General features: G+C 38.8%; 5 protein-coding genes across 9 annotated transcripts; 3 read left to right on the plus strand and 2 right to left on the minus strand.

Annotated features, from left to right (window-relative positions):
• Window positions 1-24845: 24845 nt before the first annotated feature.
• aplnra (apelin receptor a) lies at window positions 24846-27423 on the plus strand. Its single transcript, XM_079826836.1, has one exon. The coding sequence runs from the start codon at window positions 24998-25000 to the stop codon at window positions 26078-26080; it is 1083 nt and encodes a 360-aa protein (XP_079682962.1). The 5' UTR covers window positions 24846-24997; the 3' UTR covers window positions 26081-27423.
• Window positions 27424-50734: 23311 nt separating this feature from the next.
• orai1a (ORAI calcium release-activated calcium modulator 1a) lies at window positions 50735-66474 on the minus strand. The gene is made up of 2 exons (XM_079827487.1): window positions 66342-66474; window positions 50735-55075 (listed from the first exon to the last, which is right to left on the minus strand). The coding sequence occupies exons 1-2, from the start codon at window positions 66453-66455 to the stop codon at window positions 54527-54529; spliced, it is 663 nt and encodes a 220-aa protein (XP_079683613.1). The 5' UTR covers window positions 66456-66474; the 3' UTR covers window positions 50735-54526.
• A 78-nt stretch (window positions 66475-66552) lies between these two features.
• Window positions 66553-90520, plus strand: kdm2ba (lysine (K)-specific demethylase 2Ba). Of its 4 annotated transcripts, none has more exons than XM_079827485.1 (11): window positions 66553-66689; window positions 67905-67953; window positions 80295-80561; window positions 81808-81951; window positions 82226-82312; window positions 82718-83035; window positions 83123-84129; window positions 85379-85542; window positions 85628-85789; window positions 86184-86402; window positions 89098-90520. In XM_079827485.1, the coding sequence occupies exons 2-11, from the start codon at window positions 67945-67947 to the stop codon at window positions 89286-89288; spliced, it is 2568 nt and encodes an 855-aa protein (XP_079683611.1). In that variant the 5' UTR covers window positions 66553-66689; window positions 67905-67944; the 3' UTR covers window positions 89289-90520. The 4 variants fall into 4 exon arrangements, with proteins under 4 accessions (XP_079683611.1, XP_079683612.1, XP_079683610.1 ...); XM_079827486.1 differs by having other exon boundaries at window positions 82727-83035; XM_079827484.1 differs by lacking the exons at window positions 66553-66689; window positions 67905-67953 and adding an exon at window positions 72092-72573 and having other exon boundaries at window positions 82727-83035.
• A 1754-nt stretch (window positions 90521-92274) lies between these two features.
• rnf34a (ring finger protein 34a) lies at window positions 92275-106408 on the minus strand. Of its 2 annotated transcripts, XM_079827080.1 has the most exons (9): window positions 106281-106397; window positions 102585-102800; window positions 100939-101126; window positions 100630-100831; window positions 100090-100152; window positions 96698-96899; window positions 96522-96551; window positions 96316-96357; window positions 92281-93836 (listed from the first exon to the last, which is right to left on the minus strand). In XM_079827080.1, exons 1-9 carry the CDS (start codon window positions 106284-106286, stop codon window positions 93652-93654), a joined length of 1134 nt encoding a protein of 377 aa, XP_079683206.1. In that variant the 5' UTR covers window positions 106287-106397; the 3' UTR covers window positions 92281-93651. The 2 variants fall into 2 exon arrangements, with proteins under 2 accessions (XP_079683207.1, XP_079683206.1); XM_079827081.1 differs by lacking the exon at window positions 96316-96357 and having other exon boundaries at window positions 92275-93836; window positions 106281-106408.
• A 1267-nt stretch (window positions 106409-107675) lies between these two features.
• Window positions 107676-121576, plus strand: anapc5 (anaphase promoting complex subunit 5). The gene is made up of 17 exons (XM_079827120.1): window positions 107676-108213; window positions 108343-108422; window positions 108518-108621; window positions 111438-111660; window positions 112495-112555; window positions 112643-112744; window positions 112826-113016; window positions 113140-113221; window positions 115966-116058; window positions 116228-116409; window positions 116612-116747; window positions 116875-116949; window positions 117037-117158; window positions 117238-117345; window positions 120687-120834; window positions 121026-121188; window positions 121276-121576. The coding sequence occupies exons 1-17, from the start codon at window positions 108013-108015 to the stop codon at window positions 121485-121487; spliced, it is 2283 nt and encodes a 760-aa protein (XP_079683246.1). The 5' UTR covers window positions 107676-108012; the 3' UTR covers window positions 121488-121576.
• Window positions 121577-139014: the final 17438 nt, after the last annotated feature.

Here is a 139014-nt window from a genome sequence, read left to right on the forward strand (position 1 = left end):
ATATATTGGGTTATGATTTGCCATTATGACATGTTGGACTGTGATTCTCAATTTAATCAGCCAGCATAATTTTATTTACGCTATCTAGACACATTTTAACATGTAAACCAACCCCATTCCATCCCTAAACCTAGCCATTTATCACAGATATAACAGGCATGATACGACTGCATGCACAATTTATTCAAAAAGTACATATATTCCGAGGCCAAGCGATTGATTTGTGTGAAGGAAATCCCCAAAAGCGATCAGCGTCTCCATCCGCAGAAGATCATGAACACATTCGATTTCAAATATTGCCGCCCATTACGTCAGTTTGGCTCTCATATGTCTCGTGACCAATTGCGTCATTACGTCAGCTTTGATTGTAAAATGTTATTGCTCTCGTGTGTCTTGTGACCGATCGTGTCATGCTAAAGAGTTGTGTGTGTTATTTGAATGAGATATGAATGAGTGCGTTCACAGAGCATCATCATCTCAACGATTAAAACATGAAGATCAACTCTGTTCTTTACATAAAGACATTGTGTGACTTCAGAACACTTGGAATGCTACATGAGTTAATACTTTTACACTGTTTTTGCAATAAATAGATGTGACTGTACTTGTATTTGCCTGTTATGTGTTTTATATTGTTTAGGAGTGGGTAGGTTTAGGGTAGGAGTTGGGTTAGCTGCTCCAAAATATAAAAGTAACCTTAAAATATGAATATAATATGAATAATATCATGTCTGCTTTTACAAATGCAAAGAATAACATGCGTCTTGATCTGACGCATTGGGTAAACAACTGAAATGAATGGAGCACCCAGCGCGTCGATATAGTGACGCCTAGGGGTGACTTTAGCGTCTTCGTTGTTCACTTGACCATGCTTCGGATTTTGACGCCTTGGGAGTGAGAATGGGTTGATATAAGACATATTGTGACATAAAAGTACCAACAGTAAGAAACAAAGTTGCAATTGTGAGAAATAAAGTTGTATTTGTAAGATATAAAGTCACAATGCACATTCTAATTAATTCCATTTATATATTTGACTTTCTTTTCAGGCCCTGTATGTGCGTTTCTCCGTTTTTCACATTCCCTTGCTTGGTATGATAATACCTTTTAGCCTTTAATGACATGTGTGTCTGCTATAATCTATAAATAAAGAAAGTAATAATAGAATCAGCTGTTGACAAGGAAATGTTGAAGAACTCTATCATCCCTTGTGAAAAGAAGTGTGCTTAATTGTATTGAATGTACATCACATCTTGAAAGTAGCCTAATTAAAAAAAAACTTAAGACAACTTAAAGGATTCATTCAACAAAAATGAAAATTATGTCATTACTCACCCTCGTGTCGTTCTAAACCCATAAGACTTCCATTCATCTTTGAAACACAAATGAAGATATTTGAGAGACTTCTGTTCCTCGTGTCAACACAACACTCATGCGTTGTGGTGGTCTTGTGAAATGGAGATTATTTTTTTGTTAATAAAGATGTAAAGTATGCTTTCTTTCTGCAAACAAAGCACGTGTCGCTTCATAAAATTGAAGTTAAATCACTTGGGTCGCAAGGTTTACTTTTATGATGTCTTTACTACCTTTCTAGGGCTTGAAAGTGGTAGTTGAGTAGACAGATCTCAGATTTCATTAAAAAGATCTTCATTTGTGTTCCAAAGAGGAATGAAAGTCTTATGGGTTTGGAACGACATGAGGGTGAGGAATTAATGACAGAATTTTCAGTTTTGGGTGCAACTAACAATTCAAGTGTACTTAAATAGAGTGCACTTTCATGACTATAATATATTTTCATTTAAATGTAAGTAACATGACAAGTGTCCAAAAACATTACATTAAGTTTCCCCTTAAGTATATTCTTTTAAAATATATTATTTCCGTATATAAAGTACTTGTTGTAAAAGTTTAGGCCTACTTTTTCCCAAGGAGTGTTAGGGTCTTAAACTGCTAAAAGGGAAAGAAGGAGAGAAGATGAGGAACAGAAAGAAAAAGAGGCCTTGCAATTTGCTGAGAAGGAAAATAGCAGAGTGGAAGGAAAGTGATTTGTGTCAGTTCTTGATTGGTTCTGGCTGCAGTGCTTGATTAAAGGACTAGCATGAAGATAAGGAAGTTTAGAGTGAACATACACAAGCACATGAGCGCATGAACACATAAACACAGCTACTGGATGTCAATGACTGCATGGTCTTACAAATTGTTTGTTGTGTTTTACTGACTGCCCACTGAGCAGTAAGAACTCCAGAACACACACACACGTGCAAAGAGACATTGTGCCGCCAATAATTCACATGCTCGCATGCGCCTGTTAACAATAAAAGCAGAAGCCATTGTACTCGACAACAGGATGGTGATTATGCCTCTCACAGGAGCAAAACAGACGGCCAGCTACAGCCAACAGGAATTTGTTAAGTGCTCATTTATCATAGGACAGACAAAACATAAATGAGATTGTATTCTCATAAAGCTCTGGGATTAAATAAAAAAAATTGTAAACTTGCTTAAAGGGATCCCAAGTGAAAAATAAATATGAAATACATTTATTTTACACTAAGATTTATACTAAATATAAATACCCTGCAATTGTAATTTTGGTATACTAAATTAGAAAAACTATTTTAGTACTTAATGCACTTTAGTTATCCATAAATTGTGCTGAGGTCCAACAAAAGATATATTGAAGTACACTATATTGCCAAAAGTATTGGGACACCCCTCCAAATCATTGAATTTAGGTGTTCCGATCACTTTCATGGCCACAGGTGTATAAAATCAAGCACTAGGCATGCAGACTGCTTCTACAAACATTTGTGAATGAATGGGTCGCTCTGGAGCTCAGTGAATTCAAGCATGGTACTGTGATAGGTTGGCGTCTGTGCAATAAATCCATTCGTGAAATTTCCTCACTGCAAAATATTCCATGGTCAACTGTTAGTGGTATTATAACAAAGTGGAAGAAATTGGGAACAACAGCAACTCAGCCACGAAGTGGTAGGCCACGTAAAATCACAGAGTGGGGTCAGCGCATTGCGTTACATTGCGCATTACAGTGCGCAGAAGTACTTTCTGCAGAGTCAATAGCTACAGACCTACAAACGTTGTGTGGTTTCCATGGCCAAGAAGCTATATCCAAGCCTTACATCACCAAGTGCAATGCAAAGTGTCGGATGCAGTGGTGTAAAGCACGCCACCACTGGACTCTAGAGTAGTGGAAACGTGTTCTCTGCAGTGATGAATCACGCTTCTCTGTCTGGAAATCCGATGGACGAGTCTGGGTTTGGCGGTTGTCAGGAGAACTGCATTGTGCAAAGTGTAAAGTTGGTGGATGGGGGATTATGGTGTGGGGTTGTTTTTCAGGGGTTGGGCTTGACCCTTTAGTTCCAGTGAAAGAAACTCTTAATGCTTCAGCATACCAAGACATTTTGGACAATATCATGCTCCCAACATTGTGGGAACAGTTTGGGGATGGCCCCTTACTGTTCCAACATGACCGCGCCAGTGCACAAAGCAAGATCCATAAAGAAATGGATGAGCGAATTTGGTGTGGAGGAACTTGACTGGCCTGCAAAGAGTCCTGACCTCAACCCGATAGAACACCTTTGGGATGAATAAGAGCGGAGACTATGAGCCAGGCCTTCTAGTCCAACATCAGTGCCTGACCTCACAAATGCGCTTCAAGAAGAATGGTCCAAAATTCCAATAAACACACTCCTAAACCTTGTGGAAAGCCTTCCCAGAAGAGTTGAAGCTGTAATATCTGCAAAGGGTGGGCCAACTCCATATTAAACCCTATAGATTAAGAATGGGATGTCATCAAAGTTCATGTGCATGTAAAGGCAGGCGTCCCAAAACCTTTGGCAATACAGTGTATATTTGATTGTGCTAAAATGGAACGATTGCAAGTATACTTTAGGTACACTTAAAGATATCATATCATCATACAAGATATTACACAGATATCATCCCATCCTTACTAATAGTGATATTAAAACACATTTTAGGCTACAATGAATGTCAATGGGATCCAAAACAGTATTGAACCAAAAAGAAAGGACAAAAAAAACTGAGATAAAAATGAGGGTCATTAAATGATGAAAGAAAATACATTTTTGATTAAAATATCCCTTTAAATGAAACAAAGGGTAAATTTAAAAGGGGAATTTGTAGATTGCAGATAATATTACTGAAATAAAAGTCAACTTAAGTTTACTTAACTAGAGTATACTTTTATTACTGTTTTTAACACACAAGTACACTTTTAAAAAATACATTTTGTAATAATATCAAATTAAAAGTTTTTACTTAGTAATTTTAAAGGTTAATTTTTACTATAATAGTTCACAAATACAAAAACTGCACTTGCAGATAATATAATATAATATTACTGAAATAAAAGGCTCTTTCATGAGTTTGTTTTGAACACACTTAAATACACTTTTAAAAAGTGCCTTTTGTAATGCTGTCAAATTAAAGTTGGTAAAGTTGGCATGTTGGTGATTAAATGAGAGAACGTTCATTTTTGAGTAAAATATTTAAATTAATTTTCTGTAAAAGGGGTCATTTTAAAAAACTTTCCCAGGCTCACAAATACATTCACTTTCAAGTACACTTTCATGACTATGTTTCTTAACACACTTAAGTACACCTTTAAAAAGTGTACTGATTAAATCAAGTTAAAAGTTTTACATTAAAAAACTACTTTTTTTTAAATGAGGGTGATTCAATTATTATTATTATTATTATTAGCCTATTATTTTAGTAAACTATCCCTTTAAATGAAACAAAATCTAACTTAAAGGGTTAGTTCACCCAAAAATGAAAAAACCCTAAATAACGACTTACATAGTGATGGCGATTTCAAAACAAGTCATCATGAAGCTTCGAAGCGTTATAATTCAGCGAGCCGATTCATGATTCGGATCACGTGTCAAACCTCCAAACTGCTGAAATTTGGCGATTCAAACCGCTGATTCGACTCGCTGATTCATAACGCTTCGAAGCTTCATGATGCCTTGTTTTGAAATCGTCATCACTATGTAAGTCGTTATTTAGGGTTTTTTTGCGCACAAAAACTATTCTCGCCGATTCATAAAGTTATTTTAGAACCACTGTAGTGAGATGGACTTTGTAACGACGTCTTTAGTACCTTTTAAGGGTCTTGAGAGTGAACCGTGCCATTGTGCCAATGGATGCCTTTCAGAGCCATAAGATTTCAACTAAAATATCTTCATTTCTGTTCCGAAGATGAACGGAGGTCTTACGGGTGTCGAACGACATGAGGGTAAGTAATTAATGACAGAATTTTCATTTTTGGGTGAACTAACCCTTTAAAAGGTTCATTTGTACTTCTTTTTCCCCCATGCTCACATTTGCCAATGCCCACACTTTTTCAATTGTCATCTTTCCGAAAACCGGCTTGCTGATAATAAAAAAGTCCTAAAAAGTGCATGCTTTATTTTAAAAACAAAAAAAATTTAACAGTTACACTGTAAAAAAAAATCAGGTCTCCAATTGAAAATTTTCAAGTGACCGATCACATCTAAATTTTTTAGTTGGCCAAATTTTATTTCTGTGAATTAAATTGCATCAATTCACAGAAATTCAATTTGGCCAACTGAAAAATTTAGATGTGATCGGTCACTTGAACATTTTCAATTGGAGACCTGATTTTTTTTACAGTGTAGGATGATTAAATTATTTTTAAGTAAACTATCTCTTTAAATGAAACAAAGTTAAAAAGGCAACTTGTTAAAAAAAATTCCCAGGCTCACAAACACATTTGCTTATTCTTTCAACTGCCATCTTTCTGTCCATTCAGACCTGGTCATTTGGTCCATTTGGAGTGCAAGAGTTTGTCTGTCTTTAAAATTTAGTGCGGTTTACAGCTACAGTAAAATCTCTGGAATAGAAACACAGCTATCTGGTGAAACAGGGTATGCAATGTTTAAAATCCACCTGTCACTCAAACTGTGACACCTCTGCCTCTCAGCGGGACACCACTATGGGGGTCTGACAAAGCACATACACACTAGCACAGAATTAGTTTAAAGTGGCTGCTCAATAACAGCCAGCATTTGGCTCACTGTAAACCATATGGCAAAAGTGGTTTTGACAGAGTGTAAAAACAATCTTGGCCCATAACAGAAACAGCCCTTCAGGGGCTCATGAATAGCACACACATACATATTTAGAACATTTTCGGTGGGAACAGTCCAATGTTATGAAGCACCTCTCTCTTCAGGGAAAACTTGTCTGGCAAGTCAGAAAGTCTACAAGGGAATGTTCTTGTTTTTTGTTTGTGTAAGGGCAGTATTTATTCTCCAGCATTCTGATGAATGCATAAGCATATAACTCGCACCATTTTGAGGTGGTATTTGCACCTATTATGCTGAACTAATCTCTAAAGTTTCCTGACATTTTAGGATTCATCTCTCACTTGTACATATTTCATTGTCAGTGAGTCGAGAGAAACACATTTAGGAGGTTCTTCTTCATATTACAGTGCCTTTTACTATGTATTTGTGTTAAAATACAACTATTGATGATACTACTGATTTAGGGGGCCATTTACACAATGGTTTTCAACTAAAAACAGAAAACTTTTTAAGTGTTTTGGCCGTTCATTTACACGCATTTTGGGGGCCTGAAAAGGCAATCTTTTGAAAAAAGGCTTCAAAGTGCAAGTTTTTGAAAACGATACCGTTATCGTCTCTGTGTAAACTACAAAAACGTGAATTTGTGAAAACGGTGACGTCATGTGCATGTGTGTTACGTGTTCAGTCTGTAGGTGCGTAGTGTTTCTTTACTAATTGACATCAACTACTAGCCTGGCATGAATAATACACCGTTTTTTACTCGTTTCCGCGGCTCCTTGTGAACGGGGTTCATTTTGACAATGTCAAAGAAAAAGAAAAGTAGGAAAGCCGTTTCCATTTTTATTACATTGTTGTTGTGTAAACTGTAGCGTACCCTTAATTAACAAGATACTGTCACATTATTTGATAGATTTGTCTGTTTAGCGTGTAATTGAGTTTTTAAAAAATATTAGTTGTATTGATTGTTTTTGATCTGAATATTAGCCATCTTTTTGAACTGTTACATTATTTATTATATAGATTTTTTTTTTTTTTTTTTTTACAATACCAGACTTTTACTTTTGTATTATGTATTTTTCTGTAATTTTTTAGGCATTTTCTGAAAATGCAGATTTGTCTTTCTACTCAATGTTATATTCCGTCATCTTAAAAAAATGTTTATTCTTTATGAAATCATAGAAATGTATGTCTATATTATATTTAAACTTATTAGCCTTGTCAAGCTCAAAAAGTTCACCAGATTTTGGTTCTCCGATCACAAGTGGTCAGCTGAGAATCATTTTGTTGTTTCCACCTGTGACTTGTGTTAGAATTTCTCAGGACCATCCCCTCTTATTCTGTCAGCACTTTCACGGGAACGTCTAATGCTGCGACCAAATATACGGTTTACGAATGAACATAAATAGCATTTCCACTACAAATGCGATGGAGTCACATTCATTTTACTTGAAAACACTATCCGCAGGACTTAAATTTGGCACTGACTACTTGTGATTGGATCACCAAAATCTTGATCTTGCATATTGATCAAAATCTTGCCTCTTGATACCAAGTGGATGATCAATTTTTCATAGATGAAATATAGTTTACACAAAGCATATAAATAGTAAGTCATGTAAGAAAAATGGTTCTAAATAGTGCAAAATTGCGGTGTTATAGCACTTGGTGTTATAATATATCAGTACTTGATGTTATAAATATCCTTTTTAATAATAGTTATTTTCATTAATATTAGTATAGTAATATTATTAATCTTAGTATTATTAATATTAGTTTTAAACATAATTTATTAAAGGGATAGTAAGGTTGTACAAACCGGAAGGTTGGTGGTTCAATCCCCGGTTCCACCTGACCAAGTGTCGAGGTGTCCATGAGCAAGACACCTAACCCCAGCTGCTCCCGACGAGCTGGATGGCGCCTTGCATGGCTGACACCGCCGTCGGTGTGTGAATGAGTGTGTGAATGGGTGAATGTGAGGCAAAATGTAAAGCGCTTTGGTTGGCCATAGGTCTGTTAAAAGCGCTATATAAATGCAGTCCATTTACCATAGTTCACCCAAAAATAAAAATTAGCCCATAATTTACTCACCCTCAAGTCATCCTAGGTGCATATGACATTCTTCTTTCAGATGAATAAAATCTGAGTTACAAAAAGTATTTATATTATATTACAAAAGTCCAGGCTAATCCAAGCATTAGAATTGGATTTATAGTTGCTCTGTTTTTGAAGTCCATAAAAAGTGCACCTGCCCACTAAATAACGTGCTCCACACGGCTCTGGGGTTTTAATAAAGGCCTTCTGAAGCGAATCGACGCGTTTTTGTAAGAAAAATATCCATATTTAAAACTTTATAAAGTAAACTTTCAACCGACCGCCTTCCCTGTTCAATTTATGGAAAAAGTGTTGAAAGTTCCCCTGCCGATCGAAAGACTAACGCGACCAGGTCCGCTCGTCATGACGTCACGTACGCATCTTGAGTTTCACTTTCAACATTCAACACTTTTCCATGGAAGGCGGTCGGCTGAAAGTTTACTTGATAAAGTTTTAAATATGGATAATTTTCTTACACAAACGCGTCGATTAGCTTCAGAAGGCCTTTATTAACACCCCGGAGCCGCGTGGAGCACGTTATTTGACGGAGAGATGCACTTTTTATGGACTTCAAAAACAGAGCAACTATAAATCCAATTCTAATGCTTTGGATTAGCCTGGACTTTTGTAATATAACTCCGATTTTATTCGTCTGAAAGAAGAAAGTCATATACACCTAGGATGACTTGAGGGTGAGTAAATTATGGGCTAATTTTCATTTTTGGGTGAACTATCCCTTTAATATTTTATTTTTTATTTTTATCCCTCTATCTTCTTGGTATTTTAGCCTCTATTTGGGTATGTTGTGTCGGTTGCTTTACGTCCATCATTATGTGTGTATTTTGAGTGTGATGATGAGGTTGTGGGATGTGTCAGCATCTGAAATACACAATTGAGTTTTTTATGAAAAAAACAATTGTTTATAAAGGCCAAAATTAGCACACACAAAAAATGGAGTGAGCCCTTTACAATGCTAAAAGGAAAAAGGGAGATACATGCATGGGAGAGTGTTTTTTGTGTCTTTATGCATAAAGCAATTTAAAAAAATCGAACAATATGGATCATAAATTTAACATCTCTATTACGTGAACAAAGCAAGTCACACTTGCATATTCTGTTACACTTAAAAGAGAAAAAGACGCGATTGGTAGGAACCAGTTACAATTTGAAAGTTAAAATTTATAGACATTTACCTATAATATTTATAGACATTTACCAAAATCAAATTTATTAAATTTATTAAGAAGTCATTTATCTGTTGAGAGTTTGTTGACAGTCTTTACTGTACAGCTGAGCTCCAGAAAATCAGTAATGAGGTGGCTTTGACAGTTACAGATTTGAAAAACAAAAAGGCGGGACCCTAAACTCTAACACAAAGAACCATTTCAACATATAAAGGGTTGTTCAAGACATATGGTTCTAAATAGAACTGATACTATGTGTAAAGAACCATATTTAGTTTGGTATTTGCAATATAGTTAAGGTCATTGTTAGCCATTTTGGACCTTTTGACCTGCAGCGTTGAGCCCTCATACATACTGAATGTACTGGGTTTGACACAACCAAACATTTCGAGACAAAAATGTCATGGGTGATTTATTAGGCACACAAAATTATAAGCATATGACTTCCAAACTTACTGTGACAGGGTTGATGTAGGGCTACTGTAGAGCGTAGGTAACTTCTTTTTAGTTTAACAATAAATTATATAAATGAAATGATTAATGATACATAATTTTCTGAAGATTATGTAACCGTTTCCTGAGAATGACACATTTGTGATATAGTTTATGACACTGATCATTATAACCATTTTAACAAGCAATAACTAACTCAACATGATGATTAGTCTTTTGCTTTTGAAAACTGGTCTGAATTAGTTCTCTGTTTATTCTTGAACTGTGCTCTGTCTTCTTTTCACACAGTCTGTCTAGTGGGTAAAACTGGTGTGTGTGTGTGTGTGTGTGTGTCTTAGGTAAAGCTGTGGAGAAGCTTTTGTTTTCTGCAGGATTTGGCTCCAGATGTGTCCGAATTCCTCTCAGGCCCCCAGGAAAGAGGTAACCAGATAGGAGGTAAGCTTTATCCTCATGTTTTAAATGTGCATTGGTGTGAATGCACATTGTGTGTGTGTGTGTGTGTGTGTGTGTGTGTGTGTGTGTGTGTGTGTGTGTGTGTGTGTGTGTGTGTGTGTGTGTGTGTGTGTGTGTGTGTGTGTGTGTGTGTGTGTGTGTGTGTGTGTGTGTGTGTGTGTGTGTGTGTGTGTGTGTGTGTGTGTGTGTGTGTGTGTGTGTGTGTGTGTGTGTGATTGAGTATTTATGCGTTTCGTTCTTCTCTAATCCTGCTCATTATCCATTCCGGCCTCTCATCACCTTTATCTTCGGCCTCTGTTTTTCCTCCTCTCCTTGTTTTTCCTTCTCATGTTTTCCTGCCCGTTTCCTCCCTCTTTCCCTCCTTTCCACCATCACCACCTCTTCCTGATCCACAGCCCAAGGGCTCCGCATAAATGCTAGTTATACAAATAATGATTAAAGAAGGCACTTCCTGTTAATTCAGAGATGTATTGCGTAGCAACCTCCGAAGAGCAAAAACAGCAGCACCAGCTTGTCTTTTGGTTCTCAATCCTTTAACTCTCATGGCCTGTTTGGGGGTCTGAGAGACCCCAAGGCTATTTTAATGGAAATTGTACTCAATATAACTATCAGGTTAATACTTATGATATGACTTGTGAGAAATCAATATAAACAAATCATCCTATATTAAAAATGTTCTAAATTTCACATGAAAATTATAGTTAAGAGGGTTAAAGCTTCAGCTGGTTCTCTACATTAGACACATCATTCAAAACTAACAGTTCTTGTGTTTCATTTAGAAAACACTGCAATGTAAATGCCACAATCATCGATTACCTACACTCAACAAGCATGTGTGAAAACATAAATTGATCACTTAGAAATCAAAACTCAATGTTTTGAGAAACAAATACATTTTTGACCCTTGCATTTCTGTTTATTTTGTAAATATATCCCGAATATGCATAGCTACTATTCAAGTCACATTTATTTCTGTAACACTTTACACAATACAGATTGTTTCAAAGCGGTAACAAATTCAAATTCTCAAGCCAATAGTGTCATTATACAGATCAAGTCAGTTTAGTGTTGATTCAGTGCCTCTGGAGTGACGAATCACGCTTCTCTGTCTGGCAATCCTATGGACGAGTCTGGGTTTAGCGGTTGCCAGGAGAACGGTACTTGCCTTACTGCATTGTGCCAAGTGTAAAGTTTAGTGGCGGGGGATTATGGTGTGGGGTTGTTTTTCAGGGCTTGGGCTTGGCCCTTTAGTTCCAGGGAAATCAACTCTTAATGCTTCAGCATACCAAGACATTTTGGACAATTTCATGCTCCCAACTTTGAACTTTGGGGATGTCCCCTTCCTGTTCCAACATGACTGCGCACCAGTGCACAAGGCAAGGTCCATAAAGACATGGATGAGCGAGTTTGGTGTAGGGGGAACTTGACTGGCCTGCACAGAGTCCTGACCTCAACCCGATAGAACACCTTTGGGATGAATTAGAGCGAGACTGTGAGCCAGGCCTTCTCGTCCAACATCAATGCCTGATCTCACAAATGCGCTTCTAGAAGAATGGTTCAAATTCCCATAAACACACTCCTAAACCTTGTGGAAAGCCTTCCCAGAAGAGTTGAAGCTGTTATAGCTGCAAAGGGTGGGCCAACTCCATACTAAACAATATAGTGTGTGTGTGTGTGTGTGTGTGCGTGCGTGCGTGCGTGCGTGCGTGCGTGCGTGCGTGCGTGCGTGTGTGTTTTTGTGAAATATCAGGACACAAATGTGTATAATGACATGGGTATTACAAAAAGAGGGTGAAATATGAGGACGTTACCCATGTCCTCACTTTTCAAAATGCTTATAAATCATACAGAACAAGTTTTTTTTCACAGAAAGTAAACTGTGCAGTTTCCTGTGATGGGTAGGTTTAGGGGTAGGGGCAGTGTAGGGGGATAGAAAATACGCTTTGTACGGTATAAAAACCATTACGCCTATGGAATGTCCCCACATTTCACAGAAACCCTGTATGTGTGTGTGTGTGTGTGGGATACATGTGGGCGTTGGTGAATTTAACCTTGCAGTGCACATTTAAACATGAGCCAAAGACAACACTATGGTCTATTAAACCCTTAAAAGACCTATATTTGGGCCTATATTATCTGAATAACCTTCTGTAAAAAAACAACTGTTATTTATGTGGAAGCAGACTCAACACAAGCACACACACACACACAGCGTCTTCCATTATCCTGAGTCCAGAGCTCTTCCTGCTTTGCTTGCTGCTTTATCCATTCAGGGGACGAAGGGCAAGAGAGCAAGGCAGAGTCAGAGGTCACTAAGCCCTCATTGCAAGCAGGGAAACACCTTGCGAACCCTGTTTGTTCCTGATTCAGATTTTAAGAGAGTGAGGAAGAGAGCATCCATGTTTATGATGTAGAATGGTATATCGATTATTTGGTTAAAAATAACATAAGGCAGAAAGATATTCCCGGATGACAATTTTGTTGCTTTTTCATAACTCTTGCTAGTTATGCTCAATTTACTGTAAGTATATCAACGTTATTTAACATTTTTGCATACATTCTCTTCACCTAATTAATCTTGTGTATGTTGTGGGAAGAAAATTAACCATGTGTCAGAAATGAACCAAAATGCCACCAAAATTAATTTAAAAAAATGCTTGAGAGCGAGAACATGGAACACAAAAATGTAATTGATCATTTCAATGCAGAGACATTTTAGAATGATGCAGGCTGATTAAATCAGAAACATACTATGGTGCCAAACCAGGCAAAGCATTGGAAACAGACACTGTAAAAAAAATTCAGGTCTCCAATTTAACATTTTCTAGTGACCGATCACATCTAAATTTTTCAGTTGGACAAATTTCAGTGAATTAAATTGCATCAATTCACAGAAAATCAATTTGGCCAACTGAAAAATTTAGATGTGATCGGTCACTAGAAAATTTTCAATTGGAGACCTGAATTTTTTTTACAGTGTACACCGATCAGGCATAGCATTATGACCACCTTCCTAATATTGTGTTGGTCCCCCTTTTGCCAAAACAGCCCTGACCCGTCAAGGCATGCACTACACTAGAACCCTGAAGGTGTGCTGTGGTATCTGACACCAAAATGTTAGCAGCAGATCCTTTAAGTCCTGTAAGTTGCGAGGTGGGGCCTCCATGGATCAGACATGTTTGTTCAGCACATCGGTTTCCCAGCAGAACATAGCCCAAAGCATCACACTGCCTCCGCCGGCTTGCCTTCTTCCCATAGAGCATCCTGATGCCATGTGTTCCCCAGGTAAGCGACGCACCCACACCCGGCCATCCAAGTGATGTAAACGAAAACGTGATCCATCAAACGTGAGATCTAGGGCCCTATTTTAACGATCTGAAACGCAAGTGTCAAAGCGCGAAGCGCAAGTAACTTTGTGGGCGGGTCTCGGCGCTGTTGCTATTTTCCCGGCGGGATAAATGGCTCTTGCGCCCGGCGCAAATCTAAAATGGGTTGGTCTGAAGGAGCTTCATTATTCATAGGTGTGGTTTGGGCGTAACGTGAATAAACCAATCAGAGCGTCATCCAACATTCCCTTTAAAAGCAGGTGCGCAAGTTCCATTATGGATTGCTATTATTATGGCGTATTTACCAGGCGCACGCCAGGAGCGGTTCACAGCCGAGGAGACTGATGTGCTTGTAAGAGCAGTGAAAGACAGAGAAGTGAAGTTGTAATGTTGTACATTATGGTAAAGGTGATTTCACAGTCTTCTTTTTTTTTATGTCTTTCAGTTTTTTCAGTTTTTCAGTCGATTTTTTTTCCTGGTTCTTGACGGACAAACCAATTTGTCAGATGTCCTTATATACATATATGTCTTGCCACTATTGGGCAAACAGGTTTTATCCTTAATTATTACAATTAGCCTGAATCATTTGTAAGCTAGATTTATGCCTATTTTTTCACATCTTCGTGGCACACCACAATGATTTCCGTCATCTCATGTGTTAATATTTTTTTAGTGTAACAATTTATGATTTGCAAAAATAACTGTTGCATCTGTGTAGGTTACATGAGCAAAGTGTATGCGCGTTGTGCACGCTATACATTATGGTCAAGCATGCGCCATTAAAATAGCATAATGAACAACGCGCAACGCGCCACTGACTTTAGACTAGGTTTTTTCTGGTCAGTGGCGCAATTGTTTAATGGAACAGCAAAATAGCACCAGGGATTGTTTGCGCCGGAACACGCCTCCTTTTTTGCGCTGAACCGCCCAGGTAGCGCAAGTTCATTCACTAGTTTAGCGACGTGCTTCTGTGGAGGGAAAAGCGCGCTTTGCGCGGGTGCAAAATAGGAATGACACATGCGTCGGTGTACAAAGTCAATTGCGCTGGGTGCAAGATAGGGCCCCTAGTGTTTTAGTAGTGAACTCATTGTAATGTTCAAGAAAACAGTTTGAGATGATTTTTGACATGGTGTGTTGTCCTGCTGGAAGTAGCCATCAGAAGATGTGTACACTGTGGTCATAAAGGGATGGACATGGTCAGCAACAATACTCAGGTAGGCTGTGTATCAGGTAAGCGCAATTGGTACAAAGGTCCCAAAGTCTGCCAAGAAAATATCCCCCACACCATTACACCAGCCTAAACTGTTGACACAAGGCAGGACATGGATCCATGCTTTCATGTTGTTTACACCAAATTCTGACCGTACCATCTAAATTTCGCAGCAGGAATTAATTTTCTAATCTTCTATTGTCCAATTTTGGCGAGCCCATGCCAATTGTAGCCTCAGTTACTTGTTCTTAGCTGACAGGAGTGGCACCCGGTGTGTTCTTCTGCTACTGTAGCCCATCTGCTTCCAGGTTCGACATGTTGTGTGTTACAAATGGCCCTGGAAATCTGTTCAAGGGGGCAAAATCTCCCCCACAAATTTCGGGTTCACATTCAAATTTCCTAACCAATCAGCAAGATATGAGGCCTATTTACAATACAAAGCCGACTCACCTATGTTCCTCGACAGTTTTCTGCATCTCCTCACACTTGCCTGGTTACTATCCTAACCAGAGATACGGGGGGAGTACTCTGGGTTCGGGCCAAAATTCCAAAGTTTGGAGCCCTCCCCTCGGACAGCACGCCGAATACGATACGTTTAATTCTATTTGATCATTTGTAAGTGTGAACTCGTGAAAGTTCATTTTTGTCACTGGTTTGTATTTGAGTGTATTTGTAATGGTGTATGTGTGCTTTTCAGCCTCTCACGTGGAATGTTTTATGTATAATGGTGTGATTACTAGTAGTGCACCACCCTGCACTGTACTGTACAGTACAGTACCATACAGTACCAAACAGTAGAAACAGGAGTCAGCCATCATTGATCCCCTGATGCAATGGCTTCCTACATAACAATGGTCTTATCTGATCCAGTGTTCCACATTCACACAGGTGTGTCTGTACTATGTGCGGCCACTTAAGGTCAAGCCTGCCAGCTCTGTGTATGTGTGTGTGTGTGTGTGTGTGTGTGTGTGTGTGTGTGTGTGTGTGTGTGTGTGTGTGTGTGTGTGTGTGTGTGTGTGTGTGTGTGTGTGTGTGTGTGTGTGTGTGTGTGTGTGTGTGTGTGTGTGTGTGTGTGTGTGTGTGTGTGTGTGTGTTCATGCACCAGCATGTGTGTCCATTGAAGATAAACTATTTATGAGCCACCTAATTTATGGAGGATTCTCAGGAAATAGTGCCATTTGTGTCTTATGTTAGCCCCTGTTACCTACTGCTGATATATTTAGCAGGATGCTGAACTCAGTCACTTTATTTGAACTGTTTTTGGTGTGGTAATGAAAAATAAAAAGTGTTTTGTTTTTTAAGTGGAATATCAGTCAATATGCATGTCCCCATTTACCTGTCTCTATCAGTATTTCATTATGATTTACGCTTATATTGGCCTTGTCAAACTAGTTATTCAGGGGTTTTCTTAGTGCTGGGCAAATTATTAGTCGTGATTAATCACATCCAAAATAAAAGTTTGTGTTTACATAATATATGTGTGTGTACTGTGTATAATTATTATTATTATTATAAATACACAGTCCTTCATGTTTATATTTAAGAAATATCTGCATGTATATACTGTATATATATTTATATAGTTTACCTTATATATATAAATATAAATATTTTTCTTAAATATATACATGCATGTGTGTGCATTTATGTGTTTTATTATATATATATATATATATATATATATATATATATATATATATATATATATATATATATATATATATATATATATATATATATATATATATATATATATATATATATATATATATATATATATATATATATATATATATATATATATATATATATATATATATAATCATACACACTGTACACACACATATATTATGTAAACACAAACTTTTTATATTGGATGCGATTAATTGCGATTAATTGATTGCCTGGCTCTATTTTTTTTAGTTATTCGTTTTTATTTTATTTATTTTTTTACAGTAAATAAGCTCAAGATTTGACTGCAAATGGTGTAGTGCAATGGAATTAGCTAGTTAATGCTGACATTTTTTACTGACCCTCGACCCCATAACATTCAACACTGAAACATCTTGAATGTAGCAGTGTTGGTATAAAACATATCATGAAACTTTACTATCATACTATCACTTTATTTTACAGTATATGCACTTACATGTACTTACCTAAGAAAGTACTGGTAAGTATAAGATAAATACATGGGTTTAGGGGTAGGTTTGGGGTTAGTACCTGTTATTACCCAGTTATTGTAATTACTAATAAGTACATGCATACATACATAACCACAGTATGTACATGTGGGACAGGTCTGTAAAATAAAGTGCTACTGAAAAATGTCATGATTTCCTTTTTTCCAATAATGTTTAAATTATTTAAATGTACAATAGAACTGATTTACTGATTTGACATTGCAGTCTTCAATGCTGTAACCACATATTTAGGATTGGTATATTAGTTAAAGAATTGGCCATATTGATCATATTTGGCCATGAAAGGAATGGAAAGGAAGAAAAAAACCAGGAAATGTCAATGGCCAATGCTTCAGAACATGTGCCTTAACTCCAGTAAATGGCTTTGGGAACATTGCTTTTTCCATAGTTAGAACACTCTAGTTAAGTATAGAAACCTGTATTTTTTCTTGGTTATGCGAACATTAATGGAACATTCCATTTGATCATTTTGCAAACATTATGGGAAAGTTACTTTTGAATGTTCTCTGAAGTAGAAACATTTCCAATGCCCAACTAAAACATTGCATTAATGATGTATAAATATAATTTTTGGATAACATTTGAGAAAATTATTAAAGACTCTGAAAGAACATTCTATTAATGTTACTGGGAGAACATTTGTTCATAACCTTGCCAGATCATTAACCAATGTTCTGAGAACGTTCCCTGTTAGCTGGGCATATGGCATTTTCATTATAGCCTGTAGATTTAAGACCAAGAAACCACGAAAAAGAAACACCATTTTAAAACTCCCTTGGCTATGTCCAGGTGAGTATGTGTGTTATCAGACTCATCAGTGAGGGCAGTCTCGGGGTAAAGAGTCAAAGAGTCGGGCGGCTGCCCGCAGGCGCCATATTTCAAACATGCCTTAAGTAATGAGCTGGGCTGGACTGGCCCAGAGCTACAGAATGGCAACTCACTTAAGAGGAGGTGAAAAAACACATTCATTGACAGAACAACTTGTCGGTATCCTCCACTATGTGATTACTGAGTACACATGGGGGAGAGCGAGGGGGTGAGCAGACACATGTTTTCAGGGATTTCAAAGACTCACAGGACTCCACATCAAATCAGAAGAGAATGCTAACCTGCTAAGCTAAAAGGCAAACAAACCATCATGATTGCCTTTTAAATCTCAATGAATTAGCTCGCAGGCCTAAATCAACAGAAAGATGGTGATCTAAGTGTGTGTGTGTGTGTGTGTGTGTGTGTGTGTGTGTGTGTGTGTGTGTGTGTGTGTGTGTGTGTGTGTGTGTGTGTGTGTGTGTGTGTGTGTGTGTGTGTGTGTGTGTGTGTGTGTGTGTGTGTGTGTGTGTGTGTGTGTGTGTGTGTGTGTGTGTGTGTGTGTGTGTGTGTGTGTGTTCAAGAACAGAAGTGGGGTGTTAAGTGGCACATGGGTGTGATATCGTCTGAGGAGGTTTCTTGGTGTTTAGCATACCCATATGAACACTTGGGACGTTTCTTTTACAACTGAGAGATCCAAACAACCAATACACAACATACAAGGGAATATTCTCCACTTCAGTTTAAGCAGACAGCCTCTAGAAACTCACTATCCTTTTTCATTGTCTGAAGTGCCTCGTGGTGACACACAAAAGCACGGAAACACACACACCTTGTGTAATTTGTGGGGTTTGAAGTTCCACAAATCAATCTGTGAGATCAAATCTGACGTGTTAGGTGTCTGACAGCTGTATACTTCAAACAATCCCCAAATTACAGCTAACACCCCTCCTGTAGCTTCGCCTCTGCTGGCTTCAGCCATGCCAAACTGCTTGGTCTGCTGTGTGTGAATGTGAGTGTGTATGCATTCAGAAGTGTGTGTGTGTTAAATTGAAACATCGCAACTCATGAGACCACTCGAACCTGCTATTTAGCAGCGATGCAGTCAGCTGTACAAGGGCAAAAAACAACACAGCTGCTATGGGGTCTCTCACACACACACTCACTCACAGGCAAAGTTGTTATTTCTTGTGTGGTCTTACTCTTCACAGCTGATAGAAAAAAATTAAACTCATAAAAATGGTAACTATTACATTTACTTTAATTGCATAAATTGTCTAAAAGACATACCAACATTTCTTTGTGCTCTTAAATTGTATCACACCTGATATACTGTATGTTGATGATATGATGATTCTCTTAATGATGATGATAGTTATATTTGATACATTATAATAAACCTCAAACCCCCATTTCAAATAAATGCTGTGATTTCTATTCATCAATGAATAGATTGAATATATTAATAAATGTTTTTTTGAGCATCAAATCAGCATATTAGAATGATTTCTGAGGGATCATATAACAGTCTGGAGCAATGATGCTTTGACATCACAGGAACAAATTGCATTTTAAAATATGTTAAACAGGAAAGAATTCTGTTAACCATTTAATGCATGAATGTTTCGCCAATAATTATTACATATTTGGGTCTTTAGCGACCCAGATGGGTGCTAAGAAGAATACTAAGAAGAAGGTTGATGTCTAACTTTAAAAATGAATGAGGATGAGGGTAGTGAATGATGCCCCCGATCACTAAAGACCTCAGGTTAAATTGTAATAATGTTTCACAATTTTACTGTTTTTACTATATATTTAAAATCTATAAAATTCATATAGGCCAAGATCAAATAAATGCAACTTTTGTGAACATATGAGACCGAATTTTACCAACCCCAAACTTTTTAACAGTTGTGTATATACTATATATCCAGGGGTTTACATTTAGTGGATACAGACTTTTTGTTTTTAAATACCTCTAGTGTATGGCAGTTTGTATGCTCATATGCTTCACTTTTATATCAAACTCAACCTCTGAATTAACCTCTGACCTCTAACCCCCTCTAACCCCTCCTGTCCGTTTGGCTTTGCCATGAACGAGTACAGTATTATCAGTGTGATAAAATGTCCATGAGTAAATCACGCTCAAACAAAGCTTTCACTGAAAAAAATGTGATTTGTTACAACAAAGGGCTTTTTGGTGAAGATCTCAATTTCATCTGCCTAATCTGGCAATTAGAGGTGTGTGTTGAGTGTTTGAAAGTCGTCTGGCTAATCTGACCATCTGCTTCTTATCAGCGTTTCTTTTATTTTTAAAATGTGTGGATTTATTTATTTATCTAAAGGATCTATTTGAGCAGCAGGCAGCCACATCTCTCCACAGTCAATCAGATAGCAGCCTACCAACCTAGTGGTGTGTGTGTGTGTGTGTGTGTGTGTGTGTGTGTGTGTGTGTGTGTGTGTGTGTGTGTGTGTGTGTGTGTGTGTGTGTGTGTGTGTGTGTGTGTGTGTGTGTGTGTGTGTGTGTGTGTGTGTGTGTGTGTGTGTGTGTGTGTGTGTGTGTGTGTGTGTGTGTGTGTGTGTGCATGGGGACCATTCCTTTTCCCTCCCTGACTGTTGTTCAAATCAGCATTTTTGAGGGCATTTCTTCAATTTGTTAAATGTCTTCTAGTGACTTCAACCTCTAATGCGAATACTACTAGCGGTTTACAAGTGCAATATGTCTAAAGGTTGTGTGTGTGTGTGTGTGTGTGTGTGTGTGTGTGTGTGTGTGTGTGTGTGTGTGTGTGTGTGTGTGTGTGTGTGTGTGTGTGTGTGTGTGTGTGTGTGTGTGTGTGTGTGTGTGTGTGTGTGTGTGTGTGTGTGTGTGTGTGTGTGTGGGCATGTTTTTGTGAAATATCAGGACACAAATGTGTATAATGACATGGGTATGACATAGGTATTACAAAAAGAGGGTGAAATATGAGGACGTTCCCCATGTCCTCACTTTTCAAAATGCTTATAAATCATACAGAGCAAGTTTTTTTTCACAGAAAGTGAACTGCACAGTCTCCTGTGAGGGTTAGGTTTAGGGGCAGGGGCAGTGTAAGGGGATAGAAAATACGGTTTGTACAGTATAAAAACCATTATGCCTATGGAATGTCCCCACATTTCACAAAAACAAACATGAGTGTGTGTGTGTGTGTGTGTGTGTGTGTGTGTGTGTGTGTGTGTGTGTGTGTGTGTGTGTGTGTGTGTGTGTGTGTGTGTGTGTGTGTGTGTGTGTGTGTGTGTTTCTTTTTTCGTTCCCCATGAGGAAACAGCTTATAAATCATATAAAATGAAGCTTTTTGAAAATATAAAAATGCAGACATTTTTCTGTGATGAATAGGTTTAGGGATGTAGGGTTGGAGTTAGGGGATATCATAGTTTGTAGTTTTTACAAAAACTATTATGTCTATGGAAAGTCCCCATAAAACATGAAACATGTACGTGTGTGTGTCTGTACATGTTTTTCTATCCCGAAGGGGACAACCTGAATGCACACAGACTCATGGGAACTTGTGTCACCTTGGGGACCTAAATTAAAACAAGCTTATAAATCATACAGAATTACTTTTTTTTTAGTTTTTGAAAATGTAAAAATGCAGAAAATGTTGTGTGATGGTAGGTTTAGGGGTAGGGTTAGTGTAAGGGGATAAAATATACAGTTTGTACAGTATAAAAACCATTACATCTATAAAGAGTTGCCACAAAGATATTGAACCATGACATGGTTCTGTGATGTGTAGGTTTAGGGGTAAGGGCTGTCTATAGAAAATATCATTAACCTGATATAAAATCAATGGAAGTGTCCTCAGACTCCTCACTAATATAGTGAAACAAACGTGTGTGTTGTCTATATAGAAATCCACTAGAGGGTGCAGTCTCATCTGAGGGCCTGCCAGCTTGATTTAAGCAGGAAACTGTCTGTTGTTTTTGCCAGGCTGTCTGCTGTGGGTGTGTGGAGTGTTTTAGTTTCTCCCGATATGAAGCACTGAGGTCCAACAAAAACAACATGCAGAGGAAGGGGTGAGGGGCAGACTGGGGCAGGGCAAAGGATTATGGGGGCACAGGGAGCAACCCAGTCGCCTTTTCGCACAGCAGGAGCTCCTCACTAACTTTTAAAGTATACAGTAATTTATGGCTACAAGTAATATTTCAATAAATATGAAAGACAAGAGCAATAATGCCAAAATATACCATGACCTCACTTATTGCTTGTATTTAAAGTAATTTCAAAGTATAAGGCAATGAATGAATCATCTAACAGGTGTTTTGAGGCGTAAAGACCCATGAGGGATCTGATCTACTTATCTGATGATTTTCAGTATGCACTTTAAATAAATAAGTTTGCAAATGGGGGTTGCCATATTAGAAGCATTTGGGTTAAAATAACCATTTTTCTTAGTGTGAAGAACATTTTAATAAACTAAAGAAAACCGATTTTTGATGCAAATAAAGAGTAGCATTATTTACAATCTGTCAATCTGTTTGATATGCATCATGTTCATATTACCAAGACCACCTTGGTGAATATATCATTCAAAGTGAGTTCTGAATCTAAATCTTGAGATGTTTACAAACTGGATAAAAGATCATACCACAGATTCAGTGTGCTGAATGTTCTGATGCCAAAATCTGATGCCACAAGTGGACATGTGCAGACAGTATCCTCAGAATAAATGAAAAGAAAGAAATGGTTCAAATGCTTTGCCATAAGTGCCACTATTCACACATTTCATATCTAATCTGATGCATTTTAACAAATTTGCCAGAGATGCAGTACATGCCTCTGTTGTCTTTACATGAGTTCTCAGTGTTAGTCACACATTTACCTCACGTTGTCAGTGAAGTGTTATACTGTATAAGCTATAATTCACTTTATTCCTTTAAAAAAATTGTTACAATCCTGTAGCACTTGAGTAAGATACCGGCAGCTCATTAACTGATTGAGAAGATCTGCAGATGATCTCATCAGTGTTGTGGAGAGTGACACACTGATTGATGGATCACACACTGATCCTGCTAAATGTTATTGCACATTAATTTAAGGAGCATAGTGTGTGAAACAAGACTTGTGTAAATAGTGGTGCAGATATGAAGCAACCAATTTAACAGAGAGGTAGGCTATATGAAAACGTCTTTAAGGATAATCATCTGTAGGTGTAGCTAATCATCTCAGGTGTATTAGGAAAAATAAGTTAGGTGTAGCCTATAGTTTTCCTGTTAGTTTTGAATATGAATTGCTCTCTATTCAGCCTAAGCTATTTCGCTTTAACTGCCCTTTTTCAGGTGCTGCAAATTGGGTGTAACGCGTGAACAGCGCGTCCTTAAGAAACTCGTTAGCGTCAAATGCGTCGTTTCCTTTTGTTTTTGTTTATTTTGCGAGTTTGTGTCTGCTATTATCATGCAAATAATTGCAAGAAAGTGCGAATTAAATTCACACATATCCAAATTCTTTTGCTGACATGTAATCTAATCACTAAAGACACTCAGAGCGCTTATAATATAGCAAACAGTGTTTAAAAAAAAAAAAAAAGTATAATCGCATAAATTAATTGGATTTGAGCCCCGAAAGGAAGGTAAACGTTTTGTTTAAGAATACATGTCAGTATCAGAATTTCATCACGTAGATAATAATAAAATAAATAGTTCGTTATTTAGCCTATATGATGTAATAATTGATAAATGTAATAGGCTATTTAAAGGAATGTAGGCTATGTGTCTGTTGTTTTTCGTTTAAGGGTTTGAATAATGTCTGCAGGTAAATCTCTTCTTCCTAAGAGACTGCAGTGATGTGTTGTAGTGGAAGTAGAGTGTTTGAAGTGACTGCATGTCACCTGCATGTAATGTTTGAGTGAGAGGAAATCACAGAGCAATGCCTCTTTTACATTATCATTTGGTCCCAGGCGCTGGTTTCACTGGGAACCTGCCTGAAACCTGTTTAGGCTTGCCATGTTTAATTAGGCTAAGTTTAAGTTTTAGTGCCATACAGTCAGATCGATGGTGCAATCTGTAGGCAGTAATTCATTAAAAGTAGAATTAAACCGAGTAGGCTAATACAAATAATAAAGAAAAACAGACTAAAATGCAAATGCACATAGAATGCACATAGACAACTGCCAATATCGTTCAATTGGGCTATTTTTACACACAATTTATCTAAACGGAGAACGATCATGAGAATAATCATCTGTAGAACATTTCAGATGTAGAAATAAAAGGTGTGTAGCCTATAGTTTCCCTGTTAGTTTTGAATGTGGAATGCTATAAAATAGTCTTTTCTCAAAACATGCTGCTTTACTGTAGCAATCTTTTCATTATTATAGCATCATTGTTTCCATCCATTTAACTTGTCACAATTCTGTCACGCTCGATTAAATGAGTCTCCTCTCCCATTCTTAATAGTGATTAAATTCAAGTGTCGGAAAAAGTGTAGCCTAACGCATCGTTGCAAGTTTTACATAAAACTTCCAGGCAGGGAGCCATTTAACTAAAGCTCATAGTGGGTTGACGGAAAATTAGCCAAAAATAGCCTAAATGTAGGCTAATTCATTTAGCTATTATTTATTCGACCAGGATGTTTAAGTCTGCATGACATGAATGAACAAATGTGTGGAAAAGTTAACACCCATTGAAATTCTGCGATTGGGAAATAATAATAACTCTACACTGCTTCTAATTTATTATTTAAAAAGCGCGGTAAATGAGACGTGACGCAAACATATTTTTGTCAGACAATTTAAGCTGAATCCAACTTGAAAGACTAGCATGCCATTACTTTTTCATTAAGAAGAAAAACAAGAGTTAAGCTCACTTTGTTGACACACACTCGCTCCTGCCGACTGCGTGGCCCGGGGGGGTTGGTGTGCCGCGGTGGGTGGGTGGGAGTGTGTGTATGGGGGCTGAGGTTTAGTCGAGATAAGGGGTCCGATATATGGGTTCAGAGGGAGGGGTGAGAAGTCTGGAGTTTAAAAAGACAGGGCGCTTCTCTCCCTCACACAGACGCGCTTCAGCTTCCAGTGAGGGAAACTTACCACAGACTCTCGTTTCAGACAGAAGAATCCAAACATTCCCACTGAACTCTATCAAATTAAGACCAGACATTCGGATAAAACTGCAAAAAAAGGACTCAAAGCTAAAGCCCCCTTACCAAATGGAGCCAACGCCGGAATACACCGACACGTACGACTATTATGACTATAACGAGACTGGATGCGACTACTCGGAGTGGGAGCCGTCTTATTCCCTCATTCCCGTGCTGTATATGCTCATTTTTATCCTCGGTCTCTCCGGGAATGGCGTGGTTATCTTCACTGTCTGGCGCGCGAAATCCAAACGGCGCGCTGCAGACGTTTACATCGGCAACCTGGCGCTCGCGGACCTGACGTTCGTCATCACGTTGCCGCTGTGGGCTGTGTACACCGCGCTGGGTTACCACTGGCCGTTTGGCGTGGCTCTCTGCAAGATTAGCAGTTATGTAGTGCTTGTCAACATGTATGCAAGTGTCTTCTGCCTGACCTGCCTGAGTTTTGACCGCTACCTTGCCATCGTCCATTCTCTGTCCAGTGGCCGGCTCCGCTCCCGTGGCACCATGCTGGCGTCGCTGGGTGCCATCTGGTTCCTCTCATGCCTGCTGGCCGTGCCCACTCTCCTGTTCCGCACTACGGTGGACGACGCCGGGAGCAACCGCACCACTTGTGCCATGGACTTCAGCCTGGTTGCTCACAACCAGGATCATGAATTCCTTTGGATTGCGGGTCTGAGCCTTTCCTCCTCCGCTCTTGGATTTCTTCTGCCTTTCTTGGCCATGACCGTCTGCTACTGCTTCATCGGCTGCACGGTCACCCGCCATTTCAGCCACCTGCGCAAGGAAGACCAGAAGAAGCGGCGTCTCCTCAAGATCATCACCACCCTGGTGGTGGTCTTCGCATTCTGCTGGACGCCTTTCCATGTGCTGAAAAGCATGGATGCGCTCTCCTACCTGGACCTGGCGCCCACCTCATGCGGCTTCCTCCACTTCCTGCTCCTGGCTCATCCTTACGCCACATGCCTGGCATATGTCAACAGCTGCCTCAACCCGTTCCTCTATGCGTTCTTTGACCTGCGGTTCCGCTCGCAGTGCCTGTGCCTGCTGAACCTGAAGAAGGCCATGCATGGGCACATGAGCTCCATGTCCTCGACCCTCAGCGCCCAGACTCAAAAGTCAGAGGTGCAGTCGCTGGCCACCAAAGTGTGAGGGAATTCAGTGAGAAGAACAGAAAACATGAAGTTGAAGAGAAAACACTGGGTTGAAGGGGTTAAAAAAAAGTGGAGATCTACTGACGGCTGGTCCGTTCTGACTGGGGGTGAACTGATGGACTTGAGAACATATTGCTTTATGTTTGTAAATAACACTCATAGTTTGGTGTACTCTACTGTATTCATGGATGAATTTGCTGGAATGATGTGACTTGTGTGAATGCATGTGTGAATTCATATTCGCTGACACCTTTTAGTCGGCTTTGACTCTCAAAAACACAGAAATATCCAAGCCAACCGGAGGTCAGTTTGGTCGAAAACATTCAAACTGACCACAGCGATGCTGCACTGAGGATGAACTTGCTTGTGCTGTTATAAGAGTGTGTGATTGTGTTGAAGCCTGTATACACTGGTGTAGAGATGCAAATTGTACAGTATTTTCGTACTCTTTTCCTTTCTGCTAATTTGCAATGTTCAGAAATTGTTGTTCAGTATCTGTAGCACTTGTTAAGAGGAGATATAAAAATTATAATTTTCGTTAAACTTCCTGATGTGAATGTGTGTGTTTATTTGATGAGCGGATCAGTGTGTGTGAGTGTGTTTCAGTGCAAAGGTGATGCTGCTTGATTACACTCTAAAAAAAAAAAGGTTCTATTTGGCACCAAAAATAGTTCTTGGCTCGTAATCATAGGGGAACCTTTTTTAGTGCTATATAGCACCATTTTTGGTGCTTCAGTGGTTCTTCAGCGGTTCTTCAGTGGTTCTTCAGTGGTTCTTCAGAGGTTCTTCACCGGTTCTTTGACTAAGGTGCTATATAGCACCTCTGAAGAACCACTGAAGCACCAAAATTGGTGCTATATAGCACTAAAAAAGGTTCCCTTATGATTACGAGACTTTTTTTTTAGAGTGTAGATAGTGTAAAGCGCAGACAGAGAGTCAGGGTTTGGGTGGGGGGGTGTGGGGTAGACAGACAGATGGCTGGTGACAAATGTCTCTGGGAAAAAAGAAAGGCAAGTGGAGGAAGGGAACAAATTTGGGGGGGGGGTGTAAATTGATATATATTCATGAAATTATGTTATATTTTTGAAACTTCTGTAACTAACTACTGCATTAAATATGTTCATTGAATACAATACCGTCTTAGCGTCATTAAACATGATTTGGGTATGTATTGGTGTGCGCAATACAATTCGAAGGGAGTTCATATTGATAGTCCACCCATCCTTTTTCCAAACTGCTTGTCCTACACTTAATTGTATTTAGTGTGCACTTTTAGTGAACTTCAAATCTTAAAAGTATAAAAAAAAACCTGCACTTGTAGATAATATAATATTAATGAAATAAAAGGCCACTTAAGTGTACTTAAAGAGGATACATTTTTATGACTGTTTCATAACACACTTTGTAATAATGTCAAAATAAACGTTTTACTTTTATGCACATTTAAATCAGCGTTTTAATATTTTGTTGTGCTTTAAAGAAGTACACTTATTTTGATGCATTGACTAACAAACTAAAGCACACGTAAAGTATTTGACTATATTGTAACTGTAAATTTACATTTAAAGTTAATATATTTTAAATTGCAACATCATTACAAATGTGTAATTACAAATACATTTAAATACATAGCCCACAAGTTAAATGCTATTAAAGTATATTTTATTTTAGCATAAAAGCTTAAGGCTCATAAAAACTGTCAGTACATTTGGCAGTAAACTTGAACTGTATTTCAAAGACAATAGAAGTATGAAATTACATATAAACATGTACTTAATCTCTACTTACGTGTGTCAAAAAAGCACTCTTAAGGTCAACCAATTGCATTTAATATAAATTCAAAACATCTACAAAGATGCATACATGTCTTAAAGTTCCTGTGGAAACCAGGTTCTGTAGATAGACTGTAACTTTTATTTTGTCTGATGAACATAAAATATTGAAAAAAACCTCATCAAATATTAGAGAAACTGACATAATGGGTGGAGTGGTCCACCCATTAAAGACCAGTCTTACAGGCCTGGAACACACACACACACACACACACACACACACACACACACACACACACACACACACACACACACACACAAATAACATGTAGTCTAATGATGATGACTAATTAACAGTGACATTGTGAGGCCCCTAAGATTTCTAAAGAATGAAACAGGATGGATGCATATCTGTTTGAAGCTATAGCTATTATGGGGCAAGTGAAAAATATTTTTGAAAAGATGACCGTTAAAGAAGGGGGAAAGGGACGCTGCACATGACACACACACACACACACACATACAAGGACATTAACCAATAACAACAGAACCGACATGACCAATTGTATCTAGACACTTTCAGATAAAAGAGAGTGGAGAAACAAGTGAATGGACAGAGAAACAGAGAATAAAGACCTTGAGCACTCGCTGAAGTCCCTCGTAACACACAGAATTCCCCATGATAAATATCGGCAGATTGTTTTTGGCAGACTGTCTGTCTGGGAGAGAGATATGATGAGGTAATCTCATTAGCTGGATAAACCAGACCAATGATGTAATCTAAAAAAAAACATAACAAACCTTAAAAGCCCAAAGCATTTTTGTCCACAACACACTAAACGTTAACCAGCTATTTCACATTTCTTCTTTTTTGTGACAGTTTACTGTGATTGCAATAGCATAAAGTGAATGCATATTGGCTCACATGCATTTGCAATCGTTTGACAGATGCTTTACCAACAGTGATTTAGAAATGAGGGACATCGCAAACAGTTTATCATAAGAACAAACAATATTTGCAGCACACAATGCCATGTCTAGACTAGTGTTACACAAGCTTAAACAGATGTGAAATGCATAAAAAACTTGAGAAAAAGAGCATTAAGTGGTGTGATAAATTTATTGTAGGTAAACTTCTATGTGCATGTATATACACTCAAAAAAAAAGGTTCGAAATGGCACCAAAAATGGTTCTTCATCGTAATCATAGAGGAACCACTTTTGGTGCCATATAGCACCATATCTTAACATGTCGTCCCCTTGGAATTATAAGGTTCTATCTGACGTTTTTGTCAAAATTGAGTTATTCACATATTCTTATTCTGTGACAACTTATTTACATTATGTGATGTTTTTTTTTAAAGTTGTGTACATTTTGGGAATTTTTATTGAAAAACAAAAAGGTTCTATCTACAAAGTCGAACTCTGACTTGGCTCTATAAGGTTCTATCTGCGTGAGCCAATCAGCACTTCGAATGCACAGAAGAGGACCAATCAGGATCAACTTTATAGGTTGTGTCGCCGGCTTTTTCCTTGACAGGAAAGATCGCAGACACACAATATCTGTGAGGATTATGGCACACAATGCAAAGTTTTTAAGAAACCTCAAGATCGACAATTTTATTGACGATCTTGTCAAGGACAGCAGCCCGAATTCCAGGCATCACATATAGTCAGTGAATCATTTTTCAATGATTATTAAACTTTATGAATTAATTTGCTGAAGCATGTCTGTTTTCTTGCAGTTTTTAAAGTCTTAAAATGTCTTAATTTTTACAATATTAAGCCTTAAAGGTCAAATAGTAAAAATTTTAATTGATGGGGTCTTAATTACAACAATAAACGTTAGCATGTTATTTCAGCCATACTGATATCTAGAGAGAAAGACATTTTACCTGGCCCATTTTAGGTGGAATAAAATCCTGCTCAGATGTATTACAGTAGCTGCTTTCTGTCTAAACAAAAGAAAGATGAACAATTTCTGCAATAATGTGTTTAATTACCCACCAAATTGGTACCAAAAATTTACATCTGCACTGGACAAAATATTTAGACCTGCCTAGCTTAATTTGAAATGTCCTAAATACATGGAAGTGCTAAAAATATGAAATAAATGTCATAAGAAAGGATACAATTTTACATTCCAACACATGTTGAGACATTGTTACAACATTATTTTTTATATTTAATGTTCAAATAATGGTTTGGCAGATATAACCTTATAATTCTAAGCGAAAAGTGTTTTTTTAGAATTAGAAGGTTCTATCTGCATTTGACCCATTCCAAAAATCCCCATTTACAATTTTGAGAGGATTTTGATATTGTATATTTAGAATACATTTAGGGTCCCTGTTATTTTCATGTTTGAAAGAAACTTGTTCCCCATATACATTTTCCTATATGTAATGCAAAAACTTTGAAGCTCAATATCTCAAAACTGCTCAGAACGCAGATAGAACCTTATAATTCCAAGGGGACGATGTTCTGTATGTGGTAGCGGTGCTAAATAGCACCATAGTTAGCGGTGCTATATAGCACCTTAGTCAAAGAACCGGTGAAGAACCTCTGAAGAACCACTGAAGCACCAAAATTGGTGCTATAGAGCACATAAAAAGGTTCCCCTATGATTTCGAGCCAAGAACCATTTTTGGTGCCATATAGAACCTTTTTTTTTTTAGAGTATATATATATATATATATATATATATATATATATATATATATATATATATATATATATATATATATATATATATATATATATATATATATATATATATATATATATATATATATATATATATATATATATACACACAAAAAAACATTAGTTAAATTATTATGTTTGAGGTCCTCAGTTTCAATCAGATCTAATGGGAATCTCAAGTTTCAGGGCTTTTTTGCCAAACATAACAAACCTAGCTTTCAAAAAAACGTTTCAAATGAAAAGGAACATGCTTACTTCATCCTGCCAATCACAACACACTTTTCTTCACTCCTTCGACAAGTCTTCCGGCATCCCTTCAGCATCCCAGCTGCACCTGTATTTCAGTAATTAGGTCCAGGGGGGAAAGAATGCTTGTGCCCATCGATTAGAGACTGCAAGAAAAACAAAAAAAACATTGATAATAAAATAGGCTATATGAACATGTGGACCTGAGACAAATCTGATGAATCATGTCATCATGCTGGATGATTTCACTGAGACTGTGTGTTTGGTCAGATACGTAAAAATACAGAAATACAAACACACTCAAATAAATTCCGTGTGAAAACAGCAGCAGGTGCGGAGCTACAGTGTTGGAGTGTGTATTCTGGGCCGTTATAAACCATTAACCTTGTCACAGAGCTAGATTATGATATACTTGCATGTATGTGTCCCAGCTGCTATGCTTCATAATAAAGAGCAGAAGTGCATACCCTCTGTCATCGCTACTCAAACTCACTCACATCCCCCAGTCCTCGACAGGTGTGTTTCCTCACTGGATTATGCAGTCACTTGGGCATCCTGCGTCATGCCTTCAAACTTACACTGAACAACTGTCTAAATGCACCGCGATTGACAGCTCTCAGGAGGCTTGGGTGCACTTTATCTGACCGTATCCCTCATTCCTAACAGAATGATGTTCATTGGATGAAGTACTGTAATTCAAGGTCAATGTCTTTAGGTGTGTCATTATGTTTTATATTAAAATGCTTTCTCTGTTGCAACAAGTAATGAAAACTATGTTTTGCATAGAAAAAAACAACTTTTTATGACTTTATTTCTCATGACTTCATATTTCCCAATTGTGACTTTATACTTTGCAGTAAGACTTAAGGCTAGAATACATGTGATTTTGGCCGAGATTTTTGCTCTGGTTTACAGTCTGGAGGAGTCGACACTAGTTTCCAAAAGTCAAATCAAGTCTGCATATTTTGGTCAGTCAGAGTTCACAGCAAATTGTGTAGTGTATGATGTGCTCAAACTCTGATTATTTAATCTTCAGACTGTGATTCTATCTATCTATCTATCTATCTATCTATCTATCTATCTATCTATCTATCTATCTATCTATCTATCTATCTATCTATCTATCTATCTATCTATCTATCTATCTATCTATCTATCTATCTATCTATCTATCTAAGTCAAAGCACATCAAACATGATTTATAATATGAGCTGATTTTTGAACGTATTTTTTTTTCATTTGTCATGTGTAGTCTCTACCTCAGACCTCACGCCAACTGTTGACTGAATGTCTGATGCATTTGGCACACAAAATTGGAAACACTTAAGGAGTTTCTAAGTCATCATCTGATTGGTTGAATTCTATAGGATGTCAGAGGGATGTGTGTGTTGCGTTCTTTAACCATAAGCCTCGGAAAAAAGATGCAGTGACGCAAAACCCCCTCATGAAAGAAGAAAGCCGTAGTGTTTACCACTGACAACTCTAGGATTTTCAAAAGTATGTGAAGTAGCTATGTAAAATTCACTGCATAGACTCTTCAAAATACGTCCAAGAGTTTTACAGACCGGTCTGTTATTGTAGGGACATCAACGTTACATTTTCATGCCCCTAAACATGACGTGGAACAAAACAAACTGTGATTGGATGCTTTACATGTCAGACAGCCTCTGGGTGGTCTTTGGCCAATGAAAGGTGTGGAGTCCAGACCTCCTTCAGTCAGTCTGAAGGTCTTTCTACGCTGGACTATGTGTCTCCTAGCAAGGAAACTGATATTTCTGCATGAGTTTGGGGTGATTTCAAAGTCTGTCTCGCGTATACCATACCGTTACATGGTGACATGGTCAGCACTCTTTAGCCACTGCAATAGAGGGGTGCAGGGATGATGTCACAACCCAGAAGACTAATTCGCCCCTGGTTTCCTCTATTTCTTCGTATGGGGTTTTATAATGAGGTTTTTCAATTTAGTAAAATAAGAGTAAAATGTAAAATAAGGTCTGTGGTATACATAAGTTGACGATACTTGAACGTTTTGCTCTAAAACGCAAATTACACACACCCATATCGAAATTTTGAAGCTGTTTTTTTAGACATTTTGACAAACTTTTTGAGTGTGAGTGGAAACTAACCAAAATTTGATGTCAAACAAACCTGGGTCTGCACCAAAAGTTTTTCACAGTCAAAATATTTTATATTGCACAATTGTGACTAACTTTATTTCTCATATCATATTGTCACTTTATATGTTATGTGACTTTTTATCTCACACTATGACACTTATTTTTTCTCAAAATGCAACTTTAATTCTTATTTTAAACTAAATTATTTTTTTTAACTTATTTTAAACTAATCTCGGAATTAACTAGTCTCCTGAAGAGGTTTGCGCGATTGGATAGTCTCAAATGCGTTTCAGAGGGCATTTTTATCCACTATCTGATCAGAAAAATATGCAAAAAGTGTAAATAGGCCGTGGCGGAAACAGACTTCCAACCCTCTTGAAATATTAAGGGTCCCCAACTAAGCAAGCCAGAGGGCGACAGTGGAAAAGAACCTAAACTCCATCAGGTGACAGAATGGAGAAAAAAAGTTGGAGGGCCAGCTCAGTCGGGGGGCCAGTTCTCCTAGCCAACAAACGAAAATTCATTATGTCATTATGAAACCTAGAGGTATTTCGCATTTCGTGGAAGGAAAGTGTTATTGCATACAGAAAGGCCTTAAAAACATACTTGCATATATATATGTGTGTGTGTGTGTGGATGAATCTGCTGTGGTTGTTGCGCAATATGATATATTATTGCGCAATTATTACTTTTTATCTCACAATTGTGACTTTATTTCACATAACTTTTAAATTCTCATTAAACACTAATTTTCTCTGATTTTGCTGTTTTTATTGTCAGGCCTAATCCTGCTGTCAAACTGAGTTCTCTTTTAATCTTAAGGACAGGCAGACATCATCTGCTCTCATCACGCACCCGCACACATTCACATACAGAACGACAGACACAGTGAGTGTCAAGTCAATAGCGCAATGTGTCTAGCCTAGCTTGACAATGGAGCCTCTAATCTATCAAAACACAGAGGCCATCTTTGAGCAGAGGTTTGCTGAAAGACACACTCACACAGGAGAACATACTCATGAGCAAAAAACAATGACGAGAGAGTTGCGGGGTCTCCCGTTACTGTGATGGAGCGCAGAGCTCTCTGAGAATGTGTAACACATTAGCTCCTGGATTTGCCTTGCGTGTGAATGTTATGCAACTGTCCGTATGACAAATGAGAGTGATGTCTACACTGGGAATTCCTTCATTTTCTATCGTGGTTTCTCCCAGATAAATCAAATATGACATTTGGCATAAGATCAAGTGTCTAAACTAAGCCAGATGGGCCTTATTTCAGTCTTATTTGATATCACAGGTTCAACATTTGTGTACAGTCGAAAGAAATCATCCGTTTAGCCTCCCTGTTATGACGTTTTCTCATTTATGGGTAGAGTTGAACCTTCCTTCCATTTTGAAACCCACTTATCTGCTATTGGATTTGTTCCTTTAATCATAATCTCTATACCTTGAAACTCCTGAGAAACTTTTTTACCCACTCTTCTCTCATCTCCTCTCTTTCCCTCTCTGTTCAACCCTGTGGTTTGGGCTCTTTTGATGTTTAATGTGATTTTTCCTCCTCTGTTTAAGCTGTAATGAGCTCTGGGAGAAAAATAAAGTATTAGCCTAAGGACAAACACAATTTTACCACAGAGAGGTTATGTGTCCAGGATTAGTTGTTTTATAGCACCCATCTACAATGAAAGTCACTACCAATGAGTTTGGCTTTATATTTCATATCTAAGTCAAGATGAAAATTGTGAGTTATTGTGAATGATTCATTGAAGTACATTATTTTTATTAAAACAGGCTATTTTAAATAAGTTTGACGAGAGACCAGATAACAAAATCTGTGACAACAAAGTGATTCAACTCTGCATGTCTAGTCAGCCAGAGGGTTTTTGTATTGTTTGTGTTGTAGAAATAATCTACAAAAGCTTTGTGAAGATTTAAGGCTCAAATATGATAATTTTCCAGCTATTAAATGGTGTTTATGCCTAAGGGTACCTTTACACAACAACGATGTACTAAAAAAAGGAAACGTTTTTGGCGCCTTTGCATCTTTTCACATACAGGAGCAATGTTGTCAAAAAGATCACCGTTCACATGATCCATGAAAATGACTAAAAACACTGTATTCTGCTTCCAGGCCAGTAGTTGGCGATGTCTCTTTGTAAAGAAACACTACACTCTTATTGACCGAACATGTAAAACGCATGATGTCACAGTTTTCACAAATTCATATTTTTGTAGTTTACACAGATACACATGTTTTCAAAATTTTGCATTTTCAGGCACCCAAAATGCTGTTGTCGTGTAAATGAATGGCCAAAACGCGTAAATAGCTTTCCATTTTAAGCAGAAAATGGTGCCTTGTAAATGTCCTGGAAAATCTGATTCTCAGGAATCTACAGTATATGACTTGAGCAGTTGAAAAAAGTCTTGCGTGTGAGCTGTGTGACACGGGATGTTTATCAAACTTTTTTTAAACAGACGACATAAGAAGTCAACTCAGAAACACACACGCACTCTCTCTTTACACAGGTGTCTGTGATCTTTCATTCATGAATACATATTTGACTCCAGCTGCAGATGCTGTTTACTATCTAAGCTTGTAGGGCAAGTCTAAGGGGTCAAACCTGCTTTAGGACGTTTCTCTGGGTGAGACTGCTTTTCCTTTCTGCAAGATCGTATTTTGAGTGCCAACTGCAGCTATTTAGACAAATCTTGCAGATGAATAAATTGATGAGTGATATCCATATTAATGGAGGAGACGAGCAATACACACATCATCCTGTTACACAATGTCAAAACCAAAGTAAAAGCACGTTGTTGAATTTGTATATTCTTTACAACTCCCAGTGACCACACCCAGAGAGGACCAAACCTGTCCATGTGTGAATTCAGATCAGACAAAGACTGAAGTGGCCCCTCCATTCAAGTGCTGACAAAAGCCAACTAAACTTGTTTGCGCTGACTTTCATTCAAGTCCAGTGTAGTTTTCCAGGGTCTCGTTGTGTGTGCCTGTATGTTTGGCTAATAAAAGATAATATATAGCACAGCAAGCAGAACAATAGCAATATTGTACACCAAAATCACCATCCCTCATCCAGTTCCTTTTGTGTTGCACGGAGGCAAAAAAAAAAATCACATGGGTTTGGAGTGACATACATTGAGATTTTTGTAATATTGAAATATTGCTCCAAGCTGTATCGTTTTTATTGATTAATATTGTATGTGTATTTTTGTAGCTTAAGTTAATTTTCTTTCAATAAAAAGTGTATTTTTTCATTATTCAACAAAACATTGCAATATCCAAAAATAAGAATTTAAATTGCTGTTGATGTTTTTTCACGCCAGTTTCTATCATAAAGTTTTATTAAAGTTTTAAAACTAACTTTACAGCTAATATTGTTAGCTCCTTTATATTAAACTGCAGATGTATTTCATTTGTAAAAAGCATTTGCTATGAGCAATAACAATATTCTAAACCACAATCACCAATATTGAAATATTGCTCCAAGCAGTATAATTTTTTATTTATTCATATTTTTTCTCTTTTGTTGAACAAAATAATAGAACACTGTATAGGCTACAGTATGTGTGTGTGTGTGTGTGTGTGTGTGTGTGTGTGTGTGTGTGTGTGTGTGTGTGTGTGTGTGTGTGTGTGTGTGTGTGTGTGTGTGTGTGTGTGTGTGTGTGTGTGTGTGTGTGTGTGTGTGTGTGTGTGTGTGTGTGTGTGTGTGTGTGTGTGTGTGTGTGTGTGTGTGTGTGTGTGTGTGTGTGTGTGTGTGTGTGTGTGTGTGTGTGTGTGTGTGTACATAGGCCTATATACATATATAATACTTTTTTATTTTTTATTTTATTCACTGCTATTGTTGGCATCTTTATATTAAACTGCAATTGTATTTCTTCATTTGTTAAATGCATTTTTATGAACTGATGTATTTTTATTTAATTATTTAACATTATTTGTGACTCTAGACCACAAAACCAGTCATAAGTTTTATATATATATATATATATATATATATATATATATATATATATATATATATATATATATATATATATATATTTATACCTGAAAGCTGAATAAATAAGCTTTCCATTGATGTATAGTTTAATTGAAAATCTGGAATCTGAGGGTGCAGAAAAAGTCTAAATATTGAGAAAATCACCTTTAAAGTTGTCCAAATTAAGTCCTTAGCCATGCATATTACTACTAATAATAATTTTTTATATATATTTACAGTGACATTTACAAAATATCTTCATGGAACGTGATCTTTATTTAATATCCTTATGATTTTTGGCATAAAAGAAAAATCGATAATTTTGACCCATACAATGTATTGTTGGCTATTGAAACAATATGTGAATACGTGTCTCTGTGTGTGTGATAAGACCAGGAGGGGTGAATCTCTGACTGCCCTGAGAACAGGCAGGTCTTCCTCTCACTTTGTGCTTCTTAATGGATTAAACATGTTGTTTCCCCAGGATGCTACAGCTGGGTCAGGATTTCACCATTTGAGGTTAAAGTGCAAATGCACTTTAAAAAGTGCACTACTGCAGCACTTTCATAATTCCACGCACAATAAAAAATATGCACAAAGTACTAATAGTTGGACAATATTACAACATGAAACATTAAACACAAGGTGCATGAACCACAGTCTGTCTGTCTGTCTGTCTGTCTGTCTGTCTTTCACTCGAGGGAGATGTGGCTGCATCCGATGGTGATTTTGGCGGGAGGATGTCGTGTGTTTATATGAGTGTGTCTGTATGAGTGCCCAGCTGGACTGGCAGTGAGAGCAGAATCGTTTAGCTTTCTAACGGGCAGCCAAGGATGGACGGCCCGCACAATGCCATCCTCTCACGAGCACCTAAACGGCCTCTTTGTAGCTCCAGGAGGAAGGATGAGTCGTCGTTGCATCCAGATCCGGCCTTGCACACTCCAACACACACTCACTTACAGGTGTTCAAACAGACTAAATTTGTGCTGTTGCATTCCTCTTCTTTCCTAGTCTTCTTTTGCTCACTAACAAAACTGGGTCAACACCTTTAGTAAGCTCTCTTAAAATTAAAGGTGCCAAAAGGAGGTTTTCACACAGATGCTACTGAAGAACCATTTTGGGTTCCACAGAGAACCTTTCAACCCAATTTGAACTATTTTTTTTCTTAGTGTGCGAATATTTGAATCATCCGTAATAACTTATTTTGCACTATGAAGAACCTTTTGTGCAATGAAAGATTCCACTGATGTTAAAAGTTCTTCATGACCATCAATGCCAATAAAGAACCTTTATCTTTTAAGAGTGTAGAAAAATAGTAAGGGTATGGAGTGGTGGGGGGGTTGTATGTTATTGTAGGCCTATTGTAATTTCTCAGAAAGCTGTATTGATTATCTCATAACAAGAATAAATATTTTTCTTTTTCCGCATTTACTTTTAATTACATTAATTGTATATTGGAAAAAGACATTAGCCACCATTCACTTGTTTCAGTTCATTTGACCAAAATATCAAAACAAGTCCAATGCAGATGAAAAAGAAACAACTGAGGTAAAGATCCCAATATATCACACTAAACATAAAGAGTCATATTACTTTATTATGACCCAGATGTAGCAACTCATAATGGAATAACTGCACATAATGTAAAAACTACACATAATGTAATATTACAATATTATTGAAATAAAATGTTTATAATGTAATAATTATCTGAAAATGTAATAAAATCTTGAGCTTATAATGTAATACAATTTTTTACATTGTGATAAATGTATTACATCATAACTCACCAATATATTGTCATACTTGTCATAGCTTTTAAAACATAAAAAAATATTAGTATTCCCTTAAAGTATTTTTTAAAAAATGTAATCAGTCTTATACCTAAGAAATGCAACAGATTTAAATATTCATGCTATTGTTATTATTATTATTATTAACAAATAAAGAATTGGTATTCCTATACGTTTTAAAAATCAAAATCCAGTCTTAACCTGCCTAATCCATCAGATTACTGATACTACTACTATTACTATTACTTATATACATGAGGAGGTATGCATACTGTTAAATAACAAACAGTGTTAAATACCAACACTGTGTACAAATGCTGTAAAAAATGTTTTTTTTAAAAACACACATATCCATATAGCAATGTGGTGGGTGTGTGTGTAATAGATTACATTATCTGCTTCAACTAATGGCAACATGGAGCACAAGTTGAGTAAACAGATCTTCACTTTGATGCAAGTTACAGCAAAATACAGTATTTGTTTCATGATAACTTCTAATCATGTACAGTGGTTAGACACACCTGTTATTATAAGTTGCTACACTGAGTTCATAATGTAGCTAATACATTTCTCACAATAACCTATTACATTTTTTTTTTTTTTTAACTTTATTACATTGGAAAATCGTTATTACACTATGAGCTCAAGATTTTATTACACTCTAAAAAATGCTGGGTTAAAAACAACCCAAGTTGGGTTGAAAATGGACTAACCCAGCAATTGGGTTGTCTTAACCCAGTGAATGGGTCGCTTTAACCCAGCGGTTGGGTCAAAACCCTCTGGTGCTCTTCGGTCATTTCTGACCGGAAAATTTTCTGTTTGGAAATTTTAAAAATCACTGCTTCATCGGAATGACATGAAACTTGGTGACTTTTCTAGTATTAGGTATGTAAACACACAAAAAAATTGGGGTCATGATGCGAGCACGCTAATTGGCCGTAAAAAAAGTAGCGTTCATTGTCTTCGGTTATAAATGACCGACCATAGGAAATGAATGGGAAATCGGCAAAAACACAAAAATTCTCAGAATATTTGTGTGTACAATCTACAAATCGGCCACGAAGCTGAAAAAAAGTACACAGCAGTAAAGGGGTGACACTCTAAAACATCAAGAGTGTGATATTGACACATCCACTCACACACACACACATCTATGAAAAACTGAACCTATGAACCACATTTTGAAAAAAAATTTTTACACATTTTCTAAAACTCACAGCTTCATCAGATTGATATGAAACTTGGTAACTTAGGTATATAAACACAAAAACAATTGAGGGCATGATTCGAGCATGCTAAGTGGTTGTAAAAAAAAATACCTCCACTTGTGCTCTTCGGTCAAAAATGAACGCCTTAGGAAATGAATGGGAAATCTGCAAAAACACAAATTCACAGAAAAAATTCTATATTTCTAACAAAAACAAAATATCTAAAACTTTATAATAAATAGTCTTTCCTTTTTATTAAATATATATTCAAAACCATCAACAACAAAAAAAAATCATTACATGTGTTCAAACGAGAACTAGGGAATTCTCAAGCCTCTCCATACAGACCTCTAGCCTGACGTCGTCATACTCAATTCTAGTCAGAATTTGAGTCTGAAGGCGTTTCTCAATGTCAAGGAAGGATCCTCGGAAGCCAGAATTCCGAGGATGCTACGTCATCGACATCCGTCGAAGGACTGTTCCAATGTCGAGGATCCTCGGAATTTCAACCAAGGTCTGAGTCCTTCGTTCGAAAAATATACCATATACAGGAAAGGATGCTTACGAGTAGACTTCGCGCTCTTCGCGCTCTCAAATCACCCACAATCCTATTCGCACAGCTTTGCTATCTTGTTCAAAAAGTACAAAATATCGGACGTTTGTGGAGTCGGAGCGTTAACGGGGCAATATTCTTTTTAAGTGTAAGTATTTACGTTACCAAACATTTGTTATAACCGTAGTAAATATAAGTAAAGTTTAACGTTTAAATGCCAGTACAAATTACTACAGTATTGATATTATACAAATTACGTTATTGATGGCTAACGGACCTTTTCACTGACTTAATGACGCAATGACGTGCACTTGCTAGCCTGTTCCATTTACGTGTTCTCCGAATGCTAAAGAGGATCCTCCCCTAGCCTCTGAAGGAAGTGACTTGGAAGGACCAGTCCTGCAGAGGAAGTATCCTTGACATTGAGAAACACCTTGATACTGCTCCGTTGGGCTGTGATTATGGGGAGTGTTTCAACCGAACCAGGAAAGACCTCAATTGGATAGACCTACAACCAATCAGAGCAACGGAGCGACGCATAATGTTAGTTGTCAAATGTCAACAGAACTCAACTGCAGTTACCAAGTCCGCGGGTTGAAGCGACCCCAATTATGTGATATACAGACCCAGGAATGCGAATTTTAGCAGGCAGACCTGCCAAAATAACACATATTTTACCCCCCAAATGACTTTTTTTCCCCGAAAAGCTATTGGGCTTGTTTTTGGCTAGTTTTGAGTAACGTTAGCAATTGGGCGGGTTTTGTTGTAAAAACTTGGCAACCCTGTCTGCACGCACGCTAGAATAAGTAGCCTAACGTTAGAAGAAAAAGATGACGATCTTTGCCGGTGTTGTAAAAAAAGAATTTAAGGATACACAGAGTACACGATCATCATTTCTGAGAGAAATAGTAAAGGTGAATGCATATACGAACAAGTTCTCCGTTTAGGATTAGAACAAATTCAACCCAAGCGCTCTTTGATGACGTGATGATTATGCTACTGTTTATCATCTGTCCATCATCGTCTAAAGCCCGCCCTGACAATTTCATTGGTCCGAACAGTTTCTGTTCGGGCATAATTACTTCTCTACGGATCAAGTCCAGACCGAACTGCCCGAGTTAAAATGTTGTGGGCGGGGCTAAGTTCGGCTGGCATCCAGGCTAAGAGACCTCTAGTGAAGTTGCATGATTTCTTAATTAATAATTCCAAAAGAGGGTGCTAATCTGCCTTCAAATTTTTTTAACCTGAAATACTGCAATAATAAAATAAAAAAAATACAAAAAATAAATGTTTGTATAATTTTCAATGGCAAAAATAGACCATAATTATTGCATAAATATATAAAAGAAAATACCATCAAATCATCTCAAAATACAAAATGAAAAAGAAAAAATATTATTGAAGAAAAATTTATTAAATTGGTTTTACTGGGGTGGAGGAAGTTACATTTTTAGGTGTCCGGTCACATTTGACCGGGAAGACAACCAATGCAACCCCTAAACGAAGAGCACCAGAGGGTTAAATGTTTACTTAAAACAACCCAATTGCCAAAAGCAGTTTTTCGAGTGTACATTTTGACAAAATCATTTCATTATAAACATTTTATTACATTAATAATGTAATACCTATTACATTAATAATGTAATACCTATTACATTACGCATTTTTATTACATTATGAGTTGTTACCATATAAAGTGTATAAAATTTTATTTTGTTTCTGTGTTGCGTTACTATGTTTTTAGTAGGCTACTGTACTGTTAGATGTATTATTTATTTATTTAAATCCAATTATTTATTTTATTATATTTTTTGTATTTCATTAAAATTATTTATTTATTTCCAATAACTAATTTGTATTTTGTTCAAATTAGTTCAAATTGTTATTATTTATTTGTTACTTTTTATTACACTATTTTTTCTCCAAACTTTGTGGCCCCCTGGGGGTCCCTGGACCACAGTTTTAAAACATCCTGGTCTATGGAATGTCCCCATTCAGATAGCGAAGTAAATGTGAGTACCTGGTATTCCCTACCTAATGGGGACCAACTGTCCCCCCAAGGACAGGTCCCCATGAGGAAAACAGCTTATAAATCATATAAATGTGTGTGTGTGTGTGTGTGTGTGTGTGTGTGTGTGTGCGTGCGTGCGTGCGTGCGTGCGTGTGTGTGTGTGTGCGTGGTCTGGTTGAATTCGGTCAACATTACCAGCACTCAAAACTGTGTCCAAACTGACAGTCTTAAAACCCTTTACTTCTCACCTCTCTTTCTTCATCTGTCACCTAGCAGACTTCTCTTTCCCTTCACACACACACAAATAGACACACACGTCTGCCTCATCTGGCCATTGCTGCCTGTAACAACAAACCGCCGTTCCCCACTTCCTCCAGACAGGTGCTCCCAATGAAAAGACCTCCAGTGTGAGAGATACATGGCACCCCATCAAAGCTATAGAGTGACGGGAAGTGAGCAAAACCGAGTGAGAGAGAAAGAAACGGGGGAGAGAGAGAGAGATGACCCTCTCTGAATGTCTTGAGAAGCAAAGCAGCATACAAACACAGTCATGCTTTAGTTAACAGAGACATCACTGATCACCCCGAGCATCATTTACGGGTCTATATGCAACTGAGCAACTACAATGAAGCAGTCATGAACTCAGGCTCACCTGCACTTCCAGCAGAAAGATCACAGCACATCAGTCAGGAGCCAAAGAATAACCTGCCGTTATACTTGATTATTTGAGAGCAACAATTTGTTTTGTGTTAAAAAGGCAATTCCTTATTGTCGTCCACAAAGCATATTAATAGATACAGAGATTACTACTAAACATGAAGTATTATGAAGAATATTGTCCAGCTTTTCTAATTAGCTATAGCTCAAACATCAGGTAATAATGAGGTCTTTTCCAGGTCTTGACCTTTATGAGCCTGATCAACACTGCCATCTGCTGATACCGGCCATGTATTACAAGTTGAGATGCTTATATCTATATGGTTATTTTAGTAGGCTATTTAATCAGCAGTGTTGCCAAGTCCGCGGGTTTCAAGCGGTATTGGGCTACCTTTACAATGTTGACGCGGGTTGAACGTTGTTGGTTTGTTTTTGTTTTTTAACCGGTGAAGCCCCTTGGACGCGATTGTTTTGGTCGTGTTTTAGGGCCTGGTTTTGTTAGGCAAGCCTGGCAACCATGATACTTTCATCTTGAACTACATTATGCAACCCTTCGTTACATTTATGATGTATTTTCTTGATTCCAATTGTAACACTCTTTTTTTGTTGATAATAAAAAAAGTATTTAAGTACCTAGGCTACATTAGGGGGAGAGTGGAGACAGTTGCAATACTTTTTGCATTTTCTTCAGTTTCTCAGAGACTGTTAAACATACCAAATATGTGAACTATTCACACACACCATAACATGCGTAGCCTACCTATGATACATACAATTTATACTTGAATAGACAAAGTCAAATGTTGCGACTGACCCCATTAAGAGGGGATGGTTGCTTGCAACAGTCCACAGGCAGGCCCGGTTCTACGGGGGTGCTAGGCTAAGCTAAGGACCCTCAAACGCAAGCAAAAACACCCTCAGTTGATACTGCGAGAATATTGGCAAAACAGATTTGGCAGTTTGGCAAATTTGTGTTCGAGCTCTGGAGAGCGTCAAATGCATCTATTTACAGTGTGTTTTTGCAGGGGTGAGTAATGTGGTCAATCACTTTATCTCTTGATCGCGATTAGAGGTGTTAAGTTAGTCAGAATCTCACCATCAGTTTTTATTTAGAGCTGAGTTAATGCAGGCTCGTGAAACCTCTCATTAACAAACAAAGATAGGCTAATTAAGAGATTTATTGTTGACATTTTTATAACGTAACTTTGTGAGATCACGATGAACTGACAAAGCAACAGCATTTTAGTGATCGTAGCGATCTTGGCTCACTTTCGAGGCTACAATACAATGAATTGAATAAAACTACTGTTGCTAGGAGGACCGACGGCCAATTGCATGCTGCAAAGTTTCGGAAGTGACATCTAAATATAAATGCCACTCTGCACGAGACAGAAATATCCTCCTGAGACCCAGGTGTCGGCTCGCCTTTGTAGAGGATATTATTTAGCGAATTTCTCTGACAACATAGCTACACAGTTTTAAGTCTGATATGCTTATGAAATATGTGACATTTTTATGAAAATATTTTTACACATCTTTTTACATGACATATTGTCCCAAAACACATTTATATGCAAATTAGAGATGCATTGCCTAGAATAGGAATGGCATTTATGGCCTTGTTTACACTCACATTGCATACAGTAAAAATGTATATCAAATTATTCTGTTATCTTTCATAACATTAAGAATCATCTTTGTACATAGTTTGGATAAAAACAAGAAGCTTGAAGCATAAAAATTGATTGGTGAATGAAAAAGAAAAATCGCAAATGCTCCAATGTAATGACCTAAATAACGCATTAAAGCAATGTAAAGGCAGATTAATAGACAAACATTTTGTAGCAAAATATTTGTGATAAATTCAAATTATTAGTAAAAGTTTTGACTTGGAAAATAATAATAATACATTTCTCACACACTGCTATGGTGGAGCCGTTGCTTAACCTGCTCTTTACTACCACCCTCAGTAATTTCAGAAGCACCCTCAGTGGTTTGATTCTGGAACCGGGCCTGTCCACGGGGACAGTTGCAACATTCATTAAAATGTAAATTAGGCCTACATTTGAAAAAAAAACAAAACATTGAACTACAAAATATTCTTTAATCAAAATCAAGACACTGAAATACTTGTGTGTACTTCTTTGAGCTCTCTGTGTGTGTGTGTGTGTGTGTGTGTGTGTGTGTGTGTGTGTGTGTGTGTGTGTGTGTGTGTGTGTGGGTGTGTGTGTGTGTGTGTCTGTACTGAAAACAGAACACATAAAATGTACATTGTGGTCTAGTCTGATAGTATTTACTTAAAAAAGGGACATACCTGGCTATTGAATATCAATATACAGGTGTTGGTTTTCCTGCTGGACATCACTGCCTGACGCACCTCCTCCAGTGCCTTTTGATCTGGTGTGCCGTGACACCACACTGAACACTTCCGTGAGCCTGAACGGGTCATCAGCTGGGGACCACCACTCATCGACGTTTCGCTCCTTTAACCCCAGTACGTCTCGTGGTGGCGGAGTGATGGCAGGGATCTCTCCCTGCCACCCCCTGCTGATGCCCTAGGTGTTTGTACCCCAACCCTTCTCCTTCCTCCTTAGCCACAGCCAGAAACTGCCTTTCTCCGCTTCCTCTGCCAACTCTTTCATGGCTTTCCGATGTCTCGCTCCTGTACATCCCATGTCGCGAAGTAGGCGAGCAGATGAGGAACCTACAAAGCCCCTACACCCCACTTCCACAGGGCAGATAACGGCTTTCCAGCCCGCCTCACTGCACTCTGTCACCAGATCAGAGTACTTGGCCCGCTTCCGCTCATACGCAGCCTCCACATCTCCACACCTCATGGTACAGTGAGTTCCAGCAGGAAGACGGTCTTGCAAGCTTCTGACCACATGACGAGGTCTGGCCGCAGGGATGTTTCCACTATCTCCCTGGGGAACTGGAGCTGCTTTCCCAAGTCGACCCTCATGGTCCACTCACTTCCCGATGAGAGGAGCCTTGCTATATCTCTCTGACGGGAGGGTATGACACTCTCTCCAGCCCTTGCGAACTGGATGGAGTGTCGTCCACGAGCAGAAGGTCTGCTGTTTGCCTCCTTTCTGCATGACTCTACCACCTCTGCCAGCTTCTTAAGTACTTGGTCATGCCGCCACCTATAGCGGCCTTGGGACAATGCTGTCGTGCAGCCCGACAGAATGTGCTGGAAGCTTGTGTTGCTGGTGTTGCAAAGGGAACAGATCTCTTCGGCACCAAACCATTGGTGGAGGTTTCAGGGACAAGGCAAGATGTCATAGGTTGCTCTGATCAGGAAGCTGAGCCTAGCTTGGGGGATCTTCCATAGGACGGACCACGACATGGACCTGTCAATGAGACCTTCCCATGCCGTCCAACGTCCTTGCTGGCCCTGGGACACCGCTTTGATGTTAAGGCGTTCGTGCTCAGCTTTTGCCACTTCCGCCACCACCATGGCTTTTCGGTCTTCTTTGGAAGCCTTTGACCAGAACAAGGGAATATCGCCCCTCCCAAGGCCTGCCCGACCCTCCTGGACTCTGCCGACCACCTCGCGGTGCTTCAGCCTGCCGATTGCCATGTCGACCTCTTCTTGGGCTTTCCACTTTCTTCCCGTTCTTATCTGGGTGCCCGCTGCTTTCACCAGCTGGTCAGTGGTTTCCCTCAACTCCAGCACCAGCCAAGCCTTCTCTTGCTTGTATCCCACGATGATGGATCGCAGTGGTAGTTGTAACGTGTTCCTCCCGAAGAGGCCTACCTCCGAGAAGCATCTTGGTAGTCCTAGCCACTTCCTGATAAACGAGTTTGCCAGCCCGTCCATCTTGTTTACCATTGATGAGGGAATTTCGCTCATCTTCAGTGGCCACATCACCCTTTGGTACAGTATTGCCTGGTAACACCAAACTTTGTACTTTCCGGGGAGTTGGCTTTGGTTGATCTTGGACAGGCCATCTGCGAGCTGCCTCCTCACCGTCTCCCCCATCTGCCTGTCTGAGAGCTCTGCTGTATAGGTACGACCCAGGCTACGAACCGGTTGATCTGCCAGCAGTGGGATATTCTCACCGCCTGCGACAAAGATGGTATTGTCATTTCTGACACCCTTCTTGATCGACAAACTGCGTGACTTGGTTGGTTTGATCTTCATCCTCGCCCAGCCCACAAGCTCGTCGATCCTCTTCAGCAGTCTTGTTGTACATGCTGCTGTCCGGAGTATGGTGGTGATATCATCCATGTATCCTCTAACTGCTGGTAGTCTTTTTCCTGACGGCAGTTTCACTCCTCCGACCATCTTCCTAGCCCCTATGAGGATGATCTCAAAGGCTGTGACGAACAAGATGGGCGAGATTGAGCATCCCATGGCAATGCCTACTTCCAGCTGTTGCCAGCCTGTTGTGAAGTCCTGGTGGGTGCAGCACATCTGGAGGTCTCCAAAGTACTTGGCCACCAAAGATCTTATTTCGATTGGGACATGGAAGAAGTCCAAGGCGAACTCGACGAGTCCTCCACTGTTTTCGGAGTTGGCGCCGCCTCTTCACCAACCGCTCGGTCAAGCCACACTACGTGCAGGTCACCTCTCTCTCTTTTCGCCCTTTGGATCTGCTCCCATATTACTGCAGAGTGTTCCACGCACTCTGGGAAGCCTGGCACACCTGCCCTCTGGCAGCTGGTATCGATGTACCCGTTTCCTGTGAGGTAGCTGGTCAACCTCTTGGCCAGGATGGAGAAGAAAATCTTCCCTTCGACATTCAGGAGGGCGATACTCCTAAACTGGCCGATCGTTCTGGAGTTCTGCTCCTTTGGGATGAAAACTGTGACAGCTCTCTGCCACTCTGACGGGATAACTTGGTTTTTCCAGGCCACTCTCAGCAGGTTCCAGAGCAGTACTTGTACAGCTTGTATGGTATCCCGTTCGGGCCTAGGGCTGAGGCTGATCTTGCCTTCCGGACCACCTCTGTTACCTCGCTGAGTTTGGGGAGGGCAGCATCAAAGAGGGAGGTTGGAGGAGCTGGGCGAGGGACATACCCAGGGGATCCCAGCGGAGTTGACTTCGCTGGGTCACTGTACTGCTCCTTTATGTAGCTCTCCAGCTCAGATTTGGTGATCTCAAGCTTTCCGCTTCTCTTATCCTCTAGCAGCTGTCTGGCATGCTTGAAGGGATTTTTAAAGAAGTTACTCCTCTCTTTCTCCTTCCGCCTTCTGCGCTTACGGATGCGCTCTGCCCTCCGTAGGCCGGCAAGCTCTTTCCTCACCTCGTCCCACAGTGGTTTCAGGCCCTCCTTCTCCTCTCTGCTTGCCTTCCTCCACTGTTTTCGGAGTTGGCGCCGCCTCTTCACCAACCGCTCGATCTCCCTCCTCCCCTTCTGCACTGGACACGCTCTCCGCTTCCCAGCAGTTGCTCCGAAGATGCCTATGCATTCATCATACAGAATGTCTCCAATACGGTTCAGCTTGGTTTCCACCTGGCCACGCAATGAGTGCTCCAGGATAAGGCTGAGGTCCCTGTCCAGCTTCTGCCAGACCGCGCCTTCGTTGGCTTTTGGCCATTTCACCATCTGCCTCCTTCCGGGTTCTTTCCTCTCTGTCCTATGGATTTGCTTGCAGTTATTAGGGTTGCTTTGTGTTCTGTGTGTGTCTTCATCAGTGCCACTCTCAGAGGCATTGGCGTCCATCGCGGGCCCTCCTGTGTCCTCCACCTGCCTTTCTACAGCAACGGTGGATCCCTCGGCGCTGTGGTTTGCGACCTGGCCTTGGATTCCTCTTGTCTGACCTGCGGTTGCAGTGCAATGTTGCTGTTGGCCCCCCTCTTCACACTTCTTCCTTCCCTGGTGGATCCGCAACCCTCTGAAGGTGGTCACTTTTTCCCACCCACACCTGCATCTTCTCATGATCCTAGAAACTTTGTCCGTATCCGTTCCAGTCGTTACCGGGAAATCCGTCTGTTTTTGCCCTTCTTCCACCCCGCCTCTCGGAGGGCATTCGGGTTGTTTTTCTTTATTCTTTAAAGATGTAATTAGGCTTGTAGTTAATAATTAATTACTTTACTTAGGCTACACAATAGTTATACAGCTTACATTAATGTTGTCATAGGGGACAGTTGTAACAGCATGTTGCAAGTGTCCCACTGACAGTCATGATAAAACTTGCTATGCTAGCTTGACACAATAGCCTTGACACATAGCTATATCTTTTAGAAGCTTCAAAAAGTATATATATATATATATATATATATTGCAGAAGGAATAGTCACATGTGGCTGCTTTCTTCCAGGAAGGAGGATGGGCTGAATGAGCATGTGTAGTATGAGTATCATAGCTCACTCCTGATTGAAGGAATAAGCCATGTTGCAACTGTCCCCACTCATGATATATGCATTCTGAGAGTGAAACAGTGTTATTTTAGTATAACAAATCATTGATATACTATTATAGTTTTTGTTAATACTAAAAAAAAAGTTAGATTAGGTTTTATTGTAATATTTTGTTTTCATTTTAAATGTTTAGTAATTTTGTTGTGTTTTTGTAATTTGTATTAGTTCTTTTTATGTCTAGCTAAATAGTTTTTTTATTGTTTTAGTTTATTTAGTTTTTGTTATTTTAGTAGGCCTACCTCAACTTAAACTAAACAAAAGTTAGTAAGTTTAGGTTTTTAAATGTTTGATTTTAGGTAGTCTATTTAATCTTCAAGTATTAAAAAATATATTTATATATATATTTTTACTATCTTATAGTAAAAGAAATGCATTGGGAAAAGTGCACCTTTAGTATTCTAAAATATTCTTGAAAGAAAAAAAAAAATCCCAATTGGATCCCATTAATAATTCTGTAGAAATGCTACAGGATATTTATTGTCCTATAAAACAATTCCTATTGGAATCCTATAGGAATTAATGGTTCCAAAATATGATAGAAATTCTAATTAGAATCCTTATTGGAATCATTGTTTTTTTTTGACAAGGGTGATTTCACCCTGCCATGCAGATGAGAAATGATAAAATGATAGTCATAATTTAAAACAATAACAAAACTACTTGCAGCATATTTTCAGTGCTTTCTAAAATGTTTTTTTTTTTTTTAAATAATCTTTGATATCTTTAATCAATAATTGTATTCATAGTTTCAGTAAGTGCAATTACTGCATTGTATCAGTGCATTAAACAATATTCAGTTGCTATTATTGTATGATATTATAGACAGAAGTCGGTTAATAACCGACTATAAAAAATGTTCAGTTGCCTTCCTCAAGGGGGCGCACACGGCTCCTCCATTGAGCTGCATTCACAAGACATTTTCTGGGCATTTAGTTATATTTTATTTTGTTCTATACAAATTGTGTAGAAGAAAGGTAAGGACCAGCAAAAACACACTTGTGAAGCTTTCATTTCATTCTGTCATGCCAATGAGAAATAATAAATCCAATTTTAGCTGAGTTACAAGATTGAAAAGGCTATACATGCTTGCCCCATAAAGAGTAAATCTAACTAGAGACAAGATAGAAGTTCCGAGCTCTTAAAATTTGGAATAGTTCAGAAAACAAAACAAAGACAAACTCAGCTAATCCTGTAACTGTTCTTACACAATAAGAAACAATGAGTGCTTTACACATTTTTATTTGGCAAATGCTCATTTTCTATTTGACAAATACTTGCCGAGGGTACAGAAAAGTGAACCGGTGGGAGATTGTCGAGAAGTGCCATTAATAAAACACGGGTCATCCCCCAAACTCTAATTTTATAAAATAATAAAATATGAAAGTAAGGCTTCTTTTAACCCCCATTAAGTGGGGATAGTTAAACGATTCACAGCCCAGACACGTATAGGATAAAAATACATTTTTGTAAAAATATTTTGAAATAAAAAATGCTCTGACTTTTCTTTATCAGAACTACTTCACCATGAAAAAAGCACAGAAAATAAAATGTCTGCCATTAAACAGTACCAGTAAAGTACCTCTAGTTTTAAAAATAGAACCTTTGGCCATAAGGACAAAAAAATTACTTTTCAAAGGCTTATTATCAAACACGCATGTGTACATATTTAAAAATAATAAAACACTTAACCAACTTAACAAAAGATATAAGATGTGTACACACAAGTGGAGGTGGCCTGAATAATTTTAAATATTCCAAAATCTTCCAAATTTCTTTACAGTAGATGTGCAAAAACCTATCAAATATTTTACTCTAAAGATTAATTCAGACTATAATTGTAAACAAGTTATACCAGCCTCTGTTTATAATAGCCTCTTCACAGCAAAAGGCTTTTATATAAATATCTCTTTAAAAAAAAAAAAATCCACATTTTGTAATCACACAATCAAAACATGCTGAACAAACAGAGAAAATAATATACAATATTTATGATATAGATCTTGAGCTGTCTGGTCTCAATGGCCTAAACAGCAGCCACGTAAATATGATTTCATGTGGCCTGGCACATAAATGATTGAAATAAATCCAGACGCAACTCACTGTTTGGCTGAATTACAAAATGAAAAATGAAAAATTTTTTAGAAACAGGTTTTAGGAAAACGAAATGTTCCACAAAATGTTATACATTCTTTTCAGTGACACTTTCAAGCTGCGTTTAAAAATACAAACTTAAGTAAATTCTCACACTTGAAAGTTAACCCTGGGTTATCTTGTTTCGTGTTTCACACTGCTCATGATTCAGGGTTAAGACTTAATCCTGGGAGTTTATTAATAGGGTTGGGTATTGTGAACCCGTGAATTTGATTTCGATTCCACTTTTTGATTCCTGTGTGTGCATTTTAATGTGGACATTCAAGCGCAAGAGTACGCGAAAGAGAACTAAATTCGGCTCACGCAATTTTTTTGTAAGCGCTGTTTTTTCCTGCAGCGCACACATCCAAAGCACGAGCACACTTGAACGGACAAATATGCACAGAATTATTTCAAAATATCCTCATAAACAAAAGAAAACGCACATGTAACACTAACAGTATATTCATATTGGATCCGTGCATTCAGTCTTAAGTCCCGTTCACACCAAGGACGATAACTATAAAGTTAATGATAAAGATATAGTTCTACAAATCTTTCTGAATATTAAAGAATAGCAGAACATCACGGCTAAAACAATTACGGCACTGAGAAACGATATCTTGGGAATCACTTTCAGAACGATTTTATCCAGCTGGTGAACAATAAAAACATTGAAAGCCAATCATAATCCACTTCAGTACTGATGAACTCAGTACAAACTAAAACGGCAAGAATGAAATGGCTCCAAATGTCACATTCTCTGTCACAATTTGACATTTGACTAAATTGCTTAAAGGGATAGTTCACCCAAAAATGAAAATTAGCCCATGATTTACTCACCCTCAAGTCATCCGAGGTGTATATGACATTCTTCTTTCAAACGAATAAAATCTGAGTTATATTAAAAATGTTCTGGCTAATCCAAGCATTATAATGGCAGTAATAGTTGCTCGGTTTTTGAAGTCCATAAAAAATAATTCTGTCTGTCAAATAATGTGCTCCACACGGCTCCGGGGTGTTAATAAAGGCCTTCTGAAGCAAATCGATGTGTTTGTGTAAGAAAAATATCCATATTTAAAAATGTATTTAATTTTTTTCTTTGGCTCTGCATCAGCCGTCCCCACGCCATCACTTCCCGCGAATAAGGTCAAAATACATGCAAAATACTGGCGCGATCATAGATATAAACATAGATTCCTCATTAGTGCCTGTGCGGATCGGTCGAATGAGGCATCTACGTATATATATATCTTTGATCGCGCTAGTATTTTGACCTTATTCGCCGGAAGTTATGGCGCTGGGAATACTAGATGACATTCGTCTGATAAGAGGTAAAAAAATTACATAAATACTGTTCGGTTTCTCGCAGAAACCGATCGTTTCGTGTCTTAAGACATCAATGTGTCGCCACGAGCCGCATGGTTTAATAAGGATTTGTATGTCAATGTGTTTTTACTCTCATACTCTAAAATATCCCCATTGACATGCATTATACGACTATCACACTGCAACGGTTGGAGTTAAAAATCGTCATTTGTGTTCGACTGAAGAAACAAAGACACCTACATCTTGGATGCCCTGGGGGTAAGACATAAAAATTTCGTTTTTGGGTGAACTATCCTTTTAATCCTGCTTCTAAATTACAAGTGTAAGACTTGTACCTGGGGTTAAAAGCTTGCTTTAGGGTGTCGACAAGTGCCTTGAAACGTGCAGCATTATTCAATGTGTTGACGTAATTTCCACTGAAAAAGGAAGAGAGGGTGAGACATATCGAACGCTCGGCCAAAGCCATTGAGCTCGGTAAAGCTGCAGTTTCCTTCTAATATCGAACCGCTTCTCCTCATAATCTCCTCCATATCGCTTTAAAATATTGCATTCTGTGCAGAATTCAAATGGGTCCGATATGTTTTGTGGTCTGCGCCGACTCGCGCATATGATCCACTCTGTGTTTTCTCTGGACTGTGTCTCTGATGTCTCTTTGTTTGTGTGTGAGGTGTGTGTGTGTGCGTGCGTGCGTGCATTGCGGCGGTTTGCGTGACACTAACATGAAACCACACTTCATTCGCCTGAATCGTTGCCAATCCCCTATTTAGTGCACTGTGTGCCATTCACCATGCAGAAAATAATAAATGTGTGAATAAGTGACCGATTTCAGCAGCAGCTTCACCGTCTATTTATAGTGTAGGGGGCAGGATGATTTTAGATTCTAGAAAAATATCATTGATTACATTGTGAATTCATGGGGACTTTAAGTGCAGCCTTTTAAATCACTTCCATGGTAAATCTCTGAGGCATTTAATCACGTTTAAATCAACGGTATGCTTATATTTAGACTTATCCGAATTATACAGTTAAGATGAAAAGAAGATTAATCTATTATCATAACACTGAAAAACATTATTAAAACTTGCTACGCATTTGGATGTAACAATTTGGCCTAACAGTAAACCGAAACTGAACTGTAACAACTGAACAGCTCTGGTAAGCTTCAATGAACTACCGACTCGGTAACTGTCACTGTTTTTGACCGACACTTTCTAAGCTGGAAGCATCCAAAGCGCCCAAAACGTAATGAAAAGTTCAGCAAGTTCAGACAACCAAAAGCAGCAGGGAATTTTGTATTTGCAACAAAAGGATTTCTTTAAAACTGAATTTCTTACTATTATTTGTGGCCGAACAGATGATGGCAGTTACAATAGCGTGGTGGTACAAATGTCAAGGCTTGAATGTAAAAAGAAAAAGAAAAACACAAGTCATCACGATACTGTGATACTATTGCAGGATCCCTGATTCCCATCATCTAGAGTCTATTAATTTGTGACAACATTCCATATTTTGGGAAAGTGTTTGGTGTGAAAACAAGGACTCATCTAAGTGTGAAGACTAAGCAAAATTTGCATCTCCCCTGTTATCCAGTTGGTTTTGCATCTGTGTGATTTTGGCCAGAACCTCCAACTCCTCGTCCTGCCGCTCTGTTTTGTGGCTGACCAGCGAACGGTAAAAATGCACTGCGAAAATGATAAACACCACGGCAAAGGGCAACATGATGAAGGTAGAGGCCATTGCTGCAGCTTTCCCTGGGCTTATACTAGTTTCATTCTCTTGCCTGGGAGGTTTTTCTAACATCTTCAGAGGAAGGAACTTCACCCAGCAGATAAGAACCACCTCTGTGATAAACAGAAGTGTGCCTATGACGGTGGAGAAGGCCCAGGCCAGCTCGATGTGACGGTGCATCCGCTCGTGTGGCGATTCCTTTATGGAGTTGAGGTTGTGGACGTTGCTCACGGCTTCCAGGTTGGGCAGGATACATGTACTGATCATCAAGGCAAAGAGGTGGACGGCCACCAGCACTGTTGTGCAGGCACTGAAGGCAATCAATAAACCAGGAGGGTAATAGTAATCTTCCTCCAACTGCACTTCCACCATCGCTACCTGGAAACACATTAATTGGTAACATAAGACATCACAGTCAACCTCAACAATTGGTTTAAAGGATTAGTTCACTTTCAAATAAAAATGACTCTGTGATTTACTCACCCTCAAGCCATCCTAGGTGTATACGACATTCTTCTTTCTGATGAACACAATCAGAGTTATATTAATAAATATCCTGATGTTTCCCAGGCAATCTGGCGGAAGCTAGATATTTCACTTTATAAAGTTTTAAATATGGATATTTTTCTTACACAAATACATCGATTCGCTTTTTTTAACCCCCTACAGCTGTGTGGAGTATGTTTATGATGGATGGATGCACTTTTTTGAGCTTCAAACTCTCTGCCGTTATAATACTTGGAAACAACAGGATATGTATTAATATAACTCTGATTGTGTTCATCAGAAAGAAGAAAGTCATATACACCTTGGATGGCTTGAGGGGGAGTAAATCATAGGGTAGTTTTCATTTTAAAGTTAACACATTTTTTAAGATAAAACTTCATTCAATTGTGTTTGATTGATGTTTAGAACATTCAACAAATACATTCAACAAACTTGCAAATTAATTTGAGAAAAACTTAATACATCGGACCACATGCACAACTTTGAAGTTACTCTGAATTATATTATACAAAAAAAATATTCCTATGAGGGTTTTTAAACCAATTTTTTAAACCAATCATTGGCTATTGACATTTCTTTCTGGCATACAACAAAAAAAGAGAAAATCACAAATTTTCATTCAATTAAATTACATGTCAGCATTATTTTAGTATCATTGAAATACTATTCTAGTTTTTTATGAATATTTTGAATTCGTTTTTATTTTGAAATTTTTCCATTTTTTTTCTTTTAGTTAAGGTTTTAGTCATTTGTGTGTTTTATCATTTTTATTCGTTTTTTTTGTTTTAAATATATTTATTAGTTAGTTTGGTATATCAAGTTAAATGAAATGTTGCCTTAGGAACTATCTGAAATAAACATTTGCATTTTGTTTGATTTTATTTCAGTTAACGTTTATTTCATTTAAATTGACAAATATGCTTTTATCAATGGTTTTATTTAACTATAATAACCCTGCTACCACATATTGTTAGATTAAAACATTAATGCTTGCATCCAATGTGTGGATCCAAATTCCAATCTGGATTTGGACACTCAAAAAAATGAACTTTCACTGTTGTTAGTCGCACTCAAATCATACTTGTTCACATGACTTAAAGAGCACCTATCATGGCATTTAAAATGTTCCAAATATTGTTTTAGAAGTCCCCAACAACAGTTTTGCATGCATGCAATGACAAAAAAGACTTTAGTTTTCTTATAATATGCATTTATTTTTACCTGTTTTGACAGCGATTCTCAAATGATTCCTTTAGTGATTCACTTTTCAAAACCCCGCCTTTACGTGACGCTAATCTGCGGTGATTGGTCCGATGACCCAGTCAGTTGTGATTGGTATAAGGCTTGTTTGAGATGCGCCTCGCCTCGCCTGAAATTCAGCCGAGACTAGGCGGCTGCAGTGAGGGGAGGAGTGAAAAAAGTGCAGGCAAGCCGGACAGTTCTCTCTTCTCGTAGTGGATCAGACACCTGCGAGATCAAAGGCGGATATCGCGGGATTCACACTCGTGCGCTTTGTTGCTGATAAACTGGATGTAATTTAAGTTCTGTTACTTTTATATGAAAATAAATATTATGAACAAGACACCCAAAGTTATTGTTATTTATTTCCATTCGAAAGACGTGTTTATCAATCATTTTGACTTTAATTAGGCCTACATACATGTTTTTATATATATATATTTTATAAATATGACAAAATCACATAACCCACAGAGAGATCGCCTTTGCTAGAGAGTTTGGGAATATTCACACATAAAAACATGATCTCAGAGTTTTAAAATCAAACATTTTAAAAAAAGAACCATACATCACGGTTGTTTAAACCAATAAGCATTCAGCTGTGTCGTCAGCAAGTCGTTTCCCATCATGCTTTTGCTCCGCGCAGTCGGTGGAGAGCAGCTGCGCTCGTCTGCAGAATCCGACACATCCGCCTTTCGCTCGCGAGAGTTTTTTGTCATACGTCAGCATGACATCAGAGCAAGGCGGACCGCCCTCGGACACTTTTCTAACCGGAATGCATCTCGCGCTGATCACCGGTGATCGGTTCTGCGCAGATTTTGCTCATCTCAAACAAGCCTATAGTCTGTGCAGATATTTTCGGAAACGGAACGCCCATCAAAGTCTTATAGTGACAGTAATTTGTTAATATGTGTCAGGAGTTATGAATATGAAAACCGCGTCGGAACCGTTTGATTGTAATATGAGCCTCAGCTGATCTCATTCATAAAAAAACTCCTCTATTCTCCTCACGAAGACTCGCGACAAATCAACATCCCTCAGGGCTTTTAGTTCAAAAGTGTGCAGATGAGGAGACATATTGATAGATTCTCATATGCCTGTGTCAAATTTCTAAACAGAGGAGTATTTTTTATTCAATACTTCCTCAAAATGGGCAGATTTAGCCTAATCATGAGCGATTGAGTCTCTTATGTGTTGTTTTCAATTCATCCTGGCAGCCGGAGGGCGCTCTGTGCACATGTAATCCATATATGGTACAGACAGACGAAGAAGATACCATGTGCCATAATAAAAGTCCATAATAAAAGCTTCCTGAGATCGCGAAACATACATTTGACGACTAATAAACACTCAATCGCGACGATGTATGGTTTGTCTTCAAGCCACTTAGTCTTCAAATGCTCATCCTTGGGCAGATGAAAGAAGTTTGCTTTTGAGTGGCACTTCAGAACACAGCGTCTCGTCTCCATGATGTTTTCTAGTTTTCACTGGCGTCTCGTCGCCATGATGTTTTCTAGTTTTCACTGGCGTCTTGGAGCGTAATAAGTGGGCGTATCGTATTCAAATAACTTGACAAGTTGACGTCATCTAGTCAGAGAAAAAGCTTCGGTCTTCTAACGATTCTTAAAAATTACTCCGAGTCGACTCTTACTTTTGAAAGAAAATAACTATATATACGGTGCACTGTCATATTTCAAGCTATCACAGGATGTTTTTGTTCACTTAGATCTATGTAACACACTACATGAAAGGTAAATTTCAAAATTCCATGATAGGTGCTCTTTAAAAAACTCATGTAACTAAATTAACTTAAATTTACTGAGTTGTTGCTACTAAAAATGAGTATGGTCTATGGTTTACTTAAGTGTTTGTTCTGTAATTTTGTGGTTACCATTATGCAGAAGAGTGGTGCCTGTTTAGGCTGTGGGCACTCATATACACACATTTATTGGTTGGATTTCCTGCCCTCAATTAAAGGATTAGTTCACTTTTAAAGGTCCCATGGCATGGCATTTTTCTATTATTTTATAATGTTTCCTGAGGTGTACTTATATTGTTAGTATGATTTTTACATCATAAAATGTCATAATTTAGAAATAAAAGGCATTTTTTCAATACTGATGTTTGCCCTGTGGCTGAATGCCCTGTTTCAAGAGGCGTGTCTGCTGTGAGACTTCAGTAAAAACGCCCGCTGTTGTGATTGGCTGACATCTTTGCATTTGAAATGAGCGGAGGGGGCGTGGTTTAACGAGGTCTACGAGGCACGAGCTGCTGCCAGAGAGACGGATGGACCTGAGTTCACTTCACATCAGTTCTGTCAGTCTCAGTTCAGTGAACTGTTATAGTTACAACATATACTTCAGGTTATTAGTCTATTTCTAGTCGGAGTGACTGTCACTCATGTCAGAAAGTTAGTAACTTTAGTAAATTATGGATCAGCGCTGACTGGAGACGCAAACCGTTTAGAACGATTCAGTCCGATTTGGTGAACTGATTCGGTTCACTAAAAAAAAACGGTTCAAAAGAAAGATCGTTCGCTAACCGGACATCACTAATGTACCAGAGACTGAGCTCAGCGATTGCTAACAAAATTATTTATAGTAACTACTGAGTTATGAGAGCGCTGTCTGTCAGCGCGAGTTTATTGTGTTTGTATCTGAGAGTTCTGAATAAACACGAGTCCCAGTCACACCGAGTCCGTCTTCATCATTATTACCAACTTTGTAACACATGCAAAGTACCATTACAGCTGTCGAGATGAACGAGTTACGAGTAAGTGTTGATAATAGCATTATTTTTAGGCGTCAGTGCGCGTGCGCTGTGTACTCAATGCAATGCGCGTGCATTGAGTACACAGCGCAAACAAAGACACAACAGCATTAATCGAATGTAATCCAGTTTATTGTGGGGAAAGCTGCCTAGCCCGGATATGCTCACGCTTACCCCCCTTCTGCTTAATCTCGCGCCGTGTATGGTGCCTCCGCTGTGGGCCAGATGCAGTATTGGGGGTCGGGGATGTTGAAGGCCGACCGGCCCGTGCAGCCCGAGCCTCGGCGTGTGTGAGGTTTATCTCTAAAGATGTGACTCTGCTGATGTTGAGCAGAAACGACTGTATGCACATTTTAGAACAGATAGACCCGACGAGGACGTACAAAAACACTGACCCCCAAGATAGAAAACACCGTTCTGTCGGGAGAGAGAGAAGCCGCAGTGTGTGCACGAATAATAAATAATTAGCTACACATCAGAAATCACTGATCACAGATCAGAAGGAACTGAAAAAAGACTTCTGTTTTCATTTGTACATCCAAACACTGAGAAACTGCCAGCGTTCACTCGTTCACAAGCAATGATCTCTCGAGCGCTTGCATGGACGTGCCAGATTCTCTGGGTGGAGGAAAGGGAGGTAACCGTTCCTGCTTGGACGTCAAACCAGGAGACTTCAGGATTGGTTCGTCTGGGCTGTCATTTTCTCAAAGGCAGAGAAAGACAGCCAGAACTTGGGTTTACACCGATCAACATTTATATCCACTTGGGGACAATATTCAGGCTAGGGGAACTCATATTAATGTTGAAAAACCTCACAAAATGAAAATTTCATGCCATGGGACCTTTAAATAAATTTTTGCTGATAATTTACTCACCCCCATGTTATCCAAAATGTCCATGTCTTTCTTTCTGCAGTCAAAAAGAAATTAAGGTTTTTGATGAAAACATTCCAGGATTTTTCTCCATATAATGGACTTCAATGGGCTCCAAACGGTTCAAGGTCCAAATGACAGTTTCAGTACAAAACGATACCAGACGATGAGTAAGGGTCTTATCTAGCGAAACGATCAGTTTCTGCGAGAAACCGAGCAGTATTTATGCTATTATTTTACTTCTTATCAGACGAACGTGATCATCTCTGAGCTCAGCCATAACTTCCGCTAAGTGAGGTCAAAATACGAGCGTGGTCATAGATATATCGATCGTAGATTCCTCATTCTATTGATCCGTGCAAGCGCTAATGAGGTATGTACGTATACATATATGACCACGCTCGTATTTTGCGTGAAGTTATGGCGGAGCTCAGTGATGATCACGTTCATCTGATAAGAGGTAAAATAATAGCATAAATACTGTTCGGTTTCTCGCAGAAACTGATCGTTTTGTTAGATAAGACCCTTATTCATCGTCTGGTATCGTTTGGTATCGTTTAAAGCCCTTTTAAGCTGCACTGAAACTATCATTTGGACCTTGAACCGTTTGGAGCCCATTGAAGTCCATTATATGGAGAAAAATCCTGGAATGTTTTCATCAAAAACCTTAATTTCTTTTCGACTGCAGAAAGAAAGACATGGATATCTTGGATGACATGGGGGTGAGTAAATTATCAGCAAAAGTTTATTTACAAGTGAACTAATCCTTTAAGTTATTTTTGCATTTCGTTTTTTAAAAATATGCTTGTTGTTTTTTAATAGTTTTCCACTTTCACTTGTAGAGCAAGTAGTTCATTTAATAAGGCAAATTAAATCGATAAATGTGTTCACGTAACATAATAAACTTTTCTAAATTTAACATAACATTATTAAGTACCCTGCACAAATAAATATTATGTTACAGTGACAAATTCAAATGGTTTGTATTTACTTAAAGACATTTTGTCAGCTTTACTTGACTTTCTTTTGTTCATATAACTAAATTGTTATTTGTAAAAAAATACTCAATATAGTTGCGTGGAACCACTTGACGCTGCTTTTTTAAGTAAATTCAACAAGTTATTTTTTTGAGTGGATGTGACCAATGAAAATTATATAATCCCAATGTAAATGGATTAAGTAAATACATTTACATTGATTGTATGGAATGAAATTGAGACAAAATATTGCAGAATTTAGCTAATTTTGAATGAGGCTAGACAGCAGCCCAACAAATTACAGTCGGTTATGAAAATTATTTGCAATCGTCAATAGCAGGTTCCAGTTGAAGTGCTCTACTCTTGAGCAGTGAGTACATCTAAATAAAAAAACTACCACTGAAATGAGTAATTATGTTTACAGCAATCTCTAAAGACACAGGAGTTTATGAACTTCCTGCCACTCCTATACATTTTGATTTCCTGTTCTGCTGTGCTTGTAGAAAAGAAACTAAGGTCAAGCACAATAATCACCGTAGGAAAGAATATTACACCTTTTGCCAATGGCTTTACATACACATATGTCCGGAAAATCATTTCTGGTTCCCAGGTGGATTGAGGGTCTTGATTCAGCAGGGAAGCAGTAGTTATGAGAACAAAATAAATATGCTTATCAACTTATGCTTAATATGCTTAAAAGGGGAACAGACAATGCTTCCCATATCTTTTGTCATTGTAACCAAAGGCGGTGGTGCGTTCAATCAAACTCTACAGGTTTTCAGTGTAAATTTATCTCTATAATATGAACTCTTTAAGTTTTTGCATGACATGTTACTTTTGTATGATAAACAAATTTTGTGTAGGGTCAACACCACTTGAATTCTATCTATAAGCACTAAAGCTAAAAGTTTTTGTGTATTGTGAAGAACTCTAGAAGAACTCTAAATACCATCAGGGAATTGCTTTATTCATCTAAAACACAAAAGTCAATGTCTATAAAAAAAAAAGTCAAGTCAACTTTGTATAGTGTTGCTCACAATACAACTTTACAGAAATTCTAATTGTCCATATTTAGCAGTTTAATATTTTACACATCACTTAATGTAATTTTATTTAAAATTAAAACATAAATACTTAACCCATAGTTCTATTTCACATTGAATTATTTTGTAATGCACTTTTATCAGTTTACTTAACACAACTCTGTCAAAGGAAGCACATTTCCTGTTGCCATGATGTAATGTCATGAAACGGATCTTCAAGAAAACGGAAACTGAAGATACTGGGGCCCTTAAAGGATTAGTTCACTTTCAAATAAACTTTTGCTTATAATTTACTCACCCCCTTGTCATCCAAGATATCCATGTCTTTCTGTCTTCAGTCGAAAAGAAATGAAGATTTTTGATGAAAAGATTTCAGGATATTTCTCCATATAATGGAAGTCAATAGACCCCAAACGGTTCAAGGTCCAAATGAGAGGTTCAGTACAGCTTCAAAAGGGCTTTAAACCACATCAAACGGTACCAGACGATCAATAAGGGTCTTATCTAGCGAAACGATCTGTCATTTTTTTTTTAAAGCTACACTGTTTGATATTTTCCCCCATCTAGTGGTGAAAAGGTATATGACCATCCAGTGAATTTTAGTTTCTGTTCCTCTCAATTCCGATTTCGTTTCAACTCCTACGGTGGCCGATTTAGTCCAAGATTAACATGGCTTCCAGTTCGACCTCGTCCACATTCGACACGGTGCCTGTGGGATATTCTGTGCGCAGTGGGATGGTTGGAACTCAACTGGCCTAATTATTCGGCTAGAAAGAACTGCAGCTAATCCAGAGTGAACTTTGATGATAGTAATGTTTATTCAGTCATCCAATTGCAAGGCATAAACAGGTTTGCGTGGATATGTACATAAATGTGGTTTCTGTGAGAGAACAAATAAGGATGGTAAATATACATACACAGTTAAGAACTGTATAACTATACTTATAAGTTACATTTGTATAATGTAACCGTAAACCAGAGCTTATTGTACCATAGGCGCTAAATGCAGCTGCATTAAAAGGAGCGGAGCTGCTGCTGCTAACAAGCAGTGTCCGGTTACAAAAGTATGTGCGCCGCTTTAACGTTAGCACTGCAGTGCGCTCTGTATAACAATTGTTAAAATGCCGATCAGACCTGATACATATTTCCATCAAAATACATTACAAGCAAATATTCTCTATAAACGAATAAACATTGTTGACAACAAAATAACTGAATGATTATTCAAATAGGTGAGCATTACGCTATTGTATGTTGACACAAAAATACTTCTGAGGTGACATCAACTGAATTACGCGATGACACACTCTGAAACACATCTACAATGACAATAACTATTATTACTTACGGAGTTATTAACGCACAGAAATACCACACAAGGAAAAACAGACTTTTGAGGAATAAACAAGCCAGGAAAACTCTGTATAACTCTGTTACTGGACGCTGCTGAGATGAAAACTCTCTGCACATGCACCAGACAAGTTTGAACAAGTTGACGCGCACATGCGCGAGGCAGGGAATTTTGTACAGTGCCATCAAGTATTAAAACCGGTTAAAACGCGAAAGGCGAAGTTTGAATTTACGGGTATGTCCCTCTTTGGCTAATGTACTTTCAAGATGGAGGGGCAACATGGCGACCACCGTTAGATCCCATTACCTTATGTATTTTCAATGGCATATTATAAACTTACGAGAATACTTTATTACTTGAAAGAAGTAAATATACATTAATGAGCACATATATTTTTGAAAGAACTAAGTGTTTTTAGCCAAGAATAGACTAAAAAAGTTACACAGTGTAGCTTTAATAGATAAAGTTTAAGTTTTATAAGCACAAATGCTCGCCTTGCTCTGTTCAGTGATGCGCTCTCGTGACGTCACGTAAAACGCAATTATGTTGAAAAGGTCACGCTAGACGCAGGCGCAAAGACGTTTGAATATGTGGATATGGTCCTCCTTCCGCTCATTTGTAAACACTGACTCAGTACTTCCGCCTGCGTCTAGCGTGACCTTTTCAACGTAATTGCGTTTTACGTGACGTCACGAGCGCGCATCAATGAACAGAGCTAGGCGAGCATTTGTGCTTATAAAACTTAAACTTTATCTATTTAAAAAAAAAGACAGATCGTTTCGCTAGATAAGACCCTTTTGGATCGTCTGGTACGGTTTGATGTCGTTTAAAGCCCTTTTGAAGCTGTACTGAAACTATCATTTGGACCTTGAACCGTTTGGGGTCTATTGACTTCCATTATATGGAGAAATATCCTGAAATCTTTTCATCAAAAATCTTTATTTCTTTTCGACTGAAGACAGAAAGACAAGGATATCTTACATTTACATTTACATTTATGCATTTGGCAGACGCTTTTATCCAAAGCGACTTACATTGCATTCAAGGTACACATTTTACATTTTGTCAATTCTTGGATGACAAGGGGGTGAGTAAATTATAAGCAAAAGTTTATTTGAAAGTGAACTAATCCTTTAACAACATTCACAGTAACTGCAGTTGTTGCCAAAACGCATAGCTAATACCGTTATTGTTACTACTTACAATCATAATTATTAATATGACACCTCCTCACAACATTGTAAGAAGTTTAAAAATGAAGACCTCTTTATTTTACTGTATAACAATTACCATAGTAATTTTGGTATTTTGTGTTTGGTCACACTGATTACCCAAAGATTACTGTGGTAAGAGACAAAACAAGAGAAATTTACCTGGGGGGTATTCCAGAAAGCAGGGTATGTTCAAGGGTAAATAAGCGGATAACCTCAACTTCCGGTTCCAAAAACGGAGGTAACTTTCAGGATATGTAAGTAACCATGGCAACTCACTCTCTGAACATAACCTGCTCCGGAGGTATTCAGATGTGTTTTATATAGCTAATTATTAATGTAACCAAATTTGTTTCAGTTATATAATATACAATATTATATATTAACTCTAAAGAATTAGAATAAATAAAAATAAGTTTGAATGTTAATTAAATTTAAATATATTTATTATTTATTTTATTGTCATCTCACACATGGATCTGCATTCAATTAATTAGCATCAAACAAACAATATAATCCTTATTTTCAGTGAATAAAGATTACTTATTAAAAGAAAACATTAAAAAAACTATTGCATATAACCACCAAATAGGTGGTTGTGTGCACTAAGTAGGTTATGTAAACTGCCATTAAACAAAAGAAGATGAACAAATGCTTTTTTTAAGCGTCTGTTTCCATTGTGAATCGTCGATTCGTCGCTCTGTTGAGAATGCCTTGTGTGTTAAGCGGGAACATTGACTGAACTTACTCCGGGACTCGTTTTTGGAACCAGCATACCTCGGGTTTGGGTTAATCAACCAAGAGTTCAAGGTATATGGGACAGTAAGTTAACCTTGCTTTCTGGAATACCCCCCTGCAATGTCAATTGAATTTAGAGGTGTTTTGATTCTAAATTCATCCGTGTTTTTCAAATGAATCTTTTAAATGAACGAATCGTTCTCGTTTACTCCCATGCACCGACTCATGTTTTTTTGGTTCACTCAACGCATTTGAGGCGTTCCTGCCTTCAAAGACAGATTACAGCGGTAGCCAATAGCATTCGAGTCCGTGTTGTGAAGCAACATTTCATTGGTTGTGCTAGCTGAACGAATACGCCCCCTTTACTGAACAAGTTGCTGTTTTGCACGAGATTCGGAGCAGCGATGAAAGGGATAACTCTTTAGTGAACTAACTGAATGAACTCAGACAATTAAAAGATGCTTTTTGGAGTTTATTAATGGATCATCAGGTATGCAAATAGATTGAGGGAATGATTCAATATTCCTAACTAACAAATATACACCACACATTTGTCGCCCCCTACTGACATACCGCTGTAAAGTACAGAAAGGGCCACTGAATCATTGAACGGGAAGGAATCTAACTGATTCAAAAGATTCGAGTCACTGGAATGAATCAAAATCCCCAGCACTGAGACAGAGCACCACCACAGACGAACACTTTTGAGAGTTATGTCGATGTACGACAAACAAGGCTAGTGTAAAAGGCTAAACTCGCTAGCCCTCTGATTAACTTACGCTATATCCATGACAGATGTCGTTTGCACATCAAAGTGATTGACATGTCACGCGTCATATTACAACGCTATAACTCCGGAAAACTTGCCAGGCTTCCAAGCAATGTACGTTTCGTTTTTACATACAAAGTGTCAAGTAAATGAATTGTATTAACTCACCATAGCAAAGCCGGAGAGCAGGGCAGAGGTTCTGCTGGTTGCTTTAAGTTTAGCTCGACTCAAGTAAAGTTTTCTCCATGACAAAGCTTGAAGTGAGTGCTCGTTGGAACTCATTACGCTCGTTTGGATGTTAGTTTAAAAGTTATGAAACGTTATGTTTTAATCTGAGATCGCCTTTGTATCTTCTTGATTACCCTTCGTACGGTTGCCGGAGCCCTTCTACCCGATGTGACATACTCAGATTGTAAGATGACTAACTCCAGTTACCCTGTTCTGCGGTCTGTTCCATGAGAAACTACAAGTCGAGCTACCCACAAGGCACCGCTGACGATCACTGCGCGGCTTACGGTTTGTGGGATTTGTAGTCCACGTTTTTTTTTTTTCACACTGTATTTGAACTGTCATGTCCTAGAGTTGCACACAGACACAGGGGTTGGACAATGAGCTGAATCACTGACCAATATATAGTTGGGTGTGATCAATTTGTTGTTTATCAGTAGGTTGAATTAACAGAGCAATAGCACAGCTCAGCTGTGGATAAAATATTGCAATCCACAACATAATGGGAGACATATCAGAGTTCAAAAGATGACAAATTGTTGGTGCGTGTCTTAATGGCTCATCTGTGACCAGGAAAGCAAGTCTTTGTGGTGTAACGAGAGCTATGGCGTCCAGGGTAATGTCGGCATATCACCACATAGGAAGTTCCACATCCAACAGGAGTAACTGTTGACGCAAGAGGAAGCTGTCTGAAAGAGATGACCAGGACCTAACCCGGATTGTGTCTAAAAACATAAAACATTTACATTTATGTATTTGACAGACGCTTTTATCCAAAGTGACCAACTGCCCAACTCACTGCAGAATTAAATGTGCACCTCGACTCCTGTTTTTATAAAAACAAAAAGTTTGCCAGGAGCTCCACAGAGTCAATATTCATGGACGGGCTGCTATCAAACCTTTGGTTACTCGTGCCATTGCCAAATGTCGGTTTCAATAATACCAACAGTGCAAGTCTTGGGCTGTGGACAATGTGAAACATGTATTGTTCTCTGATGAGTCCACCTCCACTGTCTTAGCCTAATGGTTCAAATTGTACCCCAAAGAGGGTGCCGTGTATCAGCATGATAATGCACCAATACACACAGCAAAACTGGTGACAGAGTGGTTTGATGAACATGAAAGAGAAGTTGAACATCTCCCATGGCCTGCACAGTCCCCAGGTCTAAATTTTTTTTAGCCACTTTGCAGTATTTTGGAGGAGCAAGTCAGGAAACATTTTCCTCCACCAGCATTATAGTAACCTGGCCACTGATCTGGAAGAGGAATTGCTCAAAATCCCTCTGGCCACTTGTATCTGTCATTCTCAAGAAGATATGATGATGTATTGGCCGCTAAAAGAGGCGTTGCACCATAATAAATTATTGTGGTCTAAACCATCATTGTCCAACTCCTCCTACATTCCTATTAGCATGCTTAATTCTTGACCTAAAAAAGTTTGTTTCCTCCATTAAACTCACCAAATGTCCCAATGTCTGTCTTGCTATTTTGTTTTTCTAACAGGTGCAGAATCTGAACATGGCATTAGGAATCTGTATGATGAATGACTAAGGTAATCTCTCTACCTCAACTTTGTTTTTTGTTTGTTTTTTACAACTGATTAAGAAGTACACAGCAAAATATAGCATAGAGGTTTATGTCGTATCTGTTTTTAACATTTACCGTAGGTTTGGCATTATAACCATTACTGTAGTATTTGTAGTAAGACCATAATAACTAGCGATGCAAAATATCACTTTTTCCAGAACGAGTCTGGAGTCTGATACCGGTACTTTCCTTTTTGGTACTTGCCGATACAGAGTACCGATACCTGTATATTCATTGCATTTGCAATTTCTAAAAATATTGGGTAGAGAAACCAAATAAATATATATCAAATATCAAATTAGTTTTCTTAATTATTTTAGCAAATAGATATTCCCTTCAGTTATTGTCATGCCTAATTATGCATGTTAAAATGGATTGTAGGATCGACAGTTACTTTCACTGTTCATATTATTGCTTTATCATATTTAATCTTTTAATTTAATTGCACAGTGAATATTAAGAGCTGCTCCAGCAGGGCTCAATGCTATGGATTTTTTGGTTTTAGATACCAGTGAAACAATTTTCAGGTACAGAAATTGAATAACGTAATCAAATGTAAAATAACACTGCATAGTCTTCACTGTATAAAGGAAATATAGATTAATCAAAGTTACAAAAGTTATTCAGTCAAGAGCAGTGGGTGATTTTCTTTTCATCTTTTGTTGTTAGTTCACCTAAAAATGAAAATTATCCCATAAATTACTCACCCTCAAGCCATCCTAGGTGTATATGATTTTCTTCTTTCTTTTCTAGTTATATTAAATAATATCCTAATGTCCTTCCAACCTTTATAATTGGAGTGAGTAGAGCCTGAGTTTTTGAAGTCCAAAAAAGCATATCCATCCATCATAAAAGTACTCCACATAAAGGCCTTCTGAAGCGAAGTGATGCAATTTTTTAAGAAAAATATCCATATTAATAACCTTTATAAACAATAATCAATGGCTTCTGGTAACGGCCGTACATGAGTCTAGTTCCAACGGAAGAGTTACCTCTGGCCCGACGCATGACGTATTCGTGAACACGGAAGCGCAGAGATTTGAGCAAAACAAAACACTGGTCACGAATTAGAAGTCTAAAACGAGAACTTTTAAATAGAAATGTAGGTGGAGCTTGAGTTTGTTGCCCAGCCCTATTTGTTTGAACCGCGAGAGGCATCTACTCTCACATAAGCTTACGCTACACATACAGTGCATCCGGAAAGTATTCACAGCGCTTCACTTTTTCCATATTTTGTTGTTGCATCCTTATTCCATAATGGATTCAATTCATTCTTTTTCCCCTCAATTCTACAAACAATACCCCATAATGAAAACATGAAAGAAGTTTGTTGGAAATCTTTGCAAATTTATTACAAATAAAAAACGAAAAAAATCACATGAACATAAATATTCACAGCCTTTGCCATGACACCCAAAATTGAGCTCAGGTGCGTCCTGTTTCCACTGATCCTCCTTGAGATGTTTCTACAACTTGATTGGAGTCCACCTGTGGTAAATTCAGTTGATTCAAAGTCAAAAATACAAAGAATGTGTGCACATCCTCAAACCCAATCTGCAAACCCAAGCTGCAATCAATTAAGGTGATCACCTGTTGTCTATAAAGAGCTGTACCTTAATTCAGATTTTGCCTGACAAAGACCTGTTGGTCGAAACGTTGCAATAAATTGGAGCAGGTATCTCAGTGTGCGGACATCACATTTGTTTTTGACTTAAATTCAGATGATTGGACATGATTTGGAAAGGCACACACCTGTCTATATAAGGTCCTGCAGTTAACAGTGCAAGTCAGAGCACAAACGAAGCCATGAAGTCCAAGGAATTCTCTGTAGACATTTGAGACAGGATTGTATTGAGCCACAGATCTGAGGAAGGGTACAGAAACATTTCTGCAGCATTGAAGGTCCCAATGAGTACAGTGGCCTCCATCATCCGTAAATGGAAGAACTCCAGGACTCTTCCTAGAGCTGGCCACCCGGCCAAACTGAGCGATCAGGGAAGAAGGGCCTTAGTCAGGGAGGTGTCCAAGAACCCGATGGTCACTCTGACAGAGCTCCAGCGTTTCTCTGTTGATAGAGGAAAACCTTCCAGAAGAACAACCATCTCTGCAGCACTCCACCAATCATACCAGTGTATAGTATTGTGGCCAGACGGCACATGACAGCCTGCCTGGGGTTTGCCAAAAGGCACCTGAAGGACTCTCAGACCATGAGAAACAAAATTCTCTGGTCTGATGAAACAAAGATTTAACTCTTTGGCCTGAATGACAAGCGTCATGTCTGGAAGAAATCAGGCACAGCTCATCACCTGGCCAATACCATCCCTAGAGTGAAGCATGGTGGTGGCAGCATCATGCTGTGGGGATGTTTTTCAGCGGCAGGAACTGGGAGACTAGTCAGGACCGGGGGAAAGATAAATAGAGCAATGAACAGAGATTGTAAATCCTTGATGAAAACCTGCTCCAGAGCACTCAGACTAGGGCAAAGGTTCATCTTCCAACAGGACAATGACCCTAAGCACACAGCCAAGATAACAAAGGAGTGGCTACTGGACTTCACTGTTAAATGTCCTTGAGTGGCTCAGCCAGAGTCCAGGCTTGAACCCGATTGAACATCTCTGGAGAGATCTGAAAATGGCTGTGCACCGACGCTCTCCTTCCAACCTGGTGGAGCTTGAGAGGTCCTGCAAAGAAGAATTGGAGAAAATGCCCAAAAATAGGTGTGCCTAGCATCTTACTCAAAAAGACTAGAGGCTGTAATTGGTGCCAAAGGTGCTTCAACAAAGTATTGAGCAAAGGCTGTGAATACTTATGTACATGTGATTTTTTTCTTCTTCTTCTTTTTAATAAATTTGCAAAGATTTCAAACAAGCTTCGTTCACGTTGTCATTATGCAGTATCGTTTGTGGAATTTGGGGAAAAATATGAATTTAATCCATTTTGTAGTAAGGCTGTAACATAACAAAATGTGGAAAAAGTGAAGCGCTGTGAATACTTTCCGGATGCACTGTACATCGGGTCAGAGGTCACACTTCCGCCGCAAGTCCAATATACTATTGCCATAACACTGAAACAAATTCTAACCCAAACCCTCATCTACAGCCAAACCTTAACCTTAGTATAGATTTGGTACCACATCCTGATAGATTGTGGGGTGAGGTTTGCGCTTAAATGAAATGCATTTAATGAAATGGCAAAAATATAGAATCCAATAATATTGTTTTGGCATATAAATGTTGTATTTATAATAACAAAATTTAGTTAAAAATTAACCCTATTTATTTTCACTGATTAAGAAAACAAAGCTTGTTTGTAACCAGTTATTATAATTAACTAAAACCATTGAAACATTTTTGTTACTTGAAATAAAATAAACATCAACTGAAATAAAAATATATTTTCAGCTAGTTGCCAAGGCAATATTTCTACATTTTTATTTCGTTTTAGGTACTAAAATAACAAAAAATAGAACTAAAAGTGAATACAAACGTTATTGACCTTTAAAAATAAAAATAATAATGACAAAATTTTTTTGCTGTGATAGCTAGCCCCGGTCTCCGCTTAAATGCCTGACAGCTTCAACTTCAACTAACAGCATTGGTTTTATATTAACACTATATTATGAACTTTTAATATATTGCCTATTTTATTACAAAAACACATTTACACTATACTAGTATCTGTGTGACTTATTGTTTTTCATCTTTAAATATTTCTGAAGCAGTTGAACAGTTTGTTTTGGAGATTTCAGTCTTGTAACAATACAAATATGATGCATTTGTATTGTTGTATTTTAGTTCAAACAACATCTACCCAAATGAGGATGGCCAAATTTGGATTGCATTTGCTGATCCAAACAAAGCCTACTTCCTTTAATCTGACTTATTTGAGATTTCCTAAATGAAATAGAGGCCCTTAAATGTGATTTATTTGAGCATTGTCATTCAAATGAGCATCCCGCCATGTTTCACTGCTGTATAAGACTTTCATGCACTGATGGTTGCAGAAAGCAACACAGCAACACATTAGACCGAAACAATCAAACCCAATTTAACCGATAACTTCCTGTATTTGTAAGAGGAAGACAACATCAGACCCTCTGAATCACTCGCAGAGCGAGACCTTGCTTGCGCATGGTAATGTCAGTAGTCCTTTTGTGTGCAGCAGTGCCGCCCCTCCCCCCTCTCCATCTCCCACCCAGAACCACACAGTACAATGTGTGCTCTTTGTAGGCAAGCCTGTAACTGGACGCCAAGTGGTCTGTGATTGGCTGAGTCGAGGCCCCCTCTCCCCCGGCTTCTTTTTCTGGTGCATATGCATGAGATAGCAGGCTGGTGTGTGCCTGTGCAGCTGCTTGTTCCAGACAGGAAAAGAGAGGGAGAGAAACAGGAGCGAGACATTGGGGAAGGTTAGAGGAAGAGGAATAGAGAAAGGAAATCGAGTGAGGAGACAGAGGGGCGACTGTGATTGGGGGGTTGTGGTAGCCATGTCTATGTTCTGTTTGTCTGGCTGGCTATGAGATCAGGCAGCCATGGCCATGTCACTGAGCGCCGACGATGAGGATTACGACTCGGACACAGCCGAACAGGTCAGTCCGCTCTCTCTCTCTCTCTCTTTCTCCACATACACACAAACAATTAGCTGCCTTCTCAGGTTCCCTTCCTCGTAGCACCATGCCTTTTTAAACAAGGCATGTGTTTTCTCCACCTCCTTCTGCTTTCTTCACCTTCCTCACCATCTTTCCTCTCTCTCTCTGAAATAGTTTTTGTTTTATTTCAGTAGTAATAAGACTGGAGAGGTTTCCATGCGAAAGAAAACACTGATACAACAGAGAAGAGTGGTATCACCACTGAGCCTCTGTCTTATTGTTTGTCTCCATTGAGCTTCAGCTATCAGTTGTGATTGGTTTGACACATTCATGCTTCCTTCAGAAAGACTCGTTTCAAGGAAAAACCATGTTCCTATTGCTTTACCTTTGTGTTTGGATATGGTTTATACTGGTTTGTCTCGTTTGTTTTGTTGGGAGAACTCAAATGTTGTAGATAGTAGACTTTTTGTGTACTCTGGCTCTCACACATGTGGAGGGTTTTTAGGGAGTAAAGGAAGTATTAAAGGAAGACTAAGTAGCAGCATGACTGGACATGTGTTGCCCTTAAGTTCCCTTCCCATGATGCACTGCTGCTCAAACTGGTTTTCTTAGAAAATGGAACATCATACTTGGTTTGTTGTTTTTAAGTATGGACAAAATCTAGACTAGAGAACGGTTTTTCTTGTGCACCCATTTAAAAGGTTAAAAAATAATTAGGTCCACATAGGCGAACATAACAAGCTGCTTTTTGCAACAGACACCTACATATTTTGGTGTGAGGTGGGATGCACGTATGTGGATGTCACTGAACCAAGTAAGCCACATGTGCTCACTAACAACACAAATAATGTGTGCATTTCAAATCTCTTAATCCCTGTTGTGGCATATAACTGGGTCCCGTGTCTTTAAAACAGTTTCTTTGGCTGTTGAAGACTGGGGGAGGGGAGGAGAAATAGGGGGTGTTGCTCTTGGGCCCCCTGTCTGAGTTCATCTTGGGTAGTTTATAAGTCAAAAGGGTACATTTGCCAAGACTCTTTAGACGTGTGTTTGGTCTAAAGGTGCGGCCATATTAGTGAATTTTTGGGAGGGAAATTTCATGGACAAAAAAAGGTCTATTGTCTAGTTAGTGATGTATGAAGTACATTTCGCTCCGAAGTCAGTTTCAAACCAAGCCTGATCACATGGATTCCTATTGAAATGACTAGCTTTTGCCTGAGAAAAATATGCTCAACTGTGGTAAATGTGACCTAAAGGGGATGGGGGCTACTTGAGCAATGTTGCTGGGCAATGTTGCCGTCAATGGGCCACCAGGTGAGACACAGGGCCCACGACCGAATTAAAGTATTGAGATAGATATTTGTTGCCCATTCTCAATGTGCAGTGCCCCAGCAACATTGCTCAAAAAAGTTGCCCTGTGTAAGCTTTTATAGATTTGACTGATTCACATAAATTGGTACATAAATTGGTCACAATGTAGTGCATTGGTCTTCAAATATTTGTTTCTTACACAGAGCACCTCAACAAAGTTCAACATGTTGTCATTGACTTGTCGTACAGAGGCGGTAGTTTTCACTCTTCTGCTAGATCACTGGTTGCAACGAGGACTTATGATTCATTGTGTCCTTTGATTTTGTGTCATGGCATGAGCATAATAAATTGCCAAGAATTAGACATAAACTCTCAGCCATGCCCCTAAACATATTCACACAGACTGTAATTATGCTTTTATTGGTGTGTACATGGGATGATGTGTGGATGATCTCATCTACCACATGAATGAGTGTTTTAGGAGAATAGCCTTTGTTTGTGATACGTTCAAGTCATGAATGAGAAGACGGGTTTGTGTGACCAAACTTCCCATCGATTCTTTGTGCCAGCACATCAATTCAATAAAATACACGTGTAAAGCACCAGTGACACACCTAAACGTCGTCCTTTGCATTAGTATTCAAATGTTTCCTGTCTTTTTCAAGAAGTAGACAATCAAGAAAGTAATATGAAATTGCGTCTTCAAATCACTTGAATAGACATCACAGCGTAATTATTATTTCCAAACTCATAAATGGGAACTTCCCATGAGGGCTTGAATGTAACCGCAACAGATTTTTCAGAATAGAGAATAATTATGGACTTAGTTTGGAAAAAACGTGTCTAGGTAAATTGCATGCTGAGCCTTGCGGAGGTAGCATGATGTCCCTAGGTGTTGACCATTGTGATGGAATGATTCCTTCAAGACCCAGTAGCAAAAGACGTTAAAAGGAATGAGGCTCCTCACAAAGTACAGTCTGTGCTATATGTTTATTCATGTATTTTGCTGGACTCACAGGTATCTGTGTAGATGGATCTGATAGACTTCATATTCGCTGATGTTGCAACGTATAATGGAAGAGTAACTGGAGAACATCTGAATAAGCTGGTGTGTAATCTAGGATCAGCTTCATCAGCCCAAAAAGTTATTTGTTTGAGGTAGAGATTACATCTTAGATCCTCATACATGTGTAGCCATTGGACAGCTGATGAGTACTGGCTGTGAGATACAGCATTCTTTTTGAAACGTCTATCTTTCATATTGGGTTCCACACTCGGACTGCAGGAATAGAGGTCACAGCTGTGATGTATCACTCCACAGCACAAAAACACTGTTGTGCTTTATAGTAAGCATTCTTATAGTCTGCAGTCTGTCCCGCTCTGCAGTTCCCTGAATCTGTTATGATGAACGGTTGTGTTCTAGTTGTTTTGGTGTGAAGGAAATGATTTGCAAGGGCAGGAATACCTCTATGGCAGTATTTGCTTGTAATGTCTAAAACATCCCATTAAGATGAATATAACACAATTGATCTTGACTGTATTTCAGTTTTACAGCGCTACTATTTAGTCCCTCAGAGGAAATATCTCAGATGAAATGCAACTGGAAATGAAATCATTTAAAAAAAGAGACGTAAAACCCAATCGTCAACCACTTCAGCCCTTCTGAGACAATTAAATGTTGAATAGAAGTATTCCTTCACTCCACCAGTCAGCAAGAACTGCTGTGTTGCCATGGTTACATTGCAGAAGGACAGACTTCCAGTACTGCACTGCAGTTTTGTGCTTGTTGTAATGTATTCATTATCTGAGCTGAGGAGGCAAGATAACGACACCGTGCAATGGAGAAAGCTGATTTTAGGATTATTTTATAGAGGATGACGACGATGATGCTAATATAAGACAATGTTAAGCAAGATGCTGTACTTTTGTGGGGGAAAAAATGCAAGCTGATGTAAGAAAGAACACATTTTTCTCACACATGCATCTCTAGCTCCCGGTATCAGTGAAAATTCCTTTCCTCCTTTACAAGACCACTTACAAAAAACACTGCTGCCTGGAACACTTCGCCAAATCTGTAATTGGATCGTTAATCACTTTGGATAAAAGCATCCCCTAAATGTAATGTAAATTAAGTTTAAATCATGTTACTATGGAACTGACATGATTTACTTATCTAAGAAAAAGTAAATGTCAACCTAATGCTAATATTCAGTATATTATATGCTATATTTTATACAGTGCTACCTGGAAATACATTTTGATTTTACATTGTTGCCAGTTTAATTTATAGATAGCGATTGCACCATGGCTCAGTGAGTCGGGGCTTAAAGGGGTCATATGATGCTAGTTTCAAAGATCATTATTTTGTGTATTGGGTGTAATAGAATGTTAACATGCTTTAATGTATATTATTGTAGCCCCTCTATGCCCCGTCTTTCTAAAACGCGTTGATTTCTTCCTTCCAAAAACCGTAGTGTGCTCTGATTGGCCAGCTGACCCAGTGTGTTGTGATTGGCGGAACACCTCAAGTGTGTATCGGAAATGTCACGGCCCTCACCATTATCACAAGCTTCAGGCTACAAAGCAATTATAAAGAGTTAATAATTTTGTCAGTTGTACCATATTCTTGAGTCGGATTCTGAAAATGCAGATGACCAAGCCGATCGATCGGATACTCTTATGTATTTCGGTTGTTGACGTGACATGGCATTTTCACTGTCACACAAGATACAAATGAATATAATTAGTATTGTCATCATTTAAGCAGTGAATGGTTAAGCATTTCTTTGTCTTACATGGAGCTGTCGATATAAAAACTACTTTGTTTTTGGATTTTTTTTTTATTTGAGCCAAATCTCAAAATTGTCCTATGGTGTGACTGTCTCAAGTATGGTTCAATACATTACAACTTTTATAAATTAAAAAGAAAAGCATACTCAAATGTTAATATATATAACTTTTTAATAATTTTACAAGTATCTATTTTAGTAAATGACAATAATTTTTTTTCATCCATATATTTCTAAAAGCGTAGGAACTGAAAACCATGTTCTCCGGTGTGACACCACATCCTGATTTTAAATCGGGCAATTCCACTGACAAGTTTAATTAGTTGAAGGACCCAATTCAAGGTCATGTTACTGTAAAGCCCATAACTTGTGCACATGGTAAGATTTTGTCTCAGAATTGTTCAAATATGTAACTTTTTTTGGAACCACTATAAAAGTGTTCATTTCTGTTGTCCTTTGGTGTGACACCCCTATATTCTAATTCTTTCTACGTCACACCATAGGACACATTTGACTTAAACAAACAAACAAATTTGATAAAGTTAGTGACCCCTTATATTTTCTCAAACATCAGACCTCACACTACATAACAATATGCATTTATTTCTTCAAAAGTGGTGTTTTAAAAAAAAAAAAGCTTTTTTTACTGCTTATCTGTCAACTGCCCATTTGCCGTACACAAGCCACAATTCAGCTGAACGTGTGAAAGTGCTGCTTCAGCTCTGCTTGAGCGGCCAGTGTGAAACAGAACACGTAATGCATGTTTGTCATCTTTTCACCACAAGTTATAAGCGGAAAACAGAAGACAGTGTTTGTAAACATAAATCCATCTCTGCACTTTTGATCGTAAGAACGACAAACAATGTTCATTACTCTACACTGAACAAAACTCAGCATTTGAACAGTCAATAGCAAATACTTTAACAAATAATACAACATACTTACAGGCTCTGATTCAGAAGCACCAGATTGCCCTAGCAAAGTTGGAATTGCCCCATTTTTTTGAAATAGCCTTTGTGCTCATCCGGCCTTGTTCTCTCTCAGGTTCAGGAAACTGTCCTCCGTAAAATAGGCTGCACACAAACAAACATTTGGGTTATACTGTTCTGGAACAGTGTTGTAAATAAATCTTAAAGGTGTCATGAACTGGCTTTTAAAAAAAAATTATACTGTTGTCTGAGGTCAACTTATTACGTTTGCATGTTTTTTTCTTTAAAAACATCATAATGAATAAGTAATAGGCTATTTTCTACCCTGGTTTTGAGCCTATCTCCTGGAGTGCTCAGTTTTTATGGGCACTGAAGACTTGGAAGTAAACACCACTGCTATGATTGGATAACAGTTTTGCTTAATAATGAGAGTCAGTACACGTGGGGAATTGTTTTGAAAACTTCCAATGTGGAGAAACGACAACCAGAATCTGCCCTCAGGGATTGCAAAATGTCTTTATCGAACAAACACAATTATTTATCTCTCATCCACCCGCAATTAATATGAATGTTATTTTATATTACTTGGCCCGCCCGATCTGTGGATATATATGCAAACCGCGCATCACTAAGACACACACACACACACACACACACACACAAGCCAAGCACGTGTATCAGCAAAACTTCACTGCAGACAAATCAGCATGTTCAAAACTTCCGCAACATATTCAGTAGATATCAAACAATCTGCAACAATGCAATACTATCACATATAAAAAAAGAATTTTACTCACATAAGTGTTGCACAATTCCTGTTGGATCAAATATAAAAGCACAGGATTGTGTTAATCTCAATCTGTCTGCAAATCCAGTCTCGACCTGTATCTTGTTTACAAACGATTCCGCGGCGAAATGAAGCGAACAAACGTGCAATGTCTTACGCACGTGAGCTGGAACTTCATTAAAACCACTTCAAGTTCAACCACACATTCCTAATATTAGAATCTGAAGGAAGCATATGCAGCGACTGTGTTCTTCCACAATATCTTGCTATCTTCGGCATGTTTATTGCTTGGTAGCGCGATCAGTTTAGCTCCACGAGTCGGTGGGCGGGCATGAGGCTGCGTTTCACTACACGATGACGTCAAGGGTTGGCATATTCTAAGATCGAGCGTTTGCTGGGCTTGGTGTCAATAAAAGCTTTTCTTTGACTAACAAGGAGGTTTTCTTCTCCACAAAATGGCGGCAACAACACTACAGGCGCTTTGCATGGTACGGCTCAGTTTTGGGGGGGTTTCCACTGTGTAAATGACCTAGTACCTGGTACTTTTTTTAGTACCAGTGAGCCATACCGATACTAAAATGTGACGTGTACACACTGCAGATCACTGATTTGGTCAGAGAGAATTCAAAAGCTTCCAAGCGTCATTGGATATGCGACACGAGACTCCAAACCCGCTACATTTAAATAGTCAGCAACAGCCACCGCAGGATCATTTGTTCGCACTACTTTTTTTTTAAAAGGACTTGCTTTAAATATTTCACTCACAATGCAAGTTGAAAAAATAAATGGCTGTATCGTGGTCAGTAGACGAGGTCAGTATACATTGATCATTCAGTATACTTTGAAACAGCAGTGGAAAAGCAAACTGAGCCAAAGCAAGCCGAGCCGTGCCATGCCGAGTTGTACCACACAGTGGAAAAGTGTCATATTACAATAACTGAAGCCACGCCTTCTTTCTTTGCGTATGCATTTGGGCGGCATTATGCAAATATTTCTACCTATAAGTCCTGAACTTCACTTTCTGTATTTGCTACTAGGTAGTATTTTAAATATTATTACGTCTCCAAAGTATTAGTGCTTGCACATGGTCTGCTGCTTATTACTACATTAGAGAGCCATCACAGTGATCCAAATAACAGTGCAACATAATTACGTTTTTTAAATAGGTTATATTTCTATAGCTGAGCTGCATATGCAATTCAAAAGAGGTGCACAGTCAAGTAAGAAGTGATGACTTTCAAATGTTGGAAATCTCAAGGGTGGAAGAATAAAGGATATGAACATAGATTATTTTAAAGCATGGCGCATAGTGCAGTAGATTCATACAGGGATGGTGGGTGGGTAAACGGTCAATAAGAGGGACTGGAAAGAGCTTTGAAACAATGGAGAGCTATATAATGTGCAGAATTAAATCATTACAGAAGAGCACCTGTGATACTCAACAATTAATTTCTACCAGTGAGCTAATCATGTGTACCAGGTGCATGTGGCATTTAGGGGTTTTTTTCCAAACAAATGGTATAAAGGAGACCATGTGGGCTGCAATTTTTCTTGCTAGTTTTATTAGCAACATTAAACCAACAGCCAGCTTAGCCTATTCGCATCCAACAATACAGCAATTCTGAACCAAAAATTAGCATTTCACCCCTGTTCCCAGATGTCTAGTACACTTAAAACAGCACGTTTGAAATGCAAATGTAAAACAATTCAGTAAATAAACAAATCATCAAAATTGTCAGATTGTACTTTTAAAAGCATGTAGGAGATTCTTCTGTTTTAGGCCTCAAATTAGCCTTTGGACTGGAGCTGGACCATATTTAGTGTTTGTCTTCTACATGGCTGTGATTATTATTATTATTTTTTTTCTTCACTTTAGAGTTTAATTTTCATTCTTTTTTTCCCCATTAGCAACGGCTACCCAACAGACCCAAGCCTAAAATGGCTGCATCAACAGCAACAACTCCGGCAGCAACCACTTCTTCATCCACTGCTACAGCGGTCAAGCTGCCATCCAATCGAACCTCCTCCGGAGCCCGCCGCAGGCGCACACGATGCCGGAAATGCGAGGCATGTGTGCGGACGGAATGTGGAGAGTGTCACTTCTGTAAGGACATGAAGAAGTTTGGAGGACCTGGTCGAATGAAACAGTCTTGCATTATGAGACAATGTATAGCGGTAAGAAACTTGAGATGACACTGAGATGATTCATGAACCAAATGTGATGCAATAAATCACAACCACATTTCAGATTTTTTTTTACTTGAGAAACATCCAATTTTAGACCCAAAATAAAATAAATTATTTTTGAAATCTGGTGATTTTGATGTAGGAACAGTCTTTGCGAGGAATTTACTTTAGCCAGACCTCAGGGATGTTTATCTTAGGGTGTGTTCACACTTGGCATTTTTGGTTCAATTAAAGCGAACCCTGGTGCGATTGCTCTGTTAGTGTGGTTCATTTAAATAAGTGTGAACGTTGCCATCCGTATCCTGGTGCGCACCAAACAAGCAGACAGAGATGAAAAGATGGGTCTCAGTCCATGTCTAAACGAACTCTGGTGGGGTTCTAATGATATATGAACGCAACACGGACCAAAGACATGTAAACAAACCAAAATAGGAAGATGAGACCCTAAAAAGGACAGAATGCTCACGCATACCTGTTTTTTCTCATCATAGTCACAATGTTGCCCATCACAGTTCGGTACAGGCATCAGAACCACGTCTCCTTGCAGCAGATCTTCGTTTGTGTGTGGAGGGATTCCTGCCGCTGTTTTGACTCCTTTACACTTTTTATAAGCTCTTTATGAGTTCTCAGCTGGTCAAAATACCATTATATGCAGACTACGCACATACAACGAGCACATTTAGCCCAGCACACAGCATTGTTTTGGATGTTCGGTAAGTTCTGTCTCAAAATAGGCAATATGTCATAAAAGCCGACCAATCAGGTTGTGAACGTTTCCCTTTGCCTTTAGGTTCGGTGATAAAAATGGCAATCTGAATGCTATGAGGACCTGGACTAAATGAGTTCACAAGTGTGAACTCAATAATCTTATTCTTTAGTAATTCATCTTTCAATAATCAATCTTAATCTCATTGAAATTCCTTCGGATTCCATAGAGCAAATGTATGAGGAATGTAGATGTACATCTAGATGTAGTTGATGGCGATGTATCAATACTGACATTTAATCATTTATCAAACTGAAATCCAGAAGATATGTCTGTATTGTACAACCAAAGGTAAGGTAACTGTAATTCAGTTGAATAGTCAGTTTAATTTGATCACCCATCACTTTAAAATGTGTGTTTACCCAAATAGGAGTGTGTTATTTTTTTTATATTCATGTTTTTTTAACAACACATTTAAAAAATTTTTTGATATTCTGGATGTTAATATGTTGGCATGTGGTTCCACAGCCTGTGTTGCCGCACACAGCAGTGTGTGTGGTGTGTGGTGAAGCCGGCAAAGAAGACACACTTGATGATGAAGATGAAAAATTTAACGCCATGCTAATGGAGTGCTCCATCTGCAACGAGATTGTCCACCCAAACTGCCTCAAGGTCAGACTGACTAAACTCTAACCTAACCACTGACTTAAGATAAGTTCTAAAGTAAATGGAAAGCAGTATATACTGTGCTCTCTTTTGTTTTGTGTGGGCACAAACGGAAGGAAGAGATGAAGTGCATGTTAGTGGGTGGCTCTGTTTTTAACACCCTTTAGTTCCCTTTTAGTGTGTGGGTGTGTAATGTATTCACATTACTTGGCGAGAGTGTGTCTTCATAAATGGTCTTAGACATCTCTTCTGCTATAAGTTTGGTTTCTTGCCTATTTAGGTGAAGGATGCAGCCGGGGTAGTAAATGATGAGCTTCCTAACTGCTGGGAATGTCCAAAATGCAATTATGCTGGGAAAACTGGAAAAGTGAGTATTTGGGGAACAGCAGTACAGTGGTTTGGTAGTATACAACAAAGATTTTAAGAAAGTATTGGAGTGTTTATACAAGTTTTTTAATCTTGTGTTGCCTCACATATTTAGTTCCTGTTTTATTTTCTTACAAAAAGCATTAAGGGACCTGTGTTTCTCACTCAGAATGACAAGGCTGTAAGCAAACTGCCAAACCAGATGCAAATAAAATGCAAATAGTCGTGTTGTGATCATTGTAATTCCATTAAATAACTGACAGGTTGTCAAGCTCTTTCCCCTAATATAAACTCTGAAATGCTTTAGCAATTAAATAGGAAATGTTATACCAATTCATTCTTGTTGACCAGTCCATAATATTCAAAAGGTATAAAGTTGTCTTTTGTATTTTCTTGCCACTCTTTGGCCTGCAAGCAAAAACGGGGCCCAGGCTTTAAGTACGCATCCAACCTGCCAGGGTCCCTGTTGAGGGAGCAAAAAGCAGGACGTGACGGTAGGGAGGAAGGGGACCAGACATCAACAGGTGCACCATCCATCAAGAGGAAGAGTGAGAGGGAGGAAACTCCCAGACTGAAGACTGAGGATCTGCCCTCGCGCCTACCCCCACTCTTGACTCCCAGTGGCCTGCCAAGACCACGATCCGAAGTGCCGAACTTCTTGAGGAAGAAGAGGAAGTTATTTGATGATGATGAAGAGGAAGAGGAGGCTAGTGCTAAAAAGAAGGTAACATTTACACAGACAAGCATTATTTGCATAAACATATCTGCTGTAGTTTTTTTTATTTAGTAAAATTGTTGACATTATTTTTAGCCGAAGAAACCCTGGAGGCCTGAAGAGCCTTTGATTCCCAAACTCTCTCACATGAAAACAGAAGAGGAGGAAGACAACTCTGATGAGGAGGAAGAGAGGCAGGAGAAGCGAGAACCGCCTCGCCGTTCATTTAAGAAAGACTACAGCACAGTGAGAAAAGAGGAAGAGCACGAAGAAGAGAGACGAGAGGAGAGAGATTCGCCTTTCAGATCCCTAAAGGAGTTTAACATACTAAGGAAAGAAGAAGACCAAGAAGAAGAAAAAGAGGAAGATGATGATGATGAGGAGGAGGAGGAGAGTAATGGCAAACGAGGCAGGGACAGCAGCCCTGCACTGAAGAACCATTCGTTATCGCTTGAGAGTGACGCATCACGGTGCAGCTCCCCAAGGGCAGGGCCGAGCAGCGAAGGCAGTGAGACGCAAGAAAAGGCACCACGCGCTCGGGCGAGGCGGCACCGGCGCAAGCCCCCTAACCGCCAGCTCAGCGCAGAACTCAGCAAGCAGCTTAACATGGAGATACGTCGCACAGAGCATTCACTGGCCAATGAGAACCAGCAGCCGCTCAAGAGTGAACCTGAGGACAGCGAGAACGAGGAACCAAAGAGAGGCTTACGGAACGGGACTACAGGGAATGGAGGAGGAGGTGGAGGAGTAGAAAGGGGAGCAGGCGGAGAGGGAGGAGGGGAGCGGCCACACTTACGAGCAAGGGAGATGAACGGGACGTCTTGGGAGCTGCGGCACTTCTACCCTCCTCAGATCACCCCTCTTGGCTTGAACCGCAGTTCTCCTACAGTCAGACCCCTTCCTGCACGTTCCCCTCCCAAGTGTGTTCAGATGGAGCGGCATGTGATCCGGCCACCTCCAATTTGCCCTCCACCTGATAGGCTACCACTAGCTGATGGGCGAAATCACATAGCTCCCAGAGAAGCATGGTTGGCTATCTTCAGTCACTTGAGCCATCGTGAACTTTGCGTGTGCATGCGCGTGTGCCGGACATGGAATCGCTGGTAAGAAAGACTTAAAGTCTGGTTTACACTTCAAACTTGAGACTTCTTATCTCTGGCCCTGTCACCCTCAACTGTCACCCTCAACCCTCAATTTCGCAACCCTGTTCCTAGAGGCACACCAACAGTACATATTTTGGATGTCTCCCTTATGTATTCCATACATTTAATGTCTTGGAGTCCCTATTAATGAGATGATGAGTTAAAAACAGTTTGAATAGGAAGAGTTTGAAAATGTGCTCTGTTGGTGTGCCACTAGAAATAGAGTTGCGAAACACTGTACTACTCAACAGTCCTTGCAACATTATGTCACCAACGTGTAAACTAATTGAGAAGGACCGGATCAATTATTTCTCAATTAGTTTACACGTTGGTGACATAATGTTGCGAGGACTGTTGAGTAGTATAATGGATAGATGCACTTTATGGACTTCATAAAGGAGGCAACAATTCACTGCTACGGCTGTCACTTTTGTGAAAAAAAATAGATTTTTGAGACATAAGGGTTCATTGAATCGATTGTAAAATCGATTTTCCATGTATAAAGACATTTCCATTTTCAACGCCAAATATAGGCCAATCCACGGACAACTAACAGGAATTAGAACTAATGTAAAGAGGGCGCTTGAGACGCACAAGTCAGCAATATTTCTGATGATTTCTTGGCGTGAAGTTTCGTTTCGTTTTTTTATTCACTATATATCCAGCTGTTGAGAAGACACGCTCAGACCGCACTAATGACACTCAGGTACTTCATTGCCAGCTGCGCAAGCAGGTCGCGGTCAGCTGGCAATGGTGGCTCCTTTTCATAAGTCATCATCTCCTGTAAGAGGTTGCTTTCGACGTCATTCGCTCTTTCGTAGCCCCTTGTGTAGGTGTCTCCAAACAGATCCCGCATTACAATCCAATCGATTGTGCAATCGATTTACGAACATAAAATGACAGCCCTATTCACTGCCATTATAAAGCTTGGATTAGCCAGGACTTTTTTAATATAACTCCGAATTGTATTTGTCTGAAAGAAGAATGTCATTTACACCTAGGATGACTTGAGGGTGAGTAAATCATGGGCTAATTAAAATTTTTGGGTGAACTAACCCTTTAACAGACATGCGCAAGCATGCCATGAGAATGGAAGTGCCATTTTGGGACAGGTCCTATGTATTATTATTACAATGACGTTTTATATTTGCTCACTATTAGAGCTGTGGATTTGTGATTTTAATGAACATATTTTTATTGATCCGTTTAGGTGTTGTGACAAGAGATTGTGGACTCGTATCGATTTAAAGCGTTGTAAGTCCATCACTCCACTCATGCTGAGTGGCATCATTCGCAGACAGCCCATCACTTTGGACTTGAGCTGGACCAACATCTCCAAGAAGCAATTAAGCTGGCTTATTAACCGACTACCAGGTCAGCATTCATGTGAGCAAGTATGTAGATCCACATCTTCCAAATCTGTGTAGCTGTCACTAAATGCCTATGTGTTTGGATGCAGGACTGAGGGTGCTCCTCCTATCAGGCTGTTCATGGGTGGCCGTTTCGGCACTCTGCACATCCAGCTGTCCTCTACTGCGTACTCTAGATCTGCAGTGGGTGGAGGGGCTCAAAGACCCCCAAATGAGAGACCTACTATCCCCTCCGACTGACAACAGACCAGGTATTATACAACACTTCAGATCAAAATGCGCTAGAGGTGTAGCGGTACACAAAAGTCACGGTTCGGTAAAGACCTCGGTACAACAGGAAAAAGTAATAAATCATCAATGCTAGGTTCCTTTTCATTTATTTTGAACAGGCAAAAGTGCAAATTACAGTTTGCTCCACTTACCGGCATTTAGTCCCCACTGAGGTAGTTGGTACAGTACAGCCTTCTTTAGGATCGCCTGTAACTGGCTATATTCGTCGTCTGACTGCACCGAACCATGAGGGTTCGGGACGAATACATGTACCATTACACCCCTAATATGCGCATATCCAAGACTCAGAATCAAATACATACAACACAATGACTTAATCAGATGAATATTCTTTAATATGGCTTTCTCTAATAGGTCAAATGGACACACGCAGCAAACTACGGAATGTTACTGACCTGCGTCTGGCTGGTTTGGACGTCACGGACAGCTCTTTGCGTCTCATAATTAAAAATATGCCTCTACTCTCCCGTCTGGACTTGAGTTACTGCAACCATATCAATGACCAGTCAGTAAACCTGCTGACTGCTGCAGGGACCACCACTAGAGACTCCCTAACCGATGTCAACCTTTCTGGTAATTGCACTGTTTAAATATTCAGTCACAAATCCCATTTGTAATACTACAACAAATGCTTTCAAACAGTTAATATTCCCCACAAGTTAATATCCCCTTTTCACCAACACAGTGCTGGTCCAGAGCCTAATTTTGAACTGTTGTTTCCACCAAAGATAAATGGGCTCCTTATTGTTCCCTTAAGGCTAATTCACACTGCTCCAACACCAGGAGATATGTTCATTGTGTTTGATCAGATCAGTGTGTTACTCCTGTTGGTGTCCGTTGCGGTTCGTCTGCGTATGTTTTCACCAACTGTACATGATTAATCTGTGTTTGTCAGTTGTGGAATGTCTTAGCAGTGATGTAATCTGATGATTGTTGCATTGGTTGGAATCTGGTGTCTGCAGTGTGAACTTGCCTCTAAACCTGGTCTTGAACCAAAATCATTAACTAGCAGGCAAGAAAATGCTGCCATCACTTAAAGTTTCCAAAACAACAACTCAGTCTGGCTACACTGAAACCAAAAAATGCTCTCATTTTAATCTGTGAACGCAAGATGCGTCCAATGTAGGCAGGTTTCGTCATTTGGCTCATAAGTTTGTGGAATTGTGGGCCTGTTCAGTGTGAGATCCCCAAGCATTGGCACTACATTTCAGTGAAAAATGCATATCGGTTACTCTGTGAGGACCTGTGAGAAAATTACTTAAATGTTAAACCTGGGTACCACAGGAGTTGCATTAGGGGCTTTCGCTCTGGAGGAACCTTTTTATAGTACAACTATTGGTGGAAGTACCCGGATTTTGGCATGTTCGCACCACAGAAACTAGGAACCTAGGAAGGATTTTAGTTCTAGGAACTCCTTTTTGGGGGAACTAATTTAGCTCCTACTTCAGAGTAAGGTCTAACTCAGCACAATAGAAGCTACCAGTGAGGTAATTGTACCGAACGCATGTGAAACACTAGCAATAAAAAGCCATCTATATTCATTTTTTACTCCAGAAACTAACTCTATAAAACTCCTCTCAGCCTTTACGCTGAAGAGAAAATCCAACGCAACTTTGAGGGGACCAAGCGAAACATGATTATGTATTTCTGCTCAGCTAGTGACATTGGGCATCAACCACACGCCAAACGCTAATGCTTTTACATTGTCTGCTTTATTTGTATAACAGTTCTATTTAATAACATATTAGATAGGATTGTTAAACAGATCGTAAACTAATGAAGACGGACAATGTGAGAGCTGCGCTGTCAAAATAAAGGTCCGCCGCACCGTCAAAATAAAAGTCACAACAACAAGCGCAGCTTACGTCACCCCAGAGTTCCTACTGTCAGTGTGTATGCAACCAGGTAAACGGCCCTAGAGGAACTTTTAGTTCTCGGGGAACCACCCTGATGGTTACTTCCTATAACTTAAGCCCCATTTCCACCAAAATTACCCGGAACAATTTGTCCCAGGAACTTTTTTCCCCCAGACCGTTTGCTGTTTGCGTTTCCATCGCGGTCTAAAGTACCGTGAAGATTAGTCCGGTGACGTAGGACTGCGTGCGACTTTACAGTTCTCACTGGATTTCGTCCACCAAATATATGAGCTTAATAAAGCCTGAACCTCGACGTCTGTCCATTGGCAGTGTTTTTTAAAAATCATTGTTGATTCGAATAGCAAACAACTCTTACTGCACGCACCGCAACGCACTTTTAGGTTGAAAGAAAATGCTGCGTGAACTCAACCAATCAGCATGTTCAGCGCCCAAGTCCCACCCCCGAAAGTTAAACTTTGACTATAGCCCCGTTTCCACCGAAATTACCCGGAACAATTTGTACCAGGAACATTTTTTACAGGAACTTTTTTTCCCCCAGACCTGCTACTGTCTGCGTCACAGTGGTGAACAGAAATAATTTTTGTGCGATACTGTCTGCAACAATAACAAGTATGGAGGAGATGCAAGCAGCGCTGCTTTTGCGAGATATGTATTGGTTTACTAAAGAGGTAATTAACTAAACGGCGGAGAAGAGACAAGCACTGATTCTAAAGCGTATTCTGAAAGCTCGTAAAGCTAGATTTAAAATAAGACAACGTATGTTATTATCAGCTATTATTAAGGACATTGACCGTGAGATTGCTGAGACAACGCGCACCAGACACAAAGAGCAAGACTGATATTTACTGAACGTAGAACAAACCTCATAAAAGACTTTTAAAAATGCCGGTTGAAATAAAAATGCTGCGTGAGCTCAACCAATCAGCATGTTCCCGAAGTTCCCGAACTTTGAAAAAGTACTACCTCGCAAGCAGGGCCTTTTGGAGGGGGAAATGTTTACCCGGAACTTCATTTAGACCTCGGTTCCTGCGGTCGAAACACACAGAGCACCACCCCAAAGTTCCTAGTTCCTGGGGAAAGTTCCTGCGGTGGAAACGCGGCTAAAGTACTACCTCACGAGCAGGGACGTTTTGAGGGGGAAATTTTTACCCGGAACATCATTTAGACACTGGTTCTTGCGGTCGAAACACACTGAGTACCACCCCAAAGGCCCTAGTTCCTGTGGAAAGTTCCTGCGGTGCGAAAGCCCCTATTGGTATACTTAGGATCAGTGGTGTACCTGGGACTAATAAATCGTTTAAAAAACGTTGGGTTCACTGAGTCTAATGCTGTAAAACTGTTAATTCCCCCTCACTGATTACTAATCTCTTCTTTCTGAATTCTCTCTTTAGTATGTAACAGGGTCACTGATCAGTCACTGAGTTACTTCAAGCGCTGCGGAAGCATCTGCCGCATTGACCTGCGATTTTGCAAGCAGGTGAGCCGACAGGCATGCGAGCGCTTCATTGCTGAGATGTCGGTCATCGTTCCCTTCAAACTGCAAGAGGATAAACTGCTCCAAAAACTACACAGCACCCCCTAGTGTCTGGGAGGAAATGAACACCAGTCTAAAATGATACCATGTATCAGGTGCACTCATGTGTTTGGACTGAAACTGAATTCGCACATTTAAAAAAAAACAAAAAACAAAGCACTGCAACACGTATGTGGACAAAGCGTTTGGTCATCTTCTTTCAAATTGGAGAGAAGAGCAGACATGTTGTACTTAAAGGCACATAATTCTGCTCCTATTCTGAATGGTGTATTCTGATGATGGACTTTATTCTTCAAATTCTGTTAATCTTTAAGAGGAGATTTATGTGTTATTACCAGGAGATTGTATTTAAATGGTGGTGTAGTAGAAAGCAGAGGAAGCAATGGGTGTATATATAAACACACAACATCCACATACTCCCTGGATACTATGAACACTTAATCCACGAGAGAGTAAGCATGATTGTACATTATTGAAAATCCTCCAAACTTGTTTTTTTTTTTGTACAAAAGATGTATCAGTTCATATTTCTGTGCTATATTTGGTCCAGTCCTGGATATACTATGTATTGTTCTTTATTTTGTTTTTTTAATATAATGGAATTTTAAAATATCTCTGTCCATTTTATGTCATCAGTACTGGATTGCTCCAGTCTGATCAGCATTTTTTAGTCATGAGTTTTGACTGCTTTGAATTTCAAGTACTTGCTGTTCTAATCTCAAACAGGTATAGAAGTGAAATTTGTTATTATGAGGTCTATTTATAAACCAGTGCCATATTCCATCTGTGTTGTTTTACACAGTTGTAACAGGCAAGCCTTCAGCTATCAGTAGCCTATATTTCATAGCTATGCCCGTGTAGAGCGCAGTTCTACAAGTGTTAGACCAAACAAATTGCTGATTATTTAATCTTGTTAGCTCAGTAATTTGTTTTGTTCAACACAATCAGGTAGTTCTGCATTTTTTTCCTCACGAGGTCAAAAAAGACTTTGCTGAACGTCCATGCAGTATTTGTTTATAAAAGTCATCATGTGCTTTTTATTCCTTCCAGTGATTATTATTGTAAAATGGTAACTGTTATGATGACAGATGATTTTAATGGTGTGTATTATTGTGAGTTTTGTCTCAGGATGATTACTGTCAGAAAGAGGGAGTTTGCCATTTGATCTAAGCCACCATACTTGTACCACTATAAATTAAGGCGTTGTTCGCCATCTAAAACATTCTAATGTACATTCGGCTATTTATATTTGTATGTAATTAAAAAAAAAATTACTGTGAGTCATTTGAAAATTGAAGTTTTTTTTCTAAACCACCCAAAAACAAATGTAAATGTGACTGTATTAGATTCACTTTAAAGCTGGAGTCGGTAAGTTTTACCTCTTTTAAGTTTTATCTGTTTAAACCCTGAAATTGCAGTTATTTGCGGAGTTATCTTCTTTACGTGGGTTGTGCATCGGCATGGCTCCTCACAAATCTAATGTTTTGAGGTGTATGTGTGGGTTGTCTATCAACGCACCAGTTGTCAACGATGATTGTCGTTTTGAACTTCCCGAATTACAAACCGCCATCAATTTCAGTTGCTGTAAGGAGGCTACAAATGATCCGCCACCTGCAGCATCCCCACACACGATAACGCCTACTACCCCGGACTCCTTTATGGATACAGACGTGACGTAATGACGCAAAGATGAACTACAAGATTACCGTTGTGAATGGAAAGGAGATAGTTGTGAACACTGGCTGGTTTAACCCAATCTCACGGCAATTCATACGTATTTTACGAGGTGGCTAATTCATATGATAAATTAATATGATTTTTGCTAAATCGTACGTATTTGACGAGTTGGTCAATTCAAATGATTCCGTACAAATGACCTAACCCCGCCCCTAAAAACCATCATGGCAGTATAGACAAATCATACGAATTAGCCACCTCGTAAAAATATGTACGAATTGATCGTGAGATAGCGTTGGCTGGTTATGTACTTGCTCAATTTATTTGGGATCATTTTTAACCAAAAAAAGTTACAGACTGCAGCTTTAAATAGGAAATGTTAATTGATGCTTAAAGGCATAGTTCACCCAAAAATGAAAATTAGCCCATGATTTACTCACCATCAAGTCATCCGAGGTGTATATGACATTCTTCTTTCAGACGAATAAAATCTGAGTTATATTAAAAATGTTCTGGCTAATCCAAGCATTATAATAGCAGTAATAGTTGCTCTGTTTTTGAAGTCCATAAAAAATATGCATCTGTCCATCAAATAATGTGCTCCACGCGGCTCCGGGGTGTTAATAAAGGCCTTCTGAAGCAAATCGATGCGTTTGTGTAAGAAAAATATCCATAAAAATGTATTTCATTTTTTTCTATGCATCAGCCATCCCCACGCCATCACTTCCGGCGAATAAGGTCAAAATACATGCAAAATACCGGCGCGATCATAGATATAAACATAGATTCCTCATTAGTGCCTGCGCGGATCGGTCGAATGAGGCATCTACGTATATATATATATCTTTGATCGCGCTAGTATTTTGACCTTATTCGCCGGAAGTTATGGCGCTGGGAATACTAGATGACATTCGTCTGATAAGAGGTAAAAAAATTAAAGAAATACTGTTCGGTTTCTCGCAGAAACCGATCGTTTCGTGTCAATGTGTCGCCACGAGCCGCATGGTTTAATAAGGATTCGTATGTCTATGTGTTTTTACTCTCATACTCTAAAATATCCCCATTGACATGCATTATACGACTATCACACTGCAACGGTTGGAGTTAAAAATCTTCTTTTGTGTTCTACTGAAGAAACAAAGACACCTACATCTTGGATGCCCTGGGGGTAAGCAGATAAACATAAAAATTTCGTTTTTGGGTGAACTATCCCTTTAAAGCTGGGAACAATTTAAAGCCAATGTGAAATGGCATTTGCAATCTGTTATGGTTTCTTAATCTTACACATTTCCTAGTGAAAATAAGACATTTTTAAGTAAATTTTGATTTTAAACAGACTTAAATAATGAACCGGTATAAAATGAATAATCACTTTCTTAGCATTTTTATTGAAGTATCACAATTAACTAAGAACATACATACCTCTTTATTTTGTTTGTTAATTCTATATTAAAGTAACAGCAATTGACCAAACAAAACAAATATCTTTTTTTTTTTTGTTAAGAAAAATAAACATCTGAATAGGCATTTACACAAGAATTAAAGATATGTCAGACATACCAGGTTAAAACAAGGGTGTAATGAATCTGAATATACAACTAAATGTTACATGAATCCCTTATAATCTAAAGTAAAAAAAAACACAAAAAGAGAGGCTGATATTGCTGTGGTGCAGCTGATGCTTGTCAGTGCTATACAATGTGCCATTATGCAACTTCTAATCAGGTTTATCAAACACATTAATAATGGCTACAAAATATGGGTAAATCATTTGTTTGGGTCGCTCTCAAGTAACAACTTTTTTTTAAGGTTTTCCGACGTACATTAATTCAAGTACTGACAACATCTATAGTGCATTAGGAGACACAGAAATGCACCTTTTTGGCACCTAAATCAACTCAATTCATAATTTTTAAGTTATGGTTATTTTGCACATACATAAAATGCACATTTTCAAATGTTATCAATTTAAAGCAGTTATATCGTACTGGTTTATGGCTCTACTTTTCAATTATGACACTTACCCCATACACATACAAAACAACTCCATCTTCTCTTATTTCTCACATCACTTAACAGGTTTATAGGCTGGTACTCAAGAAACCATCAAATGTCCAAAGACTTCTGACTTCTGAAGTCGTATGATTAAAAAACAGAGGACTAATCTGTTGTAGACCATGAAACGTTCATTATGCCGCTTATAATTTGTTGAACGGTACCACTGTCAAGTTATCAGGAGGTACAATGTTACTTGCAGGAAAAACTTTGTTCAAAAATCCAAGAGGCTTCACAATACAAACAGGAAACAAAGGCCCATTCACAGATGTTGCAACAAAAAAGGAAACAAGAGAGCAATAGGGACATTCAGATCCTTCCATCCTGAGTTATGGTGCATAATGATGAGTAATTTTTCTTTCTTTTCTTGAGTTTCTCATCGTGCTTGCATGAGACATGTGAGCAGAATGTCTTCAAAGCTGTAGGACATCAAGTCAAGGCTGTGAGGTGTTGCTGCTGAACAATTGCATATTATTACAGAGCCTCTTAGAAGAGCTTGTGGAATGTTTTTAGTGAAGCATTTATTGACAAAGCCATTGTGGCCCACTGTCTGAAGGCTTCCTGAAACGTCATGAAAAATCTTCCTCACAAATTCAATGTGAAGACGGGCACTTGCTGGGTGTGTCCTCGCCGAGTCCCTAATGCAGTCTGCAGGTGGTAGAGGACGTACTCCCAGAAGTTAAGACTTGAAAACATGCACAGCCCTGATAACGTATTGTCTGCATATAGGGCATTCGTTCATGCGCTTCCCGCATTTAGTGCAGGTGACCATGTGACCGCACTCCAGCAGTACACAGTCAATTACAGCGTCCATACAGATGCGACACAGGTTGTCGTCATTTGATAACTGGGTCCTGCCACCATCTGCAGTGAGAGAGAGAGGAAAAACAGATGAGCCATTACAACATGTGCCAATCAAGCTGTACGAACAAGATCTTGGGCACTATTTTAATGATCTAAGCGCATGGCGCAGGTGCACTTAGGGCATGTTCGAATCCACTTTTGCTAGTTTAACGACGGGAAAAAAAACGGTCTGCGCGCCAGGCGCATGGTCCAAAAGGGTTGTGCTTAGTCTCTTAATGAGTGCGTTTACATGCACATTCTTAAGCCGATTAATGCCGATTAACGAACATGTCATGTAAACGCAGTAACCCGTTTTCTTTTATCGGAGTACGTCATAAACGGCTTAGGCATAAACCGGTCGGAACAGGTCGTTTTTTTGCCTCTTATCCCGATTTCGCGCTGCATATAAACGCATTAACCTGCGTTCTGTCGGCTTATTGAAGTGCGCATGTGTGATAGGTGACAGAAACGCATACTTAGAGCAGATTTAAAACACATCTAGACAGAGCGAGCGTTTTGCATGAAAGAAAGAAGGAAATATATCACAAATGCAGACTCTTTTAAGACCCAGAAATTGTAAAAATGTGTTCTCATCTCTCGTGCAGTAGAAGTGATTCAGTCAAAACACTGCATCTGTAACTGCATGAGAGAGTAATATTTAAGCCATACATTTCCCGCTGACACATTGTAAGCTTTATTTAACATCACATCTGACATAACATATGGAATACTCGGAGTCAGATACGGAAATCATTAGTTGTGACGTCACTACAAGGAAATAATCCAATTTATTAATAAAGTCATGCAAACGCGGTTTACTTGCGTTGTCAGTTTACTGGTTTGCATGTAAACGGGGAAAACTGGTTATTTCAATAAGCTGATATTTGTGAGGTATCTGCTTACTGGTGTGCATGTAAACGTGCTCAATGAGTCATGGGTGTGTTTTAGGCGTAACGTGGAATAAACCAATCAGAGTCTCCCATTCCCTTTAAAAGCCAGTTGTGCTTGCACCACGGCGGAATTTGTGAGCAGAAAGACTAAACGCTTCTCCAGAGAGGAATCCTTTTATTTTTAATATTTAAAAATGTTTGTGTGCTGCTGCGCATCCCTGTGTGTGTAATAAGCAAAGTGTATGTGCGTTGTGCACACGCCTATAGGCGCATATTACTAACGCGCCCTTTAAATGACACAAAAAAATACTGCGCTATTGACTTTAGAGCAGGTTTTTTTTGGTCAATGGTTTTCAGTTGCCTCAAAATAGCAATGCGAAACACACCTCGTTTTCAGACCAGCACTGATGGGTGCAAGTGCATTTGCTATTTAAACAACGTGGCGCTGAAGGTGAAAATGATAACCGCGTCGGACTGAAACTAGCAAAAAAAACCTTGCGTCACGGCTGCTGCCGCATTGCGCCGGGTGCATGATGGGGCCCTTTGAGTTAATCAATGGGATCATGTCATATCTGAAGAACAAAATCACAACCAGAGATGGCAACACCACAAGAAAGATACCTCTAACTAGTGATGGACCGAAATTGAATGGTGATAGAAATTGTCTGAAACTGCAATTTTTACAAAAAAAGCCAGCATTTTTCAGCCTCAGTGGTCCAAAATCATTGTCCGAAAGAGTTAACGCTTCTCCGATGACATTGTTTTTCGATGTAAACATGCTAGACAGACATCTTTAACCGTTGCACTCACATCTTTTGCAGCGTCTCATGCATGAGAGTGTTCTAAAGACACTATACTCAAGTTAAAGGAAGTAAGGGGCCGCTCACACAGAACACATTTTATCATTCTACTACGCTACTTTTCCATTGTTTTTCTATGTAAACATGCGCTAGAGTAGACGAACGTCTTTAGCTGTTGCGCTCATTGTTTTTAACTCTTGCAGAATCTTGCGCATGTCATTCTAAAACCACGGCGTTCAAGTTAAAAGAAGTTTTAAAAAGCGTATCTCGACCTTGCACTTTGATTCATTCCACTGACCTGCGTATCCTGTTTTTAACATCAACGCGTGTTCTGTGTGAACCGGCCCTATGACTGATTATTTCCTGTTAACTACACCATGAACAGCACACCCAGTTCAATTACAAAAATAGCCAAATTCAAACGCTATTTTCGGTTGTGTGTGTTTGGTATAAAAAAAAAAACATTGATTTCAGTGCATCACTACATCCCAATTCTTGCATTGTGCAATTTTATATAAACTCTAGTCATACAACAAAATAATACATGATGAAGGGCATGGATGAAATGGGTTAATGGGGGTAAACCGTCACAGAAGATACATTTTTATGACCCCAAACCCTACCAATAAAATAATTACTGCATTATTAATAATTGATGGCAGTGTCCATGGCACTTTACATTTTTCTTTTGAGAATACATGCCATCTGGCAGTGGCCATGCAGGGAGGGGGTTGAAGTGCAATGACATCACAAACTACAGCGCACTGGTGGGTGTGACCAGGGAACATTTCCACCAATCGCAAGCCTTACCTCCGATTCCACCATTGCAGATTGGAGGGGGATAAGCTACCACTTAAGTGGAAGGAGCAAAGCACAGCTATTAGACTTGGCTAGGAGTTATTATTAGTTAAACATTCTATTTGATTTCCTTAATCAACTCAGACCTACAACTAAAAAAAGCATTTGCACTTTTTTTAATGAATTGTTCAGTCAGACTGTGAGGTTAAATTTCCTACCTGCAGTGATGGGTTTGGTCACATTTTCCACTGGAAAAAAAAGAAAGATTTTTAAAGATTTAATAAAACTTTTATGGACACCATTTTCTCAATTCTCTCACAATTGTAAGGTATGGCAAACGTTTAATTTTAGACTCTGTGTGTTGCTTTAGTGGAGTTCTGCATTTAGCACTCACTAGATTTGCGATTGCCCTCATTCTCCCGGTAAAGCCTCCTGACGCGCTCCACTAGCTCCCACTTCTCACAGCAGCCGGAGAAGCTCACAAAGTTCCTCGCAAGGATCTCCTTCAGCTGCCGGACGGTCAACTGCTCCACGTCATCGGGGGAAGACAGATCTGACAGAGAAGCTCTTGCCCTCCACCGCGTCTGAGGACTAACCTGATGGTAACGGGACATTCTAGTCGTTAAATAATCTCTGCACTTTAACCCTCATATTGTCTCTGGGGTCCGTTCAGACCCCATTTGTTGTTTGCCTTGTTAAAAAACATTGTTCCCTTCATCTCACTGGTATGATTTTTTGTTACTTTTGTTACATTATCTAATTAAACACAAAACAATTGTCTTGATTCAGTTGCTCTGAAGGTATGTTTGGGGGGGGGGGGGGGGACACACACTCATGTCTTTGGGATTGAAACACTGAAAGTGAATGGGAAAGGTGAAAAATTAAGGGTCTTATTTGTAATTAAAAAAAAAAAATCAAAAATCAAATCCAGCAACACTTTTGCACGCACACACACACACACACACACACACACACACACACACACACACAACTAATTTTTAATTTCAATGTTAATTTCTGCTCATTGCAATCAAGCTGTTTCTCTTGAAGCCAATACGGAAACTGCAATTCCTCGACTGGCCGCTAGGGACAGGCTACAGAAGGGAGCAGAATCTCATTGAGCCCCATGTTAAAATGCCCAACTTTACAGCAGAAAAAAACATGCTTACAGCCTGGTACAAATTTTGGTTTTGATCTATACGGCTAATTTTGTCCTTCATGACAACTGTGAGGGGGTGAATTTTTTTATAACTCATTCGTTTACATTATATAAAGCCTTAAAGTTCTGCATAATTAAGGGCGTGGCCACTTTGAGTGACAGGTAGATAGCCATTTATCTGCTGTCTGTTATTCATCGCGTCACCTCAGCTCCACCCACGTCCCGCCTCTTTGCCCATTTTCAGTTATCCAGGTGTGACGCGCGGTGACGCGCTGCCAAGATGGCAACGGCCATCTCGTCCCTACTTTACGCTTCAAAACTGCTCTTCAGAATCCTATGGGTGACGACAACAAATTCTAACCTTTCACAAGGTTTCCTAACCTTTAACAAGATTTAAATTAATTTTTTATAAATGTTTATATAAATTATATATTTTAAATTGTGATAGGAGCAGATGGCCACATCCAGAAAAATTAATGGATCTCTATGGCCCTCTTTAACACTTTATTTCATAAACTGTAATTCCCACATGTTTTCTTCTAACCAAAAATAATAATAATAATAATGTTAAAATGTATATATTTTTATACAATCACTCTGTAAATATTTTGAGTGTAGAGGGAAATGAGGAGAGTATGAGGGTTATAAAATGATCGTATTCAACAATAACCAGAAAATAGGAAATAAACCTTGATTGCAATGTGACCAGTGTTATTAACTTGAAGAGAAATTAAAATAAATTAAGGGTGAACTGAAATTATATATATATATATATATATATATATATATATATATATATATATATATATATATATATATATATATATATATATATATATTATATTATATTATATAAAATAAGTATTTGAACACCCTGCTATTTTGCAAGTTCTCCCACTTAGAAATCATGGAGGGGTCTGAAATTGTCATCGTAGGTGCATGTCCACTGTGAGAGACATAATCTAAAAAAAAAATATCCAGAAATCACAATGTATGATTTTTTTAACTATTTATTTGTATGATACAGCTGCAAATAAGTATTTGAACACCTTAGAAAATCAATGTTAATATTTGGTACAGTAGCCTTTGTTTGCAATTACAGAGGTCAAATGTTTCCTGTAGTTTTTCACCAGGTTTGCACACACTGCAGGAGGGATTTTGGCCCACTCCTCCACACAGATCTTCTTTAGATCAGTCAGGTTTCTGGCCTGTCGCTGAGAAACACGGAGTTTGAGCTCCCTCCAAAGATTCTCTATTGGGTTTAGGTCTGGAGACTGGCTAGGCCACGCCAGAACCTTGATATGCTTCTTACAGAGCCACTCCTTGGTTATCCTGGCTGTGTGCTTCGGGTCATTGTCATGTTGGAAGACCCAGCCTCGACCCATCTTCAATACTCTAACTGAGGGAAGGAGGTTGTTCCCCAAAATCTTGCAATACATGGCCCCGGTCATCCTCTCCTTAATACAGTGCAGTCGCCCTATCCCATGTGCAGAAAAACACCCCCAAAGCATGATGCTACCACCCCCATGCTTCACAGTAGGGATGGTGTTCTTGGGATGGTACTCATCATTCTTCTTCCTCCAAACACGTTTAGTGGAATTATGACCAAAAAGTTATATTTTGGTCTCATCTGACCACATTACTTTCTCCCATGACTCCTCTGGATCATCCAAATGGTCATTGGCAAACTTAAGACGGGACTGGACATGTGCTGGTTTAAGCAGGGGAACCTTCCGTGCCATGCATGATTTCAAACCATGACGTCTTAGTGTATTACCAACAGTAACCTTGAAAACGGTGGTCCCAGCTCTTTTCAGGTCATTGACCAGCTCCTCCCGTGTAGTTCTGGGCTGATTTCTCACCTTTCTTAGGATCATTGAGACCCCACGAGGTGAGATCTTGCATGGAGCCCCAGTCCGAGGGAGATTGAGTCATGTTTAGCTTCTTCCATTTTCTAATGATTGCTCCAACAGTGGACCTTTTTTCACCAAGCTGCTTGGCAATTTCCCCGTAGCCCTTTCCAGCCTTGTGGAGGTGTACAATTTTGTCTCCAGTGTCTTTGGACAGCTCTTTGGTCTTGGCCATTTTAGTAGTTGGATTCTTACTGATTGTATGGGGTGGACAGGTGTCTTTATGCCGCTAACGACCTCAAACAGGTGCATCTAATTTAGGATAATAAATGGAGTGGAGGTGGACATTTTAAAGGCAGACTAACAGGTCTTTGAGGGTCAGAATTCTAGCTGATAGACAGGTGTTCAAATACTTATTTGCAGCTGTTTCATACAAATAAATAGTTAAAAAATCATACATTGTGATTTCTGGATTTTTTTTTTAGATTATGTCTCTCACAGTGGACATGCACCTATGATGATAATTTCAGACCGCTCCATGATTTCCAAGTGGGAGAACTTGCAAAAAAGCAGGGTGTTCAAATACTTATTTTCCTCACTGTATATATATATATATATATATATATGGGTACTAACAAATTTACTTGGATTGACATTTTTACATTTTAATTGTGTTAGTCAAATGTGTGGGGATGATATTCTTCTTCTGGCCAGCCCAAGAAAGTATGTTTTACAGTTCTTGACCATGTTAGTCCTTTGAATAACCAATTAACTCACCTCTGGTGTGTGTTCAGCCTGTTCAAGGTTAAGGAGTGAGACCGAAGTGGAGTCCTCAATATCCTATCAGCAAAGAATGTTTACACAGAAAGAATATAATTAGCCATCCATGCTAAGAACAGCTTTACAAAGGATTCACCACTGACTGCCACAAGTAAACAAGAAAGCCAAGTATCTTTCAGTTTCAACATCATTCAACCCAGGTCAATAGTAGTTTAAAATGGAATGACGTGCACTTAAATCCAATGCCAAAACTCTGCAAACCAGTTCTGTCACAGGCCTTTTATGAAACAGGCATTTTGACCACAGAATTTTGTGCACAGCAGTGCATTCTGTGTAGGATTGCACAAGCCATGGTCAACAGACGTTTGAGTCAAGTGCATTGCATTGTGCGATACAATATGCCGCACAATGTGCTCTGGTTGTTACTGCTCATTTTGGCAAATGTCTTAGTATCATTTTCTGTATGCATGAAATATCCTGTGTAAATATACATATTCCAAATAGCCATGTTCACAGATAAGAATCATCTGGACACACCTGATTGGCGGATTCTGAGCTGCTGCTCCTACTGATTGGCTCTCCTTGAGTTGGAGAGGGAGCTGAGAGAGGGGAAGTGGGCTCTTCAACTGAAGCGGGTGGGCTATACAGGGGGCGTGACTGCAGAGAAGGCGTGTCTGGATCATCCTCACTTTCTGCACCTTGATGGCAAAGCACCAAGTCCACAAGGTCCTCTTTTTCCCTAAGAAAGGATTCATAGCATTCAAACACCTCAAAAACACTAATGATATTGTCATAACATACCCTATTATTAATGACGCTCAAATACCATTGCCTGTGCGAAAGTACCTGCAGGTATCAGTGTTGATATTGCGCAACGTAAGGTACTGCCGCAAGTCCTTAACACGCAAACGCATGAGCAGTGGACGCTGGAAAGAAGTGCCCTTCAGCAGCTGACAAGTTGTGCATCTGCGCAGGTTTTCCTGAAGTACTGAGCACAGCGAACAAAAACTCTTCTTACAGTCACAACAGATGTGCTACGGTGGAGAAAAAGAGGGAATTTGTACATAATCAAAAGGACAACAGGCAAAGCTGTAACAAAAATGATAATCTCTCATCTAAAATGTGTATGCGTATAGAAAGAAAATACATGAAGATCGTGGATTATTGGCCAACCCTCCTATACATTTGAATAATGTTGGAAGGTAAAAGAAAAAGAAGTGTGCATAATTGTACTGAATGTGCAATTGTAGTGTACTTCAAACCGTGTACTTCCAGATAATATAATGTTAATGAAATAAAAGTCCACTTAAGTGTACTTAAATAGAGTACACTTTCATGACTGTTTCTTAATTTGTCAAATCTGCACTTTGTAATAAATCAAAATTAGAACTTTTACTTAAAAGTACATTTGAAGTACACTTACTTTGATGCCACTTATTTTGTCAGTACATTCAGCAGTACACTTTAACCACATTTTAAAGTCTTAAAAGTAATTATGAAATAAATGACATACAAACATGTAATCAAGTCCTACTTAATTGTATTTCATATAAAATAAATATAATACATTTTAATTTAATTGCAATGAATTGTCTGTTAACATTCCATTTAGTTTGCACTTAAGCATGTTCTATTAAAGTTGATCATTTCCATCAGTAATTTTTTTAAAAGTTCCCTGCTAAACTGTACTTATTTTTCGCAAGGGAATCAAATAATAATAATAATAATAATAATACATTTATTTTGTATAGCGCCTTTAAAAGTTGCTTTCTCAAAGCGCTTCACATTACAAACAAGCACAACAATATATTATATTATATACATATATATATAAAAAAAAAATATATATGTAAATAAATGAAAAAAACAAAAAAGTAATATAAAAAGTAAAATGACAGTAAATAAACAACAAATAAAAAAAAAAAACGTTTTAAGATGTTTTTTAAAACTGACTAAAGAATGCGCTTCCCTGATGTCAGACAGGAGAGAATTCCATTCCAAAATGAGAGATTTGTGCATTTTAGTCTATCTATATTAGAATTGAGGTCATCTATATGCCACAGTACCTCTAAAATTGATAAATTAATACATTTTAGTAGATTGAAAAAAAAAATTTGTTAGATTTTCTATATTTTTTGCCCATTTTCCCAGAAGTCAAAGATTGTACATCTTTGTCTTCTGGACAAATAATATTGATGACTCATCTTGTATGCAGGCGAATATACAATTTTTTGTCCAATAAGAAGCTAATATAGAAACAAAATGTCCCCTAACTTAATATCACCAACTAGCTATATTTGCCCGGCAGTGATTTACTGTAAATTTTGTTTAAATGGACAAGCCGTGAACATGGTCCCAATTTACAGGTTCAGAAGGACCTTCAGTAGGTGCAGCCACTTCATAGGGTCTTGACCCTAATAAATACTTTGCGGTTTAATGTGCAGAACAAATGAGATTGTATGACAATGGCAGATGTATGCAGGTCTACCTACCCTTCTCCTAAAGACAGAAAAGGCTTGTCTACAGGACTGACACACCAGGCTGGTGTTGGAGTTGGTAGGTGGATATGTGGAGTATCCTGCAGTGGGAGCGAAACGAAACGGCCCCGCACCTGCCCCAAAACCAGGCTGCTGCCCTCTTACGGCCCCAGTACCCATCACTTCATTCAGCAGACCACAGCATGATGCCCACATGGACGAGGCCCCCGCCTGCACGGAAAAATCAATCACAAAAGACGAGGATGAGGTCACAAAAAAAAAGTATGATGAGGTATTTTCAAACCTTTGAGGTTGTATTAAGACTAGTGCTGTCAATCGAAAAAAGAAAAGAAAATATAACACATTTCAGGTGTGTTCTGTATCTGTCATCATGCTGGAATGGTTTAAAAGCACTTGAATGAATAATTGGCTGATCATAGGATAGGCCAACATGCAGACCATCCTTGGTTTATCGCTCGCTCTCTTACTTTGTGCAGCTGGTGAGCGAAACCCATATAGTGGTTATACACCGATCAGGCATAACTTTATAACCGGTGAAGTGAATAACTGATTATCTCTTCATCAAAGCACCTGTTAGTGGGTGGGATATATTAGGCAGCAAGTGAACATTTGGTCCTCAAAGTTGATGTATTAGAAGCAGGAAAAATGGCCAAGCGCAAGGATTTTAGTGAGTTTGACAAGGGCCAATTTGTGGGGTGTTGCCGGTCTGCAGTGGTCAGTATCTATCAAAAGTGGTCCAAGGAAGGAACAGTGGTGAACCGGCGACAGGGTCATGGCCGGCCAAGGCTCACTGATGAACATGGGGAGCGAAAGCTGGCCTGCGTGGTCCGATCAAACAGACAAGCTACTGTAGCTCAAATTGCTGTGGCTGTGGCCTCTTTCAGCAGGATAATGTGCCCTGCCACAAAGCAAAAATGGTTCAGGAATGGTTTGAGAAGCACAACAACGAGTTTGAGGTGTTGACTTGGCTTTCAAATTCTTTGTGGGATGGGCTGAACAAACAAGTTTGATCCATGGAGGCCCCACCTCGCAACTTACAGGACTTAAAGAATCTGCTGCTAACATTTTGGTGCCAGATACCACAGCACACCTTCAGGGGTCTAGTGGAGTCCATGCCTCGATGGGTCAGGGCCGTTTTGGCAGCAAAAGGGGGACCAACACAGTATTGTTTTGCAATGGTCACACCATGTTTTGCCTGGTCAATGTACACTGCAACACTGTAGAAAGCATGCAGGGTTAAAGGTGCTCTAAGCGATCCTGGGTGGAGTAACTTCTTGTTGACGTTCGAAGTGTTGTCAAACAAAACAGAGGCTAGCTAGACCCTTCCTCCTACCCCTCCCCTCCGTGCTTCCTGATTGTAAGCCCTTCTGCCGTCGGAGTTCTTGCCACCTTTCGAAGGCTTTTCCGATGTAAATTCGGGACTTTGCGCGTTCCTTCTCCTTTTCCCTTTACGTTGCAAGTTGTTCATCGGAACATCGTCTCTTTGGTCGTGTGTCGGCCATATCAAAATCATAATTCAAACTTCCCTCTTTATGCTTCTCTCTTCTACACAACCCCCTTCATGTGCATGCGTACTAACCCCAAACCTCCACCCCCAAATCATTCTTGTCGTTTATTGGCTGGAGCACTGTTTATTATGTTTAGTTGTCCAGACTGCCCAAGCTTGTTTTTGTTGCTGTTTGTGGAGCTTGTGCTGACTACAGAGACCGCATTTTTTTTACAGTGTGTTCAGGGGACAGGCAGGTAGCGGATAGTGAGGAGATGTTTGCTGTATGTGACAAAAAATGTTTTGGCCTAAAAAATGCGTGACATCGCTTAAAGCACCTTTAATAACAAACAAAAAAAGGGATGAGGCCTGGTTGCCTGGTTGAGTTGCGGTAGTAGTGTGTTGAAATTCACAGCTATTGTATGGGGCGTAACATTTTCAGAACATGCTCAATGCGGTTGACCAATCACAACACATTGGTCCAGCCCAAGCGTGCCACACGAGTCCTGAAAAGTGAAGCTAAAGCATCTCGATCACCAAACTAAACGATCAAATTACACTTCAAATACATTTTGTGTGTTATTTTAGGCAGTTTTTAAATCACGCTGATGTAAGTTCAAGTGTTAATTTTTTAAATAAGTTTGGTTTTAGTTAGTTATTTGATGCTATAAAAACGGGGGTGTGACGTTATGATTGACAGCTGAGATTAAGAGCTTCTCTAAGCAATGTAGTCACTGAGGCACCAACAGACATTTTCAGTAACTTCGGGAGGATATTGAAGCTTTAACTTTCATTTCTACACTTCCATAACTGTTTATTTCACTAAAAGTTCAGGGGCGTGTGATTGATTAGGTGGGAGTGTGGATGGGACCTTGATATTGCGACTCCACTTCAGGCTCACTACTGCACAGACTCAAGTCGAGACCCAAGATGTCAGCGCCATATTTGGACACTGACAGCTTCACTTACTGCAATGGGAACGAGTGAAGGTGCGCCGCCCATCTTTTTTACAGTCTATGGTCCAGCCAGCCAATCAGAGCACACAGTGCAATTCAACAAGGAGACACTTTACAGAGACCAGAACTAAACATAGCATTCCTGAGGGGCTGCATCCGAAATCGCATAATTCCCTACTATATAGTAGGCAAAAAACAGCATGTGACAAATGTAGTATGTCCGAATTCACATTACTCATAAAAGAGTAGGCAAAAAGTACCAGTATGACCTACTACTACTTCTGGCGAGATTATGAAGTGTGCATACTATGGACACTTTACTATCCGCGAGAGGATTTATGAATGGCAGTGAAGCAACGCAACTGACGCTGGTAGGTCACATGACAATGATGATAACATGGCAAATGTAATATGTCTGTATTACAATCATACTACACACACTCATACTGTATAGAACATACTTTTTTTAGTGGTCGAGAAAAAATTACTTATTAAGAATAAGTGTGATTACAGACATAGCCTGGGAACAGACGTGCTGCAACATTATAAATTACGTGAAAAATAATGTTTTTTGAACATTAAACCAATTTTGAAAGCATTAAACACATCCAACATGTAGGAATTGCCATTGTGAGAGTGATACTAACATGTGCATGATAACAATGGTAAGTCTGAGCTGCTTTGATTTATTTCCCCACATTCTCTGGGACATTCAGAATGTCCTGCCCAGAAATAGTTCCCATTGACTGGGATCAATCTCATTAAAGACGGATGGGAATAGGTCTAAGCCATAACAAGGATTAGTGTGCTTTAAATGACTTATGACTGCAGCTAGAGAGCACCCAGTGACACTCAACAGAGTAACCAAGGTGTTTTCATTTCAACTCCCAATTGTCATTGTGTGGTCGGTCCTGTTGCTGGGTCTCGCCTCCCAACAAATGAAAACATGAGAGCAGAAGTGTTCAAAACAAACACATTACTGATCACTGCATCTAACGTTAACTGAATACTGATACACACTGCATAAACTGCTAGATGTTTACTGATATACATTTATTTAAGAGATGAAAGATGAAATCAATGCACAAAATCACACAATACAAATTATGCATGAAAGGCTACACAGGAAATCAGCTGTTACTCATCGAGCTGATAGCAAAGATAGCAGATTATTAATGCTAGCCTGATACACAGCCAACAGAGAAACAAGTTCAAAAACTAAACGAGCATCATGAGAAATGACTGTACCTTCATAGCAGCTCCAAGACACCGCGGGAAGTCAACCAGCTGTGTGTAAAGGCAGCCTGGCCATTGCCCATGAACGGCTAACTCTTCATTTTCAGTTACTGTCAACAGCCGCACCAGGAACACTATGTAACTGTAAAGATGCGGTTTCAGCCAATCACAGCGGTGGATATCCTGTGACGCAATACCAACCAGCCAATCATGTCGTACCTCCAGTAGTGCAGCGGAAGTTTCTTTATGCCGTGTTTATTACACTTCATGTAATGGAATTACTTGTTTCCTTTGCTTTAATAATTTTTTTTACCTCAGACTAACTTACTTCGCATCTTAGAGCCTTATTATTTTTTTTGTACATAATTATTATATGAGCTGAAAGTCAGCGTTATCAGCATTGAGAGTACTATTACAACATCAATAGTGGTTTAAGAATATTTTTGAGGTTACTTATTAACACTTATTTTAAGCCATGTTTATTAACAGATTATTTGACTCAGACACTGAATATTTCATCAGTGTCACCTGAGTCACAGGTCACTGTTGCTGTTCCAACAGATGACAATCCATAATTGATCAGTTTAAAGCTTTATGTTCAAAGCTCAGATTCAGGATTGTTTTTAAGTGATATAGGCTAAATGTGTTGGCAAACTATAAGCTAGATGTTGATGAACCTCTTTATCTTTGTGGATAAAATTCCCTACTATCAAGTGCCCTCTAGTGTGCTTACGTACACATGTGAGGGGTAAATGTATTTTGAAAGACATTTCCAATTGCTTTTCATGTCTTTCAGTGTTTATTCAGATGAAATGTAAGCATAGTCATCACTTGATGAAATCCACTGACATTATGAAAAAAAAGTGATATAAAAAGAATTGAAAAGGAAACGTAAGTTGGGCATAATAAACACATGAATTGGACACAGTAATATCATACAATTTTATAAATGATTTATTGTTAGATTGTGTTATTGTTAGATATGTATAGCAATAATTTACATATAGTAGGATTTTTTGTTTTGTTTTTTCAAATGAATGTAGGCTAATGTATGGCATGTAATATAAATATTCAACATTTGCGACCTCTAAAAAAAATAAATAGAACATATATCAACGTTTTTGTTGAAAATGAATCGATTTATCAGCGCTCTGCACCACGTACTAAAACGAGTCGAATATTTTCACTAAATCTATTGAACCTTTCTGCAAAGCTGATTTTAACAATTTATTCACATCGGGTTGAATATCTCGAGCGGTCTCGAGTCTCACTGAACTGGAAAACGTCTTTTTCAAAAAACATCCGACTCGTAACTGAATCATTTAAATGAACTGTTCACAAGAACCGATTCAGAGAACTGAATCGGACTTCTGGAGAAGTAAAACATAATCGATTCGTCTGTGCTCTACACTACGTCCTGAAAGGCAAACGGAACTGGAGGGTATTTTGAAGAAAAGTCTCCGCCAGATTGTTAGCATGATCCATGTGAATATATTCGACTATGCCCATGTTTGATTACTAACCTAACGCATCGAACATAGTAGTTATAATTACAGATTTTCACACGGAAAAAAGGTTTTCAAATCGCTATGACTGCATTTGAAACACAGTTGATGTTTTACCGTATTATCAAAAATAATGTAAGCTAGCTTACCACACAATTTTTCTATCAAGCTATCGTATTTAATGCATAGTGATATAGGTAATTTTAATAATCTTTGAGGAATATAAGTCCCGAGAGGCAATGGCCAGTGTGCATGAAAGTTTGTATTTCAACCCCATGATGACAAATGGGGTTGTTCATGCCAATATCTTCGGTATAAAGGATTGGGTCACTCCATACAAGATCGCAGTATTAGCTTTACTGTATGAGATGTCCACAACCAAACCAATGGCACTTTTAGACAGAAGACTCCTGAACAAACTCATCCTACCTTTACAACAGGTAACGTTATGTAGCATGTTTTCTTGTAGGACTGTTTACAAAAATGTAATGTAAAACTTAGCTAAATTATTATTAATGTTCTAGATAAAAATATGCTGCACATGTTTGATTTGTGTCTGTGATGACCAGGGTCCAGATTTGACGCTGGAGCAGTTTGTGAAGATAGTAGAGGAGTGCTGTCTTCGCATGGTCAATGCTGTTAAGCTCAGGTACAGTATGCATCTTCTCTTTATAAAGAACTTTTCTACCTGGGTAGGTTTTTATGTAATACTCGTTTATATAATCATTGCCTTCTGTTTTTCAGGTTGTTTTTAATGGCTGATGGAGAGTTGCAGGACATGGAACACTTTTTTACTATCCTGCCAAATGCTTTCAGCGACTCGGAGGCATTCAAAACTAGTGTTGTTGGTACGTATATGTTTTTTTTTCAGGGCCATAACCACAATTACCATCAAATATTGCCCAAATTTAAAGGGTTAGTTCACGCAAAATGGAAAATTCTGTAATTTCCTCACCCTCATGTCGTTCCAAACCTGCAAGACTTTGTAACACAAATTAAGATATTTTTAATAAAATTTGAGCGCTTTCTCTTCCTCCATTGACAGCTACGCAGCTACCACTTTGACAATAAATCAAACTAAAACAAATCCATATGAATTGAAAGATCTACATTTTCTGAAGAGACACGAATGCTTGATGAACTGATTGAATTTAGGCTTTTATTCACAAATAAACATTTATCAATGCACACATCAGTTATATTAAGTGTAAGCTTGTTTGCTTGATGTGCAAGAACCAATGAAGTTCGTTCTCAAGCATCAAGCAAGTGTGGTTGAACTTCTGTTTATGTTCACTGATCAATGCTTGTATGTGATCCAAAGTTGTAGTTGCGTGGGCCAGAAAGCTCTGAGATTTTCTTTATTTGTGACGAAGATGAACAAAATCCTTAGGGGTTTGGAACGACATGAGAGTGAGTAACTAATTGCATTAATTTTCATTTTGGGTGAACTAATGCTGCCTTCACGTGCTATCTGAAATTTCCTAATTCCCACTTTAGAAATCTTGATTACGAGCTTGTTGCATTCAAGTGCTTTCTTTCAAAATCTTATTAAAACCAACATCATATGCAGTGTCCCATGCACTGACAACCATATAAACATTCCAGATAGTCCGCTTTCTGCCGATTCTGTAATTTCAGTCAAATGCAGGCTATTTTTGCTGTGTATCAAACATACAATACGCTTAAAATGATTACTCGTACATGTAAATATGCACCACATTAATGTTAAGACAAGACGACCTAGCAGTTTTGGGGGGGAAAAGTAATAAAATCACACCTGCCAAACCTCTACGCACACCTTAGCAATAGAATCGCCATTGGCTAGTAAATTTTGGCACAGCTTTTTAAATTTCTGAATGTACACTCTTAACATCAGTCAATCAAGCATTAGACTGTTATGATATTATTATATTCAAGCACTATTTAAGGATATAACTTTAGTAATTAGAACTAAAACTGTTGGTAACCATGTATGAATGCATTGTCATTTAACTGAACTTTGGACTGGTGGTGGTGCTTAAGATATTGTTGGTGTTTCTGTAAAAAAAAATTAGATAATAATAATACTACTAATTCTACTACTAATAACAATATACTACGCACTAAGGATTGATGAGCTGCTGGGTTCATGAATATTAATCACGTTGACAGCATTCGCTCAAACTGATTTGCTGAAACCAAAACAGGGACAGGAAAAGATGAGTGCCAGCCAATGAGATTCCTGTTTGCGCATTAGTTCCGTCCACTACCGGGAAAAAAAAAGGTATATCTTCTGCTTGTTCTTAAAAGCTGAATAATTCCAAATCAACTCAAAGAATATTGTTAACATGTAGCGCGTCGATTTTGCGTGGTATGTAAGACTCTCGCGCTCTCTCACTCACTCTCTCTCGCGCGCGCCTTCACACTTGAGTTTACGGTACGTCAGATGAGCTCATTTGAAATCATATAGATTTGACGAGAGCGAAATTCTCAAGCGCTCATTCGGAGTGTTCAGCGAGTAAAAATATATATATGCTAAACTTATTCTTAGCATCTAACACACACAGTGGCAAGTAAAATCGGAGAATTGATTAGCCAACGGCTAATGATAGATATTATATAATCGCCCAGAGTGACGATTTACTCGCATATGCGAGTGTTTTACTCGCATTGTAGAGAATTGCCTGCCACAGCAGTAGTTCTTCCCGCCACCATGTTTAAAGTTTATGACACGCCCATCTCGGGAATTTGGGTATCAAAATTATTTCCGAACTTCCCAGTGGTAAACACGACATCAGAGGGTGTTCATGTGCCATTTTTACCCTAGGAAACTCGTATTTACAATAATTCCGATAGCACGTGAAGGCAGCATAACCCTTTAAAAGTTCTGGTGCTGAATTCACGAAAATCTTCTTAAGAAAAAAGTTCTTAAATTATATTATAAAATGTTCGTAAGTAAGTGTGAAATTCTGAAATACTTTTTAAGAACTTTTTTTGCCGTAAAAGTAAAATGACAGGCTGTGATGTTGTCTGATTGTGTACTACCCCAGGAGTTTTCAATCTTTTAGGTTCCCAGGGGCCCGCTAATATGATCATCCTCATGCCAGAGACCCCGGCCCAAAAATTTAAAAGACTAAAAGTTAAAAGTTATATATAGAAGACCCAATTAATACTGTGGAAAAATTATTATGATAAATGTGTTAATTATGTTACATTGTGTTTTTTTCTCCATTCTCTGTAGTACGGTTAAATCTATTGTTTAAATCAAAATTTATTTATTTTTATATTCATATTTTACAAATGTTAATCTTTTTATTCAAAGGTATTTGTTTGTTTGTTTTAGTTTCTTTAAATCCAAATGAGTTTATACATTTTAATCATCTTAATTATTTATGTATTTTTATATTTTTTGCACTGCTTTTCTTTAAACTTTTCCACCATTTGTCCACCTATTAACCCATTTTAACTGAAGCATCTCACGATGTAAAATGTGTTCGATGAGATCATGTTCTCCACTGAAGTACATTGATCACTTTCTAACTGTAACTGTACTTACGGGTTATTTAGGGAATACAAAATACCTTGATCCCCCCCCCCCCCCTTTTAAGTTAGAAAACATGAAAACTGTAGTTAATAAGAGCAACTTTTTTGTGAATCGGATTCGGAAATCTCTTTCTGTTTCTAGGTCTGTTCATGCGTCAGATGCTGCTGGCCTACAATAAACTGTCCTTCAGTCAGGTGTATAAGCTGTACAAGTCCCTGCAGCAGTACTGCCATCGTGGGAATCAGCCTGAGCTGTCCGCTCTGCCCTCAGAAGACATGGAGCTGACAAGCATTGAAGACCCTAGTGCCAACCACACAGACAAAGATGAGCTGGACACAACATCTCTACAACAGTCCGAACTGAGGTCAGAGGGAATAACGTGGTACTTTTATTATTAGTGGAATCAGGGTTGTATTATTGTGTTGGGGTCAGTTTGACCCATATTCGATTTTCAAACAGCTTAGTGTTTGGAAAGGCTTTACAAGTTTTGGTTACATCAATTGTGTCTGGGGTAAAATTGACTCCCCGTGGTTTTCACGCAGTTTGCCAAAATTCAACACTTTTAAAAAACAGCAGATTTGCATTTGTCATTAGTTGTAGCTTGTCAAAGACTAAAATATGAAATACATGAGACCTTGACTCTTCTTCATCCACAGAGTTTTACAGCCAAAACATCTGTGAAAGGATGTTTTGGGTTGTTAGTTTTTTGGCCCTCGTGTACTTGAATCTTGCAGGACTGAAAAGAAGAGTAAGAAACCCATTTTACCCTCACAAGGGTATGAGTACCAGACATAAAAGGTAGAGGCTATTTTACACAAAGCACAAATAGCAATACTTCTTACACAAAGTACAAATATTGTTAGATACTATTTATACTTGATATTATTTATATATTTATGCAAACTAAGTGAAAGTTAGTCACTAAATGAAAAAATAACTAATTTATTGTGTCAATTCAGATAATTTAAAAAATAAAACCCTTAACACAATAGAAGTAGATGGAAATTATTACATTTCTCACTTCTTTTTTTGTAGTCCCAGAGGTTTTCTGTTTTTACATGAATATTCAGTGTTATCCATAATGTCTTCTTTTGGTAAATTGCATGGAAACCAATAGGAAGTCAATTTGACCCTAAGCCAAACAGGGTTATTGAATAGGATTGGACTTGACTGGGGGTTTATTTTGTGTTTTCATCAGATCTGATGAGACCCAAGGTCCTTTATCTCAGAAACAAGCAGAATACTTCCTTGCACGACAGGTTTGTTATAACCTAGAAGATATTTGGCTTTCTTAAACACATTTGTCCATGATTGCCCCGTTTGATTGTTACCTTGCTTTTTCCCAGACGTACCTCCTTAAAAACGATGAAAACAAGGCCATGTCGCCAGCTAAGTTACAGGACGAGCTCAACAACATTCTCAAGTTTAATCCTGACTTTGCTGAAGCTGTAAGCTGAAATCCTTCCTTTCAAGAAACAGATGATTAACCTCTTTTTAGTATAACTAACCCTCTCTCTGTCTCTCTACAGCATTACCTCAGCTATCTGAACAGTATGCGAGTGCAGGACATCTTCATCTCCACTCACAGCCTCCTGCACTACTTTGACCGCCTCATTCTGTCCGGTGGCGAGGGGAAAAGCAATGGAGATGAAGGCTATGGCCGCAGTTTACGATATGCTGTCCTAAATCTGGCAACTTTGCACTGTCGTTTTGGACACTAGTGCGTATTAGTTGGGAAAATAAGTGGCAGCCAATCAGAATTTTAGTCTCTGAACTTAACTGTTGTTATATGACTAAAACTAACTAAAGCTGATTGCAAATTTCTGTGTTTGTGTATGTGCAGTCAACAGGCTGATTTGGCTCTACAGGAAGCTATCCGCATCGCACAGGAAGCAAATGACCATGTGTGTCTCCAGCACTGTCTGGTAAGAACAGTTTCTCTCATTCCTTTGAGTTTTAAAGGTTATTAGAATTATCATAAATATATGCAAACTCCGCTTTACCTTTATGACTTTTCAGTGACATGCGCTTGTCTCATATATATATATATATATATATATATATATATATATATATATATATATATATATATATATATATATGGTGAGGAAAATAAGTATTTGAACACTCTGCTATTTTGCAAGTTCTCCCACTTAGAAATCATGGAGGGGTCTGAAATTGTCATCGTAGGTGCACGTCCACTGTGAGAGACATAATCTAAAAAAAAAATCCAGAAATCACAATGTATGATTTTTTAACTATTTATTTGTATGATACAGCTGCAAATAAGTATTTGAACACCTGTCTATCAGCTAGAATTCTGACCCTCAAAGACCTGTTAGTCTGCCTTTAAAATGTCCACCTCCACTCCATTTATTATCCTAAATTAGATGCACCTGTTTGAGGTCGTTAGCTGCATAAAGACACCTGTCCACCCCATACAATCAGTAAGAATCCAACTACTAACATGGCCTAGACCAAAGAGCTGTCCAAAGAAACTGGAGACAAAATTGTACAACTGTTGGAGCAATCATTAGAAAATGGAAGAAGCTAAACATGACATGTCATTCTCCCTCGGACTGGGGCTCCATGCAAGATCTCACCTCGTGGGGTCCTAATGATCCTAAGAAAGGTGAGAAATCAGCCCAGAACTACATGGGAGGAGCTGGTCAATGACCTGAAAAGAGCTGGGACCACCGTTTTCAAGGTTACTGTTGGTAATACACTAAGACGTCATGGTTTGAAATCATGCATGGCACGGAAGATTCCCCTGCTTAAACCAGCACATGTCCAGGCCCGTCTTAAGTTTGCCAATGACCATTTGGATGATCCAGAGGAGTCATGGGAGAAAGTCATGTGGTCAGATGAGACCAAAATATAACTTTTTGGTCATAATTCCACTAAACGTGTTTGGAGGAAGAAGAAGGATGAGTACCATCCCAAGAACACCATCCCTACTGTGAAGCATGGGGGTGGTAGCATCATGCTTTAGGGGTGTTTTTCTGCACATGGGACAGGGCGACTGCACTGTATTAAGGAGAGGATGACCGGGGCCATGTATTGCGAGATTTTGGGGAACAACCTCCTTCCCTCAGTTAGAGCATTGAAGATGGGTCGAGGCTGGGTCTTCCAACATGACAATGACCCGAAGCACACAGCCAGGATAACCAAGGAGTGGCTCTGTAAGAAGCATATCAAGGTTCTGGCGTGGCCTAGCCAGTCTCCAGACCTAAACCCAATAGAGAATCTTTGGAGGGAATATATATATATATTCTGGGAAGTCCATGGTTATTAGGGCAAGACAATACCAGGCCTCATTCTGCATGCTATAACAGAGTGGTTTCTTAGACACTTTACACCATATAGTCCAGATCTGTCTCTTATTGAAAATGTATGGCCCATCATGAAAAGGAGAATCCGACAACGATGACCACGGACTCTTTATTTATGTCATATTAGGCCAAATTGGGAAGAAAAAAAAAATCCACTTTTAAAACTGCAACAATTAGGATCCTCAATAATACCCAAATGATTAAAAAGTGTATTTAAAAGGAAAAAAACATACCTTTGTGGTAACTTTTTGGAGTGTGTTTAGCCATCACAATCAAAATTTCTTCATATTTACAAAAAACTATTAATTTGCGCAATGAAAACAACAGAAATCTTTTCTTGGTGCGTTTGTCAGTTAAATAAAGGTTCAAGAGTGAATAAATCACAGATTCTTGATTTTGTTGCATTTTACACAATGTCCCATTGAAAATTCAGCTTTGCCATCACAAGAATAAATTGCATTTGAAAATATATTAAATCAGAAAATATATATTTTAATTTGTAATATTATTTTGCAATATTACTGTTTTTAACTCTATTTTTGATCAAATGCAGCATTAGTGTGCATATTAGACATCTTTAAAAAACATAAAAAATCTTACCAACCTCAAGCTTTTAAATGATATTGGGCCTCATTCATGAAACGTTCGTAAATATATGAGCAAATTCTGAGTAATTTGCGCGTAAAATGGACATTTACGAAAACTCTCCTCCAGATTCACAAACGCTTCGTATACCAAGGATTCGGTACTTAAACGTGTGTATCTTAATGAATTCCAAACATTCGTAAATAGGATGCGCGTGCACGCTCATTCGTAAATAGCAAAATCCCCGCCCATGAGTTACAACTGCAAATGACGTGTGCAGGAACGCTGTGGAATCTCGTGGACTTCTTTTTTCAGGTTTGGCTCCAGTATATTGCATAAATGCTAATTGACCATATGCCTTGCAATACATGTTAAATTATCATGAGTCCATCAAATAATTTTTTGCCAGCTGAAAAACGCCTGGTGCTCTTCTGAAAACGGCCAGCTGGTGGCGCTTGAGAGCGATTTTCCAGGGCAGTCAGTTTGCCTAAATTAGAACACAGAACGTTGAAGTGTTTTACGCACCATTTACATGTGGTAGGGAGCAGGTGTACATTTCTTTCGTACCAACTAACATTTTGAAAATACGAACATTTTCGTGAATCCGAAAATGTACGTCAGAGCGGCTTTACAAACGATTTACACACAAATTCGTTCTACTCGTGTTTCATGAATGAGGCCCATTGTGTGTATTTATGTATTTTATACTTAACAGTCTCTGCTTTTTTCTTTTTTCTAATTTGTGATTTTAGAGTTGGCTGTACACACTAGAACAGATGAAAGGATCTGATAGTGTGGTATTAACAGAAGACTCTGTGAAAATTGCAGCTCACTTTTGTCTCCCTGTAAGTAACCTGTTAAGATGGAACATTTTAATGCCCTTATTATATGGAAATGCTTTGCATGACCACAATACATAATAAATGGCATCAGGCACATTAAATCAGTGCATGTTCACTTCTTGCAAGGTCATTATACAATGAAATAATTAATGCTCCTTATTGTGTTTTGCAGTATTTAGCTTCTCTAGGCATTCAGTCCCTGGTCCAGCAGGGAGCAAAACAGGGCATGCCGGCCAACAAGCTGCTGGACGCCCTGCGAGGAACCGACATCATGCACTGGAAGCAAAGCCTCTCTGAGCTGATAGAAATCAGCCTGGCACAGACCACCTCCATATGGAGGATGTATGGCAAAAGGTCAGATAACACGGATACCTTATTTTTATGAAATTTAAGAGAACTATGAAGTGAAATTAACTTTCTTTCAATTATGCTTTTACTGTCCTATGTAAATATGTCTGTATGTAAAACAGACTGTAAGGGCTCACACTTTCATTCTGCATTGATACTGCGGCACAGTTTTTCAGGTTTAAGCTGGATTTGTTTGCGTTCTCTGTAGCACTATGGCACGGCAGCAGGCTCAGCTCTTGTTGAATATGAACAGTCTGGAGCCGGTGAACTTTAGTGTGCAGCAGAACAACACCGAGGCCTTTGCTGTCGCCCTTTGCCATCTGGCTGAACTCCACGCTGAGCAGGTACCTGACCTCTAACACAATTACATCAATGCATATGCTTCTTCTGTGCATAAGCTTGATTTCATGTATTGCTCTGTGCAAACATGTAGCACGTTTTCCAATCTATAGGTTTTTTTTCTATCCTCAGGGTCTTTATGCTGTTGTGACTGACATCATGAAACACTTGAAGCAGCAGTTTCCTCCCCACACCCAACATGCCAAAGTACTGCTGAACAAAATATAGGCTTCATCAAGCACAAATCAGCAGCAGCTCCAATTAAGTATATGACAACGTTTCTCTTTTGAACAGCTCTGGATGCTATGTGATCTGAAAATTCAGTTTGAGAAGGCTATGAATGATGGGAAATACCATTTGGCTGAACCCCATGTCACCGCTATCTCTGCCTTAAACAGCACTGAGGGATCGTACAGGTAGATAACTGCACATATTATACTTTTTAGTAGAATGACCAGTACAAGTGATTGATTGTTAATGTCCTTGTCTGTTCAGGAAAGCCCAGCTGCTGAAAGCTCTGAATCAGACGTCCGAAGCCTCTAAGATTCTACAGCAGCTGCAGCAGCAGTGTGAGAAGAGCAAGAACACAGAGATGATCATCAGGTATCTCTTCATGAAAAGAAAAGTCTGAGTTGTTTTAGTGTGAAATGGAAGTCAGCATGAAATCCAAATCGACTTGCACTTGTCTAACTGGCTGATTATAAATTCAGCTTTGCCAATATTACATTTTATGTTAAATGGATAGTTCACCCTGAAATGAAAATAATGCCATCTTTTACACACCCTGCTGTTGTTCCAATGCCCTATATCCTTCTATCTTTTTCGGACCTCAAAAGCAGAACTTTTGCACTCCTTCCTATAATGGCAGTGAATAGCAACCATGCGAGAAAGAAACCGTATTCAGTCAAAATACTGAGCTCTGCCGTTACTCTGAGCGCGCTCCTGTGAGAGTACAATATTCACTTCAGGAGGTTTTATTATTAATATTATTTCTTATCATATACCTTATAGAAAAGATGAGAGTCGCGTTTGTTTCTATTGAGCCTGATTTCTCAAAATGGTGTGTGTGTGCTTATTGTGGGTACCATGACAACAGTGCGAGTTATAGTAAGCATGAGCGCCGGCGCCTGCTGACGGCTCTCACTCATCACAGGAACGCGCGCAGAGTAACGGCCGAGCTCAGTGTTTTGGCTGAATAATAGGGTTTCTTTCTCGCAAAAAACCTTATTGAATGCCTCCTGAACACTTTCCATATATGGCGCTAGGGATGAAACGGTATGGAAATTTAACATCACGATTATAGTGACCCAAATTATCACGGTTATCAATATTATCACGGTTTTCTTCAAATTAGATGAAAGTGTTCAAAAAGAACCGATGCACACACTTAAAACATTTCAACAAGTTTTATATTTGAAAATCAACAAACAACAAATAAATAAAGCAGCTCTATGCACTTTTTTAAGCTAGATTCTATTCTGTGGGATTTCCTTCCTTATAATGGCCGTCATCAATAACAATGCATAATGCATAAATAATAATAATTTATCGTAAATATAATCTCTAATATTATCTCTGTAAATATATTCTCAAGCAATATTCTCATCAGTGTTCAGCAATGATGCATTTAAATCTAGCATATTTTGTGTAAGTGCCCAAACAGTATCCTAGTGAAATAATGCATATCCATATTTCCCTATGATTTGACATTTTATTTGATTAAATATCAAAATGTGTGTATCATACCTGACACCTAAATGATCACTTTACAGTCAGTTTTACTTCAAATGCTATTGAAGTTTGAAACGTGTATAACGTTACCAATGTTGTGTGTAACTTTAGAGACGGTCCCTAAATTCACCAGCGTTATGCCAGTCATATCAGATGCGCTCATGGATGCGCTGTGGTTCTGCTGTGTTTTTTAAAACTATTTTCGCTGCTGAAAATAGAACAAAAACGGTCAACCACTGTATGATGAATGAATCTCTTGCGTACATAGCACGTTTATCTCTGCTTTGAGTGTAGATTTCAGTGAGAGCGGCGCGCGCTCTGAAGAAAACTCCGGCTAATCTGAACGCCTCTGATTATGAGACATCGCATTCATAAACACGTGTGAGTGGTTATAATGCGCAACGCGATTATAACAGATGGCTTTTGAGAAGACTATAATAAGTTTAACAGCCAGAGTGGCTAGTGTGCAGCCGAGATAACGTTAAGTTACACCCGCAAATGGCGGTTGTTAATGTCAAGCCCTGATTATTATCCCTTAAATGTCACCCTAGTCTTGTCTGAATTTGTTCGTTCGCTTCACGTTATTATTTCCCAGACGTAGTTTTGGTATTGAGGTCAAAGTCCACTTGCCTTGCGTTCGTAGTTTTGAAGTGTTCCCCCTATTACAGCGACTTTCTTCTGGCATGTTCTGCAGACAGGGTGACCATCCGCGATTAAGTTTCCCTCAGGACTTTTGTAAAAGCCAAAATATGACCACACCTCAGATTTGGTCCTTTTAGAGGCTGAACAATCCCCCGAGTGCTGTCACTGCTTTCTGCCATTTCTCCTCATTCAAAAAACAACGCTGCGATGTGCCTGCGTCAGACTGACTGGACAAGATTTACCGCATACCGCATTTACCGATTTACCTACATTCGTGATAATCGCACGCGGTTTTAATGATAATTAAATTTTATACGATATTACTAACCGTCACTAAATTTGATCGTGGTTTATCGTGAAACCGGTAATCGTTTCATCCCTATATGGCGCATGTCTCACTGTATCGTTACGTGATACTTTTGTATCATTTTTGTAATGTTTTAGCCTGGTCGCTATTCACTGCCATTATAGGAAGGAGTGTGTGCAGGACTATTTTTAAAATGTCTGCTTTTGAGGTCCAAAAAAGATAGAAGGACACAGGGCATTGGAACAACAGCAGGGTGAGTAAAAGAAGACTTTTTTTTTTTTCATTTTAGGGTGAACTATCCCTTCAAGTATATTAAAATAGAAAACAGTTGTTTTGAATTATAATAATATTTCACACTATTACTGTTTTTACTGTATTTTTTATCAAATATATGCCGCCTATGAGCATAAGAGAATTATTTCAAAAACATAAAAAACAAATAACTTTTGTGTGCATTTCAAACTTATGCTAACTGTCATAACTTGCTTTTCCTGCAATATGACCCACTTATCTCTGCTAACTTCTGCGAGTCTGCACATTCAGTTTAATGTTTCACTTAGTTTTTGCTGATAATATCTTTTGTAATTATCGGTGTGTAGGCCCCTATTGTATCCATTGGCGTTCCTATTGTTATTATCATTCTTCAATTTCCGCTCTTGAGGCTATGGTAGTGTAACCCCTCCTGTTCGAACTGCCCGTTCTAAGCGGGACTCGGGTCCACCGGCATGAGAGACAGACACTCTAACAAGGGGGCTTTTGTGTCAATAGATGAAACTGTTTTCGTATACCGCAGCAATACATTTTAGGCATGATACCAAAATTACTCTTGAGTGCTTTGACATATTGACACACTAATTGTCACCTTACTCTGACCACACCACATTAATTTGGTCACAGCGCCACATATTGGTTGAGAGTAAGACGAGAGTAAGTGTCTGTATTCATGATTTTTCAGGCATTTTGCCTAAAATCATCTTAATATGCCTTTAAATGGTCGTTACAGTTGCTCTGATCCCCAGCCATGCTTGCATGACTTATTGTGCCGCCTTTGCGCATGGCCCCTTAATTGCTGCTTGTAGCTATATTTAAAATGTGCATTTGAAAAATGCAAAATTAATCATTTTCACTATTGGACTTTTAAAGCTCATTTTATATTTAAAAAATCTTAATGACCCCACATTTTTGAAGTGTACTATTTGAAATCTTGTTGAAACTGCAGTGTTCTCATGTCTGTTTTTAACTCTTCCGTGTGTTTGTGTGTCAGGGTGATGCTGGCCTCAGCAGAACTCCACTGGGATTCGTCTGGATTTGCGTCAGCTCTGCCGTTACTCTTACAGGCTCTTGCTCTGTCACGTCAACACAACCTCCAGAGCTTGACCTCAGAGACTGTGTTACATCTGGCATTCACACAGGTACACCAACAAGAACCTTCAGAGTTTTCAGACACCTGATAATGACTGACAAATGCTTACAAAACATCTCCCAGTTCCTTGATTTCACCTAAGAATTTAAGTGTTTAAGTACACCTGTGTATTTGTTGTTTCTAGAAAGATTGTGTAATTTCCAACTAGGAGTGTCTGATGTTTATCATCTCTCTTCATAGCTTATGTTGGGGATCCCTGAGCAGGCTCTTGCTCTGGTGCAGGACGTGTTGGAGTCGGTTTTGGCTCACGGTTCTCTGATAGACAAGGGCAGAGCTCTGTTGCTGGCCGTTCGCTGTCAGATGGCTTTAGCAGGAACTGCTCCACAGGAACACAGACTGACTGGTACTGCCTGAGTCCTGTTTGTCACCCATCTCACTGTATTCAAGTCATACTTTATATGTTTAAGTGATGTATTTTCCTTTCCTGCAGCACTGGAACAAGTCGTGCACACTTTAGATGAGGCAGCTGTGTATTTCTCTCGCCTTGACTGTAAAGAGCGTATGAGAGACATACACTACCTACAGGCACGCTTGCATCACACTCTTGGCAACGTTTCTCAACGCAACAAATGCGCCATGCTCTTCCGCCTGCTGGATCAGGAGCTGCCGTCATCCGGGATGACTGTGGTCAATCGTCTTTAGGAAACCTCAGCTGCTGGGGTTCATGAACGACACCAAACACTATTTCCTGTACCATGTGCATAATGGAAATAAATGGTATTTTGTATATAAAAACTAATTTCTGACCATTTTATTATACATGCGGTATTAGCTAATTTGCAACAAATAATAGTTTAAGTGTCATATACTCATTCAAATTGAAGGGGTAGATTCCCATTAAGATGTTTGAAGTGGATTTTAAATCCATCATCCAAAAAACTTATTGTAGGTAAAAATGCGTTTGTCTTTAAAATCAAAATAATAGTTCCTAAAGATAGTTACTACTTTAAAACTTAATTTAATACTATAAAAAGGGTTCATATGGGAGCTCTTTTAATGTGAAATACCGACACTAACAAAGTACTGTAGTACATTTATAATTTTTGGTTGTGTACTATAATATTCTTTAACCCCTTAACTGTCACCATCCCGCTGAAAAATATTTTCTATTCTTGAAAAAACACATCGTCGGAAAGGTCTGAGTCTCAAGGTTCCGTATTTGGTGACTGTTTTGTGATGGAAGTGATATTTGGAAAAAAATTTACAGGAAATGCAAAATTTGGATGACACCCTGGTGGCTATTTTTGGTATAGTGCCTAAACAAAATATTTAGTACAGTATTTATTTACAGTATATTTAAACTTCCATAACTTTTTCATATTTTTTGAATTGCTTTCACTTCAGCAATCTGTTCATAAATTCATAATCTGCAATCTGTCTTCTTTAAAACAAGACCAAACTGAGGTCTACATTCCAAAGCATTCTTGAATTACAGCCCTTTAAGTTTGGATAGTGCATTTTCGACAGTTAAGGGGTTAAAGTACTTCAAATAGCATTGTAAATTAATCCATGGCACATTCCTCCATGAGCTATTTCAAAGTACCAGTGGTTTACTGAATATTCCATAGTAGTTTATGTTAGTGAAGTTAATGCATTTTTGTTGCATTAAATTTGGTTATAATAACTGCAGTAATAACTGGTATTTTGGTTAAAACAATAGCTACTGTTTTTTTTTTTGTAAAGTTTTTTCACTTCAAATCAAAATTTAAAATTTATTTAAGAAGCACCTTAAAAAACACAATGTACCAAAGTGCTGTACAATTTCAAAGGGATTAGGTAAAACAATAAAATGCAAGGAAAGAAATACAATATAAAAACACAAGATAGAAGGAAAGGAATAATACCATATAAAACAAGAGAAAGATAGTAATACAATAATAAAAACATATCATCCAAACCTTATGGTCCTTACAAAGTAGCAAAAGCCTCATCAAACAAATAAATTTTAAGACTGGTTACTTGTCTTTCTCTCTTTTTTAGCCTTCTATCTTTTCAGTTTGTTGTTCCAGTGATTTTCTCAAATAAGGAGATTTCAGGATATATGTTGCTTGGATACAGAAATAGTTGACTGCTAAATGCTGCAAAATGTTTATTACATAAAGCATTTTTGAATTATTCCAATTGACAATCGATTACATCAGTTGCAGAAATTCTACATAAACCCGAAGAAGTCTCTCTTGTGATGCTCCGCTTAAGGTAACAAACATTTACCCAGAATTTTCTATCAGTTCCAGATTTGACTGTGGTGAAGAACGGTTTTCAGCATCCTCACACAAGCAGTAGGACAGCAAACCTACTCGTGTGTGTGTCTATTTATTGTAACATGTGACACTTGTGTACAGTAGTGCTGACTAACTTGCCACTTTCACCTGAGAGAAGCCTAATATGACCATGTGATAACAGCTCTTTTGTGTTTACTGTAGTTTACTCTATATTTACAAATCATTGTGCATGTGTGGAACCTTGGATCTTGAGTTATCTTAGAGCTTCCAAAATTGGAAGGTCTCTGGGAGAATACATTTATTATTGTGAAAAAACATAAAATAAAAAAATCAAATAAAAATAATAAAAGGGTACAATAATTGTAATTGTACAATAACGTAAATGTATTGTTCTTGTAGGTTCAAGGCAAACAGCCTGGACACACCAAACCGACGATCGGCCATTGGGCAACATCGGCCCGACTACGTTTTTTTCGGTGTGTTCCGCATGACAGACTCTTTAGTCTCAGTTCACAACACCGGATCAGATCAAAAGGTAAAAAAGGTAAAAAATAGAAACAGTGGTGTCTGGTGGTCTTTTGCTTGCTTTTAAGTCCAATATAAAATTCATAATTTGAAATTATACCTAATAGGTATACCTTTAGAACAGGTAGCCTATCACTTCTTATTTATTTTGCTATTATGTGAATAGCATCCATCATTATTTACATGATTAAAATTATATTCATATGTTATCTCTTTTAAAATGTTAATACGTGTAAATGTAAGCATCATATATGTCTTCATCACTGACAGTACACACTGCAGGGGTTCAGAGTTTGAACAATTCAGTTACTGCATAACAGATAAGAACCCTGTTATCACCTTTAAAACAAACTTTGTTGTACATAGGCAGCTCGAGAATCCAATATCAAAAGGACATGATGAATGACCCTGCTGAAAAATCCAGCACAAACCAGCATGGTGTATAAACCAAGGCTGGTTTATGCTGGTATAGTGCTGGTCTAGCTGGTGGACCAGCATATTCATGCTGTTCTCAAGCAAAATTGAGCTGGAGAAGCTGGTTCAATAGCATGGTCTTGCAAGGTTGAGTTTGAGTAGGCCAGCTGTCTGTATGCAAGCAGAGTTTTGGGGACAAGCATTGTTTTTGCTTTCATACTTATATATTTAACACATTAATGATATAATATATATAATATTAATATATGTATATAATATTAATTATATATAAAAAATTTATATGATTTATTGAATTATATGATTATATCTTTGTAATTTTTTTTTCTCCCTCTGCTGAAAGTAAAACTGAAATTGTTTAATTGTTTTAGTTATGATTACATTATTAATCAATGTCACTGGTAAACTGGTAAATACGGTGGCCCAATAGTGCACAAAACAACACAATATAAAAAGCAAACATAAGTTCACAACACAATGAAAACAAGCCACAACACAACGAAAACAAGCCACAACACAACGAAAACAAGCCACAAACAAAGAAATCAAGCCACAACACAACGAAAAAGCCACAGCACAAATAAATCAAGCCAAAAAACAACAGAAACAACCCACAACACAACGAAATCAAGTCACAACACAACGAAAAAGCCACAGCACAAATAAATCAAGCCAAAACACAACGGAAACAAGCCACAACACAACGAAATCAAGCCACAACACAACGAAATCAAGCCACAACACAACGGAAATGCTCCCAACCACTCGGGGGCACTCGGAGCAGGGTAAAGTTGCCACTGTTCTATAGAATCGGCAATCTTACAAAGATATCAATACCACAATTAGTTTTAACAGTATGTAGGCTTAACATTGTTTATCAACATTAAATATTAATCCAAAAACACCTACATGCATTATAGCTGCATATTTATGCTCGAGAATGCTTTGACCCGATACCACGGTGCTAAGGGAACGTCTGCCAATTCCACCAAGTGGTTGAAACGTATAATTTGTATTAATTGAAATTAATTTTAACATTTAAAAACAGACATGTTAAAATTCCACAGCTTGATTGTATTGGTAAAACTGACTTAGTAATGCACAATACAAAATTGGAATTTGAACATTCAATTTTTGTTTTAATTCATACAAATTATATGTTTCAGCTTGGTGGAATTGGTAGATGTTCCCTTAGCGCCGTGGCAGTGGGTCAAAGTGTTCTCAAGTATAAATATGCAGCTATAATGCACGTAGGTGATTTTGAATTGATATTTAATGTCGATATACAATTGCACACTTAAAACTGATCAGTGTTTAAATATTTGTAAGACTGGCGAATCTATAGAACAATGCAAGGAAAACTAACTTTACCGCCCTCCGAGAGTCCAGCATTTCCATTGTGTTGTGCCTTTTTTGTTGTGTTGTGGATTTTTCGTTGTGCTGTGGCTTTATTTCGTTGTGTTGTGGCTTTATTTCGTTGTGCTGTGGCTTGATTCCGTTATGTTGTGAACTTATGTATGCTTTTTAAATTTCGTTGTGTTGTGCACTACTGGGCCACTGTAGGTAAACGTTTCAAAGCATCAAAGGAATTGTCTCCTGTTTCAAAAGATCTGTACACAAATCAGTTAAAATCAATAAAAAAAAAACTTGTGCACATTGCAAAACAAAAACATTTAGAGATATAAAAAACAAGAAAAATGCCTAATAAAAGCATAATAATTAGCAGTTTGTTCAATAAAAGGGATTATGAAAATAGCTCTTTCAACAGGACAGTTAAAAACAACTGGATAGTGAAAGTTCAAAACTGAAAATTGCTATTTTTAAAGACGTTCATACTTGGGAACTCACATGTGTCAAAATCCAGCTGTCACTGATTCCAAAAATTGAACATAGTAAAAGGTGTCTTTGCAGTCAGGAGCATGAAACATTGTAGACAATAGTGATATCAGGCACTTTCAACAATTGTTGAAAGATAATTAATTAAACCAAAATCAATGGCCAAGTGCCCAACTAAAAGGCTTCAACAACTTTGACTTTATTTCTTTCATATAGAACATGCACAAACTAGGTTGCAATAAGTGATTATGGTAATGCTATTTTTGGAGTTGTTTAATCATCCTCTGGTGATACTGATTTTATTTGCAGTTGATATCAACTAAGGCTATGTGGCTGTAATTCAGCTGTAGTTGTTGTGTTTCTGCCTGTCTTTTCTCTTTTTCTGTTCTTGTTGTTCCTCTTACCTTGTGATTCTCCTTGTTAACTGCAGGTGTCATCACTAATGCCCAATCATCACTTGTAGAGTAAATCTACTTTATTTCAGTAATTGCTACATTGCTTCAGTGTTACTTTTACTCTCTATAGATTGGGATCATATGAAAACTAAGAAGTGTTTGTTTAACCCCTAGGGGTCTGAGACAGTTTTGTGGCCCTTTAGAAGTTTTGACATGCTCTGACATTTGTGCTTTTTTCAGTTGCTTATAAACATATTAATGACAAAAGTGTCATTACACTGTATGCAGCACAAACTGGAATACCATAATATGTGAGCAATATGTATGCTTGTATTTTTAAGAGAATGACGTTTATGCGTGGTTATTGAAAATCGGGCTGTGCCGGTAAACGTGACAACCGCACCACCGCAGTGGTAGAGCGCCACCGCGGTGGCTGAGTAGCATCGATGGGGGTCGGCCAAAACACTTTTTTTGTATGCGAATGCTGTTTTACGTGAATATTATGACACGAGTGAAGCACAAAGCTTTATTTACAAAATAAATAATAGGTTCACAATTAAATGTTATATAAAACAAGGCTGGTTTATGCTGGTATAGTGCTGGTTTAGTTGGTGGGATCCAGCAAACCAACAACCAGCTTCCCATGCTGGTCCCAGAGTGCAAAACATAGCTTATGCTGGTGACCAGCAATGCTGGATTTTTGAGCAGGGAATGCTTACTTTCAGTTGTCTCTGCTCAATTAACTGATAGCTGAAATTATTAATTTAATAAAAATTAATGTCTACATTTTCTTCGATGTTTGATAGCTAACTTGACATTACTCCCCTACTAGATTTGTTTTGTGAGTAAATTACCCAATGCCCCCGATAAATGGTGCCTATGTTTTTATTTACTTATTAATCTCTTAATTAATCTCTATAATTTAACAGAGTTTACATCCAATAATTTGTGAAGTGCACCTTTTCCATTTATTATAACAGCTGAATATAGTCCTAAAATTTACATAAAAAGATAATGAGGACACAGATGTGTGATTATCAGAGAGACAATTTTACCCAAGTTTCTCCAGTTTACAATGAGGATCCTCCAGTACAGCAGAGAGAAGCTTCATTGGTGAATCTCCTATTTTATTCCCAGACAGATCCAGATCTCTCAGGTGTGAGGGGTTTGATCTCAGAGCTGAAGCCAGAGCAGCACAACCTTCATTTGTGATCCTACAGTCACTCAACTTGTAGAGAACAATGACAGACTCTTCAGTCTCAGTTCATAACACACAGATCATATCAACAGGAACAATACAGAAACAATGATGTGTGGTGGTCATTTGCTTGCTTTTTACCTAAATATAAAATTAATCTTAAGAAATTATACTTGATAGTTATCCCTTAACTAATCAATAATTTTCTCACAGCTTTCAATTGTAATAAGGCAGTGTCTGTTTACACTGAGCGTCAATCATTTTATATAAACAAAAATCACTAACTCAGTTTGACCATTGCTCAGATACTGTACCTTTAGCACAAGTAGAATACCACTTTTTATTTATTTTGCTATTCTGCACAACTTTGTTGTATATAGGCCGCTTGAGCATCCAATATCAAAAGGACATGATACATGAATATTTTCAGTTTGTCGCTGCTCATTTGACTGATAGGTGAAAATATTTCCTATATCCCATATTTCCTCCCCCTAATAACAATTCACATGTTTACATTTTCTTTGAAGTTTGATAGCTAACGGATCATTACTCCCCAACTAGATTTGTTTTGTGGGTGAATGATCCAATGCCCCCAATAGACGGTTCCTATGTGTTTATTTACTTAAATTATTCTCTATTATTTAACAGAGTTTACATCCAATAATTTGTGAAGCGAACCTTTTCCATTTATTGTAATAGAATTTAGTTCTTAAATTTACATCAAAATATGTCTTAATGAGGACAAAGACATGTAACTATCAGAAAGGCAATCTTACCCAAGTTTTTCCAGTTTACAGTGATTATTCTCCAGTACAGCAGAGAGCAGTTTCACAGCTGAATCTCCTATGTTATTTCAGAACAGACCCAGAACTTTCAGGTGTGAGGGGTTTAATCTCAGAGCTGAAGCCAGGGCAGCGCAACCTTCATCTGTGATACTACAATTATTTAACCTGTAAAGAACAATGAAACACTCTTCACACTCTTCAGTCTCTCAGTTCACAACACACAGATTGGGGACTACCTTATTTAAAGTTTGAATTTTTTTATATATTTGTCTGTTAAATATATACACTATATCGCCTTTACATACACATGAACTTTAATGACATCCAACCGCTTCAACTCTTCTGAGAAGGCTTTCCACAAGATTTAGGATTGTGTTTATGGGAATTTTTAAACATTCTTCAAAAAGCGCATTTGTGAGGTCAGGCACTGATGTTGGACAAGAAAGCCTGGCTCGCAGTCTCCGCTCTAAATCATCGCAAAGGTGTTCTATCGGGTTCAGGTGCAGGTCAGCCAAGTTCGTCCACACCAAACTTGCTCATCCATGTCATTATAGACCTTGCTTTGTGCACTGGTGCACAGTCATGTTGGAACAGGAAGGGGCCATCTCCAAACTGTTCCCACAAAGTTGGGAGCATGAAATTGTCCAAAATGTCTTGTTATGCTGAAGCATTAAGAGTTCCCTTTCGTTCAGTCACTCCGAGTAACGTCAGTGACTGACAAATGGGGGTTTCGCTTAGATGCCTATCATCTTCGAGATCTTAGAAAACGCCCAATGGCGATGCAATGCCATGGGCCTGCAGAATTTTCTATAGCGTAACTCCGCCCCACCTCGTGGGTATTTAAGGAAGGCAATGTCGCATTATGTTTCTGCTTCGGAGCCAAGAGTATCTCTTCACTCCTCAAGCCTGATACTGAGATCGTCAGCTTCTTCGAGACGATCAACTCTCTAGTCGGTGTTGGTGTAACGGTGCGTTCCAGTAATCGCACGCTGCCTGCCTGCTGACCTGTACAGTGGTCTGCATCCAGATAGTGTGTGTTTCCCTGGGCGCTTTGTCAAAAGAGCTTGCATGTGGCATATCCTTTTCAGGATGTCTCGCTCGTGTTCTTCTGGGTGCGGTCGATCTCTATCTCCTTCCGATGGGCACAATCACTGCCTGACGTGCTTGGGCTTAATTCACGCTCAGGCAGTGTTTGTGGATGCGTCATGTTCCCACTGCGGGAACATGACCATTGCGGTGCTGCAGTCGAGACTCGATGAACTCCATACCCGTGAGCACTGGGACTTAAACAGTGGGTCCGGCTCCTGTCGCTCTGCGTGTTTCTTTCGGCGCTCTGGAGGACGATGAGATGTCAATCGCCACATCTCAAGGTGGGCTAGAGTCCTCTGAGGATGATTTGGCTTTGCTGCCGCCTTCCGGTGTGCCAGCATTGTTCCGAGTCTGACCCAGAGCTGACAGCCATGCTGTCTGGGGCAGCCGCGAGTCTTGGGATAGAGTGGAACCAATAATTTGTTCCCTGGCAAATCGTTTAGGCTGAGGGTAAAGTGAAGTTTCATTACTTTTTTTATTTTTAGGCTATAACAGTTAGGCTATTACAGTTGTAGCCTACTAGCACTGACTTTGAATGTTTGACTGAATTGTTTGCTTTATTTCATGTATAGCTTATTATACCTTTTACTTATACTTTTGTATTATTGATCATACATAAACTAGCATTTAACAAAAAGAGACTGGGTTGTGTTTCATGTAATTTAATGTTATCACAGTGATAATCATATTGTCTGAACCAGATATTAATATACAGATTTTCTCCTCATTGTTGTCAATACTAGAGCAAACTCCTGATTGGTTTACGCGGCGCGAATATCCGCCAAAGTTCAGATTTTTCAACTTGAGCCGCCTCATTCGCGCAAAACGCACCGCAGAATGCCATTTTGCGTCACTGCATTGACTTAACATGTAAATCACTCGCGCGAATCATGTCAAACGCATCCGGTGTGAACGTTCCATTAGAACAAGTTTCCAGGCATATTTATGTATTTTTATTTATTTTTTAAAAGGGACAGTGTACATTAATCAACATTCATGAATGTAAATGTACCCAAATTAGCCCAAAGGCTATATTGTTGTATCAACAGATGTCTCTGCCACGGGCTGGGGTGCCATGTGCAATGGACATGCTGCCATGGGCTCCTGGACAGGACCCCAGCGCCTCCTTCATGTCAATTACCTTGAGTTGCTGGAGGCAGTTCAGCTTATTTGGGAACAGTTCGGCGACGCACAGGTAGATCTGATTGCCTCCCACGACTCTTCCCACTGCCGCCTGTTTTATTCCCTGACAGAGGGGACCCTTATCCGCCCTGCAGAGAGCTCCCTTTGAGCCTTTGCAATCAGTCGAGCTTAAGTTCCTGTCAATGAGGACAGCGCTTCTGATCGCTTTGGCCTCCATCAAGAGAGTAGGGGACCTGCAGGCATTTCCGGTTGACGAAGCGTGCCTGGAATTCGGGCCAGCCAACTCTCATGTGATCCTGAGACCCCGGCCCGGATATGTGCCCAAGGTTCCCACCACTCTGTTCAGGGACCAGGTGGTGAACCTGCAAGCGCTGCGTTGGAGGAGGCAAACCCAGCCTTGGCACTGCTCTGTCCAGTACGCGCCTTCTGTGCTTACGTAGACAAAACACAGTGTTTCAGGACCTCAGACCAGACTTTGTCTGTCATGGTGGAAAGCTGAAGGGAAAGGCTCTCTCCAAGCAAAGGTTGTCTCACTGGATAGTGGACGCCATTGTCTTGGCTAAAAAGACGCAGGGTCGTCCATGCCCCCACCAAGAGTGTCGCCTCCTCTTGGGCTCTAGCGCATGGTGCCTCGCTGACAGACATCTGTAGAGCTGCACATTCATCAGGTTCTATCCGAGTGGAGCCAGTGTCCTCTCATGTACTCGCCTCAACTAGAGGCCGGTAACTGGACAGGCTCAGGTGTCTTCGCTTGCTCGCCATTCCACTCCACGGACTGGATACGTGCAATATTTTCTCAGTTGTGCTTCTCCTGAAGCCCTGAGCTCCTCCAGACATTACTCGGAGTGACTGAACGAAAGGGAACATCTCAGTTACGTATATAACCCTCGTTCCCTGAGGAGGAAACGGAGACGTAACGTCCCTCTGCCACTTCCGCTGTACGGCCGGGAATTCAGATCTCGGCTCCTTAGCAGGTAACATAATGCGACATAGCCGGCGTACTTCCTTATATACCCCCATGGAGTTATGCTATGCTATGCAGATGATAGGCTTCTAAGCAAAACCCACATTCGTCAGTCACTGACGTTACATCTCCATTCCCTCCTCAGGGAACGAGGATTACATAAATAACCGATACATTCCTTTTACTGTAACTAAGGGGCCAAGCCCAACCCATGAAAAACAACCCCACTCCATAATCCCCTCTCTACCGAACTGAGAAGCATGATTCGTCACTCGCACATGTCTCTACTGTTCTAGAGTCCAGTGGCAGCATGCTTTTCACCACTGAATCTGACGCTTTACATTGCACTTGCAGCTGATCGGCCATGGAAACCCATTCAATTATGCTCTCTATGCACTGTTTTTGAGCTAATTGAAGGCTGCACGAAGTTTTGAGGTCTGTAGCTATTGACTCTACAGAAAGTTGGCGACTTCTGAGCACTGTGTGCCTCAGCATGTGCTGACCCCTGATTTTACGTGGCTGAGTTGTTGTTGTTCCCATTTGCTTGCACTTTGCTATAATATATATATAAATATAAGAAAAGTTGAAGTACACAACTAGTTTACAACTAAATTTTTTTTGTACTGAAACTATACTACAAGAGAACGTATAGGTATACTGATAGTGTGTTAAATACTTTTAGCACATTTTAATTTTTTTATACTTTGTGTAGTATAATCTCAATAAACTACTATATTAGTAGTTTTATACTGCAAGTGTACTTTTTCTTTAAGTTATCTTAACATCATACTTAAGTATAATTCTTGCACTTTAAGCTATATTCCTATTTAGGAATTCATTTTTATATTCTACTTGAAATAACTGAACTTTAGGTAGATTTGAAGTAAATTCCTATGCACACTACCAAAATTTAACATACACAGAATTAAGAACATATCTGTTTTTTAATAATTAATAATTTCAAATAATGTAAGTTTATAAGACTATGTAAAACTATGTAAAAAAAAACTATTTAATAGGCTAGTCAATCAAAAGAATAAACAACTACAAGCCAAGTATACTAAGAATACTTAATTCTACTTTTAAGTATAGCTCGGGCTTGACATTAACAAATGGCAAATGCGGGTGGATTTCAGCATTAGCATGTACCGCAGTCCCTCCTACTAACGACATAGGTGGGTTTAATTTTATATATAATATATATTTCAAATGTTTATAATATATATTTAAATGTCTTTTAAAAATACATCTGAAATAATAAACTAAGTGCTATGAGACACAAACCCACCTCCCCTCACTCACTCGTTTCAGTTGCTCCGGATGAATATTGTTGGTGTTCCAGGGCTTAAATTTCAGAATGGGATTGAACGTATTGTGCATAATTGTACTCATCCCCGCAGATTGTGCACACACATAAAGCCACCTCTCAGTACTAAATTGAGTATGTTTTCCGAAATGTCAAAATGCCTGTCTCAGCTGCTGTCAGGCGGGAATTCTCCAGTTGCATGGGCTCGTCAGCTGGTTCTGCAGGGCTGACAAACTCTGGTCGGCGGAGGAAGGGAAAGAACGACAGCTGGCCCTGGTGTTCTTCAATACACGACTGCATACGAGTGGCGAAGCGGACAAAGAGTTGGATAAAGCGTTCAAGCCCGATGGTATCCTCGTATGCAGCAAGATGCAACCGCACCCAAGGATCCAGACCCTGTCGGTAGGTGGTCATCAGGGATTGCTCGTTTCAGCCACTGGCAGCAGTGAGGGTTCGAAACTGGAGGGCATACTCATTTACAGACATTGATCCCTGTTTTAAATGGTAAAGCTGCTCACCTATAGATGAGTCCCAGGAGGGTTTTCCAAACACTTCCTTGAAATGCGTAGTGAAACTGGAGAGAGATTGGATCACAGGGTTCTTATTGGACCACAGAGATTCTGCCCAGCGGAGCGCTTTACCAGATAACTGCGAAGTGATGAACGCCACTTTGGCGCGATCGTGTGGGTACAGGTGCGGCTGCATCTCCAGGACCAGCGAACATTGCAGTAGGAATCCATTGCATTCCTCCACCGAACCAGAGAAGGGCACCGTTCTGGCCATGGGACTGGGGCACTCAGGTGGTGAAGAATTGGTGGTGTTGTTCCCGGAAGTGCTCGCTGGTGAAGGTGCAGGTGGGCTGGTGGGGAGAGCTCACCGAACGGCATCGACGAGTTCCTTGAAGGGATCCGGGGTGCTCATCCTGGTGCTTTGCGGTGTTGGTCCGGTCTTCTGTTACAAACAGAGGGAACACGGAGAACAGATGTTGGAGGTAAACAGAGTTTATTTGTAGAACCAGGAAGTGAGCGGATAAGGTGAGTGTCAGAAGTGCAAGTCCAGCAGATAGTCAATGACGATGGGTAAGTAAGTAAGTAAGCTTTATTTCTATAGCACTTTTCACAGACATAAAGGTCACAAAGTGCTTCACAAAATTAAAATATACACATAAAAGATATACACAAACACATAACATACAAATATACATATATATACACGAAAACATACAAAACCATAATTGCTAATTAAATGCTTGTCTAAAAAGATGCGTCTTAAGGTGTTTTTTAAAAGCTTCCACAGAGTCCAAAGCTCTCAAGGCTAATGGAAGAGAGTTCCAAAGCCTTGGAGCCACTACACCGAAGGCTCGGTCACCTGTTGTTTTAAAACGTGTTCTAGGAACAGTTAAAAGGTCTTGGCCTGAAGACCTCAAAGAACGACCAGAAATGTATACATGCAGTATATCCTTGATATAAGAGGGAGCTTGATCATGCAAGGCTCTGTAAGTAATGGTTAAAATTTTAAACTGTACTCTAAAACTAATTGGAAGCCAATGTAGAGCCTTAAGTAAAGGTGTAATATGTGTTCTCCTGTTGGGCTTATTCAAAAGTCTTGCAGCTGCATTCTGTACCACTTGCAATTTGTCCATGGAGGATTTGTTTAAACAAGTGTACAATACTTTGCAAAAGTCAAGACGAGAAGAAATAAAAGCGTGAATAAGCATCTCCATCTCTTTTTTTTAAACCACTGATCTAATCTTAGCGATGTTCCTGAGATGGAATAAACAGGAACGAACCACAGATTTAACATGACTGCTAAAACACATCGACTTATCAAAAATGACACCCAAATTTCGCACAACATTACAGTCCGAGGATGATATAGCCCCAATTGCCTGCCTAATCCTAGGAATAATGTTGTCTGGTGCAAAAATCAGCACCTCAGTTTTGTCAGGATTTAGTTGCAGAAAGTTGTCTGCCATCCAATTTTTAATGGAGGCTAAGCAATTGTGCAACAAGGACAGTTTGTCCAACCTATCAGGGCTAAAAGATAAATATAGTTGAATATCATCAGCATAACAATGGTATGATATTTCTCCAAAGCTACCAATAATCTGCCCAAGAGAAAGCATATACAGGCTGAACAACAGCGGGCCAAGCACCGAACCTTGGGGCACACCACAGGACAAAGGAGCAGAGTCTGACATATATGTTCCTACGGACACAGAGAAACTCCTGTCTGAAAGATAGGAGGAAAACCAATCCAGAGCTGATCCAGTAATGCCAACGGTTGTTTTCAGTCTATCAATCAAAGTGCAGTGATCCACAGTATCAAACGCTGCACTAAGATCTAATAGAACCAGCACAGAGCATTTACCCCCATCAGCAGCCATCAAAATATCATTTGAAACCCTAAGAAGGGCAGTCTCAGTTGAATGATTTTTTCGAAAACCAGATTGAAACTTATCAAAGATATTATGAGAATCCAAAACATTATTTAGCTGGTTCGCAACAACCTTTTCTAAAATTTTAGGGAAAAAAAGGCAATTTAGAAATAGGCCTGTAGTTTTTAAATGAAGCTGCATCTAGATTGTTCTTTTTCAAGATAGGCTGAACAACAGCATGCTTAAAGCAGCTAGGAACCTGGCCTAGCTGAAGAGATAGGTTTAAAATTGAAACCAAACATGGGCCAAGATGATTTATGGATTTTAAAAATAAAGTAGTAGGTAAAATATCAACCAGGCTTTGAGATGGTCTCATCGTGCCCACTAATTTAATGATGTCATTCAGGGTAATAGGGCAGAAAGAGTCCAATATTGAAGGTCTGTGATCTTTAACTATATGATGGTTACCTGATGGAACCAAGCCTGCCCTGACAGCTCTAACCTTGTCTACAAAATGAAACAAAAAGTGATTGCAATCAACATTTGAAAACACAGGGACAATACATGCAGCAGGAGAAACAATGTTGTTAATAGTTTCAAATAGAGCCTTTGGATTCCTTTTACAGGCATAAATCAGATTAGTAAAATAAGAGGCTCTAGCCTCTTTAATCATTTCGTGTAAGTCCATAAAGAGCTCTTTAAGATACAAGCGGTGAACGTGTAGCTGAGTCGCTTTCCATAAGCGCTCAGTTCTCCGACAGACACGTCTTAAGCTGCGAATGGCATCATTCATCCACGGTAATGTATTGACAGATGAAATTTCTCTAACTTTAAAAGGTGCCACTTTGTCCAACAACACAGTACAGTGATCATTAAAAGCCTGTGCACAAGTGTCTACATCATTCGAAATAAGAACCAGGCTTGATTCAAATGCGGCTGAAAATTTCTCAACAGTACGCTGGTTAATCAAACGTGAACAGGACTCTCGTTTAGCAGTGAGAGGATCCTCATCACACATAAGATCAAAAAAAGATGCAGTTGTGATCACTAATAAGTACATCTTCGATACAGACATTATTAATATTTACACCATGAGAAAAGACAAGATCGAGCGTATGTCCCTTGTTGTGCGTAGGGCCAAAAACATGTTGAGTGAAGTTAAAAGATTCAGTAATATTTACAAATTCAGAAGCATTTTTACAAGTATCATCATCCACATGGATATTAAAATCGCCAACAATAATCACTCTATTCAGCTTAATAATAGATGATAGGAAGTCAGAAAAATCAACAAGAAAAGAGGCCGCTGGCCCAGGTGGTCGGCAAACTAGGATACAATAAAATGAATTCGAGCGACCCACCTTAGTCATCTGTAGTTCAAAAGAAGAGTACGTGTCAGCGCTTACTGACTGGCAGATAAAGCGTTTTTTAAAAACCACAGCAAGACCTCCACCCCGACCTGTGAGTCTTGGCGTGCTGATAAAATTACAGTCCATAGGACAAAGTTCATTTAAGTGATAGTATTCCATATTCCGTTGCCAAGTCTCCGTAAGCAACATGAAGTCCATGCTTTTGGAGGTAAATAAATCGCTGAGCAGAAGAGACTTGTTTGCAATTGAACGGGCATTTATCAGACCCATCCTGAGCGTTGCAGGAACACCCGAAACAGAGAAATCAGCTCGTGGCAGCGGCCTCAGATGCACCAAACACACACCACGACCAGAGGTAGAGTTTCTCTGGTACACCGGAACGCGAGCGATGGGGACATCAGGGAAGACAGAATAAAGACACGAAGGTCTGTAGTCGCAGTCCAAGATCCCCAGTTTAAAGAGATTTTTCATTTGAATCTGTCTCCCTGCCCTTTTTCCTCGCTTTCTCCGCCGTCTATTTGTAGGTCGTATTAGGCCCTCTTCATGCCGCATACAGACAGCAGTTCCAGTCGGACGTCGTAACGTCATTATCACTATAACTTCAGCCTACATGTGAACTAGCATATAACATTAACTTTACACGTCAACTCATAACTTCAGCAGTCACTACTTGTTTTTAGCATTGTGAAAATATTTTAATCATTGTAATGCCTCACTGTATGATTCACGAACTGTAAACAGCGAACTGGGTAGCGCGTAAATATGTTGTTTATACAGTACAGTAAAGGTTTTTTTTTTTTTTTTTACGAATTGACTAGATGTCTTGTCAAATGACTATCATTTCAACTTAAGTGGTGGGGAAGGTAACGTTAGCTAGAAGGATCGAGTGAGCTATCTGTAAGCAACTAAACTAATGTAGTTAGCTCCTGAGTTATGTGTTGTAGATGAAATATAGGCTAAATTATAATTCTATCCGACAAAAGGGATTGCCATATGTATCTATGGTTGTATTTTGTAGATTTATATGACAACACTGGCAGGAAATAATATTAACCTTTGTCATTTGTCATACTGTTATGTATGCTATTTGGACTTTCCTACTATACTATCTTGTGTTGGATCTAGACAACACGGGATATTATCGTTAATATTGTCTCACTAAGAAACTTTCAATTTAATCAGAAATTGTTTAGACAGTCAATAAGTGGATAAAATCAATACTTACTGCTTGCAGGAATAGAGTTTGTATTGCCGCTTCTTCAGTATCAGATGCTGACTGAAGCCTGTTTGATATTGTCCCAGGTTAGAAAAACTGTCCGTGGTGAAATGGGTCGACCAAACAAACAACTTTGAATTAAATTGTCGCGATTATAGATAAACATCAACCATGCCTGTTGACGGTTTTGTTCTTTAGGAAGGGTATGTAAAGTCCTCACGTCCCCTGCACAGCTTGGAACATAACATTTATTTCCCTGATCTGCCATTTTAGCTATCCTCGCGTGACGCTTGTTCACAATACCTGCATAACTCCTGATGATTCGGCAGTGCAATTCCGCCTGGCCTTGAACATGTGCTGGCATATGCAAATGTTGGGGGCGTACATATTAATGATCCCGACAGTTGCGTCACACTCGGTGTTATGTTGAGATTCACCTGTTTTTCCGTGGTGTTTTTCACAAACGAGATTTACATATGAAGGAGGAAGCAATGGTGTTTGAGACTCACTGTATGTGATGTCCATGTACTGAACTCTTGTTATTCAACTATGCCAAGGTTAATTCAAATTTTCATTCTTGGGCACCTTTAAGAAAAGTTAAACCACAAAATGAAACATACACCACATATTCGAGACAACAACATTAAAATGCCATTCTGATTGTGGGAATGTGCAGACTGTATTGTTTTATAATGTTTAAAGAAAAAAAATTAAAACTAAGAGAAAATAAAACGACAATTTAGACCGTCTGTCAACCGGAATCAAGCACTGATCATCAGATGATCTACAAAGTTAACAAGAGACTTCAATGAGAGTTTATTTCTACTTTATGTTAAACTTCATGTCATTGTTAGTCATGACCTGACTGACTGTTTAGATAAATTCTAATACAAAATGTATTTCATGTTTATTATAAAACCTGTTTATTGTAAAAAGTTTATGCCTGAAATGTGGCCATGTGTCTCCACTCCTAAAATTTAGTGGAGGTTCCATAGACCAGTCACTCTTTATACACACAGACACACAGCTGGGCTCAGATAAGTCTGATTTATCCTGCTGGACTGAACTGTAACAGAACAGATTCATTTTACTCCTTCATGTCATAGAACACATTAGTTTTGAGACATTAACTGCCCTTCTGACAGTGGGAATATGCAGACCCAGATAGCATGGTGACATTGATACAATGTTGAGTTTTGATCCAAACCATAATTTTGGTTGAGATTGACATTTCAATGTTTAAAGTGTGTTGGATCAGCATTGAAATTGTGATGAAAGTCAACAGCACATGGGTGGAGACAGGTCTACAAT

Source organism: Gobio gobio (genome assembly GCF_949357685.1).
Source record: "Gobio gobio genome assembly, chromosome: 10".
Classification (NCBI taxonomy): domain Eukaryota; kingdom Metazoa; phylum Chordata; class Actinopteri; order Cypriniformes; family Gobionidae; genus Gobio; species Gobio gobio.

Excerpts from the sequence above, each read along its gene's own strand:
- aplnra (XM_079826836.1), top strand. The coding sequence starts at position 24,998 with ATGGAGCCAACGCCGGAATACACCGACACGTACGACTATTATGACTAT.
- anapc5 (XM_079827120.1), top strand. The coding sequence starts at position 108,013 with ATGGCCAGTGTGCATGAAAGTTTGTATTTCAACCCCATGATGACAAAT. Across the intron at positions 116,950-117,036 it reads CCCACACCCAACATGCCAAA|CTCTGGATGCTATGTGATCT; the intron begins GTACTGCTGAAC and ends TCTTTTGAACAG. Across the intron at positions 117,346-120,686 it reads AACACAGAGATGATCATCAG|GGTGATGCTGGCCTCAGCAG; the intron begins GTATCTCTTCAT and ends TTTGTGTGTCAG.
- orai1a (XM_079827487.1), bottom strand. The coding sequence starts at position 66,455 with ATGAGTTCCAACGAGCACTCACTTCAAGCTTTGTCATGGAGAAAACTT. Across the intron at positions 55,076-66,341 it reads TGCTCTCCGGCTTTGCTATG|GTAGCGATGGTGGAAGTGCA; the intron begins GTGAGTTAATAC and ends ATGTGTTTCCAG.
- rnf34a (XM_079827080.1), bottom strand. Across the intron at positions 96,900-100,089 it reads AGGCTGAACACACACCAGAG|GTTAGTCCTCAGACGCGGTG; the intron begins GTGAGTTAATTG and ends CGTTACCATCAG. Across the intron at positions 96,358-96,521 it reads GACCAAACCCATCACTGCAG|TGGTAGCTTATCCCCCTCCA; the intron begins GTAGGAAATTTA and ends CTTCCACTTAAG.
- kdm2ba (XM_079827483.1), top strand. The coding sequence starts at position 72,517 with ATGGCCATGTCACTGAGCGCCGACGATGAGGATTACGACTCGGACACA. Across the intron at positions 72,574-80,294 it reads ACTCGGACACAGCCGAACAG|CAACGGCTACCCAACAGACC; the intron begins GTCAGTCCGCTC and ends TTTCCCCATTAG. Across the intron at positions 82,313-82,717 it reads ATGCTGGGAAAACTGGAAAA|GCCTGCAAGCAAAAACGGGG; the intron begins GTGAGTATTTGG and ends TGCCACTCTTTG.